Source organism: Myotis daubentonii, chromosome 17 (assembly GCF_963259705.1).
Source record: "Myotis daubentonii chromosome 17, mMyoDau2.1, whole genome shotgun sequence".
Classification (NCBI taxonomy): Eukaryota; Metazoa; Chordata; class Mammalia; order Chiroptera; family Vespertilionidae; genus Myotis; species Myotis daubentonii.
This window is the reverse complement of record NC_081856.1, coordinates 9,306,722-9,450,900: the sequence shown is the minus strand read 5'-3', so window position 1 is coordinate 9,450,900 and position 144,179 is coordinate 9,306,722. Positions and strand designations below refer to the sequence as shown.

At 43.0% G+C, this 144,179-nt stretch overlaps 2 long non-coding RNA genes across 3 annotated transcripts in view; one reads left to right on the top strand and one right to left on the bottom strand.

The window, feature by feature from the left end:
• Positions 1 to 44,886: 44,886 nt before the first annotated feature.
• On the bottom strand, positions 44,887 to 110,525 carry LOC132219894 (uncharacterized). 2 transcript variants are annotated; one of them, XR_009449628.1, is made up of 6 exons: positions 110,341 to 110,525; positions 71,184 to 71,314; positions 68,906 to 68,989; positions 59,424 to 59,479; positions 49,207 to 49,309; positions 44,887 to 45,336 (listed from the first exon to the last, which is right to left on the bottom strand). It is a non-coding gene; the product is annotated as an uncharacterized LOC132219894 (long non-coding RNA). The 2 variants fall into 2 exon arrangements; XR_009449629.1 differs by lacking the exon at positions 71,184 to 71,314.
• Positions 110,526 to 136,461: 25,936 nt separating this feature from the next.
• The window catches only part of LOC132219948 (uncharacterized), a 10,785-nt gene continuing 3,067 nt past the window's right edge, over positions 136,462 to 144,179 (top strand). The window contains exons 1-2 of the long non-coding RNA XR_009449645.1: positions 136,462 to 139,739; positions 141,025 to 141,147. This is a non-coding gene — a long non-coding RNA (uncharacterized LOC132219948). The remainder of the gene's footprint in view (positions 139,740 to 141,024; positions 141,148 to 144,179) is intronic.

Below are 144,179 nucleotides of genomic sequence, written 5' to 3'. Positions count from 1 at the left end.
AGCCTGTGTTGAGCAACGGCACTCTGAGAGGCGGCTTTGTTTCCCACCGAAAAGGGATCAGTGCCTAATCCCTGAGCAGACGGGTGCCTTCCTGCCGCTTCCGGATGCCCCCAAACAGTGGATTCCAAAGGAAATTTTTCCTAGACACGTGTGCAGCTCTCGGGCAAACTGGAGACTCAAAGTTAGGCCTGAAGCAACACCAAAATAGCGCCCAAGCCAGTCTGCCCGGGGATGGCACCATTTCCCAGGGTTCTTTGGCCCTTTCTGGAGCAATGTTCATCTGAGCTTGGAATGTACCAATGATCCACAGGTGACTTTGGGTGGTTTCCGGATGAACTTTTAACAACTCTTCACAGTTACATATGGAATTTGGTGTTTGTTTTCTATTTGTAGCAAGTGATACTGGTTTTCTTCATTCATTATATTAAAAATAACTACATTTTCTGGGTGCTTATGACATGCTGGGCACTGTGGTAAGTGCCTTAGTGTGAAACATTTAATTATTGTGTTACAGTGAGCTTATTACCCCCTTGGGACACATGCATATTGAGACATCAAGACTCTGAGTAGCCCGTCCAAACTGCCCCCGCCAGCAAGCAGCAGAGACGGGACTGCAATCAGGCAATTTTGATGCCAGGGCCCTGCTCCTGTGAGCCACCTGTCATTTCCTTTCAATATATTTGTGTTAAAGGTACTGAGATAAACTATGTTTTAAAAAGAGATTTGTTACGCAAGCATGGGGATGGGAATGAAATGATGAAGAAAAATGTAAGTTACAAATCTTGAGGCGGTCTGAGGACCTGATGGCTATGGCGATGCTGGGATCGCGTGCCCTAAGGGCAGTGCTCCTTAGCCGTGGGCTGGTGACCGCCTGTGTCAGCAAGTCCGTAAACTGCTTAAACACCCAGACTCATTGAGGCAGGATCCCTATGGGTGGAGTCCAAGGAGCTCTATTTATAACACATTCCTCAGGGCATTCCTATTATCATGAAGCTGGGGAACATCCCTTGCCCACATTCCTGATGCCTACCCAGGTCTGGAAAGGCAACAACAACAATAACTCCTGATTGGCTGGGTGCTCCCCCGGGGCTGGACTGCCTGGGTGCTCCCCCGGGGCTGGACTGGCTGGGTGCTCCCCCTGGGGCTGGACTGCCTGGGTGCTCCCCTGGGGCTGGACTGCCTGGGTGCTCCCCTGGGGCTGGACTGCCTGGGTGCTCCCTGTGGCAGGACTGGCTGGGTGCTCCCCTGGGGCTGGACTGGCTGGGTGCTCCCTGTGGCTGGACTGGCTGGGTGTCCCTGGGGCTGGACTGGCTGGGTGTCCCTGGGGCTGGACTGGCTGGGTGTCCCTGGGGCTGGACTGGCTGGGTGCTCCCCCGGGGCTGGACGGCCTGGGTGCTCCCCTGGGGCTGGACTGGCTGGGTGTCCCCGGGGCTGGACTGGCTGGGTGCTCCCTGGGGCTGGACTGCCTGGGTGCTCCCCCTGGGGCTGGACTGGCTGGGTGCTCCCCTGGGGCTGGACTGCCTGGGTGCTCCGCTGGGGCTGGACTGCCTGGGTGCTCCCCTGGGGCTGGACTGGCTGGGTGCTCCCTGGGGCTGGACTGGCTGGGTGCTCCCCCTGGGGCTGGACTGCCTGGGTGCTCCCCCTGGGGCTGGACTGCCTGGGTGCTCCCCCTGGGGCTGGACTGCCTGGGTGCTCCCCCGGGGCTGGACTGGCTGGGTGCTCCCTGGGGCTGGACTGGCTGGGTGCTCCCCCTGGGGCTGGACTGGCTGGGTGCTCCCCTGGGGCTGGACTGCCTGGGTGCTCCCCTGGGGCTGGACTGGCTGGGTGCTCCCCCGGGGCTGGACTGGCTGGGTGTCCCTGGGGCTGGACTGCCTGGGTGCTCCCCCTGGGGCTGGACTGGCTGGGTGCTCCCCTGGGGCTGGACTGGCTGGGTGCTCCCTGGGGCTGGACTGGCTGGGTGCTCCCCTGGGGCTGGACTGGCTGGGTGCTCCCTGGGGCTGGACTGGCTGGGTGTCCCTGGGGCTGGACTGGCTGGGTGTCCCTGGGGCTGGACTGGCTGGGTGCTCCCTGGGGCTGGACTGGCTGGGTGTCCCTGGGGCTGGACTGGCTGGGTGCTCCCTGGGGCTGGACTGGCTGGGTGCTCCCCCGGGGCTGGACTGGCTGGGTGCTCCCCCAGGGCTGGACTGGCTGGGTGCTCCCTGGGGCTGGACTGGCTGGGTGCTCCCTGGGGCTGGACTGGCTGGGTGCTCCCCCGGGGCTGGACTGGCTGGGTGCTCCCCCAGGGCTGGACTGGCTGGGTGTCCCTGGGGCTGGACTGGCTGGGTGCTCCCCCAGGGCTGGACTGGCTGGGTGCTCCCCTGGGGCTGGACTGGCTGGGTGTCCCTGGGGCTGGACTGGCTGGGTGCTCCCCCAGGGCTGGACTGGCTGGGTGCTCCCCCGGGGCTGGACTGGCTGGGTGCTCCCCCAGGGCTGGACTGGCTGGGTGCTCCCCTGGGGCTGGACTGGCTGGGTGCTCCCCTGGGGCTGGACTGGCTGGGTGCTCCCCCAGGGCTGGACTGGCTGGGTGCTCCCTGGGGCTGGACTGGCTGGGTGCTCCCCCAGGGCTGGACTGGCTGGGTGTCCCTGGGGCTGGACTGGCTGGGTGCTCCCCTGGGGCTGGACTGGCTGGGTGCTCCCTGGGGCTGGACTGGCTGGGTGTCCCTGGGGCTGGACTGGCTGGGTGTCCCTGGGGCTGGACTGGCTGGGTGCTCCCTGGGGCTGGACTGGCTGGGTGTCCCTGGGGCTGGACTGGCTGGGTGCTCCCTGGGGCTGGACTGGCTGGGTGCTCCCCCGGGGCTGGACTGGCTGGGTGCTCCCCCAGGGCTGGACTGGCTGGGTGCTCCCTGGGGCTGGACTGGCTGGGTGCTCCCTGGGGCTGTACTGGCTGGGTGCTCCCCCGGGGCTGGACTGGCTGGGTGCTCCCCCAGGGCTGGACTGGCTGGGTGCTCCCCCAGGGCTGGACTGGCTGGGTGCTCCCTGGGGCTGGACTGGCTGGGTGCTCCCACAGGGCTGGACTGGCTGGGTGCTCCCCCAGGGCTGGACTGGCTGGGTGCTCCCCCAGGGCTGGACTGGCTGGGTGTCCCTGGGGCTGGACTGGCTGGGTGCTCCCTGGGGCTGGACTGGCTGGGTGTCCCTGGGGCTGGACTGGCTGGGTGTCCCTGGGGCTGGACTGGCTGGGTGCTCCCCCAGGGCTGGACTGGCTGGGTGCTCCCTGGGGCTGGACTGGCTGGGTGTCCCTGGGGCTGGACTGGCTGGGTGTCCCTGAGGCTGGACTGGCTGGGTGCTCCCCCAGGGCTGGACTGGCTGGGTGCTCCCTGGGGCTGGACTGGCTGGGTGTCCCTGGGGCTGGACTGGCTGGGTGCTCCCCCGGGGCTGGACTGGCTGGGTGCTCCCCCAGGGCTGGACTGGCTGGGTGTCCCTGGGGCTGGACTGGCTGGGTGCTCCCCCAGTGCTGGACTGGCTGGGTGCTCCCCCGGGGCTGGACTGGCTGGGTGCTCCCTGGGGCTGGACTGGCTGGGTGCTCCCCCAGGGCTGGACTGGCTGGGTGCTCCCCCGGGGCTGGACTGGCTGGGTGCTCCCCCAGGGCTGGACTGGCTGGGTGTCCCTGGGGCTGGACTGGCTGGGTGCTCCCCTGGGGCTGGACTGGCTGGGTGCTCCCCCAGGGCTGGACTGGCTGGGTGCTCCCCCGGGGCTGGACTGGCTGGGTGCTCCCCCAGGGCTGGACTGGCTGGGTGCTCCCCTGGGGCTGGACTGGCTGGGTGCTCCCCCAGGGCTGGACTGGCTGGGTGCTCCCTGGGGCTGGACTGGCTGGGTGCTCCCCCGGGGCTGGACTGGCTGGGTGCTCCCCCTGGGGCTGGACTGGCTGAGTGTCCCTGGGGCTGGACTGGCTGGGTGTCCCTGGGGCTGGACTGGCTGGGTGTCCCTGGGGCTGGCAGTCTTTGGAATCATGTCAGGGGGTAAAGTCTTACATGAGGGGATGAAAAGCTACTGTTTGGGGCTTGTACCGAATCCTCACAGCTTACTGTGTGGTATGAATATACCCATTTCACAGATGCCCATTTTACAGGTATGAATATACCCATTTCACAGATGCCCATTTTACAGGTATGAATATACCCATTTCACAGATGCCCATTTTACAGGTATGAATATACCCATTTTACAGAAAACGGATGCAGACAGAGGTGAAGTGGCTTCGCAAGTGGTGAGGCCAGCTGTCAGATCTGGGCACGTGGGTTTTAAACTCCTCTCCATTGCACCAGCCCATCGAGGCCTGACTTTTAGGGCCAGTGCATCCCACAGACCCGCTGGAAGATGCTCAAGTCAGGGAACTGAGCTTGCATTTGGACACCTGCACTAACTGGTATACCCAGCACTTCACATTAGAATTTAAGGCCAAAAGAGCAAGCACTCAAGTCAAAGAAATGTGTCTGCTGCTAAGTGTACCTGGTGTTGGGTCAGAGGCTAATGGATGCAGGATACTCAGAAAGAAGGATGAGATAGAGTCACCGCCTTCAGGAACTTACTCTTCACCTGAAAAGGGTGGGCTGGGGATGGGATGGGAGAGTGGAATCTGCCTGCGTGTAGGAGAGAAGAAATAAGTACAAATCCCTACCTTGGCTTGGCTACAAATACAATCAGAATTCAGAAAGAGAGAGTATAGTGTGGCCAGGCGTTCAGGCACCGTGGCCAAGGTGTGGCTTCGGTTCTATGACCAGACTCCGAGGGCTCCCATCTGAATTCCATCCCCTTTACTGGCTCTGTGTTCTTGGGCAAGGGTGCTGTTTAATTTCATTAAAGCCCCAGTCTCCTCGGCTGTAAAATGGGCATTACAGTCATATCCACTCGTTGGGAAGTTCTGGGAATTAAAGCTAATCCACAGAAATTCCTCAGCACAGTGCCTGGCATTCAATAACAGTGCCATGAATCTTATCTCTGTTGAACTGAGCCTTGAATGGTGACTAAACGAAACCTACCTCACTGTAGTGGTCATAAGGATTAAATGAGACAATGTGAGTCTGAGGTCCAGCAGAATGCCTGGACCTTACCCTTTAGGCTAAGGGCAATGCCTTATGCCTTATATTTCTTTGTACCTTCCGTGGTCCCTTGCACAATGTCTGGCCGTAGGTTAGTTTGAATACGAAGAAGTCCGGTGGGTAGTTGACAAAAGGTTAAGGGGCAAAGGGGGGGGGGCATTCTAAGTAGGGAAATAGCCTGAGTGAAAAGAAAGCGGTGCGAAAGAGCCCAATTCCTCCAGGAGTTGAAGAATACCTTTTAATAGTTGGTGAGAATGCAGACTGGTGCAGCCACTGTGAAAAACAGTATGGAAGTTTCTCAAAAAATAATTAAAAATGGAACTGCCTTATGACCCAGCAATTCTACCTCTGGGTATATATTCAAAGAAAACCAAAACACTAATTCAAAAGAATATATGCACCCCTATGTTCATTGCAGTGTTATTTACAATAGCCAAGATATGAAAGCAACCCAAGTGCCCATCAATAGACAAATGGATAAAAAAGTGGTATACACATATTCAATGGGGTATCACTCAGCCATAAAAAGGAACAAAATCTTACCATTTGTGACAGCATGGACAGACCTAGAGGGTATTATGCTAGGTGAAACAAATCAGAGAAAGACAAATACCATATGAGTTCACCTATATATGAAATCTAAAGCATAATATAAATGAACAAACAAAACAGAAATGGACTCACAGACACAGAGAACAGACCGATAATTGCCAAAGGGGAGGAAGGTTGAGGGCGAGGGAGGGCTGGGTGAAAAAGGTGAAGGGAATGAAAAGTACAGATTGGTAGCTACAAATTAGTCACGGGAATGTAAAATACAGCATAGGGAATATAGTCAATCCTATATAATAAAGAGGTAATATGCAAATTAACCCTCATGCCCTCGTGTCATCACAAGATGGCCACCCCCACGTCATACAAGATGGCCGGCAGGGGAGGGCAGTTGGGAGTGACCAGGCCTTCAGGGGAGGGCAGTTGGGGGGATCAGGCCGGCAGGGAAGGGCAGTGGGGGTGATCGGGCCAGCAGGGGAGCAGTTAGGTGTCAATAAGGTTGGCAGGGGAGTGGTTAGGGGCAATCAGGCAGGCAGGCAGGTGAGTGGTTAGGAGCCAGCAGTCCCGGATTGTGAGAGGGATGTCCGACTGCCGGACAGTTGGACATCCCCCAGGGGTCCCAGATTGGAGAGGGTGCAGGCTGGGCTGAGGGACATCCCCCCCCCCCGCCCCCGACCCCAGTGCACGAATTTCATGCACTGGGCCTCTAGTAATATTATAACTATGTATGGTGCCAGTTGGGTACTGGTCATATCAAGGGGACACTTTGTAAAGTATATGATTATCTAATCATTATGCTATACACACAAAACTAATACAAAGTAATATTAAATGTAAACTGTAATTTGAAAAAAAGAGAGAATACTTTTCACACTTGGTAATTTGGTTCCCGTTGTCTCCCCCTGGTGGCCATCAAGAGCATACACCGCTCACTTGGCTGCTTAAAGAACCATCACATCCCTTACCTGTAGATCCCTAAGAAGCTGGGCTTTAGCTGCGGAAGGATTCATGACCAGTCTTGACCTCAGTGACTTGCTCTTGGTGACATTTCCTGAGGAATAGCAAACAGTGACATAAGAACCAGCCCCAAAACTAAAGAGCTGTTAATATCTTCTGTCTTTATCCGTCTGAGTCCCTGGGAACTCTGCCCTTTTACCTCCTCCTTCGGGGACCACAATTTTAAATATTCTCCTCTTTCCTGTGTCATTTTGGGCAATAATCATGTTACAATGACAACAGCACTTTGGATGCTTCCTCTGTGACAGGCGGCGCTTTAAACTCTCTACACATTTAATTCATTCAACCCCCCAAACAACCCTATAGGGGTGTACTATTTTGACCCCACATTTTCAGATGAGGAAACAGAGGCACAGTGAGGAATGTGACCTGCCCAAGGTGACAGCTAATATTCAGCAAAACCAGGTTTCGAACCCAAGCACTCTGGCCCAGAGACCATGCTCCCTACCACTGTGCCATCGGCCTCTCATGTCACGTGTGCTTCAGGTGACAAACCCTGGCTCACTGTCTAAATGACTGGACCTTTGAGGCATAAAGGCCTTGACTCCCCAACTTGGGCCCCCCCCTCCCCCCGGTTAAAGTGGTTCCTCACACTTTACCAACCATAAATCATGGAGAGAAATGGTTTTAAAAGCACATCGCCGGGCCAGCCCCACCCTCAGAGATTCTGATTCACTTCCTCTGGGGCTGGGCCCAGGAATCTGCATTGTTCACACGGGGATCTCTGGCACAAAGAGCACAGGTTTGGGACCGAATCTCCTAGGTACTTGGTTCTTGGATCTTTGACAAATCACTTGTAGCTCCCCCGAGTCTGTTTCCTCATTGGCAGAACAGGTTTGATAATCCTGACCTCATGGTAGTTGTTGTCAGGATTAAAGAGATGATGCCTGGTAGGCGCCTGGCACAGAGCAGGCATTTCCTTGAAGGCCCTTGCTCTCAAGTGCAAGGCCAAGGTCTCATTTTCTTTGTATCTCCCATGGTCCCTAGCACAGGGTGTTGTCAGCTGAGAGACTGGCAGTGTCTTCAGTCATATGGCATGGCTGAAATGGGACTTTCTGGGTCAGGAGTGGACACCTCCTTCTCAGAGACCAGAGTGACCCTGACTTGGTATGAGCCTTGGCACAATGAGTTCCCACCTCAATTCTTCACCTGAGCAGGTGGATGAACATGCCTTCCACAAGGGCTGCTGGGAGAATCCTCAAATGAGGCTACGTGTGAGGTGGAGATGGTCCATTCTTCTTATTACCTGGACGTTTAACTATATGGGGGCCCTGCGGAGCTCCAGCCAGGCCCGTGTTAAGCATGTGAGCAGGTCTGAGAAGACGTGAGTTGTGTCCTGGATCTCTGGAAGGCAGATCCTGGGGTCTCAGGGCAGGGAATGGCTTTTGGAGACCCCAAAGTTATATCTAGGTACTCTGTAGAAGGGGTGCTTTCGTTCTGATGTAGGACAGAGACTCTAAGAACATTGCACTTGATCTATGGGGTTGCTGTAGCTTTGGGATGGAGATCCTCCCGTCCTTCAGGGGGACAGGCTAGGAGGTAGCAGGCCTGGGACTGTGCTGTCTCCAAAAATGGAGTCAAGAACGCTCGCTTCTCTTTTGCTCGACCCACACCTCCCTCTGTGAGCACTCTGATATCTTCTCATTTCTGTCAGTAAAGCCTGCCTGTCTCCTTACTCACCAGCAGTGACCCCAGATGGAGCAGCTGCTCTTGTGGAGAACCCTGGGAATCCAGCATTCTCTGAGCCACCCTTGGTGCTGCCGTGTTCCCAAGGCTGGTGGGGTTCCTTTGGGGTGGCGGCTCCTTCCAGGTGTCGCTCTGTGGTCTGTGGGAGGTGGGCCCTGCTGCATCCCTGTGCTGGGTTCCACCGCATCTCCTTGCCCCGGATGCATTCTCCACTCTTCTCTTTCTGGAAGTCGTCTATTTCTCCCTGAGGACCAAGCTCAAATGCCTCCTGATTCTCCCTTTGCTTTTTTTTTTTCCTTTTATCACAATGCCCATATCTCTCCTCTCTCATGTCCCCTTGGCCCGCCATACACCTGTTTCAGCCCAGACCCCACGGTGTTGTCATTATGTCTCCATCAGCCGCATCTTAGCTCCCTGGGGGCTCAAGCATCTTGCCCATGGCAGGCGCTTAGGGAATACATTTTGCACAAATTATTCATGATGTGGTTGATTTCTGTCATAAATCCTACTACACACATTGATCTGACCAAGTGTTAGCTATGCTATTCATAATGAATATTTTACAATAATTAGTGATGCCATGAGGATGGATATATTTAGCACAATAATGCAACGTGTGATTAAATGGCATTTAAAAATATTACTTTGAAATATAGTATTATGTTTATTTCTATTAATTTTATTAGTAGGATATTCCAAGCTGAAAGAGTAGGAATCTCATTTTTAACCAACAGATGGCGCTCGAGTTGTGTTTAAGTTCTGAAAAAGCTTAAAAATACATACATATTCATATTTTCTATTTTTACCAGAAAGTAAGAAAAAAATCTTTCAAAAGGCCATTGTTGGTGCCACGGGGAGATAATTAGGGTATGTAAAACAGCTGATTCAGTAATTAATAAGAACAGTGACTTGAACGTCTTGCAAAGCTTTCCTGCAAAACTGCGGGAGCGTAATTGACCTCCGGAACACGAGAAACAGAAGCCGGATGGAGCTCACACACGGTAGGCAAAGGCTGTGAATTACCTCGTGCGCTTAGAACCAGACCCGGCAACCCTGGGGCTGCGCTTCGGGCCACACCCGGGCAGGCTGCGCGGTGGTTCCTGCTGTCACCCACATTACGGCCGCGATCCGCCCACAGACGCGCTCATTAAACATGGACACCGCAGCACAGCAGGGCCTGGGAAAGCAGGCCTGTTTCCTCACGGTCATCCCGGAGAGGCTTGGAAATTCTGGGCTCCTGTCTCCATGGGCTGGCGTGGCCCTCCTTGGTCTGGGTGCCATTTCCCTTCTACGGGAAATGAGGAGTGTGGAGTAGATACTGTGACCCCTATAGAGTCTACAGGGGGTATTTTCCAACTGAGGAGGAGGGGGTGAGCATGGGCGGGAGCAGCGGTTCATGTCGTTTGGTGGGGGGATCTGCCCAGGTCTCCTGGGGAGGAGGCGGTGGTTGTGGACACCTGCATCCCGCTTCTCCCTGAACTCGGGTTCCACCTGGCCCCCTGCATAACCACCTTCCGGCTCCTCCTCTTTGACGGAGCAGCAGGCCCTTAATATGGGGAGCACGGGTAGTGGGACGACGCGGGCTCAGTGCTTTTAGAAATGGAAATACAGTCTAGGTCGGTGGTTTTCAACCTCGGCTGCACATTAGAATCACCTGGGAATCTTTTTAAAATCCTGCTTTCTGGGCCTCACCCTCCGGAAATTCTATCTTTGTTATGGGGTGGGGCCAAAACACGAGTAACAAAGAAATAGAATTTCCGGAGGATGAGGCCCAGAAATCAGGATTTTAAAAAGATTCCCAGGGGATTCTAATGTGCAGCCGAGGTTGAGAACCACTGGTCTAGGCGCTGAGTCCATTACACGTGCTAGACGTGGCCAGTAAAGGGCTATGGGGGACATGCTGCTTGGCTTTTCTCTCTACCAGAGCCCTCACCCGACCCACTTTCCATGTCCATTTGGGCTCACGGAGCGCAGGCCCTCTCTGCTAACCGTGCTGGGTGCGGGGGTCACAGAGACGCCCCGCTCAGACCTCCGCGAGGAGAGCTGCCATGGGGAGCATACCTGACCGTGAACACGAGGCCATGCTTCCTGAAGGGTCCCCCAGGCAGTGATGGGCCTGGCGGGGGCACCTGCTCCCCACGAGGGTCCCCTAAGGAGCAGACGCTTTCCCGGAACCGGAACTGAGCTGCCCTGTGAGGCTCCTCCTCCCCTCCTTCCTGCGCTTGCTCTCTCCTTTCACAGGTGAGATGCTCCTCCCTGAGTGAAGGCCCTCCCATCCTCCTCCCATCCTCCCATCCCTCTCTCCCTGGAGATGAAACTCTCCTACATCTGATCCCATCTTGGCATCTGCTTCCTCCAAGACTAAGCTGGCAGACCAGGCTGCCACAGGATTAAGTCCTGGTCTCATTTTGGACCCATTCTCTGTCCTGCAGAGCGTGGGGAGAATTAGTTGCTCCTCATGGCTGGCAGGTGGAAGGAAGAGGAGACTCAGACCCAGCTGTGGGCTTAGTGGATGAGTTGGGACTTCCCTCTGTCACTGCGATGTGCTGACTGCTGTTCTGGTCTCAGCTCTAACATTCAGTCAAGGAAAGGGACATCCTATTCTGGTGTCCTGCTGGGGAGGTGACCTGTGGACACCCTCATCCAAGACATTCTGGCCAGTGCCTCCTTATGGGTCATTTTTATGGAATCTGCTTACGCAGGACTGTGAATAAAAGTGCTTTCTGCCCACTAACTCCTGGCTCGTCTGGCCCTGTGGTGGAATTCTTCTCCCAACGGTTCACAGTTAGGAGGAGGGGAAGCCAGAGGCGGTTACACCTTGGGCAACAGGGACAGCTGGGGTTGGCTGCTGCCACAGTCTCTGTCGGCATTACCTGCAGGCAGGGGACTGGGGCATGGAAATTGACAAGGATCATCCAAGGAGCAGGCAGTTCAAGTGGGAACAATTCGTCTTTGTTCTTTACCTTTTGCTAAGAGATCTTCCTGGTAGCTCTTTAAGGCTAAGCACTGAAGCTGTTTCCTTGGTTACAAGGATCACTTACTAGGGCAAAGGGTGTGTGTGTGGGGGGGTGCATGTGCCACCTGTAGGTATGCAACTGGCAAATTGCAAGTGTAAGTATATTAATGTCTTAGGGCTTTCGTAACAAAGTACCACAAACTGAGCGGCTTAAAATAGCAGAAATTTATTCTCTCACAGTCCAGGAGGCTGGAAGTCCAAAATCCAAGTGTGGGCGGGGCCGTGCTCCCTGTGAAGGCTCTAGAGCAGGGGTGGGCAACGTCTGGCCCGCGGGCCGTATAAGGCCAGAGAAATCATTTGGTCTGGCCCTGCCAAGGCAACTGCAGGTGGGACTCAAAAGTCAATAAATCTAGGAGTTTTTTTCATATCAACATAAATTTATGTTAAGTGAATGATATTGTAAATATCTAAATGGCCCTTGGCAGAAAAAAGGTTCCCCACCTGTGGTCTGGAGGGGGCTCCTTCCCTGCCTCTTCCAGCTCCGGGTGCTTCCCCAGTAGTCCTGGGCCTTCCTGGGCTTGTCAGTGGATCAGTCAGTCTCTGCACAGTCTTCTCTGTGTTCGGGTTTCCCTCTTCTTATAAATCCACCAATCACTGGGCTAGGGCTCACCTCGTCCACGATGACCTCTGTCTACAAAGACCCTATTTCCAGAGAAGATCCCACTCACAGGTTCCAGGAGGATGTGAATTTCTGGGGAAGGCTATTCAGCATAGTACTCAGCCCGCGTGTGTAGATATGTGTGTGAAATGCACCCAGACCAGGCGGTACACATTCCCGTTACTCTCTGCCTCCCCTCTGCTTCCTTCATTTCACGTGGACCTCGGGAATTCTCCAGTGCTTTAAGGGTTGAGAAGAGACTTTCTTACTACTCTTTATTTTATCAGATTCTAGCAATAACTCAAAAATGAATTTGTTGTTCTCATTGACAGAAAAAAAACAGAGGCTCAGAGAGGTGAAGTCATTTTTCTGAGGATCCCACAGTTGGCAGGTGGCAGGAGAGGTCTGCCTGGTTCTGTGCTCATTCTGTGCAGCTGCCCATAATTTTAATTGTAAAAAGCAGCATGATTCTTCCATTGCCCCAAACCTCTTTCCTAATGAAGGAAAGAGCCTTCTTTTTGGCAGCTTGAATTTGTTTGTTAAGGTCCACCTTCCAGAGAATCAACAATCCAATCGGGCAAATAATACTGAGCACCTGCTGTGTTGGAGGCAGCGTGGTGGGTCCCCAGGACAGCATGGTGAATGAGAGACAGGGTTTCTGACCTCCTGGAGGCTACAGTCTCACCACAGAGAAGACAGAGATGCAAACAGGTTCACGGATCAATAGACACTTGCAAATTGTGGTGGTTATTGGGGGAGAATGTGATGAGATAGGGATCTGGTTCAACTGGGATGGGGGTCAGTGAGAACTCTGGAAAGGTGACTTTGGAATGGAGATCAGAGATGTGGGTGGGACTCAGCCAAATGAAGAGGGGGTGAGGAATGTTCCAGGCAGGACAAACTGCCAAGTTTGAAAGGAGCTTGTTGGGTTTGAGGGGACGAGGGGAAGTTGATATAGTTGTCAGGGTATGAAGAGAATCAGGGAGCCAGGTGAAGAGGTGGTTTTAGAAGTATGGCTGAGAGATGATGGGGGCTTAGGTTTTTGGCAAAGGAGATCGAAAGAAGGGGTAGGGTTTGAGATAAATTTAAGAGAAGATGAAGGTGCCATCCTGGCCCCTTGCACACTTATGCTTTTCCTGATTAAATGGAAATGTACCGCAGACAATTCCTCTCTCCTTTCTTATGGCCTCATATTCAGTAGCTTCATGAAACCTTGAAGTCATAAGTGGGAGAAAAAAAATCAAGAGAACAGCCTTGGTGCAGGCCTTGACCTCAGCAAGTTATTGAGTGAATGCCAGCAACCACTTACCTCCAGATTCCTTGATATGTGAGCAAGATAAAGCCCTGGTTGTTTAATTCAGGTGCACACATGGGCTTTCTCATAAATTGAGAGAATGCATCCCGAAACGGATACAGGAAGGTCGTGACACCATTCAATCAGGACCTACAGAAAGGAGAGGGCTGAAGATTGGGATTTGGAAGTAACCGGTGTTTGGATGAAAGTGGAAGTCATAGGTGGGGATGATTGTAGAGTGACAAGCGAGGAGAACCCAGGAATGGCTGACCTGTCAAGAGTCAGAAGACTGGGACCAATCAGCAAAGGGGGCCAAGTGTACAGTCTGTCTCAGGTAACGTGACAGATGCCATGATGCTCTACTTTGGGAATTCAAACCATTTGTTCATTCAACACTTGTTTATTGAGTGGCCACTCCTTGCTAGACACAGATCCTACTTAAGGTCATGGGCTAGTGGCCATTTAAAAGCAGTCCGCTTGGGAATGGAGTTCTCTGGTTTCTGGGGATCCCCACCTAGCATTCCATGTATAGAAGAGAGGACCTATCCCATTTCTAAATGAACCACTGGGCAGGGGTCTTTGTGAAACCCTGCACTGGGCCTAGAGTGGGAAAAATCAGATGCAGCCTGGCCTTAAACAGTCCAATCATTCAACTATGTGATCTGTAGAAGTCTTTGTGATCACAAAGCATAAACAAGTTACAGAACTGGAACAAGTTCTATACTTGTCTCTGGAAACGCCATGAGCTTTCTCCGTAACTGAGAGATTAGGGGGATGCCAGTGCTCTTTCTTGATGGACCACTCCCACACTCTTCCCTTTCTCCTTGCGGAATGGGTGTTTGATGACGTGACCGGAGTGGAGGCAGCTGCAACAGAAATCTTCTAAACTTTAGTTTTTGGTCCACCAGCAGGAATGGCAACGTTACAGTCAGAGAACCCCAACTGTGGCATCGACACACCCGAATGTGAGTTCTAAGCCCAGAAATGGAGGCTCCCTTGTGAAGGGGACACCAGTGATCTATGTGAGCATGTTACTTGGCACAGTGATCGTGGGGGCATTAAGTCCCAACTCCCATGTATTTACAACTAAAGAAACAAGTTTGCACCCCCGCTGGTATGGCTCAGTGGTTGAGTGTTGACCATGAACCAGAAGGTCACAGTTCGAATCCTGGTCAGGGCACATGCCTGGTTTGCAGGCTCAATCCGCCGTAGGGGGCATGTAGGAGGCAGCGGATCAATGATTCTCTCTCATCATTGATGTTTCTATCTCTCGCCTCTCTTCCTTCCTCCCTCTGAAATAAATAAAAACATATATATATATATATTTTAAAAGAAACAAGTTTGCATTCTGCAGCCTTCTGTGGAACTTCAATGACAAGCTTGGAGTCTCACATTTAACCTTTAGCCGTGTCACCAGAAATCTGTTTGGCCCTGTACAAGTCTCTTATCCTCTCAGGGCCTCAGTATTTCCCTTTGTAAAATGAGACACTTGACCGAGAATATGACTTTTGAAGGTCCTTCTAATTTGAACTGCTTGGTTGTTTCCATTAATTTTGGTTTTCTTCAGCTGCTTAAAGTTTTACCCTTTTTTGCCAGAAGGTGGTGCTATTGAGTTCTTTATGTTATTACAAGGACCTCTGCATTTGCTTTAAGGTTGGGAGATTCAAGTTGGCCTCCCTTACATGCTCTGAATGTGGACTTTTTGTTGCTAGAGGTCTCTTTGTAGGTCCTTTGCCCCTTTCCTAGCCCTGCTGGCCCAGGACACAATCTGGTTCAGCTTTCTGAGTCTCAAAGTGTTGGTCTGTTCTGTCCCAGTTCCATTGGCCTCAATTCAGGGCCACAGAAGGGAGGCTGTGGGGCCTCTGGACCCTTCCAGGGAGTGGGAATGACAGAGGTCTGAAAGTTGGCCCCAAGACTGTGGCTGGTGCAGGTTATACCTGAGATTGGACTGGCCAAAGACCAGTGTTTGGCTTGACCAGGATTTGCAAGACCATTCCTTGCCCCTCATCTCAGATCCCCATGTTCCCAAGTCCCTACCTCTCCCTGCCTTCTGAAGCTACTCTTCATTGTTTGAACTCTCAGGCCTGGCCCTCCAGATCCAACTGGAAGCATCTGTCTCCAGGCTGTGGCCAAGAGTTCTCACATCACCCTGGATTCTGGTGGGATTGCTGGTCTGGGTGTCATTGAGGAAACCACTGGGCTCTCTTAATTGTTCCTACCCAGGATCAAGATCCAAGAGTCAGTCTAGGTGTCCTGTCCCAATAGGCGGGGTGGGCCCTTGATGGTGCAAACCCCTGCCACCCATCAGCAGCAATCAGTGTCACTTTCTCTCAGACACATAACATTGATACAGCTGGGCCTGTCCTGCACGGACACAGGCATACAAACAACCGTGATCAAATCCGGACGTGCGCCTCACTCAGGGCCCAGCCCCAGGTGTGTCTGTTTTTCTCAGCACAGGTCCCAGAAACCTACCAGCCTTCGTGTCCTTCAGGAGCTGCCCCCATCCACCAGGTCCTCTGCTCTGTGGGAGCTTTCTCCCCTAAGTCCCACCTGAGAACCTGCCATGATCAAACCATGTGCTTCCTCCCCGCTACAAGCACAAATCAGGGCTTTTAGATTCAGGGGTTTGCTATGGGTCACTAATGAGAACAAGATACAACACACACACACACACACACACACACACACACACGTTTTAGTGTTTGGCTTCTGGTCATGATGGTTTGCTGAATGTATATCACTTCATGTCCTGTACACTTTAAAAAATACAGGATAATTATTAACTTATTTATTGAAAGAACTCTTTTGTGTTCAGTGATTTCCTAGGTCCTGGCAATATTTCCCTTGGGTTTAGTGTCCATGGACTTAGTTTGATAAATCTCCTTAGGAGACACCCAATATTTCCCCAACTTGGGGACAATAATTTCCTTTTTATTCTGGAATATCTAAGTCAACCACTCAAGAGCGTATTTGGGTCCCATGGTGAAGCAATAGTGAGAAAATATTCTCAGATGTTAGGGTCTCAGGTAAGGCTGCAAATCCTTTCTCCTTTTTTCCTCCATGGACATGCAGGGAGATGCTGTAGCTTGTTGCCGTGAGCATGGCCAGGGCAAAATGTGGCCAAGAGGATGAGAGGAGGGCATCAGAAATGTCTGACTTGCAGTTACGCGGCCCGAGTGGGCTGTGGGATGAGTTGCAGGGTAAGATCTGAGTGTGGCTATGGAGGGACTGAAAGAGATAATCCACGTGCCTCTCCCATGTTAGGTAACAGCAATGGAGACACCCTGTAGGATCTCCTGTATGTGGCTGTGAGGCAGCCAGTATTTGGATGCCAACCACTCAGAGCTCATAGGTGTCCGAAGGAGCACCTGCCATGTAAAAAGACTTCTTCCCTCTCTGCCTTAATTCCCTCTTCTCCCTGGAGGAGAGAGGAGTGGAGACAGATGAGGTAGGGTAAGAAAGGACTGGACATACTGCCCCAAGTCCTTCAGGCCATGACGGTTTGAGCACTGGGGGGATGTGAATGCAAATTAGACATAACCCTATGTGTGCAACTGGACTGGACTGACTCTTTAGTGCTAAAAGGGGCTAAAAAGTTATGGGATGCCACTAAGGGATGAAAAAGGAGATGCGACACAGCACTGAAGGCAGATTAGAGAGAACAAAGGTTTCATGTTTGTTCTTCACCATATTTAGACTGGCCATGGTAGACTATATTCATGGCCTCAATTCTTTACCCCTCTCTGTCAATAGCCCTAAGTGTTGAGGACACTTTCTTGTCTCTGGGCTTACCTTATTTTTATTACTTGTTTTGGCCAATGGTGTATTAGTAGATGAGATGCAAACGGAGTCTTGGGATGCACTTGTGAGCGGGTTTCCCCATCACCCTGAGGAGGGCTTGCTTCAGCTGGCTGCTCCTCTCAGGAGGGGAATGATCCCAGAAGAGAATGCGGTGCACAGCTGAACCACACTGGCCAAAGCACCACCAACCAGCTGGCCCTCAGCTGACCTGCAGATGATACAACTAAATGAGTGTTGTAATTCTTTGGGCTTGGTGATGGCTGGTTGTGAAGTGATTTTGTAGCCTTAGTTAAACCAATCCATCACCCAAGACACGGGTAGCGTGGTGCTATTTCCTGCTGAGCCTCTAGGTGGCCCCAGATTCTTGGCCTACTACGCCAATATTAATCCATGGGAACAGCAGGCCAGGTGAACTCTTTGCCAGACTCCACTGGTGCTGCTGGAGGTCCTGTCTTCCTTTCCTTTGTACTGTTTGCACTTGTCCCCAGAGAGTTGGTGGCCCAGCTCTCCAGCCCTCACAGGGTGTCTGATTTAGTCTACTTGGTCCCTTTTCTTAGCATTTGTACTCTGGGCTTTTTACAACTTCAAAGAGCTTCTCACCCATATTCACTAATTAATTCATTACTCCTGTGAGTAAAACCTGAAGCAGTGAGAGGAGAAAGTCATTAGCAAGGACACCAGAGGCTCATTATTTAGAAGAGGCTGCCCAGAGCCAGGCTCCCTCCACCAGAGCTGTTAACCCTTCCCCTGCCGACAGGGAACTGCAACAGACCCTCGGCAGTCAGGCAACACTTATTGTGAGCTCAGCCGCGCTAGGTGCCACAGGGGATATAAAAAGTTACAAAACATGATTTCCGATCTCAAGTACCTTCCGTCTAGTGAGAACGAAGGCCCTGGAGCCTTGGAATCCTGGCAATTTATAAGCTTTGAGACCTTGGGCTAAGTAGCCCCTCTGAGCCTCAGTTTCCTCATCTCGAAAATGGGATACCAAGTGGTGTAGGGACATGCCATGGCCTTGGGAGGCGGGCGTACCAGGCTTTGAAACACAGCTTTCTCGCTCCCTTGCTGTGTGGTGGCTGAGCCTGAATTTCAGGTCTCCTGGGACTGAAGGTCCTAATTTATGTAGAATCCTCAGCACAGGCCCTGGGGGTTGGTATCTCACCTGGAGAGTCTGAAGGCCAGAACATGTGCTGATTTGTCTTGGCACTCCTTTAAGAGTTCCTGGATATAATACATTCACAATAAAGATAATAAAGGTTTGTTGACTTGTTGTTAGTTGACCCATGGTAGGGATATCTATTATTGGATAATGTTTCTGTGTTAGGCAGACATCTCTGCATTGAAACTACACATTTACTTAATCCTCATGGCAATGCCAAGACATAGACATTATTATTATTATGTTTGCTTTACAGGTGAGAAAAAAGAGGTGCAGCCATGGTGGGCACCAGACCTGACCCCTGGGTCTCCTTTGCCCTCCTGGCCAAGAGGCCCTTTAGTGAAGAATGTGGACTCCATCTATGTTCTTCCCCACAGTCAGCCTGTCTTTCCTGCCGCGTTATGTCTGTGCTTCCTTGCTAAGCCCCCAAGCCAAGCTCTGCCCTGGTTTTATCCCAGCTCTCTCGTCCAGTGTTTGTCTTTCTCTTTCTTTCCCGCAGTGGGTGTAGGGTTAAAGTATATTGCTAAACCTGGGTCTCTTCGTGATCTTTCCGCATAACATTTAATCGCTGGTAATGACCGGGACCCCAGCGGCGCTTATCTAGTGAGCTTCAAGTTGGCATTTCAATTAGCTGTACTGATTGCTGGGCTGGGGCATTTCATATATTTGTGAGAAAGCTTAGCCTGAGAGCAGTCAGCTGAGGGACTTATTACCACAGTGCTTCTTGCGGGGTGGGAGGTGGGGGATAAATAACCTCATTACAGCTTCTTTTGCTCTGGTTGAGAGAAAACAAGGAAAGTTGACGCTCAGGCAGTTACTTGTGCAGGGAGGGGCTCTGTGCCCACCAAGTAGGAGGGTTTCTTTCCCCTCTCCTCCCCTATCCTCCTCTCCTCTTTTACTCTCCCCTCCTCTTCCTTATCCTCTTTCTTTATCCTCTTCATTTCTTTCTTTCCTTGACTAGAGCCTTTAATGGAAATAATAGTAACTTAGGGTCTCCAGGCCCCATGAGCTCAGGGATGTAGATAGGGTACCATTAACAGTTGAAACTGGAGTTCACACACACACACACACACACACACACACACACACCCCACTTGTGTCCCACACACCAAGTCCTTTCTTTCTCCCAGTACCCAGCATTTAAAAAAAATATTTTTTTATTAATTTCAGAGAGAAAGGGAGAGGGAGAGAGAGATAAAAACATCAATGATGAGAGGGAATCATTGATCTTGATCGGCTGACTCCTGCATGCCCCACACTGGGAATCAAGCCCGCAACCCGACCAGGAATCGAACCATGACTTCCTGGTTCATAGATCAATGCTCAACCACTGAGCCACACCTGCCAGGCATAAAATGCTAACTCTCCAAATGCACATTAGCCAAGAAGCATGAGGTTGGAGAGAGAGAAGAGTGTGGGCTTTAATACTAAATATTAAATTTAGTATTCAAACTTAGGGTTCAAATCCTCCGGAGTTTATGTGCTCTGTGACTTTGAGCAAGGCCCTAAGCCTCTCTGGTTCTCAGCTTTCTCATCTATAAAATGAGAATAATAAACCCTCAATCATAGAGTTGTCAGAGAACAAGAGTGTAAATGGGCAAAGAGCTTAGCGCATTGTAAGAGCAAAATCATTGGTAGGTGTTGGCATTATTCTTACTTTAAATACCATAGGGTTATTTATCTTCAGTAATGTCCAGCAGTCTACCTGTCCTTCCTTATTTCTTCTCCTCTCATTTTCTTTCATTTATGTCTTCCAGAACCCTTTACTGGCAACTTTATTAAGTTATTACCTTTAAGCACAAACACAGCCCTGCTACACTTAGGCTTGAGATTCTGGATGAATGATGGGGAAGGGGCCTTGCTTCTTCCCCTACGGCTTTCCATCAGTTCACCGTCTGAGAGCATCACCCCAGAAGCAGCAGTGCTCTCTGTAGCAGCAGCGGAATCAGTTCACCATTGGATTCAGGCTCCTGGTGCCTCACCTTGAAGACATCAGCAGGGCAGTGCCTCCTCAGATCTGAGTCCCGAGTCCCTGGAGTCTTACTCTAAACGTAGAGACACCAGGCCCAGCCCAGCAGTGTCCTTCTCAGAGGTCTGAGATTCAGCTCCAAGGGGCCCCTTCTCCAAGTTTCCAACTTTTAATAATTATTTATTTCACTGATACACCTTTAGCCAGGCTCATTACGAAAAAAAAGAGAGAGGGCCCAAATAAATAAAATCAGACATGAAAGAGAAGTTACAGTTGAGATCGTAGTACTAAGAGGGATCACAAGAGAATACTATAAACAATTGTATACCAACAGCTTGGGCTACCTAGAAGAAATGGAAAAGTCTAAGAAACATAAACCTTCTAAGACTGAATCATAAAGAAAATCTGAACAGACCGATTACCAGTAACAAAATTGAATTAGTAATAAAAAAAACCTCCCAGCAAACAATAGTAAAGGATCAGATGGCTTCACAGGTAAAGTCTATGAAACATATGCAAAAAGTTAATACCTATCCTTCTCAAACTACTCCAAGAAATTGAAAAGGTAGGAATGCTTTCAAACTCATTCTATGAGGCCAACATTACCCCGATACCAAAACCAAAGACACTACGAAAAAAATTACAAGCCAACAACCCTGATGAATATAGATGCAAAACTGCTCAAAGAAATATTAGCAAACCAAATTTAGTACTAAATTAACAGGGTCATACACCATGATCAGTAGGATTTATTTCAGGGATGCAAGGATGATTTTATATGTGCAAATCAATCATGAATGACACTCAACTTGTGAATGGCTAAGTGAGAACCACAGTCCAGCTCTGCTAACCTCCAGATGTTGCAGTTCACTGAGCTGCACTTGAATTTGGATGCTCATTGTTTTTCCTTAAAAACAAAACAAAACACACACAAAACAAAACAAAGGAAGGGAGAGGGTTAGAGAGATAGGAACACCAAGAGAGAGAAACATTGATCGGTGCTTCCTGCATGCCCCCTACTGGAGATCAAGCCCACAAACTGGGCATGTGCCCTGACTGGGAATTGAACCAGTGACCTCTTGCTTCATGGGTCGATGCTCAACCACTGAGACATACCAGCCGGGATGAATGACTCATTGATGAAAATATGGTTGCTTAAGCTTCTCTGAGCCTCTTTTATGATAATGCTTGATAGGCCAAACATTATAACATTTACCAATGCTTAAGAGGAGAATGTAAAAGATCACTCACTTATATTATTCTAGATCTACACACGTTTTGGACTACCCTATATAATAAAAGGCTAATATGCAAATAGACCGAATGGCAGAACAACCAAACAACTGAACAACCGGTTGCTATGATGTGTGATGACCAACAGGGGGCATGCGCGGAACATGGGGGGCATCTGCAACAGGTGGCAGAGTGCAGAACATGGCAGGCATTGGCCACAGCAGGATGGTGGAGCAGGTGAGCGGGGACGTCAGACCAAGGTGGGGTGGGGTGCCTGTCGCTGTCATCAGGGCAAGCCTCTGGTAGTTACTGAAAATTCTTTGCTCCTGCACACCGTGGTCTCGCCGGGTGCTCACACCTGCTGCCGGCGCTGGCCCCACTTGCATCCGCTGCTGGTCCTGGCCCTAGACCCAATTGCTCGGCACTATCAGTGGGTGCAGGCGGCGGCTGCTGGTCCCAATCACTCCTCAGGGTTTCTCAACCTCCCCCTGATCCTGAGGGGCAATTGGGGCCAGCAGCTACTGCTTGCATCCACTGCCGGCAGCAGCCCCACTTGCACCCACTGCCAGCGCCTGGCACCAAAGCTGCCACTCGCACCCACTGCCTGTGCCAGGTGCTGGTCCTGATCACTCAGCACTATCAGCAGGTGTGAGCAGTGGCTGCCGGCCCCTATCGCCCCCAAGGGCTTCTCCACCTCTCCTGCCCCTGAGGGGTGATCTCCTCCTGCTCCTGAGGGGCGATAGGGGCAGCAACTGCTGTTCGCACCCACTGCTGGCACTGGCCCCAATCGGGCCATGGTGGGAGGGGCCAGGCAGGGGTGTGGAGGATGAGCTGAGACCTGCCCCTGTGCCCACTGCAGCTTCACAGCCCACAGTTCCTTTCAAGGTGCACAAATTCATGTACTGGGCCCCTAGTGTGTAGTGTGTGTGTGTGTGTGTGTGTGTGTGTGTGTGTGTGTGTGTGTATACAAGAGGCCCGATGCATGAAATTTGTGCAAGAGTAGGCCTTCCTTCCCCTGGCTGCCAGCACCGGCTTTCCTCTGGCACCCGGGACCCAGGCTTTCCTCCGGCCGCCAGCAGGTACCTGGGAAGGGCTTTTCTCTGCGCCAGGAGACATCTGGGACCCAGGCTGCAGCCCCAGCTTCATCTGGAAGGATGTCCGGTGTAATTAGCATATTATGCTTTTAATATATATATATATATATCTGTATCTATATCTATATATGTAAAAGTTATATATAAATGATGTACACATATACATATATTGTTTAAAATTTTCTAAATCATTCTGTAAGGTAATATCTTCAATTTATAGTGAGCAACAATGGAGACTTATACTGGTCAAGTGACTTACTCATCTTGGACAAGGTAGCAAAGATCTTGGAGAGCTTAAGGTCCGAAACATGTCAGCATCATGAAAAATGTAGGGGTTAAGTTTGAATGAACTCCTGAGCTGCTCTGTCCCTTCCCACTCATACCATGCTCTCTATTTTATTGTGTCCCTCGGACAGGCATGCCTCTGACAACGTCGGCTTCTCTCCCCATCCTAACTAATAGCATTGGGAGCTTGGGAAAAGCTTTCTCGGATATTTATCAGGCCCCTCAGAGCCCAAGGCAATCGCAGGGGGTCTCTTTGCAGAGAGTGACCAGGCTGGCCACTCGGGGAGCCTGATGCATTATTTTTAGGGCACTTGTTTCCCAGTGCTGATCTTCAGGTGGACAAAAGCCTGTGTGTGCGCTTCCTGATGATGCTCAGATGTCAGCCCCTGAGCACTGAGTAATGGGTAGTCACTTCTTTCTGGCATCTGACAAGGCTCAACCATAGACATCATGATGGACTCTCACTGTAGGTTCACTGAAGGGATGTTTTTCTAAGAAAAGGGAACGGTCTCCCGGAGAAGGAGTTTGAGCCTTAAATAATGAAAGTTTAATGTTTTGCCACATCAACTGCTAAACACCTATACTTTCTCCAGATTTCCAAAGCCTTTACAAAAAGGAGACATACATAATACTATATGTAATGCTTTAAACAATAAAGAATTTTTTAAAAAAGAAAACAGTGTCATTTATAGTTCACTGAGACCGACTTTTGGATGCTCTCTCCATGTACCTCCCTCAAGAATTACTTTCTTGCATTTCTTAAGCAGTTTTATGTCTTTCCCCATATCCCTATTTTTTTTTTAAAAAAAATTTATTTTAGAGAGGAAGGAAGGGAGAGAGAGAGAAACATTGATGTGAAAGAGATGCATTAATTATTTGCTTTATGTACCACGCTCCCTGACCAGGGATTGAACCCGCAACCTGAGTATGTGCCCTGACCCTGGGAATCCAACCCTTGACCTTCTGGTGCATGTATCAATGCTCCAACTAACTGAGCCACACTGGCCAGGACCCTAATTTATTTTAAAATGTAAATCACCTTGGTCTCTTTCCCTTTGAGAAGACATTTTGCTTCTCTAGAGGACAAGAGGAGTGGGAAAACTCAAAGGACAAATATAGGGTTTTTCTGTGTGGGACAAAAGAGACTTAAAGGCTATTAAAACTTAACATGAAAATTTTTATTCTCTATTTTATATGCTAATTACTAGGAATTGGTTTAGGAATGGGCATGAAATGCATTCTGGTCAAGGAGACCTGAAGATATCTCTGTTAGATACTTGTCTGGATGTGAAGCTTAGAGCCACAGTGAGCATCTTATGACCACAAGGGACCCAGCTGCCTAGGATGGGGAGAGGATGATGGGAGCACCTGGGTGCTTTTTTGATGGCACCACTGAATTCATCACCTACCTCTGGATTTCTTGTTATTATTATAACTTTCCTCATGGTTTAAGCCACAGTGGCGCTGGAGCTGGGATTTCTGTTTCTTGAGGAATCCTAAGAATTGTTCATGTGGTGGTGAATATTAAATGAATTAGCCCATATACAACACTTCATACCCTGTGTGGCATTTAATAAAGAATCAATAAATGCTAGCTCTAATAAAAATATGACTAAATCCATTATATCTGTCCCCAGGAGTAGCCGAAGGTGTAATTCATGTTTTACTTGGTTCTCCAGAAGTTCTTACAAAACAGAAAAATAAAGGATATGGAGGCCAGCAGTTATGCAGAGAAAAGTTGACAGGTTTTTCTATATTTATGATAATTTCCTTAGGCTAGATTCCCAGAAGTGACATAACTGGGCACAAGCATTTTAAATTCTTGTCACATATATTACAAAATTGCTGTCCCAAAGGCTGAACCGTTTTATGGGACAACCAGCAATCTCGTTAAATGTCTCTTTCACTCATCTTGGTCAGTGTTTGGAATAATTATTTAAAACGGTTTTTTTTCTTCTGGTAGGCAAAATGTGGACTCATCATTTTGATTTCATTTTTTTGGACTAGTGGTAACTTTTTTAAAAATATATATTATTGATTTTTTACAGAGAGGAAGGGAGAGGGATAGTTAGAAACATCGATGAGAGAGAAACATCAATCAGCTGCCTCTTGCACACCCCCTACTGGGGATGTGACCGCAACCAAGGTACATGCCCTTGACTGCTATCGAACCCGGGACCCTTGAGTCCACAGGCTGACGCTCTACCCACTGAGCCAAACCGGTTAGGGCACTAGTGGTAACTTTTAAAATACTTATCTAGGTGTCAAACATCTCCTGGGACTGGTGGAGGTTTAGGAGCGCTCACCAGTAACTTACAGTGGTCTGCTGGTTTGAAGTAATTAAAGGGCTTGGGGTAATTTGCCTTTGTAGCAACCTGGGTCATCTAGAATTTCCTGGCTATGTTTCTCCTGAACTTCTGGAGTCCTCTTTCTGAATGGGAACAGAAGAAGGGTAGCCAATGCAGCGAAGAGCATCTAATGACCAGGGCCACCCCTAAGGTGTGTAGGGACCCTTGGAAGATATTTTTACAACCCCCCTATCTATATCAACAATTTGAATCAGCACAAATCAATGTCAGCACCTTTTTGATGGACAAATCTGGCATGATTCCCACAACAGAAATCGCACGCTGGCCACTGGGAGCAGTTCTCCTGCCAGGCCACTCTCCTAGAACCAGCAATTAGCCACTAGGCTCCTTGATAATTTACTGGGCAAGAGTCTTGGAGATCCATAGGGCATCTGGTCAACCCCACACATAGTAGAAGTGGGAATTGAGAGTTGGAGAACATCTCAAAAGAGAGAAATGAAACCACTGGACTAGTCCCAGACCCGGCCTGATGCACCCTTCCTGATAACATTGCTTGCCCAAGACCCAAAAGTGTCTTTAGAAAATCAGGAGAACACTCGTAATCATGTAGGCCAAGCATGTCAAACTCGTGGCCCACAGGCCGAATGCTCGTGTATTTGGTCCATGTTAGCCTTTGAGTTTGACATGCTTGATGTAGGCCCCCTTGCCTGGGTCTAAGGCAGTGGTTCTCAACCTGTGGGTCACGACCCCTTTGGCGGTCGAACGACCCTTTCACAGGGGTCACCTAAGACCATCCTGCATATCAGATATTTACATGATGATTCATAACAGTAGCAACATTACAGTTATGAAGTAGCAACAAAAATAATTTTATGGTTGGGTCACAACATGAGGAACTGTATTTAAAGGGCCAGAAGGTTGAGAACCACTGAGGGGTACTTACTGTTCTCACTACACTAACAGCTAATTACAATTGCGCTTTTCTCACGTACAAGGCCCTGTGCTACATGTTTTGCATTGAGCTAGATGTAACATGATTTCATTTACAGATGCAAAAGGAGTGCTTGGATGCTAACAGACTGGCTTGCTTAGGCAGTGTGATGTAAGCCAGTGCTCAAACCAGCTCGGTCCAAGGCTGTAGTGCCTCTCCTTCCTCCAGGAGTTCCTCCTTCCACTTGCCTTTTAAACCTCTGACTTTCAGAGGATCTCACATCTGGTCTTTCCCATCAGGCATCTGCCTTGAGTCTGTATCTAATGACCCCCTTGCCAGCCCCTTTCTTTGATGGCATTTCATATTATAGATGTCTTCTTACATTCAGCGAGATCTTTTCAAACAACATGAAATTATGGTTGTAGACTATGTTTCTTGAAGGTGGGCTGACTCTGAAAATAGTTCAGAACTGTAGGGTCACAGTCAGCCACAAAGGACCGCTCTCCCTATACACACTTCGGTTTTTGAATGGTTGCCCCAAGAGTTTTAAGAAATGTTTGTTTCCCACAGCCTAAGTGCCCATCAGCAGATGAGTGGATTAGAAAACTGGTACATCTACACAAAGGAATACTATGCTGCGGTAAAAAAGAAGGAAATCTTGCCTTTTGCAACAGCATGGATGGAACTGGAGAGCATTATGCTAAGTGAAATAAGCCAGTCAGAGAAATATAAATACCACATGATCTCACTCATTTGTGAATTATAGAGAACAACATAGAGTGATGAAAAGGGACAGATCCAAAGACAGAGAAACAGCGATCAGGCTATCAATCCCCAGAGGGAAAGTAGGGGAGGGAGGGGTTAAGGGGAAGAGATCAACCAAAGGACTTGTATGCATGCATATAAGCCAAACCAATGGACATGGACAACAGGGGGATGAGAACATGAGTGGGATGGGGGGATTTAATAGGGGGGAATAAGGACACATTTGTAATACCTTAACTAATAAAGAATTAAAAAAAAAAGATTAACAACAACAACAACAAAAGAAATGTTTGTTTCCCATCCCATTATTTTCCCAGGGAAATGTCAAATGAACATATCATTTCCAAAGAAGCATCTCTAAATTAAGATACTGTGCAATTGGCTATTGTGGGTCTTCTCTATGACTCCCAATCTTATTACAAGATATTCATTCACTCTTTCACCTGCTGGGATATACAACAATGGCAGATGAATGGCAAAATGGGAACTTTTGAACTCTGCAGTTATTTCTAAGTGGCTACATTTCCCTTGACAGTTTTAAAATGATGTCCAGGTGGACTATCTGATTGCCCTCCTTCACACCCCCACAGAACATGCTTGGGAAATGCAGACAGAAAGTGAACTTTGATGACATATACAAATGGCATACTGTTTTAGTGTGGAATGTGAAAATATGTTGAAGTAATTGGACTATCAGTCCACGTTGGTGAGAGGAATTTGCATTATACAGTAAGAACTTTTCATTCTCTTGTGAAAGAGACCTCATCTCATTTGCTTTGTATTGTTAAAGACAGCTAGGAAGAGGGCTGAAAGGTTGGCATTCAGCCATTCAGCCGCAGAGCCTGCAGCCTGAATATTTTACATCTGCGGATGGGATCCCTTTGGCATCATGTCAGTACACAATGAATGTAATTTCGGAGAGGGGGAGATCCTCTGCACCATTTTTCTCATCATAGAAACATCTATTGTGTGAACCAATGAGCTGGTTTGAATCCCTCTATTATAGTTCTACCTTCAATTGTCAAACAGTTATACTTTCTCCAACTTTGACACTTCCCTGGGATGTGATTCTATGAAAAGAAAATTATGGCACCTAAGATTTAATTGAAAGCCTGTTTATTGCAATAGGCAGATACTGGAGAGCCACTCGTCTGAACCTCTGAGGGCTGAGATGGTTGATTTTGAAAAATAAATAAGCCTTCCCCCCCTTTTGCGTTAAGTGTAATAGTAACTGCCAGGGTAGGGTAGCATTATTAGACTTTTCACAAGACTCAAGAAAATCTTTTTTTTTTTTTAATCTTTATTGTTCAGATTATTACATTTGTTCCTCTTTTTTTCCCCCCCCATAACTCCCCTCCTCTCAGTTCCCGCCCCACCCTCCGCCCTCACTCCCCACCCACTGTCCTCATCCATAGGTGCACGATTTTTGTCCAGTCTCTTCCCACATCTCCCACACCCCTTTCCCCCCCAAGAATAGTCAGTCCATTCCCTTTCTATGTTCCTGATTCTATTATAATCACCAGTTCATTCTGTTCATCAGATTATTTATTCACTTGATTCTTAGATTCACTTGTTGATAGATGCATATTTGTTGTTCATAATTTGTATCTTTTTCTTCCTCTTCCTCTTCTTAAAGGATACCTTTCAGCATTTCATATAATCCTGGTTTGGTGGTGATGAACTCCTTTAGCTTTTCCTTATCTGTGAAGCTCTTTATCTGACCTTCAATTCTGAATGATAGCTTTGCTGGATAAAGTAATCGTGGTTGTAGGTTCTTGGTATTCATCACTTTGAATATTTCTTGCCATTCCCTTCTGGCCTGCAAAGTTTCTGTTGAGAAATCAGCTGACAGTCGTATGGGTATTCCCTTGTAGGTAACTGGGTTTCTTTCTCTTGCTGCTTTTAAGATTCTCTCTTTGTCTTTTGCTCTTGGCATTTTAATTATGATGTGTCTTGGTGTGGTCCTCTTTGGATTCCTTTTGTTTGGGGTTCTCCGCGCTTCTTGGACCTGTAAGTCCATTTCTTTCACCAGGTGGGGGAAGTTTTCTGTCATTATTTCTTCAAATAGGTTTTCAATATCTTGGTCTCTCTCATCTTCTGGCACCCCTATAATTCTGATGTTGGTACGCTTGAAGCTGTCCCAGAGGCTCCTTACACTATTCTCGCATTTTTGGATTCTTTTTTCATTTTGCTTTTCCCATTGGGTGTTTTTTGCTTCCTCGCATTTCAAATCATTGACTTGATTCTTGCGCTCCTCTGGTCTGCTGTCGGGAGTCTGTATAATATTCGTTATTTCAGTCCGTGTATGCTTAATTTCTAGTTGGTTCCCCAATATAACATCGAGGGTCTCATTAGATTTCTTGAGGATCTCACAACATTTATCGGCAGTCTCACCAGTCTTTTCGAGGGCCTTACTAAGTTTATCGGCAGCTTCTAGACAGTTCTCAAGAGACCTTAAAAGTGTGGTTCTGAACTCAATATCCTCCATTGACAGTTTTGTCCTGTTTCTTTGTCTCCGCATTTTTTATGCTTTCTTGGTACACCCCCTAGTGGTCTTTGTGTGCAGTCTTGTTGCCTTTAAGCCTTGATTGATGTCGGCAATACCGGGGGTGATTTGACCTCCAGGCTAACTGGCTATGAGAGTCCGCTGGGTCTGCAGTGGGAGGGCTTCTGTGCTGGATCTCTAAGGCGGTGCTAATCTAGCGTTTGCCTGAGGCTATCCGGCAAATGGTTCTGCGCAGGGCTTGGGCGGGGCGGGTCCCCAGGGATCTACAGGGAGGGCCGGAGCGAGCAGTTATGGCTGCTCTCAGTTCCTTCCCCAGGGGCTCTGCCTCTCAGAGTCCCAGCAATGGCTGCAAACCTCGGAGAGAAAGCTGCCTTCGAGTTCCGACCGAAGCCAGACAGTCCCGCTTCTCCCGTTTGAGTCTTGCTCCCCAGAGACTCGCCCGGATCTGGAGCTCAGAGTCTGAAACTCCCTCCCGATTGAAAACAACAACCGCGCCCTCCGCCACCAGCCCGCTCCGCGCGCACTCCGCACCTGAGTATTTCACTTCAGCACTGCGCCTCCTCTGAGTCTGGGTATGATATTCTCTTTCCTCCTAGTTGTAGAATTTCCACTCAGCCAGCCTTCCTGTGGTTTTGGATGATGTCCGTTCTGTCCTTTAGTTATATCTCTGAAGTGGTTGTTCGAGGCAGCGATCTCCTGCGTTAACCTACGCCGCCATCTTGGTTTCTCCCCAAGAAAATCTTGTAAGATTTGTTGTCCGATGAGTTGGAAACACCAGCATAGCCCTGAGACACAGCAGCCACTTCCCCTTCTATAAACGTCTGTAGCCTCTTATGCCACGAAAAGCAAGGTAACTCGTTAGCAGAGGAGGTGAATTCAGAGGAGGCAGAAGGGCGATGTAGTAGGAAGTCATGGAAACCAGGAAGGGAGAGGATGTTAGGAAGATGATATAAAAAATAACACATGCACCAGAGTGTAAAGACAATTTATAAATGGGAGGGTAGCCAGTCGTCCACCAACACTTGGTAGTTCTCCCTCTTGGATATCTGTGTCCTCTCTTTAAATCCCTGTTGGTAGTTACCAAGGTCCAAGTCTCCATTAAATCTTTCTAAATTACTGTAATCGGTTCCTAACTGGTCCCCCCCCCCAATTCCCCCCTCCCCCCGCCGGAACTTAGACTTAGAGCCAGATGATAGGTGTACTGTGTGGTTCACCTCCCTCCTGCATCTCCGCCTTCCATCTCCCCATCGTTCACTGTCCTTTTCACAAAAGACGGGCTTCCCCCATTCTTTTCATTGGACTGGGACCTCCCTTATATGAAGTGTAGTATCAGTGACACCAGGACAACTCCTGATATGTTAAAGGAGTCAGATAAAGGAACTTAGAAAAATCTCTTTCTGGACAAAACCTACATTTCAATACTATTGTCTGTTTTCAAAAGAGCTAGAGTAATTCTTTCCTGTCTTCATTTTCTTACCTCTGCCCCAGGCATGGTAGATGGACCATTTAGACTGATGACACAGATTGTGTACATAGAAATGCAGAAGAGAAGAGCACATTAACTGCTTTAAAATATTATACCGATGATTATCCTTACTTTATGGAAGAGGCATCTGAGGCTCAGAGAAGTTAAGTGACTTCCCCAAGCCATGGAGTCAGCGACAAGCAAAACGGAAATCCCAGGAACATGCCATTTCCAGGGGGACCTACTGAATACACACAGGCTCTGCCTCACAGGGAGAGCGTCTGGAGAAAGGGGCAAGAAGGTGGATGAGACAGAGCGCAGGTGAGGCAAAGGCAGGGAACTCCCATCCTCTCTCACCTGTTCCCCATGGTTGATGAGCTGGGCAACAATTTCTATTTGCTGGCACGATTTCTATGCAAATATCCCCTCGCTCTCTCCTCCCTGCCCCATAAATTCTGCAGTGAAATTTATGATGTATGCACATTTTTGGTGCTGCGTGACCTTTTTTCTTTCTTGGTGGAGAGAGGAAGGCTCATAAAAGGGGCGGAGAGTCCCATCTGAGTGGGTCCCCCTGGACCAAGGGGACCCGCAGAGACAGCTTAGGCAGTACAGGAGGTAGAGAAAGTCATGATTTTGGAGTGAGACTCTGGAGTAATTTTTAGAAATGGTGTGGGGAGGATTTAAATATGGAGAGCCAATGGAAGTGAGAGTTTTGAGCCCATCTTATCCAGCTCTCCTCAGGGCAGGTGAGCCCCTGCTGATCTCTGCGTTTTATCTGTCCTACCCCTGGCACCATACATCCTCAAAGTACCGTCTTCCCTTCCATCCTAGAACCTCACATGGTTCCTGTTTCCTAGCAACAATAAATCAATGGTTTGTTTGACAGAGATTCTTAAGGAAACTGGTCCCGTAGGATCACAGGGGCAGAAGTCTCACTGAAGTTTGAGATGGAAGAGTAGAAATAGGAGACATCAGCCACACATCCCCAAACTGGGGAGGGGTAGCTAAAGTACGCGTGGTCGAATGCATGTATTTTTATTATTTCAAGACAAAAGATATAGGCCTTAAGAATATTAGTAGGCATAGGAGGAGGAGATGAGTCTCCTTTAAGAATAATTTGATTTTTTCCTCGTCAATTACACATTTACTCTATTAAACAATTCATGTCAAACAGTCACCGAAACATCATTAACTCATCATCTTGTCTGCAGCTAGTTGTCATTCGATCAGTTTCCTTCTTCAAGTCTTTCAGGACTTTCCAGAACCTTCTGTTTACAGTTCACAGCTGACCAAGTGTCTGTCTTCTTTGATTTGGCTTATTTACTTCTCATGCCTTAACCTCCATCCACCCTCCAGAATGCCACCATGCAGCTCTATGGCGCCACCTGCAGTTCCTGGAAGGCACCACACTCTTTTACATAAATTATCTGCCTTCCATTATTCTCCCAGCCCTTCTCTGCTTGGGAAAGTTCTCCTTTTAGCTCAGGTGACAGCTCCTCCAAAAACACCTTTATCGGCCCCAGTCATCTTGGTGTTTTCAGAGCAATCCTTGCTTTCCTCTTTGCTAATAGAGCGATTTTGTGTTGAGCAGCTGTCTAGATACTGAGATGGTCATGGCAGGGACCATTGTGTTTTGTCTCTGTGTCACGGCTCCTTAGTCTGCCACCAAATAGGACTGCAATGATTTTCTATCTGCTGAATGAAGTAAGGGCAAAGAACACTTAGCCATTTGTAGCACAAATTATATCAAGATTCAACTGCCTGTTTCCATTTTATGGTTTTAAAAGACAATTTTTTTATTGTTGTTATATTTATGGCTGTTTGGTTCTAACTTCCTTTTCCTCACATCACCCTGTGGTCCATTTCAGGCCTGGATGCGGTGATGGGAACAATGAATCACAATATTTTCTTCTTTCTTCCCTTGTAATCGCTGCATCACAGAGCATCCGCCCCGCCCCCCATGGACACAGTATTGGAGCAGGTTAGTCAGCCTCTGAGAAATAGCTGCTTCTAGTTTCAAGTGATAATATTTGGGGCCGCTAGAAACATCTCTGCAGATCACACTTCCTTTTCCTTTAGAATTAATTTCTGGGGATAAATTCTCCAAATTGATATTCTTGGGTCAAAGAGTGTAAACATTTTTATGACTCCTGTCACCGCTTGCAAAGTAGCTTTCTGCAAAGATGATGTCACTTTATAGGGCCACCACCAAGCTTGTTTCGTCTGTTAGGCGATTTGTTCATTATTACATAGCAAGTCCATGTAGAGCCGGGTTTCAGACCCAATTCCAGCGTCTATACCCTTAACTACTATCCTGCACTTAAAGCTGACTTGTGGGAGAGGAGAGGAGTTTTCTGTAACCCTGATTTGGTAAAGAGAAGGGGGGATGATCTTCTGAGATGGGCCATAGGGAGGACAGTGTCCCATGGACACCAGGTGACCCAACAATGGCGGGCTGCATTCTGGGATAGATACGCCAACTTGGTTGGCACATTTCTGTGACATTTTTCAACAACAGTCTGGGCTTTGGGAACAAGAGAGAAGAAAGGGCAAAGGGGCATGTTCTGGGCTTGTGTGTTATTGGGTTGCAGTCAGAACTGAAGAAGGGGTTTCTGTGGTCTGGATTCGGGAGGGTAGCATTACCGTGGCTGACACAGCGGCCCAGGCCAGACGGAGACCCACACGTGGCCATGGGGCTTAGCTGTCTGCATGGTTCTGTCACCACTGCCACCACGATGACGGCGACTCCTGTGTTAGCCAGGGTTCTGCTGAGACGCAGAACCAGTGGGATATAGAGATACATCATATAGATCCAATAGGAGGAATTGGCTCACACAGTTACAGAGGCTGAGAAGTCCCCCAGTCCATAAGTCGGGGACCCAGGAAAGCCAGTGGCATAACTCAGTTCAGGTCTGAAGGCCTGAGAACCAGGGGAGCTGGTGCTGTAAATCCAGGTCTGAGGGCAGGAGAAGATGAGATGAAAGGTCCCAGCTCAAGCAGTGAGGCAGGAAAAGGGGGTGAAGCTTCCTTCCTCTCCATTTTGCTCTATCCAAGCCCCCCAAGGACTGATGGTGCCCACCCTCACTGGGGAGGGCCACCTGCTAGACTGCGACCACAGATTCTGATGCTAATCTCACCAGGAAACACCCTCACAGACATGCCCAGCAACAATATCTAATCTGGGCACCCCGTGGCCAGTCAAGCTGACACATGAAATGAACCATCACAACTACTAACGGCCGCAGGACACATCCATCACCCGGAAGGTGCCGGTCCCAGTGGGAGGGGCTACGTGTGGCTCATTTAGCCCTGCAGACCCCCCTCTGGGGCAGCATGCTGGCCTGTGCGGTCCGTGCTCAGATGCACTGCCACCTTCCCTGCTCGGCTCTGTACTGCAGCGGTGGGACTCTGCGAGCTGCCTTTCTCAGGCCCTGTGGCTTACTGGCTGCCGTTAGGCCGAAGAGGGATGTCACCAGCGATGTCTGCATCTCTGTCATGGCTCAGCTCCTACCCCCGCCCTCCCGCTCTGACTCCAGGCTCACAGGTAGGCAGGCCTCTGGGGCTCCAGCTCCTGCCTATGCAGTAGGTGCTGTCATTATTCTCATTTGCCACAGAAGACAGAGAGAGGTTACTTTCCCGAGATTGCGGGCTACTGAGTGGTGGCGCTAGAATGCACACCGGGCAGTCCGACCAGGGAACCGAGGCTTGGAGCGTCAAGGAACAAGTCCCGAGTCCTTTTGCTAAAAGGTGTTGGGGCCAGAATTGGGCTGCCTGGAAAGAGCAGCAGGTGCGGGGGATGCGGAGAGCGCCATGTGCAGGAAGTGCCCTTGTCCCAGACTTTGATGCCCTCTGAGCTTGGAAGCCTGGATGCCCACGCTGCCCAGGGAAGGAGGAGGCCAAAGAGGAGGAGGAGGAGGAGGAGGAGGAGGAGGAGGAGGAGGAGGAGGAGGAGGAGGAGGAGGAGGAGGAAGAGGAGGAGGAAGAGGAGAAAAGGGAGGAGAGGAGGATCCTTTGGGATGACCTGTTTCTGAATGGCCAGGTCCACATAGCGGACTTCAGAGGCTGGGTTTCTGCATGCAGTCTCCTTGTTGTCCCTCAGCCAACAGGCTCCAATGACCTCAAGCGTCAGCGCTTCTCCAAAGCCCCCGCCCATCAGGGGCTGCTCTCTGGCCTTGGCTCGGGCTTTTGGGGCTTTTGATCAGAGGGTGCGGGCACTGAAGGCACAGCTAGGATGCTCTGTCTGTGGGCTGCCTGGGAACTTCCTGGGATGGCTTCAAAGGTTGGAAAGCAATTGGCAGCTTTTGTGTGAAGGCCACAGGGTTTGGGGGGGGGGGGGGGGAGTGCTCCAGTTGGTGGGGGAGCTAATTAGGCCCTGAAACTGTTTGGCCACCTCACAACTCACTTGAAAGCCCTCAGGGGAAACTGGGGTGAGGAGGGCGAGGACCACTTTGTGCTCAGCAGGCAGCTGAGCTCTTGGCAGGGTTGGGAATGAGGTCTGGGGCGACCAGTACTTAATAACCCTCAGGGGATGCTGGGTGATCGCCAGGAGTGGCTGCCCTACATTCACATCCTGCAGTAGGCTGTGCTGAGGCCACAGGCCTAGGCTGCCACACATTGTTTCTGGGGCATCTCTCTTGGCAGAGCTACTGATGACGGGTCACATATGCTGCTGTATCCTTACTAATAAAAGATCTCCATCTTATCAATGAATTAACCGTTTCCATAGTGATTAATGCACTTTGCCAGAGTGAAATTAGAATATTCTAAAAGCAGAAACCCTATGGAAATGCCAGGAAAGTAAGAGAGACGTTTCGATTATTTATAAACCACAACCACTGCCATTTTTTGGGGGGGAGGAGAGGAGCAAAAATATGCATGATTAGACCACATTTGGGGCGATAGGGATGTACCTCGAGCCATAGGGAATGGCTTCATTTTGAAGGTTGAGTAGACCTAATTTTAAACTTGCTACCTGCTGGCACTGTTTCAGTCCCTCATCTAAGTGAGGATAATTGTGGGTTCGCATAAGATTGCGAATAATAAATAGATAACCCAGGCCAGGCCCACGGCACGTGTTCAGTGAACCTGAGTTCTTATCATTATCACACAAACACTCCAAAGGACTAGCTATCGAAGTTCAAAGCCAGCCTCCAGCCATCTAAGTCTTCAATCCTTCCCTTCAGCCCAGGAGACGGCATGCAGAGCTGGCACCACGCACCTGTCTTGCCACCTGCAGGTCACACAGTCATTTCTACTGCCTTCTTCATCCGTGTCCCTTGGCCTTTGACGGGAATGACTGGATAAAGCATACAGATTTGCTAAAGAAGGTAGGCTTAATATCGCAGCGGCATTGTAGCAGGGCTGTTCACTGTTCTCCGGGCTGGTGGTCGAGTCCTTCCCTGTGTGTCTGTGTTTTGATCTGCCTTCCACACCCGTCCCCTTTTTCTGTTCATTGTGTGGACTCCTCGGGGCCGCTCTGCAAGGCGTCCTCCCGAAGGGCTCTGTGGTCCTGGCTGCAAATCCTCACCAGGAGGCGGGACTCCTTTCCTCCAGGGAGCCTCTCGGTCCGTGCTGCTCGGGGAGCAACCTTTACAGCCTGAACTTGCTCTAGTGAGCAGCGAGGCACAGCTGCTGGGTGGCCTCGCTCCTGAGACGTCACGGGTGGGAGTCTCGGGCAAACGGAGTGTCAGTGAATACGGATGGAGAGGGTTTATGAGGGGGCAGGCACTCTGCTCCGTGCTTTCGGGGTGTCAGCATGTATACTGGACACACTGGGAAAGGCAGGCGGAGGTGGAGTCAGGCACCCGTAGGTTTGCATTGTGCTTCTAGTTTCCGGCTGCGTGACCTTGCACAGGTGACTGACAGGCCTCAGCTCATCTGCAAAGTGGCAATCATGCTCACTGCCTGAGAGGGCTATTGGGAAGAGAAGTGAGATGCCGTATGTAAAGCGTAAGGCAGAGAAAATAAATGTGAATTCTTTTTTTCTGTCTTTAAAGTTCTGTTGAACAATTTCTGCAGGTGTTTGACCCTCCAAAAACTTCTCATCTGTGGATTTCTTGTCTTACCTTTTCTCACTTTGCACCCTAAAAGCACCCCCACATTTCCTCTTTTCCACTCTGCCGTGGGCTCATCTCTTTCAAGCTGCTGAAATATTCTCTAAGTCCACGTGCCTTCTGTGGTTTTGCTCCTCAAAACTTTGCTTCTGTACTGTCTGTTTAGGTGAAAACACATTGAATTCCTGGCAAAGTGTTCCCAGAAAGACCCAGGCCCAGCCCCTCACTACCATCAATTTTATAATTCTAGTATTTAGGTCTATCATCCATTTTTTAAAGTCAATTTTTGCTTATGCATGTGCTAAAGGTCGTAGGTTTTCAAAATTCTGTTATTTCTTATGGATATCCAATCATTCCAAGCACCATTTGTTAAAAAAGGGACTATTCTTTACCATTGAATTGCCTTGGGAAAGTTGTTAAAAATTATTTGACCTCAAATAAAGGGTTAATTTCTGAATTCCCTTTCTTAGTCTCTAAGCCTATCCTTATGTCATTGTCACACTGTCTTGATTATTGTAGCTTTATAGTAAGTTTTGAAATGAGGTAGTGTGGTAGAATGATAATGTTAACAGGAGTAATGTCTCATTTTACCCGAGGAATGTGATAAAGAAGAATAGATAAACCAGAAATTAATGTAATTGGCAAGCCTTCCATGTGCTCTGGCTGATAAACCACAAATCTCTCCAGGGACTGGCTTACAAAGGGTATTCAGTGCAGACGGCTCTCCATGGTCGCAGGATGGCCTGGGCAGATGTCTGACCTCATCATGTTTTCAAAACTGCTTAGCGGGTTCCAAATAGCTGTGCGCTGTGTGTTGGAACAACCATTTCAAAGAGAAGCAATAAACCTCAAGCTGCTTTTCAATATCTCAAAAGAAGCACGTGGGGCCTTAGGTCCACATAAAATTAACACCTCCATTGTCTTTCACAGCCAGACGGGGGGAGGCTGCTCTCCAGTTTGGCTCTGTAGATGTGTTCACAAGCAGGGAGAAGTGGAAAATGCCAGTCTGTAATGGGATTCAGATTTTCAGAAGCTGTGCATCAGATAAAATGTGTGTTCCCCATATTACTGCTCCTCACACTTATAACTTCATAAAATAATCGAGGAGACATTCTCAAACATCAATGACGTAGGAATTCCTAGGCGTTGACAGCAAGCTCTCAAGGGGCAAAGGTCACTGAGATGTGATGGAACATTCCCGAGTGGACTCAGTGCCTGGACTCAATTCTGGGTTCTTCCTGTCCATGGGTGCCTGTGCCTTCATTTCCTCCCCTTTCTAAAGGGTACAGGCCTACAAGCCATTGTTATGACATAACTAATACACGGCATATCTGTTTTTAAATAATTACCTTTACATATTTTTCAGAGCTCAATAAAGTGGAATAAAATAAGTCATAAAGAAATCAAACGAGCCTGGCCAGTGTTGCTCAGTGGTTGAACCTAGGAACCAGGAGGTCACTGTTTGATTCCCGGTCAGAGCACAAGCCCTGGTTGCAGGATCGATTCTCAGTGTGGGGCGTGCAGGAGGCAGCCAATCAGTGATTCTCTCTCATCATTGATATTTCTCTTTCTCTCTCACTTCATTTCTAAAATGAATTAAAAAAAAAAGAAATCCAGTGAAGTAACTTCCTTTGGTCAAATGCCCTTCTCCCCCACAAAACACTGAATTAAAAGGAAGCAAACAAGGCTCCAGAACTGCAAAACGCCAGGCATGCCAGCCCGCCCAGCCCCCTGTAGGAATATTCTAAAGTGTGGGCAACCTCGTCCACCCGAGCTGCAGTTTAGAAACGGAAAAGGGAAAACTGGCCTGATCACTCCAGTCTTCGGCCGCCAGGGCCAGCAGCTGCCTCTGCTAGGCATCTCCTCGCCGTGGTGAGGGCTCCAGCTGGAGCTGAGGGGCTGCCATCTGTACCACCGCAGGTGGTTGTATAATTAGCCACACACATTTGTAGCGCTGTAAAGAGAAGGCTAGTCACAGATCCATCTTCGCCATGCATCTGTTAGATGCTACAATGGACTGAAAGTAGATGGGTCCAAACGCCTTTGCCTTTTAAATCTTCCGGAGTTGCTTATTTAGGCAAAGTCGCTGCTGAAGCCCGCATGATTGGAATGGCAGGAATAAGCGAGCTTGAAGGGTATCTGCATCCTCTGCTAGCCACTGAGCTTGAGCCTCTTTCGCACCCTTCAGGAGCCTGCACCAGCCACCTGTGCCCTCTGGAGGGGCCACTGTTTACTTAACAGGGGTGGGGAACCTTTGTTATTTCTCTGCCAAGGGCCATTTGGGTATTTATAACATCATTCTCGGGCCAGACAACATTATCAACTTAAAAATTAGCCTGCTGTGTTTGGTCAAACATTTAACTAACTCACCCCTAATGGCTTGGCAGGGCCAGACCCAATGACTTCTTGGGTCCTACAGGGCCTGTGGGCTGGACGTTCCCCACCCCTGCTGTACTAGAACCTCTTGCACTTCTGCCTCGATCTGAGGAATTTGGTCTGGCTTACTGCTCATCCTTCAAGATCACATGGATATATATTTGTATCTTTCACACTGACCAACAATGGAAATAATTTCAGTTACATGCCACTCAAATAAGACATTTATATTACTTTTAAATTAAAAATGCATTTGTTTTGAAAGGCGTCCCAAACACGTCTGTGAAGATAGGGTCCCAGGTTAGCAGACAATGAGGTCCCATGAAGCCCCTCTCTTGTTGTTCTGAACAATGTGTTGATTTCTCTGGTGTGGACCAGAAGGGGAACTTGGAAGCCAGTGCCTTGATGATTAGGTGACTTACATGTTAGGATGGAAAAGCGGGTAGAATAGATTGATCCTCCACCTGCTGCTCATAATCTTACTTTGTATTTTGTTCAGAGCCAATTGAAGAAGGAAGGCATTGGGTGCTCATTGAAAATGTCCAATAATATTGATTTGATTTCCCTGATACCAGTGACTTCTCCTGTCTCAGTTCAGGTCATTTTTAAAGTTTTGGCTAATCTGGAAAATTGCCATTCAAAATGATTCTTAGTCTTCATTTGGTAGTCACGTTCTTCTTGCAAAAAATGGCTTTTTCCAATGAATAGCTGGCAAAACACTGGCTGGACTTCCATCCATCAGGACAGGGTGATGTTGGCCACCAGCTGCCCCAGTGATTGGCACCTGAATGGATGTACTACTATATGGGATTTCAAATTAGAGTTTCATTAAAAGTTTGAAAAGGCCCAGAGTAACACACTCCTGTTCTTCTCAGGTTGTTGAGATGTCTTCCAATGGCTCCTAGGACTAAGAACCATATCCCTTCTTTAGATAAAAGGCAGGTCTGACATGTCATTCAGAGAATAGGTAGATTCAGAAAGCAGGCCTTTGGGTGGTGTGTGTGTGTGTGTGTGTGTGTGTGTGTGTTAGCACCTGAAGCAGGCTTTGTGAGGCACTATCCCAGGGAAAGTTTTGTGACTCACCTGGCAAGATGAGCTAATGGGTTTCTACATTTAGCATCTGGGCTTTTGAGGCACCAGAACTTTTTTTTTTTTTTTTTTTTTTTTTAGCTCTGATTTAAAAACTTACTACTATAAAGATGGGGTGAAGGGAGAGCCACTTTCTGATAATAAGGAGAAAGACTTCTTTAAAATCTCTTATGAGCTAGAGTGATGAGTGAAAAGGAAGAGAAATGAGCCTTGGCTAGATTTTATACTTCACCAAGCCAGGAGAAGAAATGTTCTGAGTGTCTTTTGCCCAAAGTAAGTACTTGAAACCCAGCTCAAGATGTGAGTAAAGCAAGCTTGGCTTATCCCTAATTTAAAATAGAAAAGGGAAAAGTGAATCAGTAAAAATGTAAACCCTGGGGAACCCAGGGAAATTTCAAGAAGCTTCTCATATTTTGTTCCTGTGTTCTGGTTCCAATCCTCTGTTCTCCCGTTGCTTCATGGCTGCCAGATTAACCCCCCTGACATGCCATTTAGTGTAGGATCCTTTCCCTGCTCAGAAATCCTCAAGAGTGGCTTACTGTCCCCAGAAGGAGACCGAAGTCAATAGCCTGGCTTTCAAAGGCCATCTGCCCACCTGTGAGACTCTCCCTCCACAGTGACAACCCAAGGATTCTGTTTCTCCTGAGCATCTGTGCACATTCTCACTTCTTGGTTTTGCTTGTGTATGTGGTGCTCCAAGTCTGGTGTGTGTGTGTGTGTGCGTGTGTGTGTGTGTGTGTATTACAGAAGAGACTCCTTCAAAGTACCAGCACCACCTCCAAGCTATTTTTTTAATTTTGTTTTATTGCTTAAAGTATTACAAAGAGCATTACATAGGTCTCCTTTCCCCCCCCCCTTGACCTTCCCCCGGCCTCCCCTACCCCCCAGTGTCTTGTGTCCATTGGTCATGCTTATCTGCATGCATACAAGTCCTTCGGTTGATCTCTTCCCCCCTCTCCCCTCAACCCTCCCCGGCCTTCCCGCTGTAGTTTGACAGTCTGTTCAATGCTGCTCTGCCTCTGTGTCTATTTTTGTTCATCAGTTTATAATGGTCTTTATTATCCATAAATGAGTGAGATCATGTGGTATTTTTCTTTTATTGACTGGCTTATTTCACTTAGCATAATGCTCTCCAGCTCCATCCATGCTGTTGCAAATGGTAAGAATTCCTTCTTTTTTACAGCAGCATAGTATTCCATCGTGTAGATGTACCACAGTTTTCTAATCCATTTATCTGCTGATGGGCACTTAGTTTGTTTCCAAATCTTAGCTATGGTAAATTGTGCTGCTATGAACATAGGGATGCTATTCTTACATGCGGGATGTGTCTATGCCTGGGTCTGCTTGCCAGAATCCTAGTCTTTCTTGAAGGCTGGCTCCCGAGTCCCCAGCAGCTCAACTTAGATAAGTAGATATAAAAGGAGAAAGACATTCTAGGCAGGGGGAAAATGAGGCAAAAACTGGGAATGCTTGAAAACCAACAGTCAAACATTAGGCTGGCACATGGTCTAAATGAGTTTGCATTGCCCGAGGCGGCCACACAGGGCAATTCTAAGGCCTTTTATTGGAAAGGTGCCAGCTTTGGGGTTGGACAGGATTGAGTGTCAGTCCTCTGTTACTCACTGGGGCTGGATTGGCTTGGGTAAGTCACTTACTCCTTCGACATCTAGTTTACTCACTTGGCAACAGTGGGCTATGTATGCCTTTATCGTAGGGATCTGATGTTTGACAGCTGCAATGTGTGTGGCAGGCAGTGGGTACTTAGTCAATGTTGGTTCCCTTCCCTTCTGGCTGTCTGGGTAGCAGAGACAGAATGAGGAGCCAGCCATTGTGACTGAGTGGCAGGCACCACCAGGTTGCTAAGGTGATGGCATTTGGAGATGGAGACTTAGATGAGGTCATGAGGGTGGTGTCCCCATGATGGACTCAGTGTCCCTATATAGTGTCTTCCTCCACCATGTGAGGACACAGTGAGGCAGTGGCCATCTGCAAACCAGGACATGGGCTCTCACCAGGAACCAAGGCAGACAGCACCTTGACCTTGGACTTGCAGCCCCCAGAACTGTGAGAAGTAAATGCTTGTTGTCTAAGCCACTCAGCCTATGGCATTTTGTTAAAGCAGCCTACACTGACTAAGACACGTGCCTTGCCACATCCCCCATTTCCACCTGCCACCTCTACGTTCCTGTGCGTGAGAACTTTCTCTCTGAGGCATGCTTTTCCTGCCCATGTGATGAGTTGAAAATGCTGGGGAATTACACTCTTAGGGAACAACAACTAATGGGGGCTGTGTATAAACACCCTCATTCAGAAGGAAGTATTTTACACTGACTGTCAAAGTGAGCCCATGGGATTAAACTCCAGATGCCCATCGTGGTAGCTGGTTAATAACATACCTTTAATTGGCTGCCTTCCCTTCCTTATCATTTCCACTCCTCTGCTATTATTTCCCCCTCCCTCCCACCTTTCAAATAAACTACTTGCACTACATCCCAGATCTCAGAAGAACCCAAACGAAAACAGATGCCTAGTCTACATTCCTCGTTACAACTCCTCCCTGTAGGGCTGGTCTAGCTCTTCCCCAATTATTTTCTAGATCGGGATGGCAGAGGAGGTATATCATCTCAGTCCTCATGAGCCGTGCTGTCATCGTGCACGTAAGAAATGTGACAGGGGCAATAACGCACTGCATCTCTGTCACTCTAGTGTGTAAACTAATACAACAGTCGGGCACCTTCCATGTCTCTGATATTAAATGATGAATGAATTATTGATGACAAGTCCCATGTTCCCTTGAGTCAAATATTAATATAGCAATATCTCTCCTGTGGTGGCCAGATTCCTTTTGAATGATTTCATCACTCAGAAATCCCACCACGTCTTTCACCTCACCCAAGATGAATTGGGTGCATTCCGGAAAGACAACTCGAGGAGATGGAATGTTTAAACCTGGTCTGTTGCGTTTCATCAGAATTGACACAAACAGGCTTTCCCTGGGACAAGTGTGAGACATCAAAGAAAGATTTCAATTGTCTGAGGCTTTCATAAGGTGGGTTATAGAACTTGTTTTTGCTGGCCTATTTCATGGTAGCCTTGGAATGGGAAGCACAGAACACAGGCTTGGCAGAAGTTGGAATGGTTTTCCATCTGCACCAATCACATTTCGTATTTAGTTTCCAGTATTTTGGCTTTGGGATCTCACCCTCCTCTGGGTCTCAGCAGCACTTCCACTCTGTAGGGCTCTATGAAACGTATATACATCTTGTACTAATATACTTATTGGGGAATGTCTTTTCTTTTCTACTGGGTCATAGTCTCCTTGAAGTCATGGTACTCAGTTTGTTGACTTGAGATATTCTTTACCTGAGGGCCTTTTATCTGTACTCATCCTTGCATCCCAGGTCTCGGTGAAGAACCAGGAACATTGTAGGCGCTCCATCAATGCTTGTTAAATGACAACCTTTGCCACTAAATGCATTAAAGGACCTCCCATCTCAGTAAGGTGTGGGGGCTGAGGGGTGATTAGTTCATATCCTTATCATCTCTCTTTTGCATCAAAAAATACTCTCTTAAAAGACTTCAAAAGGAAAGAAAAAGTGCTAAAAGTTCTGAGAAAACCCTTTGGGAGATGATAAAAGGATGTTTTAGCTTTTTAATTTTATTAATACTGCTGCTACTCAGTGCCATACACTGTCATTCAGCAAACATTTATAGTACAGTGGATGTGCAATATGAGCAAAAATATTGTTTTAAACCATGGATATTTTGTGGTTATTTGTAACTGGAGCCTAGCCTAGCCCATACTGATTGACCCATTTGCTGATAGAAAAATCCCGCTATAGACCCCTTACTCATTGTTTGTCTTTGTGCGTCAAGCCTTCCTTAATGGAAAACATATGGGCTATCTTTCTGGGGCCTGTTTCCTAAATTCATTGTGAAATACAAAACAAAGGCCAAAACTCTGAAGCTAACATTGGAGGTTTCCTCCAGGCCCCTCCACCCTCTGCCCCCCAATCCTTTCTTCTTGTGTCTCTTCTTGTTTATGTTGAAAGACTAAAACTCCAGTCAGGTTGGGCTATTCCCTGTTTGCTGTCCACATCCTGCATTTTCTTTCTTCTGTGCATAACACAACGATTCAGGGCAGGCACTTAAGACTCACACAAATTTGGCTCAAATTCTAGCTTCAGCTCCCGTGTGACCTCGGGCAAGTCCTGTACTCTTTCAGAGTCAGTTTCTTCTGTGAACAAGAGATATAGCATCTTCCTTGCAGTATTAGGGGGAAGATTAATGGGAAAATGTTCGAAAAGTGCTTAGTACAACATGACTTATTGTAGGTCCTCAAAACGTGGAAGCTGGGCTATGGTTTTATGCACTCCTTCTAGCTGGAAGCTTTATCCGTGCCCCTAAGTCAGTCCTTTCAGGACAGTTTACAGGTCCTGTCACATTCCCTGTGTGTCTCTATTTCCAGCCCATTGTTCCTTCCTCATTTGTAGTGACTGCATACCATTTCTTATTTTCTGAAACCCCTAAGCAATTATTGGTAGATCACAAATTATGACCCGACATTCACTTTACTGCTTTAAATATACATCTTTCATCTTTTAAAAAATATATTTTATTGATTTTTTACAGAGAGGAAGGGAGAGGGATAGAGAGTTAGAAACATCGATGAGAGAGAAACATCGATCAGCTGCCTCCTGCACACCCCCTACTGGGGATGTGCCCACAACCAAGGTACATGCCTTTTGACTGGAATCGAATCTGCGACCCTTCAGTCCACAAGCCGACGCGCTAACCACTGAGCAAAACCAGTTAGGGCCATCTTTCATCTTTTAGCATGTATGAGACTTGAAGCTTCTTGAGGGTAGAATCCATGTCTGTTTTTTAAAGTTTTGTATACCTCAGAACATCCGATACTACCCCTGTAAAACCACTGAGTAGGAACCTCCCATTGAGGTAACCGCAATAAAGATTTTTTTGAACGAGGAATGCATGGAAAATTACCACATTTGCCCTACTTCACACCACAGCCACATCTCCATTCTGTAGGTCCCGGGTTTCTGCTGACTATTTCATTTATGAAAAGAGAGACAAGGAGAAAGAGGCAAACCTTTGGTTCATGGACTGAGCTAGGTACATTACAAAGGTTGTCTGATTGATTTTCATTTTAGCCCTTTGAGGCAGGGATTTGCTAAACCACGCATCCAGGTGATGGACAGCACTGGGCGTGTTGACTTCTGGAAGCCATGCTGTTTTCATTACATGAAATTTGTTTTTGAGTCAGGCTTTGTAACAATGTTCACAACTTTTTCTCAAAACCAACTCATTTTCTGCTCTGCCTCTATTAAATGTGCAGCTCTTAGACTGCGGTTTCTTCTTTCAGATGCTGGCGGAGCTTTGAAGCTTGAGACGAGACACTCAGAGCAAATGCTCATGGCAGATCAATACCCAATGAGAATGCAGCAGTCCGGCAATGACTTTGAGAATCAACTGGAAAGTCAGTCTTTATTTATACAAACTTCACTCTGGAACCCCATGAAGAAGCCCAACAGGGAGAGCTTGGTCGAAGGAAGATAATTTCTTCTGGCCTCCATGGCCTCCATGCGGAAAGTAAAGAACTCAGCTACATTTGAGGAGACCTGAGACAATGTCACTGTATGCCTATGGGGAGATGAGAAAGGGCTTCTCCACAGGTATCACCTCCTGGATCAATACATCTCTTGACAGCTAATGGCTGCAACTGGAATTTGCTGAACAAATGGGGCGAGGAAAGGCTGTGGGAGGTTGTGAGAGGTGGGGCTTTGGGAAAGGGCAATGCTAGCTATTATCCTTGGCCAGGAAGTGTTGTTCATTCATTTTAATACCTGGCTTGTCTCGGCCAAAAGTAGCTCTACCCAGAATGCTAACTGGAGAGGAATGTATTATTTTCTTTGGATCAAATTCAACCTGAACCTCATAGACAAGGCCCTCTGACTCTTAGGTCAGGATTTACAAACTGCCTTTGCCACTTCCATTTGGCCTCTCACCGCTGCTTCATGTTGTGAATGGGCTCATGTCAATGCACGTTTGACTTCAGTTCTTGTACAACCTGGCAAACTTTCCTAGTATTTGACATTTCTGAGCCATACCGGGGTAAATTCCCAGGCAGGATTAGCTTCTTATCAACTTATGGGTACTTTTATGTAGCATTTTTTTAAAAAATTCAAACCTCTTGGGCTAGTTGCTTATATAATTATCTCCCTCACCTAGTTCCTTGACTAATCCTTATTATATCCTATAAGGTCACAGATACACACCTGTATATAAATGTGTGTGTATATATATATATATATTTGTGATGTACATATATCAATAAATATTTGTTGAATTATATTAAGTTTAGGGAAAAATCTGCTTGTCTAGTCTAATTATAATAACTAATTCTTATACAGCACTTTCTATGCCAGAAAGTCTTCTAAGAAATTTTCACATGTTAATTCTTTTAATCCTCACACCACTCCTCTAAGGTTAATACTGTTATTTTCTTTTCTTTTCAAAATTTATCTTTATCATTCAAAGTATTACATATGTTCCCCTCCCCTTGACACAGTCTCCCCACCCCAACCCCTTCTGCCAGGCCTACCACACTATTGTCTGTGTCCATGGGTTATGCATATCCTATATAATAAAGGCATAATATGCTTATTGTCCAACTGTTCTTTCAACCGTTCGATCAGTCACTATGATGCGCACTGATCACCAGGGGGCAGACACTCCAACCAGTAGGTTAGCTTGCTGCAGGGATCTGGCTGATCGGGACTGGGCAGGACAGGCCAAATGCACCCTGGACAAATTCTTGCACTGGGCTGGTTTCAGCCCGATCCCCACAGGCCAGGCTGAGGGACTCCACTGGTGCATGAATCTGTGCACTGGGCCTCTAGTATGCATATAAATTCTTTGATTAATCTCTTCCTGTCCCTCTGAGATTCATCAGTTTGGACCATGCTTCCATATCTCTTATTTTTTTTGTTGCAATGATAAATGGGGTTTGTTTTTTTTTAGTTTCTCTTTCTGAGAATTCATTATTGGGTGTTGATTTTGTACCCTGCTAGATTGCCAAATTCATTTATTAAATCTAGTTGCTTTTTGGTGGAATCTTTAGGGTTTTCTATGTACAATATGTCATCTGGGAATAATGAAAGTTTTATTTCCTTCTTTCCAATTTGGATGCATTTGATTTCTTCTTGTCTAATCACTGTGGCTAGGACTTCCAGTACTATCCTATATAATAAAAGGCTAATATGCAAATTGTCCCCTCAACCGGGAGTTCGACTGGGAGTTTGATCAGGGGGCGGGGCCATCCCGACAACTGGCCGAGGCCCCTCCCCCCAGCTGGCCGGGCTCGATTGGATTGGGGCCGGCCGGCCAGACCCCACCCATGCATGAATTCATGCACTGGGTCTCTAGTGTTAAATAAAAATGGTGAGAGTGGAAATCCGTATCTTGTTCCTATTCTTAGGGGAAATGGTTTTATTTTATGCCCATTGAGTATGATGTTGGCTGTAGGTTTGTATAGCTTTTATTATGTTGAGATATGATTCTTCTATTTCCACTTTGCTGAGAGTTTCTATAAAAAATGAGTGTTGGATTTTGTTGAATGCTTTTTCTGAGTCTATTGATGTGATCATGTGATTTTTGTCTTTCAATTTTTTAAATGTGATGTATCATATTCATTGATTTGCAAATATTGTACCAGTCTTGCATTCCTGGAATAAATCCCACTTGATCATGGTGTATGATCTTTTTAATATATTGCTAGATCTGATTTGCTAATATTTTGTTGAGGATTTTAGCATCTATGTTTATCACGGATGTTGGTCTATAATTCTCTTTCTTTGTAGTGTCTTTATTTGGTTTTAGAATTAAGATAATGCTGACCTCAGAAAAAGAGTTTGGAAGTGTTCCTTCCTTTTGGATTTTTTGGAATAGTTTGAGGAGGATAGGTGCTAGTTCTTTGAATGTTTGGTAAAACTCCCTTGTGAAGCTGTCCAGCCCAGGGTTTTTGTTTGCTGGGAGTTTTTTTTATTTTTTATTACTGCTTCAATTTCATCCATTGTTATTGGCTAATCCTAGTATTTTCATCTCCATTCTCTAAATGAAGATCCAGAGGCACAAGGAAGTGAAGTAAATTGTCCAAGGTCACACTAATCCAACTCAGAGAGTCTGTCTCTAGAATCCACGTTCTTTATTCTATGATGCTTTTCACTTACACTAATGGAAGGATGACAAGTTAATTACACATGGGCAAAATGTTTCTTTAGGATTTTGTGATACTACTGCCTATAGGAACTCACATCTACACAAACATACACATTTTATTCATTCATTCATTCATTCATTCATTCATTCACTTTTCATTCAGTGAATATTTGTTGAGTGTTTACAAATGTGTTTGTATATGCTAAGTCCTTGGGATGGGTGAGGGGTGTGTGTGTGTGTGTGTGTGTGTGTGTGTGTGTGTGCGTGCGCGCGCTCATGCACCTGTGCGCATGCTCATGTGTTAGGGGAAACAGATTTCTATTCTTTTTCTGAGTCATAAATGTATTGTTTATTTAGAGAAATTCCAAATCTTATTTTGGGCTATTCCTGATTCTGTCATCCTGTGGTATTTTAGGAAAAGGAGAAGTTGAGGCAAGAGGGGAGGAGGAAACCATAATGACGGGTCTCAGAAAATGCACTTACACTGTTGCATCAAGGGTAACAATCAGTTTCCATGCCAACTTCCCTTCTAGTTTAATCAGTTCCTACCCAAGCCCTGGACTTGTCTGCCATATGTACTTCAACACCCATCTCCAGCCATTTGCTGATTGCACCAGAGAAAGACACATAACCCAAGGTAAATCATTGTACCACAAATGAAGAGACACAGCGGTGCTAGGATATTAAATACTTACCTGGGAGTCATGTGGAGCTGAGCCTTGGGTGTGGAGCTGGGTCGTGACCAGAGAAGATAGCTGGTGCCTGCGAGAAGCAGAGTTCAGAGAGACCACCTGTGGACTGAGAGACAGAAAGAGTAGCTGAAATTCTCAGCTTCTCAGCTCCAGCCCTGGGAGAGCTATCTGAGTTTAAGTGTTCGGCTTTCTGTGAGTTTCCATCATGTTAGATCTTCCCAAGGAACCCCCGGGTGCTTTTGAAATAGCTTCAGCATATTTCTCTTCTCTAACACATAATGACCCTTGTCTTAAACAAGCAGTGAGTGACTCCTCTCTCCTTTAACGAGGAAACTTTTGGAAAATAGGCTCCCAAGCCCAAGAGTGATGACAGGGGTTCCGTACTGCCATTTAAATTAATGAGGAAATGATGTGCTTAGCTGAGGCCTCAACTTCTCTACTGTAAAGACACAGAGAAGCCCGCAATCTTTGCTTCCTCTTTACTCCTGAGCTCTGCATAGTAGTATTCGATGAATGTGCCTGAAGAATGGAAATAGTGTTGTGAAGGGCCAAGCCCTGAGGCTGAGCTCGAAGGACTGTGGTTTCAGCTAAGGGACAGGCCGGGCCAGCTTTGCTCTCTGGCTGTTGGAATGCTGCTGTGCTTTAGATGCATCTCAGTTCTGCTCAGAACAAGGTGTGCAGTGGTCCCCAGAATCAATGAAACAACCAGGTAAGTCAGTATAAACAACTAAAATAGATTTTAATAGGAGGTTAAATAGAAGACCTAAAAATATTAGATGATGGATTATGGGAATTTTTCTACCCCTTTAAGTACCTGCAGATGCAGAGGAAAGTAGAAAAGTTGTGGGGTTGCCTATTTGCCAGGTTGCCCTCAATTTTCTCATGCCTGAAGTGGGGAGATGGATAATAGATTAGATAACCTATAAGGGCCCTTCCAGCTCTATGGGTGACTTTGAGTGGAGTCAGAGTCATCCTAGCAAAGTCGGCAATTTAACTATTCAAAAAGATGTGATGCAACTGATCTTCCGGCATATATTTACATAGTATCTGCTCAAGGGGGCCAGTAAGTGTTAGTGCATACGTTTCTGCTAGGGCTTGAGTGATGGAAACTTCAGTTTGTGTTCTTAAAAAAACACCCTTTGCTCTGTGATTCCTTGGATGAATTGTCCAGCAAAATGGAATTTCCACTGTACGTGCAGCCAAAGGTGGGGACCTGCTACAAGAGATTAAGATGGAAGCCTGCAGGGTCTGGGGGTGTAAAGCAGAGTTTAAATTAATGAGGAAATAAATCTAATGTGCTTAGACTAGTGCTTGTCATGTTGAAGGTGCTTGGTATAGACAAGACTTTTTCCTTTTGCTCCCCCTGCTCTTTCATCTTTAGGTTCACAAGATTCTGCTCCATATAACCACATGTGGGTGGTTTAACCTGCCTTCCTAGGAAACTAGTCAAACTCATTCGTAGTGGAATTAAACCCATTCATAGTGCCAAGAAAAGACAGAGGAAGAGGACAAATAGAATTTTTGGGTGAAATAACTCAACTATTCTCAGAAGCAAGATTCGTTATGGATAAATGCTTGCTGATTGGCCACAAAAATGCATTTGACATACAGATACTTTCAGGACAAGAAGAAACACTGGCTAGATGAAACGGAAGTGAAAGCCAGTCCAAGCCAGGATGAAGTGATGAAATTATTCAGTTAATTAAGGGTTTTTTGTGTTTTTTTTTTTTTTACAGTAGAGCCAACCTCATGTGTGTTTAGAAGTCCAGTAAATATTACAACAATGATATGGTCTAGGGCAAGATAATTAAAAAAAAAGACTTTATAAGAACTATGTGTTAGCATATCATTAAAAAATACATAAAGATAACTTTTGCTTTTCAGAGAATAATTTGTTTTTTTGGGGGGAAGGGGTTGGACAGGATAGAGAGATGCTTAGCTTTGGAGCCAACAGGAAAAAATTGGGATACTGAGGAATGAAGAGAGAAAGTCTACATGGCCTAACCCAGAGGTTTTCAACCAGTGGATCGCGACCCCTTTGGCGGTCGAACGACACTTTCATAGGGGTCTCCTAAGACCACCCTGCATATCAGATATTTACATTACGATTCATAACAGTAGCAACATTACAGTTATGAAGTAGCAACGAAAATAATTTTATGGTTGGGTCACAACATGAGGAACTGTATTTAAAGGGCCAGAAGGTTGAGAACCACTGGCCTAACCTGTGTTCCTTCCCGGCAGCAATTGGCTTGATATCCTGCAGCCATTGTTTTTGGTGGGGAGAAGGGGGGGCAACAAAATTAAATAGGTAACCAGCCTCTGAGGGCATTGAGAACTCAAACTTGTGAAGACCTCATGGTCCTGGACTTGATTTTGATGTTTACAAATAGCTGGCATCCTGTGCTAGAGGTGAAGCACGGATGAGAACTCACAAAAACACACATCAAACCAAAGGCACATATCTTTTCTATGCATAGAGTTGTACCTTCTTCAAAGTTCCACCCTGAATTCTATTTAATGCTTAAGACAACCTTGCAAGGGAGGAATTAGTTTCATCATTTTTAGAGGAAGAAACTGAGGCTCAGAATTTCAATGATTTTCCCAAGTGATCTCCACAGTAGAAACTTAATGTTCCCATAGCCAAATTCAGTCCTCACCCAACACTTGTCTCTATTGATTAGATCTTCTCCAAGGGTTCAAAGTCATACATTTACTGTGAAAATCATTATATTAAGAAAAGTTAGTTTGTCCAGCACTCAGCTGCTTTTTTCATTTTCTGTTACCAGGTGAATAAACAGTTTTGCAATGTTCTAGTTCAGTAGTTTTCTAACTTTATAGACAAAAGGATCACTGGATATCTTTTACAAATGCAAATTACTGGGTCCCACCTCCAGAAAATTTTGAGACAATGGGTCTGGGGAGGGCCAAGGAAATCTGCATTTTTAAAAATAAAACATGAAAATTTCTCTAGAGTGTGACTACCTTTGAGGAGCGACTGTAACTATAGCATTCACTTTTATGTCACCAGTGCCTAGCACAGATGACATAATACCTAGCAGACACCCAGTGTATATGCACTCGATGCTGGAATAAATATGGAATCCTGAGATAGTGTCATTCCAAGTGTGTCATAGAACTCTCATTTCCAGAAGGATTCTGCACAGTGACTTGTCAAACCTCCACATTAATTGCCAGACATACCCATGTGCCAGGCACCCAGGATTGTTAACTAAACAGCCTCATTTCTTTCTTTCCTCTAAAAGTAATTACTGGTTGCTAAATATTCAAACATGCATTCAAAAAGCAGCTCATTACAATATGTTAAGAAAGAAATTACTATTTCTAATTGCTTCTAGTAGTTAATTACTTCTAATTATTAGTCTGAATAATAAATTACTGCTTCTGATTATGTTGTGAGCACAGTTGGAGCATTCAAAAATGCAATTTCCACAGTTGTTTACATCAGAAAGTGTTTACTGAATTAGAGCACTATAATTACCCCCACATAGCTGGTAGCAAAAAAATAATAACATTTGATAAATTCAATCAAAATATGTCATTTGTTTGTCAGCTTATTGCAGAGATCAAGCATTAAAATGAATGCTTGACTTTTTCAGTTTCTTCAGGGGGCAAAGATATGTTAAAATTGGGATTTTTGTTTCATTTGGTTGAGTAGGAATTAAATTAGCATTTCTTTTATTATTTAAAACAACAAGGAAAATAATCAGGCCTCTAATAGTGTTAAAAATTGGTTACACAACCAGCATACTAGTCATGGGGAAAAAAAGAAATGATGCCCACTTAAAGGGAAAAACCCCAGAACAATTTTATTGCATTAGAACGTATCTAAAGTACACAAATAGTAAGTGTACAACTTTAAGACTTCCAAGCCTCTGGCTTGAATCTGTCACGTCACTCACCAATTTATCCAGTCAATGACAGAAGTAGATAACTTACGGCAAACTACAGGCTGACATTTTAAAATCTCCTACTGTTTGCCACAACCACATATCATCACTACCTTTTCCCCATGGTGATCTGCCACTGTCCCCTGGGTGCTGGCCAGACTCCTCAGAGGTTTCCAAGAGCTGTATCTCTGGGGTTACCTTTGTGTATTCTCCTCCCCTTGAGTGTGGATAGGACTTGTGACTTGCTTCTAACCAACCACATGGGGCTGGGATGGGATAGTCATGACGACATGGATGTGATTAATTACATAAGACTGGACGGTCCACCTCGCTGGAGCCTCTGGTCCTTTGCTGGCGTTGAAGAAGCAAGCACCATGATGGGAAACCCAGGTGGAGAGAAGCTATGAGTAGCCTCTAGGAGCTGAGGGTGGTCCCCAGACAACAATCAGCAAGTAACTGATGTTCTCAGTCCTACAACTGCAAGGAACTAAATTAGGCCAACAGCCTACATGCCCTTGGAAATAGATCCTTCCCAGTCAAGCTTCAGATGAGATGGCTGATTTCACGCTATCACAGCACAGTTGAGTGCTTGCAACATAACGGCCCACAAAACCTAAAATATTTACTATCTAGCCCTTTACAGAAAAAGTTTGCCAACCTCTAACCTAAACAGAACTAGTACATCTGAATTTAAGCTGTTTACCCTAAAATGTTTCCATGAGATGCAGACATATACATACAGAAGCAAAATGGTCATTTGATTTCATAGTCCAACTAACCAAACCCAAGGGCAACAGAAGAGATAAGTCACAGGGATAAAAATTCACTGAGTTCAAAGTACGTTTGAGTGGAGAAAAGTTGCAGCATTACTTTTTGGGAGTGAGATTTATTTGTGCTGGTGCTTCTTTTGAAAACCCGAGCCCTGCCTTAACGTCTGAGCCTGTGTTCCTATGAAAATCCCTGTTTTTTACAGAGTTGTTGACATTATCAAGTGTACCTCTTGGGAATATCCGTGTTAGAGAAATGATGTGTTTGTGCTAGGTTGCTAGGTACCAGAAATGCTATGAAATCTTAAAAAGTAAAGAGCTGAAATAATATATTGGTCTCAGTATGCATGTGCACATGTCTGTGTGTGTGTGTCTGTGAGGCAGGGTACAGAAAAAAACTGGGGAACAGTTGTGTTAAGGCAAAACCCAGCTGGCTCAACTATTTTGGGATTTGGAGACATCTAATATATCCAAACTTTGGAAAACGCTATATGACAATTAGTTGGAACATGAACAAAAAGGAAAAGTCACAGTGGGGTGTCATGTTCATAATATAGAATAACTGTCATCATCATAGATGACTTCAGCATTGGTGATCCCTTCCACAAATCTGTCCTGTGGGTCATCCTGGGTCCTCTGTAGTTAGGCATGAGCACAGACACACCCTGGCACATGTCATTCCTTGGACCTGCTGGATATGTGCATCATGAATAGCAATCAGTCTATCTGATGTGCAAATGTGAGAGTTCCTTCCTTGGGGCCAGTGAGCTCCCTGACTTGGGACGTGTTCAAGCAGAGAATGGGCACTTCCTTGTCCAAGATGCTACAGAGGTCACTTGACCATTGCCTGGCATGTAGTGGGTGCTAGAAAATACTAACTCAATGATAAAATAAGGAAAGTTAGATTAGATAGCTTTTAAAGTCTGTTCAAGCCGATCTCTAATCCTCTTACAGCATTTAAAGACCATGGCACTGTTCAGCAACTTCAGGTCCTTTTCTGGGCACACAGGAGGCATTTCTCAGCCACCCTTGCACCCCGAGAGACCTTTCTGGTTCTATCTTTTCCCCCATGGCTACCAGAAGTCCAGTATTAAAGATCTTGGTGTCACATATGGAAGGAGCCTGGATCCCTGAGTTACTTCTTGGAGGAGAGCAGTCAGTAGGGTTGCCCACTTGCTTTCGACTTTGATGTGAATAGAACATAAAACTTTTATTTTATTAATGACACTAGATGAGGGGTTGTTGGTTGCAGTAATTACTGTGTGTGTGTTTTTCATGTTGATGCATTTCATGAGTAAATTAGATAAAAATAACTACACTCAGGAAAAGGAACACCATAAGTTGAAAAATTACTTCCTATAGAGCAATAAAATGAATGAACTACAGCCACGTGCACAGACACAGAAGCATAATGTTAGGGGAAAACATATTTATATAATGTAAATCACATGAACACATACCATATGATACCATTTACATAAAGCTCAAATACAAGCAAAACTAAGCAATGTATTGTTTGGTAATGCAAGCATGTGGTGAAGCTGGAAAACAAAGCAAAATGCAGGACAGTGTTAAGCTAGGGTAGGGTAGATGGAGGAATGCTAGTAGGGAGGGCAATATAGAAATAAAAAATTCTTGGCAACGTTCTATTGCTTCAACCTGGCTGAAAGTACATTGGTGTTTGTTTAATTATTCTTTATAATCTAAATATTTATGTGCATTGTGTATATATGAAAAATATTATGATGGAGTCATGTCCCATGCACTTCTAACTTTCAATTCAATCATACATGCATCCTGAATATTCAATTATACATAATTATATAACACAATAGTCAATTGCGGTAAGCACAAATATACTTGGTCATGTGCTGCATATTAATACACCCTGCAAACTTATAGACACTTATTTTTACAGAAGACTGCATATACAAAACCTTGAATCTGGGTTATTTAATGCATTTTCAAAGATAATTTTGACCAAATGCATGTGTTTTCTTAATTGCTTACATTGGAACCCAAATCTTCGGTAAGATGCCACTCTGTTGTATAATATGGCTCACACTAGGGGAGTGTTTCCCCAAATGGGCTCCCCAGATACCTACAGATTCATGTTAGTTTTGAATTTGAAGTCTTAGGAGTAATTCATTGTTCATTTGCTTGCAGTAAGGACACCTAAGCCAACAGGTTATTGTATCTGTGTTAGCCTGGAATTAAACACCTCAAGCTAAGTTACAGTGCTTACATATTTCATGCTGATTAGAAGTACTGGTAGCAATTTATCTGTCTTTGATTAATTAAACATGGGGAAAACCAATTTGTTACTAGTCTCAGCTTGGAAGACGAAATTTATCAAAGCGCAAGGCCCATGGGAAGAAATTAATAAAATGAATTCCTGCTGGTGAAAAGGTTTAGAATCAGTGTCTTATATTAATTCAAGTTTATTTTGTGTTCATTCATTTATTAACTCATTCACTTATTTCGTCAATATTTTCTGAGTGTCAATCAACTCTGTGTCAGACAGTACTAAGCATAGGGGATAGAATGGTGAACTAATCCAATATTCTTGCCTTCATGGACTGAATGCGTGTGCCTCTCCTGCAAATTCATAAGTGGAAGCCCTAACCCCCAGTGTGGCTGGGGACTCAAAGGAAGTAATTAAGGTTAAATGATCTGATAGGATTAGTGTCTTTATAGGAAAAAGCACCACTGCTCGCTCTCTCTTCCCACGAAGACACAGCAAAAGGTGTCTGTCTGTAAGTCAGGAAGACAGCTCTCCCCAGAAACAAAACTGGCTGGCACCTTCATCTCAGACTTCTAGCCTCCAGAACATGAGAAAAGAAACTTCTGTTGTTGAAGGCACCCCGTCCATGGTATTTTGTTATGGCTGCCTGTGACACTAATGTAACTGCTCTTATAGAAATAATGGCATCATGGTGGGTGTCAGCATAAGCAGTTTTGCCGACAGAGGGAAGGATGCTAACATGCATGTAACACATGGTCCAAAACACTGTTCATGGGTGTGACAGATCTGGGTCTAATTCCCTTCTTGGTCATTTAATGACTTGAGAACTCTGGGCAAGAGACTTAATTTCTTGAGCCTCAGTTTTCCCTTCTGTAAACTGGGGTAGCGTACCTCTCATGTGGGGTCACTGTGAGCAGTAGGTGAGCTTGTAAAATACTTGACACAGCCCCTTCAGGTAGAAAAAGCCTCTACGTATTATTGACCTCGTGTATCAGTTCACTCGTCTCATTCAATCCTCACAACAAACCCATTCGGTGGGGGTTTGCTATTTCTTCAGATTGCAACTTGGACCCAGGTGTGCCCACCACCTGAGCCTGAGTTGTCTCCACTGCCTCATGGTTCCTTTGTGCATCTAAATTGAGAAAGCTCAAGGGGGGCGCGGGCACATCTCTTTTATGCTGAAAGATATAGTCCTTTCCTTCCAGATCAGTGGTTTCCAACCATGCGTGGGTGGGGTGATGAAGTTCCCCTGGGGAAATGTAGCATACCCCCTGCGAGACGGGGATCACCAGCTGTGAAAAAGCACGTCATTGCTTTGATTTGTTTTATGAAAAACTCCACAATAGCCACGTAATATATTTGCATTGGCTTTATCCACTTCAAATTTAATTTGCAGTGTTGGATTAGAAAGGAAAAGAGAGGTTTCTGAAGGAGAATATGGCTTAAAAAATAAATTGAGGCTCTGTTCTCCTGGGTCTTTCTCAAGGGCAGTTCCCTGCCTTGGGCCTCTTTCTAGCTAGTGGGTCAGGCCAGAGGCTCATAGGAGGTTTCTAAGACACTGAAGTGGGGCTTTATGGCTTTAGAACAGCTGGCTATTCCGCATGCTAATAACAATGTCTGCTGGGCTTGCGTCCTTCGGCAGGAGCAGCTGCCTATGATATTCCAGTCAGTCTGCTCCCACGTGAACAACAGCAAGGTACATTCCTGCTAATTACCATAACCAAGTTAGTAGAATTCTGAGTGAAAATCTTCAGGGCAAAATCACTGGTCCCCACTGTTCACAATGAGCTAGTGAGTTATATTACATGAGTTATATTGCAGGGCACAGGGCCTGGGCTTTGGGTAGGAAGGAAATGGCAGGAGAAAGACCACTTGAACCATGGAGACCAGGAGTGGAGGGCCCCCCCAATCTGTTATGCTGAAGGTCTCAGAGGTTAATGAGGGCAGTGCAGGCACTGCTTGCAAGGGTTCAGTGATGCCTTTGAAAACTACAGACCCAGGACAGGAAATTTAATCTCATAGGACTTGAAAGTGTCCATGTGTCCATTTTCTGGATGAGGAAACTGAGACCCAGAGGGGACAAATGATGTGCTCAAAGTCCCAGCAGGAACTTGAAACCAGTCTCTAGATTTCTACCAAGCCCAGTGCTCTTCCTTCTTTGTCATCAATTCTTTAATTTCTGGGAAAATCTGTGTCAGAGCCCCCAGAAAACTACCTACGTCATAACTATCATTCCATCATTCTGTATCTGTTGTCAGTCAGGCAGGAAAATAGGACCATACCAGGTAGTCAATTGCAGGGTCTGGTCAAAGAGGTTGGTGGGGAATGGGAAGCAGGAAGGTGAGACAAGTTGGAGATTCCTAATTGTAGGAAATCACCATCAGTCCAAGGGCTCAGACTAAGGGAGGACAGAGTATAGCCAGGACCCAAGAGCCAGTGCTCCATTGGCAGAAGCTGGAATTCTGGAGGAGGGACCAGGTAGCAGGCACTGGTGTCAAGGGCAGGGGTTTGCCTGGAGAATGATGGACTACAGAGGCACTGGAGTTACCTCTCAAAGTGGGGAGGAACAGAAATATTCTGATCTCTCCCTTTTTCTAACTTCCAGATTTCTTGCCAATGTTTTCCACCAGACAGAACTACTCAGAATCCAGTGGGCAGAGGAGCCCAAAAAGTGGTTCCAAGGGAAAGAGTGGAGCTGAGAAAATAGGCAGATGATCTTCAATAACCTACTTGCCCTTGTCTGAGGGTCTTTTAAAGGGTTGACTTCTAGATGATTGGGTGATAGGAACATCTGTGGATAGTAGAGGGATAGTCCCAGAATCATTGGCTCATGGAGCCATGGGGTTGGGATGCTGATAACAGTAATTGGCACATTAGAATGAGCACAGCTTTGGTATCACGCAGACCTGGATTCAAGTTCATGCTCTTTCACTTACCAGGGGACAACTATGGGAAAATAAGTCAACCACTGTGTTTTCTGGTTTACTTATCTTTAAAACGCAGATATTAAACCTTCCTTGCCGAGCTTTTGTGATATATCAATGGTAAAATGTACACTGAGCATCCTTACCTTTTTGGCACATATTCAATAAATGGTAGCCCCCAAGCTTCAGCAGGACCCAAGTCCTATTCCCCTTAGAGAAGGTGAGTGTCCTTCATGTAAATTCCGGTTTATATTTATGACTATTTTATGGGATAAGTTCAGAGAAGAGCACTTCCTCCATCAGTTTATATGCCTATCAGCGATGTTTGAAAACTAGCTGTTTTCATACACTTAAATTATCACTTAAAAAGTACCTTTATGTTGACTGCTTTTTTGTGGGGTCATGTTCATGGCCACTGCCGTGGATGAGCTGAAATGAGCAGAGAGAGAAAAACAGATGGTTAGCTTGCCCACTGGTAATAACTGAGTGTAAGGACGGAATAGTGTCTGGAGTGGAATACAGGCCACTTATTTATCCATCCCTCATGTTTAGCACATGTCTCAATATCACCTTCTCAAGGGGATAATACTAAGAGCTATCATTTGTGTAATGTGTATTATGTGCCAGGCCCAGTGGTTTAAACTCATAAACTCTCACAATAATAGTTTCTATTATTACCTTAATTTGACAGCAAAAGAGGTGAGAGTTATTTCAGAGAGTTATTTCAGAGAGTTATTTCAGAGAGGTGAAATAACTTGCCCAAGTCCACACAGCTAGCAAATGGCTAAACCAGGATTCAGACTCTGGCAATTATGGCTGGAGAACTGATGCCTTTGTCCTATACTACATTCCTCTCCAGGTACTTCAGGAATACACCATACCCTATTTTTCACTCATTCTATACCAGATAGTGGTAGCCAAAAACTTTTTGTTGCACAAACAAAGACAACTGAAATAAATTTCTGGTTCCCAGGGTAGTCACGTGGAAAAACAGTGCTCACCTGGATATAACAGTTCCAACGACAGTTAATTAAAATTAGTTTTCTCAGTTCATGCTCAAAGCCATGGAAGAACAATGGCAGGAAATGAAGATCAATTATAGCATGCTATCCTATCATACAAATATGATGCATCTTTATACAAACTGTCAATATGATTTATATAACACTTACTCCTACTTTACAGTCCAGGAATCTAAGGTCTTACAACTAGTAAGTAAGGGGCAGGGGGCGGGCGGGACTTGACGATTGCTGTCTTTTATTTACAGGTGATATAGTCAAATTATACATATATCTAATATAGAATATGTAATGTGTAAAATCATATTTGTATACAAACACATATATATGTATCTATTCAATTTTAATTACATATACACACATACATCTATTGCTTCAGGAACTTATGAAATTGCTTTGCTAAAAACTATAAAATTCCATTTGCTGGAAGAAGAATTGTGACCCAAGGAGAGTTGAAGGACAGAACAGAGGAAATGAATCACTTGAATATATAAACTACCTAGAAATGGCTGGGCATCCTGCATGCTAGCACATTAAGTGGGCCTATAAAATCTGTCAACTTATTTTATAAATGAAATAAAGAATGTAAATACATGCAAATAAAGTCACGAACTGAGACTAAATGGGGAAATCTGAGAGCGGAGTATGAGATCATGTTTTTTTCCCTCACACCCAGGCACCAAAACAGCATGGCAACCCAGAGACAGGTTTGAAGGGGCTCATGGTTCCCAGAGCAAAGGATACAACCCCTCCGCCCCTCAGTATAGGGTGTGAGAGTGCGGAGAGGTAAGCAAGATTAGCGCCTTGACAAGCTCCTTCATCTCTGAGACCATGTGGTAGACGTCTTCCTTCTCTTAAAAATCAGAAGTGGGTGTTACTTCACTATAGACTAGAGAGAATGTCAGGTAGAATATAATTTCAAAGGAATAAAAATCAATCGATTTTTCTTTTTACTTAACAGTGATTAAATTGTGTCTCCACAGAGTGCAATAAATGGCTGTATGATTATTCTGTGAATTTGCACTTTATAGATCAGTCGTTTAAACACTTTATTTTTTAAAAAGTAGAATAACTGCCCTGTCACGTGGAAAATGACTTTCTGAGTAAAATCTTAAACAGAAAACGCTAATTCAGAAAACAGGTAAAAGAGGAGCAGTTCTGGTTACATCAGGGTTGGAGACCCTGGGACATTGTTTTCCTCCTTGCTCTCACTCCGGGTGGCTTCTGTGGCGGTCCCTCTGGGACGTACCCTAGGGCGCTATGAAACTCAATCCAGAGGGACATACCCTAGGGCGCTATGAAACTCAATCCGAAGTCCATCTCGGAAGATCAGTAAACTGGGATACTTAATCCTCAGCTACTTTTGTTTATCTCGTGGCATGCAGCATCTGGATAATTCTCCATCCCTTTTCACTTCGTGTGGAGAGAATTGATCAGCTGATTCTGGAGACCAGTAAGGTATTTACTTCGTGGTCTGTGGGTCACCCACATTTTTCCCACTTTCAATTGATTGGGTTGCGAAAGAGAAGAGTGAACAAATTCTGCACTCACTTACATGCCCCCAATTTTCCCCATGTGCTCTCTTCACCTGGAATGTCCTTTATTGTCTCTCAGTAAACTGGAGGACATTCTGCAGGGCTCAGCCTGATAGTCCTTCCTATGAAATAACTGACTATAATAGTCCTCCTTCTCCGTGGTTTTGCTTTCCATCATTAAGCAAGATCCAAAAATATTAAATGAAAATTCCAGAAATAAACCATCTATAAGTTTGAAATTGAACACTGCTCTGAGTAACATGATGAAATCTTGTGAGTCCCACTCCGTCCTGCCTGGAATGGGAATCATCCCTTTGCCACACTGAGACGCTCACTGCCGCTTAGTCGCTCAGTAGCTGTCGTTGTTATCAGATCAGCTGTCACTGTGTCACGGTGCTTGTGTTCAAGTCACCCCTATTTTACTTAATGATGGACCCAAAGTGCAAGAATAGTGAGGCTGGCGACTCAGGTATGCCCCAGAGAAGCCACAAAGTGCTTCCTTTAACATGAAAAGATGAAAGATCTTGACTTATAAAGAAAGAACAATAGGCTGAGGTGGCTAAGATCTGGAGTGAGAACACATTTTCCACGCATGATATTGTGAAGAAGGAAAAAGAAATTCCTGCCAGTTTTGATCCTCCTTCTGAAACATCATCAGAAGGTCAATGCAGGTGTCCCCCACTTTCTGAAACTTATGCCACTGGCTTTTACAAAAGACCTACATTTGTACTGGTTTTCGCTAATCAAAAGAAATCCGAAGAGGATTTTTGCTTTTATGACAAAAGCCATTACCATACTAAGGTAGGTCTCAGGTCAGGTCAGCCTGGCTCACTCCGGTTGTTCTGGGATAATTCTGAGTAGGGCCCCCTTTCACCCTCAAAAGTAGTCCCAGTTTGGACAATACAGTCTATGGTCACTCTATGTAGAATATATTCTTCTGGGAAGTAGCTATGCAAATCTTTTGACTATCATGTTGTCTGATTTTTTTCTCCTATACAGGGCAGGGCAAAAGTAGGTTACAGTTGTGAACACAGGGTTTATTCTTGTATTATTATGTATGAATTATTGTATTATTTTCCATACAAACAACTATAAACTACTTTTGTCCCAGCCTGTGTGTGTGTGTGTGTGTGTGTGTGTGTGTATTCCATATGTAAGTCCTTTTGGATGACATGTATTGTGAATACATTGTACTCTGTGGCTTGACAGGGAATTTCTTCATTTTTTAATTTTATTTTTTATATCTCACACTTAACTAACTCTCTCAGTTATTTTCGAGGGCAAATAATGAAAATAATCTGAATGGCTTAATCTTTTCACACAGGACATAGCCCTGCCTCAGATGCTGAAACCCCTCTCAGTCCCTGGGCCGCAGGGATGGGGGAGAGTCAGAGTCTGATGTGATAAACGTGGCGGCCCATTGCTGTCCCCTGAGAAGGGGCCTTCACGGGGCAGCTTCCTTCCGAAGAAGCCCACAAGATGCTCGGACACCCCCCCCGCCCGATCTTTCCTCCCGAGATAACATTTAGGCCTCAGTTGTAGCTCAGCTCCAGGTCCAGATAAGCAACCAACCAGCGAGGGCTGACGCTAGGACCAGCTTCGTGGACCCCTTGCCTGCCGATCAATCAGTGGAGACCCAGACCCTGAAGGGACGCACCTGAAAAACTGCTGATCTTTCCCGGGAACCTCCCCTGAAATCTCTGCCCTTAAAATCCTTAGGATGGAGGACCCAGTGTGCTCTCCCCTCTCCCTCCAGGGAGCACCCGCATTCCTTCCCCTTTCCTTACCCCCTCTCCCACCCTCAGGCACATTACCATTAGCTTCCCCACCCCCAAGCTCCAAGGGCCCTGCCTTTACCTCCTTGTTTCCTAAGCCCATTTCTCCTAGGAATTACTGCTTCTACCTCTGTAATCTACCCAATAAATGTTCTCTCACAGTTTGCATCTTGCTCTGAATTCTTCCCTAGCCAGAACCCAAGTACTGAGGTTGCTGAACCCAGGTTTGGTCTGCCCCCTGCCCCCCCACCCCTTCCACCAGTCAGACACATGGAGCCCTTCCTGCCACCTACAACAGTGCATGCCTCATTCCTCTTTCCTTCTTACTCTTTCTCCTTGTTTTCCTCCCTTCCTTTCTCCCCTCCTTTATTCCCTTTGTCCTCTTTCCTTCCTTTCATGTGTGACATAAAGGAAACAGGAGGCCTGATATCTTTGCCTTGGACCTACAGTCTCGCTGTAGACACACAAGTTAGCACACAAACTTAATACACCACACAAAAGAGTCTGTCATTTAGTGCAAAAGATGGGGGCAGGGCTATCAAAGGCTTATCAACGTTCCAAGATAAGGAAGAGTGAAGACATTCTTCATGGAAACCACCAGGAAAGAATTCTCTCAAGCACAACTATAGAAGAGATCATGCTAATCAGGTCTCCAACGCCGCAGATTGATGGAAGGCACTTAGTGATGCTTGAAATAAGTGCTTTGAAATTTCAGTTGTTCATCCATTAGAAACAGACATCTGCGATTTCTGGAGTAAAAACAAGTAGCACGTTATTACTCTTCAAGTCTTTTCTTCTGTCTCGTCGTTATGCACTGGGAAAACCCAGCCAGTGAAGGACATGTCACCTTAATTGATTTTAATTAGTACTCCACAAAGAAGCCGGATAAAAGATCACTCTGAGAGCACGTACCCAGGTGAAATCTTGGAGCACTGTTGATCTGGGGGCGTTTCTAGGGTATCTACCACAAATAAAGATGGATTACAACAGCTTTGATGAAAACATAGTTATACCTTTCACTTTATTACCAGTATATATGCCTTCAGCACTCCTAAATCATTTGGGACATGGATGATCGGTATCTTATCTATGAACAAAGGAAGGACAAATGGCTGATTTTGTTTTTCATCGTAATATTGGAGGAAAGTTATCAATAAGAGTTCTTTTTATGCATGCCTCTTCATCTGGAAAACTTTTATTGATTTTGCAAGATTCAGGGAAAGCTGATTTTTTTTCCTTAAGGATTTTGCCCATTTATTTCAGAAAAATAAGTATTCTGATCTCTGCCTCAACCATTTTATAGATATCACTGAGTTCTTAGTCGATGCCAGGTATGATGTTGGGTGCTGTGTAAACAACAGTGAAAAATATAGTCATGATCCCTATCCAAAGGCATGGAGCTTATTCAGTTACAACAACTACTATATTGTTTAAACATTTTCTGTTTATAGAAATCTTTCCTACTCTGGTGTGGCAACATTTGAAGATGGGTACTGTGTTGAATCATGTCAATATACCCCTTATTCCATGTAGTGCTGTCACCCAGTAAACATTTAGTGAATCATATTGAATTGGTTCTGGGTAGTCTTACCTCCAGTCATTTTTGTGTTACCCAGTAGAACACCTCTTGCTTTTCCTTTCTATTCTATCCTTTAAGCCATTCTATTTTAGGTTTTGATGTAGGAAGGCAAATGAGCAAAATCCTTGCACTCACATGTCATCTTAGATGGATTGACAGTCATTGTCTAGAGTTGCGTGGGGGAATGATTCTAAGGTCTCAGTACAATGTAGTGGAGAGAGAATGGGATAAAGGAATATGGGTAGACTATAGGTTTGGAGCTGGCACAGAAGAGAATAAGCACAGTTAACCACATTCACTATTGATAATTGGCAATATTCAAGTAAAAAGTCTGGGACTTTACCTGTATTATTTATCATTCATCATTGACACTCAACTGTTGTAGAAATCAGGCATGTGAAGTCATAATCTCTCTCCTGTGTGTCAGTATATCCCATCCCAGTAACTTTAAAGTTCTCAGATTGCCTCACCTCCCTCAAGAGATAAAGTGAATCTAATGCCTAGCCCCACTCATATTCTATTCAGGCAGGTTAGTTAAGGCATTGGGATTGAAATTGCACTTACCCAGCCTACAAGAGTCAGAGTGTTAAGTCAGGGCTTCTGAATTCAGCTTGACTTTTGCCCTCTGCCTCCCGTGTAAATTTGAACAAATCATGTATTTATTGTTCTGCATCTTTGTTGTGTCATCTATAGATTGAGGTGTTTGGACAAAATGATACTGAAGGTTCTTTTCAAATGTAATATTCTCTGTTTAATGAAATTAGCCAGGATTGTTCTACTGAAGACCTGCCTTTTGGGTTGTTATCACTTTGTGGTGACTCTTCTGACATAATACTGGGCAGGATGAAGAAATCATAGATCTATTCATCAATAGGGAAGGGTGACATCCTTGAGGGCAGGACCCGTGTCTAATGCATCTTCCTATCTCTGTGCTCAACAGGTATGTGTTAAATCAACGAAGCAAAACTTCTAGTGGGAGGAGGATTCTGGAGGAATCCATGAGCACCAGTTTCTGGCAAGCATCATTTGTGTCCTTAACATCAGCCTGGGACCTGATGACAGCGACTGAATATGTTTTCCCAAAGGTCACATAAAATTTGCTGCCCAGGACATGGACTGGTTATGGGTTACGGTTATTGCTGTTTTAACAAAAGACAGGAAAAGAGTCCTTGCTTCTAAGGAAAACCTTAGTACATGTGCTTGATTGTCCTGGCATCTTTCATGTTCTTCCTGACCAGGTATTCACAGCACGAACATAATGAGGATGCTTAGAGGGAGGAGCAGGGGGAAAAGGTAGCAGATTAAACAGCAGCTCTTCCTCTTCTCTTACTTTCTCCGCAATTCCATTCCTGTCCCATCTTCGGCACAGCCCAGGCGAGAACGAGTTCAGAATTTTAAGAACCTGGACAGAGCTCTTCATTTTCAGCCCAACAGGTACAAGAAGTGAGACTGTACATATGATTAATTCTTAATCACCTCCTAGTGGGACGTTTGGCTCCATTTCTTTCTCCTTGCACACAGAATGGTGCGCGTAAGTGGAATTCTAATGATTCCCCTATGTCTATGGCTGAGGCAGGAGGATTTTAGTTTTAAATTACAGATTCCCAGCTCTATCCATCAGGAAGTCAGATCTAATTGGTATGCCGGAAGGGCATGGAATTGGTATTTTTACAAAGATTCCCCAGGTAATTCTGATAACTACTCAGGTTTGGGATCCACTGATGTATCAAACAAGGTCAATGTTCCTTAGTACGGCATTCAAGGCCCTTGGTGATACTCCTTCCAACTCCCTTTCCCCCTCTCCAGCTGATGTGTAGCCATTCCTTTCATGCCATTCCTACCCTCACACCCACCAGATCGCTTGTGGTCCCCCAAATGACATGTCCTGTGCATCTCCATGCTTTTGCCCATGCCTACAAAGCTTCTGTGCAGGCATCTGTCTGGTGAATTTAACATTCTTTATGGGCCCGTTTAACCTGAGCCTTCCATCCCTGCGTCTCCTGGTAACCATCCACCCGACCGCAGAATTAATTGATCTCTCTTTTTGTTCCCATAATATCCTGAATATTTTGTCACTATTATAGCTCCAGTGACATATTTTCTACTCTTAAAAATTGGCACAAACAACTGCATAGTGGGATAGAGTGTTTTAAATAGAACAGAGTATTTAAAATTATTTTTATGGTTAATTTTTAAACCAAGATAAAAATAAAACACATTAAGTCAAATGATATAGAAGTAAGCTTACAAAAACAAAAAAAAATGAAACCTCCAATTCCCCTGTCCCTAGTCTAGTCCCAATTTACTGAGGCAATAGTTTAAGACATCAATTTTTTGGACCAAATAATGCAAAATTTAGCAGAATTGGGGCAGGGGGTGGGATGGGACAGAAAGCTCCTTTTTCCAATTTCTGTTCCCCAGACACCCATTTCCCGTCCCCTTTCCAGAGATAAATTCTGTTGCTAGTTTCTTGTGTATGCCTCCTGGGATAGTCTCTGAGTTTTCAAATGCATATTCACACACACAAACACACATAGATGGATTCATACTGTCTTACTGTATATACATTATATATTGCTTTTATTACATAACAATATATCTTGAAGATTTATTCCATATTTGTACATAGAGTACCTTCTCATTTGTTTGTTGGCTGTATATTATTTCATTGCTATTAGCTACACCATAATTTATTTAACAAATTCTCTATGGGTGGAAATTTAGGTTGCTGCCTAACTTTTGCTACTACAAATAATTCTGCAGTATATGGATATCATATTTTCAAGTGCAAGAATACCTGCAGGATACATTTCAGAGTGGAATTGCTGAGTGTACATTTTTATATTAAATAAATATTTCCAAGCAGCTCTTCAGAAAGCATGTATGAACTTAACACTCCCACCATGCATGTGCTTGTCAGACAATTGTGTTATTAAGTTGTTGTTTTTTAAAACTTGGACTAGTCTCACATGTAGACTAGTCTCCTCTACATGTGAGGAGGGGCCATAGCATTTTTCCAGGAAAGCAGGGCTTGCCCTGGTTCTATGACACTAGGTTGTATGTACAGTGGATGCTTTTAGCTTACACCGAAGCCAGGCAAACAGAAAACTACCTACAGACTGGCTCCCAACCCAAGAGCCCCCTCCTAACTGCTTCCTGTCACCTGCTCCTTTGTAATGACAAAGGTATTCAGGATGCTCCCTTCATCAGTTCCTGCATCCCAATTCCCATTGTTAGAAAAAAAGCAGTTATTTTCATCGCAGGGTATGCCAACTACTTTTGTTATGTGCTCAACCGCCTCTGCCTGAAATTCAAGACCACAGGCATTCATTCCAGACATTTTCTGAATCCTGAACTTCAGTATAATAGGCAATGGGTTTGGGAAAACCGCTGTGATAACTATAAGTCTCGCCACGTCCCTTCTTGATTTTATTTTAGGAACATCCCAATTCTGTTTGAAAACAGCCTGTGTCGTGTGCTCTTACCTCCGGTTGTAGGCTTCTGTCTGTTTTCTATCCTTTTTATAGTAGGGGTGCTGGTTGTTCCCAGGAAATCTCACGCTTAGATTTTCATGGGGCAAGACATTCAACGGACCTCACTGACTTCTCTTTGAGATTCTACTTATGCCATGTTAGAGCTATTCATGCACCGGTAAAGAATGTGAGGGGTTATCTAGTGAGCTGCTTTTTTTTTGTTGTTTTTTTGCTCCACTAAGAAGCAGGAATTACAAAAGGGAAGAGAAACAAGTGCTGGAAGAGTATATTCTTTGCTCCAATACATTAAAATGACACGTGGGCCTCAAGATTTGTCTCCAGATTTATATTTGTACCTTCTCATCCTTGGCCTTGGGCTCTGCAGAAAGACTTATGATGCCCAAGAAGAGCAATTTCCTCTGATTCATTTAGGGTTATGGTGGAATTTATTGGGGAAGTTTATGTTTTACTTACCAGAGAGCAATTTGACTTCCTTGGTCTGGCACCACTCTCGAGGGAACATGAAATCTCTCAGAAGCCAAAATTGAAACCAGGAGCCTGTAAAATTCATGGAAAATTAAAAAAACAACAACACCCTCAACCCTTTTCATACAGTAATTACTTCCCCATGTTCCTTTCCAAACCTTGCTCACACTCTGACCTACTTTAAGAAAGCAGGTACAAGCTGACCTACCTTTTACCGTGATCTTTATTTGCTTTATATTCTACACAAACATTTTCTATGATGAACTGTTTCTTCATACTTTAATTTTTTAGTGGCTGCATACAAATCCACTGAGTTACAGACCATATTTTAAAAAATCATCTCTCTATGACCAGATTTAAGGCTTTATTTACGCTCAAAATTAATGTCACAACAAATAGCTCCGCACATTTACTTTTTTCTTTTTTTGGTTAAAATGTTTCCTTAAGACAGTGGTTCTCAACCTGTGGGTCGCGACCCCTTTGGCGGTCGAACGACCCTTTCACAGGGGTTGCCTAAGACCATCCTGCATATCAGATATTTACATTACGATTCATAACAGTAGCAACATTACAGCTATGAAGTAGCAATGAAAATAATTTTATGGTTGGGTCACAACATGAGGAATTGTACTTAAAGGACCAGAAGGTTGAGATAAATTGTTTAGAGTAGGATTTCTTAACCAAGGAACGTGGATGTTTTCTACAATCTTGATAGGCCTTGTCAAAGTACTAAAAGAAGAATTTTCCAACTATTTAGGCTTTCCAAGAATGGAATGGGCCTTTGTTTCCATATTCTTAGTAGTCAGCATTACTACGAGTGTCCAAGCATAGGCTCATTAATGAGCTTTATTGCTACCACCTTAGCCCAGGTTAATCTCTTGCCTGGATTACACCAATACAGGAGCTTCCTGGCTGGTACCTCATTGCTTTCACTCTTGCATTTCCTAAAACCCTTTCTTCATACGTCTGTCAAAGCACTGTAGAATAATCTCTGGAAGGTCAGAAAATAATGATTGGAGCCATATAGACAGAAAGTATCCTAATGGCCCTCCCGGGCTGTCCCCCTTGAGACCTTGGTAGCCATGGAAACCACAGTTTTTTGGTTTTGATGCTGGACATGAGGCAACATCTCCAGGATGTCCTCCACCGACCCCTTGGAACACTGCATGTCACTTGTGGTGAATTTGGTCTGATGCTTTCTTCCCTCCCTCTCCTACAAACCACATTGTCATCCAGATGCACCTGTCTTGTGGAGCCTAGGTTAGTTTGAGCGTTGCTTTTGGGAAGGCAGGAAATGTAAGCGTATGGCCTCTTCTTCTACATAGAGGAATCAAAATGTGGAAATTCCATCATAGCTGGTTTGGCTCAGTGGATAGAGCGTTGGCCTGCAGATTGAAGGATTGCAGGTTTGATTCCGGTCAAGGACATGTGCCTCAGTTGCAGGCTCAATCGATGTGTTTCTCCCACATCGATGTTTCTCTCTCTGTCTCTCCCCATTCCTTCCACTCTCTCTAAAAACCAATGGAAAAATGTCCTCAGGTGAGGATTAGCAAACAAACAAAAAAAAGGTAAGAATTCCTTCACTCACTGAGCCAAAGAGCATGTAAAATTTTAATTATTGGGTCAAGCTTTTCATCATGGAATACAGATTGTTGCAATGGTAGAAGGTTTGGTTAAAGTGGGAGGAAATGGAAGAAGATGTTAATGTGGGAAAAATACCATGTAAGCTGCACTGAGTTAGACTTTAGGAGCCACAATGTCTACTCTTATCTGCTTTCAAGTGGTCCATAAAGTTCCCTGAGACCACTCTGGCTTCTCTGTTTTAATATTTGAGACCCTGGCTACTAATGCAGAAGTGATTAAGATTCTCATAGCAACATGTTGGCCCTCTCAAATGATTAGGAATGGAGAAGATATTGTAGAAGTTATAGAGATGTGGTAGTGAACATGTTGAGAGATACTTCACAAGAGAAGTAAAAAGCAAAGGATCTGATGGGTGCAAAATCAGTTCATGTATGTTCTTGCAAGAATGGCATAAATTTCAGTGTTTGAAATTGTCCTACTGAAATGAAATTAGTCGAAATTAGAATATTTTGATGACATGTCTTAGTGTTGAATTGACTCACGTGGTTTTGAATGGATGGAGTTTGGAATGAAATAAAATCTCAAAGGGATGTGTTAATAGGTGCGGAACCACATGAAGCTGACGGAAATAGATTGTCAAAAATCACTTCAGAAACACATTGGCAGCTCTCCTGCCCCTTACTTTGATAGCCTCGTAAATGACACACATTGTCCAAAACTTAATGAAATGGGAAAATGCCCAAGTTCCATGTTAATGACTGTCAACTTGCTGATTCACAACACAGTGCTCCTCAGTGTCAGGACTCTTGTTTTCTAGAGAACAGGAGGAGAGTGACAAAGGTACATTTGCAAGCTAGAGATATGGGTCCCAGGAAGAGGCCAAATTAGTCCTTGTATATTGCTCATGATTCAGAAGAAGGAAAACTTAATCACAATAGCAGTCATAGGGGCATCGATCTAATCTTGTGTTGAGCCTGGCTTTAAATCCAGTGATTTCAGCCACCAATATTTATTGAGTCTTTTCTAGAGGCAGGTACTGTGCTAATGACTGGGCACATAATGGGGAACAAAACCTGGCAAGTCCTTTAGCCCCATCCCAGTGACAAAAGTAGTTAATCTTGTACTTACCCTGCTGCAGCCCCTTGAATCAACCATTTCTCTAAGCCTTGGAGAATGACATTTGGAAATCAAGAGCTTCTCATTGGTTATTAGGATGCCATTGCTTAGAATCTTCTCAGTGGGCAGAGTTATACCTACTTCTATACCAATTTGTATATATGTATTTAAAAACCATGAGTTTATACTGATACATCCAATTCCAGTGGAACTCCGCAGGATTCATGAGAGTTCTCCCTCTTTCCTTGTTTATAACTCCTTTCTCCAGCAGTAACCAACCTGGCTCTCTTTGTCTATGGTATATTAACTTATTTGCTCAATCCCAAAGCACACATAAGTAGTTTCAAAATTGCCAAATATGCCCCTGTGAAAAATGAACCTAGTAACTAGAGCACAATATTTGTGTATAGTTCCTTTTCTGTTTAGTATTAGAATACAAAGTCAATACTTATTTTTTCAATAATATTTAAGTCAATTCATATTCCTGTTAAAAATCTACTAACTAGAGTATAATATTTCTGTACAGTTCCTTTTTTGTTTTTTAGCCTTAAAATACATAGCTGGTGGTTGCTAGAGGAGAGGGGGATTGGAGAACTAGATGAAAGGGGTGAAGGGACTAAGAAGTACAAATTGGTAGTTACAATAGTCACAGGGATACAAAGTACAGCCTAGGGATTATAGTGAAAAATATGTACTAACTATGTATGGTGCCTGGTGGGTATTAGAGATATCAGGGGGAGCACTTGGTAAAGTATATGATTTCTCTAGCTACTACGCTATATATCTGAAACCAATACAAAATTATATTGAAAGTAAACTGTAATTGAAAAGGAAAAATAAGCACATACAGGGTGGGCCAAGACACACACACACACACACACACACACACACACACATAGACCACACAAGGTAGGGCAAGATATATATGTATATCTTGTATTTATGTGTGTGTGTGTGTATATATATACATATATATACACACATATATAGTGGACTTATACATAATTTAAAATATTTTGAAATAATATGCACACAAAAGCAGTCCATTAGGAAAGGCTACCTCTCTCTATCTGTCTTCCCTAGGTTGGAGAACAATAAAGTGGATGTTTGCCACTGACTTGCTTGCTAATCCTAAAACCAGCCAGGCTATTCCATGAAGAAGTAAATGTTGAAGGTGAGTATGAATATTCAGAAAGTTGGATGCAGAAAATTAGCAAATGTCATGGTGTAAAAATATTTGATAATCTGTGGTGAAAAAGCTGTTGATCACGAAGCAGCTGAGAATTACATGTATAAATTTGCTAAGATTACATCTGATGAAATCCTTAATCCTTAACAAATTTGCAAATGCCAATGAAACAGCTCTATACTGGCACTGTATCTAGAAAAACCTTAGTTATGGCTGGTAAGAGAACCCTAGTGCAGTGGTTCTCAACCTCCTGGCCCTTTAAATACAGTTCCTCATGTTGTGACCCAACCATAAAATTATTTTTGTTGCTACTTCATAACTGTAATGTTGCTACTGTTATGATTCATAATGTAAATATCAGATATGCAGGATGGTCTTAGGCGACCCTTGTGAAAGGGTCGTTCGACTGCCAAAGGGGTCGCGACCCACAGGTTGAGAACCATTGCCCTAGAGGGTTTTGACACTGAGTCCAGGGTGACTGTTTTTATTTTCATTTTATTTTTAAAATCATTTTTAATTTTTCAATTAGTTGACATGCAATATTATATTAGTTTCAGGTGTACACTCCAGTGATTAGATAACATATAACTTACTAAGTGATGAGGTGGCTGTTTTTAGATGTGTCAGTTCTACGGGAAAGATTAAATAGGTAGTGATTGGGAAGAGCCAACTTCCAGGAAGTTTAACTGATGAATGTAATGTACCTGTCATTACTGTGCAACAGGAAACTTATTCAATACATACTTTGCACCTATGTCTGGAGTTCATGCAGGCAACCAGGACTAGACAAAATTGTAGAGTTATACTGTTCATGTACAGTGCTCCATACATCCCTGTCCTGAACTTCCGGGGGAAAAAATGTTTTTGGCATTTAGGTTTCCCTTCAATATCGCATCTGTAATCCAGCCTTGTTGGTCAAGAAATTTTACGCTCCATGGAGGGCAAGCATAAATCCCAACCCCCTTTTGTTTTGTCCTTTGATTGCATGCTTGTTGAGGTTCACAGATGCCTAGGAATCCCCAATATACTAAAACAGTTGAGCCTTAGGGATGTTATTTCTGCAGTAGTTAATACTTAGAACAATGTTGATACAAAATGCAAATGCTATCAGTCTTGACAATGTAAACACAAACTACAGAGTTTATGAGTGGACTTTGGAGTGGGAAAGAAAAAGTGAAAGGAAGGCCAAGGTTCCTAATCCATTTATCTTAAAAGTTGCTTAAGAGCTAGTATCAATATTTGATGAATAAAAAAAATAAAGGATGAAATGCAGTGTTTAAATGGAAGGTCAGTCAACAATTAAAGGAAAACATAATGACATAAGTGTATTTGGGGGAAGGGGAACTGGGGTGGTGTGAATTGATACTTAACTGTCTGTAGGTGGTTAACTTAGAATTAAATGTGCAATATTAAAAGAATCAAAGACACTGAAGCACAATAATAAAATGCAGTAGTCCCCACCCATGCTCGCCTCTCTCCCAGGTTCCCTCTCAACCTTAAGGAACTATATGTATATTGGGATTTTTTAATGGTAATCTAGAATTATAATTAAAATGAGTTTAAAAAATTAAAAATTGAAAAATTAGAACAAAGGTTCAATATTAAGGGAAAAGAGAGTTCCTAAATCATTTTACATATGAAGCATATTATTTTATAATGTACTTTTACACCCCTTATGTCATTGGTCCTCATGGAGATTATGTGAGTTTGGCAGCTTTCACATTATCAGGTTATTTCAAAGGTAGGAAAACCAAATACAAAGAAGGTGGCTAATCTGACCAATGTCATATGGAGAGGGAAGTGTAGATGCCATGGTCAGAACCTAAATCACATGTCTTTTAGTCTTGTTCTTATTCTGTGTATCAATGGTTCCCAAACAGTGGCCCAGAAAGACATTTTTATTGGCCAAGAGTTTCTCTTTAGATACATTCCTGACAATCTTCCTTTGACCTAGAGATCCCTGAGTTGAGCTTTCAGGACAAGTAGATAAGGAAAGAACTCTAGTCCCCTTCTTGAAGCTCTTGTGGCCTACCTCTACTTTTAACTTCCAGGGTCTTGAAAATATATAAGATGATGAGATAAAGTTTGACCTTCACTTTTCCAAGTATCACTCTGTCATTTGGGAGTCAGATTTTAGAGATGACTTTTGTAAAATATGAATGTCCCTGTGACATTCAGATGTACATTCTAGGCTCTTATATCCTCTGGTATTTGTACTGTGATGATTGTTCTCAAAAGGACATGTCAGTTTCTGTAGATTTGTTGAGATGGTATTTCGGCTTTCTTTTATGTTTTTGGAATTGAACTCTGATTGACAATTTTTTCTTTGAAGTTAAGCATACATTCAGAATGCACTGTTTCCTGTCCACTTAAATCCCACACCAAATGCTTTTTACATTCCTTATTGTCTATTTCAATGAAATCACATTGGTTTTCTCCAACAAAGTCCTAGGTCAGAATTTTGATGGAGAAGTTTTGCCTGCACTTTTTCTCAAGAACTCTCTATCTTCATCGATAGTGGGCTGTTTACATATTAAAACAATATATTATCTCCAAACAGCTGATGCATAGACTTTATTTCTTTTTTGATAAGTGTTATAGGTATAGATATTTAATGAAATTTTCATGTATGTATAGCATTTTCAGAATGATAATGAATAGAAAGTAGCAAAGTAAGGAGGGAAAAAGGCTATGTGGTTAAATGGCTGTGGCTTACATATCACTCTGTGGGTTATTATCTTGGTAATGCCAAGCAAATTATTTACACAATCCAGATCTCAGGTCCTGGAAATGTAAAATAGGAATAATATTTTCTATTTTAGAGTTTTGTTGTGAGGCTTGAAAAAGAGAAAAGAACTACTTAGTATAGAGTCTTCCATACAAGTTGTACTCAATAAATGGTAGCTACTATTTTTGTAAGACTTTTTCACTTCAAGACCTCCAGTGGATGTCTGAAACCATGGTTAATAATGAACCCTATATATAACATGTTTTTTTCTCTATACATACATACATACATACATATAATAAAGTTTAATTTATAAATTAGGCACACTAAAATAATAATAAAACAGAATCTATAATAATAAAAGCATAATATGCTAATTAGACCAGCCAGCTGAATGACCTTCTGGATGTCATTCCAGACGTCCTTTTGGATGAAGCCGTGGTGGCGTGGGCCGAGGCAGAGGCAGTTAGGAGCAATCAGGCAGGCAGGCGAGCAGTTAGGGGCAATCAGACAGCCAGGCAGGGGGTTAGGGGTGATCAGGCAGGCAGGCGAGTGGTTACGGGCGATTGGGCAGGCAGGCAGAGTGGTTAGGGGCAATCAGGCAGGCAGGCAGACGAGCAGTTAGGAGCCAGGGGTCTCAGATTGAGAGAGGGTGCAGGCCGGGCTGAGGGACGATCCCCCCTCCTCCATGCATGAAATTCATGCACTGGGCCTCTAGTAATTATATAATATACTGTAATAAAAGTTATGTAAATGTGGAGTGTCTCTCTCAAGATATGTTACTATACTGTACTCAGTTTTTCACTGAAAGGAAGCACTTTATGGCTTCTCTTTGCCATATCCAAATTGCCAGTATCAGGACTCTTGTGCTTGGGACCATTACTAAGTAAAATAAGGGTGACTTGAACACAAGCACTGTGATACTGTGACAGTTAATTTGATGACTGAGATAACTACTGGGTGACTAAAGGGTAGGAAATGTATATAGCATGGATGAATCACGTTCCAGGCAGGACGGAGTGGGATGTTGCAAGATTTCATCACACTACTCAGAACAGCGTGCAATTTTAAACTTATGAATTGTTCATTTCTGGGATTTTTCATTTTCTATTTCAGATCACAATTGACCACAGGTAACTGAAATCATGGAAAGTGAAACTAGGAATAATGAGTGGGACTATTACATACAAGTTTTATAGAGGTAGGGACCCTATGGGGTTGAGAGTTAATGCCAAGTTGCCCTAGCTGAGATTTCACTACTTAAAGTGGAATGGAGAGTGGGCAATTGTAGGAGTTTACAACCTTTATTCTTCCCCGGGTCCAAGTAACTGAATCTATTGAGGCTGGTAGGTTATTAGGAGGATCAGTAACAATTATGTTGCGGCTGTGATCTAACTTAGGAGTCATCCTTTACCTAAGTCATGCTCTATTTGTACTACTTGCTAAATTTAGGGTCTTGGCTTTCACTTCAATTATACTGTTGAGATTGAATTCCTTTCCTCACACCTTCTATACATGGCAGGAGTTTTGATGTCTTGCCTACATAAGTTTTGTCAGGCCCTCTCCTCAGAAACCTTATTTCTCTACTGCTGGCTTCAGTCATGTTCTGAAATAGATGTACTATCTAGAGGTAATAATCATCTACCTGACCTGGAATATTCCCTGTGGAATATTATCCTTATCACACTCATTGGACAGGTCTTTGAAGCTTATGATTCTAAGTCAACCTTGGCTGTTACCAAGACTGAGAATTCAAGATTTGTAAGGATTGGCATTTTGCAATAGACATCACATATCCCCAATCAATGATGGGAACTTAAGGGGCTCTTGGAGTCAGTGTCCAAATGGAGCCCTAACTCTGGAGAGTTTCCATCCCTGAAGAGTATAATCTAAGTTCTGAATGACCTATCTCTTTTTTGCTTCATTGAGGATGCACTTTAGGCGGAGACTCCAACAGTGCACTTAGGAGAGCCAGCAAAAGAGCATTAAGTTATCTAATAATGCAGCTCCCACATTCATCTGCAAAATCTCTTCCCTGCAGTGCCCAGAGATTCCTCAGGATCACGGGAGGGAGACAGTTCCCCACCTGGGAATTCTGCCCCAACTTTCTTTTTTAGGGACATCTTGTCAGTTTCCTTCTCTTCCTTCCCATTGTATATTACCAGGTTCTGACACTCCTGACTCCCCTGTCTTGCATTCAACTCTTCCCTGATCACTTTCATGACATGGCCAATTCAGGTTCCTCTAGAACGGCTGTTTGTGAAAGCCTCTGAAATACTTCCTGGCTTGCAATGTCCTCCCCTCTCATCCACCCTGAATAACCACCAGTCTCACAATGGCACCGCTGATCAGAAATGTTGTGTGATGCAGTAGAAAGGGGTATGATTTGGAATTTGACAGGCCTCCGTTAAACACTCAGCTCTGCCAACTCCTACCTAGTGCTCTGCTATTTCATCCCTCTCAACCTTAGTCCCCCCACTTATAATATAAGGATAATATAATGCCTACCTTGACAGTTTGTGGCAAGGATTAAGTGGGGCTCATACCTATGAAGTCTTTAGCTACAGTAAGCACTCAAGAACTGCGGTGTTCTTTCTATTATCATTCATGCCAGACTGATGTCTTAGCTGTGTTTCTAAAAAAAAAAAAAAAAAAAAAAAAAAAGAGCCCCTGAGTTAAGGATTAGAGTGAAAGTAGTTCATTTGAGAATTAATCCCAGAAAGCACTGTTAGAGATGCAGAATGAGATAAGGAAGAGAGTTAAAAGCAATAAAGGGTATGGGAATGTGCAGGTTGTGATCAATTCTGTAGACCCCATTTCAGACCTGTCCCATTGAGGGTCAAGGAAGCTGGAGTATTTGTCCATCAACGTGAAACTTTCATTTGTTAAGCATGGCTCCTAGGAGTTGACTCCCCTGCACTAGCCTGTGCCCTGAGCTGGCCACACATGCCCCCTGATCGAGAATACCCTCAGGCAGATATGGTGTATGGGACCTGTCTGTGGTTACCCTCTGGGGAAGATCTAGGGGTTTGTTCAGGGCATTGACAATCTTCTTTATGGTGCCTGACATTCAGTAGGTCCTTGTCAAACTGAATAGAAACAGGACATCAATAGTAGGTTAGAGTGAGGTCCCTAAATAAAGAAGAAAAATGCTGGTTCCTTAGCCCCTTAACTTGCAGAGTGGTTGGTAGGCTGGCAGGGTCAGACACACACACACACACACACACACACACACAGGAGCTCCATGAGAATAACATGATGTTTGCAGGCACAGGGAGACCCTCTCTCAGCCTGCGCTTGGGGTGGGAGCCTCTGAAATGCTCTCTGGCCTGTGATAGCCTTCCCTCTAATCCACACTTGACCTCGTTAGAATGTGTACCTACTAGAAACCCCCTTTCCTCTTTCCAACTCTGGTTAATCAATTCTTATCTCATTCATAGCATTACAGTGCCCAAGAGCTCCAAAGCTAGCCATGGGCCTAAGACAGTTCACGTTTATTATGCTTCTCGGCATCCTCCCTCCTGATCCGTCAAAACAGAGACCATCGCTGTCCCCCACTGAGTGCACAACTGTCACTGCCAGGACCTGGCTTATTGTTATGTCATTTCATTCCTCTCATCTCCCCTTTCATCCTGCAATATCCACTATAATCTCTGTTTCATCTCTTTGCTGCAGATGTCCTATTCGTTTCCTTTTCTGTTCCAGGAAGACTCCTTCTCATACCTGCCTAATTTCCCTGGGTCCTTTTACTTTCCAACTTGTTTACCTTCTATACCAAAGCAAAGGATCTGGTTTGCTCCTCCTTAACACATTCAGTTGATTAATTGCAATAATTCCACTCCCCCCACCATGCTGACTTTCGCTTTCGCATAAACAGCCAGACATTCCCTGTATTGCAGCAAGCATACATTGAGGGTGTACTGTATGCCCAGTTCTGGTGGTGAGGGACCTACAGGACGTATAAAATATATGCAAGATCCTGCAGAATTAAGAGTCTAGTTGATAAAGTACCCAGTTATAAGCAGGTAAAAAACCGAACAATGATATAAATCATATGTGTGTCACAGACTATGCTGTATGTTCTAGGGTAGCTTAGAAGCAGAGAACCATTTGGACTAAAGGAGGAAGGGAGGCTTTGTGAAAAAAACCAAAAACTCTTCACTTGTATTGGGGCTCTCCAAGAGCACACTCAGGTTTGATGATTCCCTAAAAGGACTCATAAAACCAAACAAACTGTTATACCGCTACAGTGAAAGGATACAGATTTAAATGAGCAAAGGAGATAGACACATAGCATGAAGTGCAGGAGAGATCAGGTGTAAGATTCTAGTTGTCCTCTCTCAGTGGAGTCATATAGAAATCACTTAAGTCTTCTAGCAATGTGTGTAACAGGGATGGAATACTGTCACTGAAAGTGTCCAGGACCCCAAATAGGTTATGATACCCTGACTCGCTGGGTCAGAGTCTCATGTTGTGATGCCTATGCATATCTCTCCCAAAGAGCTTTCCCTGCCTCTGTAATACTCCATTAAAAGTTCTTTATCACCAACTAGACTGAACACTCCATGGAAGAGTCTGGGTCCTATTTGTTTGAATGTCTACTGTGGTCAGAACTTGGTAGGTCGTCCATAATGCTTGCTGAACACGCTGCTAAATTAGTGAATGAATGAATGAACAAGAAGGCTTTCAACAAGCATGCCTGGAGTCAAACTTATGATTACATTTTTTCTTTGTCCAAAGTCCATCTCTTGAGGAGTCCACACAGTTATTCCTGTTGGCTTTCTCTCAATGAGGCTATTTCTGTGACCCCTCCCTGGGCAGTCACCTTTCTGACCAGGTTCTAATAGCATTGCTCAGTAATTCAGCCCACAAAGTCAAAGTCAGACTAGAGTTGTGACCCTTCCTTAGTCATCCAGCCTTTTGTTCAAGCTCAGCTAATGGACACATATGTAATACCCTTTGTAATACTTTAAGCAATAAAAATAAATAAATAAATCTCCTTTTTGAGCATGAGATCTTGTTACTGCCACAGAAGCTACTTGAAAAGATGCATTTCATGCTCTAGAGAGAATTCCAAAAGAGGAAAGCCCAAATTTCCTTATTATGGCAACTCTGTGGGAGTAAGTTTGGAGTTTCCCAAAGGGACCACTTTAAGTTGACCAAGAACTTGGACAAGTTCTAATGTGTTGATTTAAGAATGGCTTGATTTTCTGACAGTATTTCTATTTATAGAAATCCCCTCCATTTTAATAGATAAACCCTAAGTTGTATTTAGTACTGGAGGCCAAATTTTCCCCAACTACACTGTAGTTATTTATTGTAATTTTTCTTTCTTGAGATTGAAGTGCTGAAGCCCTAATACTTGGTATGAAAGAGTCTATTTCAGTGGTTCTCAACCTTCCTAATGCTGCAACCCTTTAATGCAGCTTCTCATGTTGTGGTGACCCCCAACCATAAAATTATTTTCGTTGCTACTTCATACCTGTAATTTTGCTACTGTTATGAATCGTAATGTAAATATCTGATATGCAGGATGTATTTTCATTGTTACAAATTGAACATAATTAAAGCATAGTGATTAATCACAAAAACAATATGTGATTATATATGTGTTTTTTGATGGTCTTAGGCGACCCCTGTGAAAGGGTCGTTCGACCCCCAAAGGGGTCACGACCCACAGGTTGAGAACCGCTGGTCTATTTGGTATTTTGCTGTTGTTCAGCACATATTGAAGCTCCTCAATATAGAATCAGAGATCTTCATAATCATAAACTTCCCCCAAAGTGAGCACTGCACTGGCTCACATTAAAGATTCTTCTCACTAATCGCTATTTTTAAAAAATTGCATGCCAGTCTGGATTCAATGCATCTATAGAGAATTCTGAGAATGATGCTTTTCCATTAATAACACCTTTTTTTACATTCCCCCAGTGCTCCAGGAATGCAAGCCACAGACGAATCTTTCTTGTAATGCTGCTTGTCATTTCCGCCACAAAGGAAACAAACAACACAAAGAGCAACATGCAATAAAGGCCCCACGGAGGTGAACAGTAAGAAGAGTTTCCCCCATTCTTCACTGACCCTCAACAGATCAGTTGTAAAGACCCGTCCATTGGCGATGATGAAAGATAAATAAACATTGTAAAAACGGTTCCTTGCAAGAAATCTAGCTTTAAAGAAAACAACATTGATTTATTTGATTTCCAATCCAATAAGCTGCATTTTAATCATCTTTCACAGCAGATACTTCAAAGGAGAAGAAAGACATGTAAAGAAGAAAGTATTAAAGATAATTTGGGATGTCTCAAAATCTCATTGTGCTTATGAACTCCTGGGCTGTGTATGTATTAATTTGGATTTTCTTATTTATATAATGAGTTGACAAGCTGATAGGTCCTGGGGGCCACCCGAATCTAGGTCTGCTAATTATCTAACATAATTATGGCAAGAACCATCTGTGCTTCCCCTTTGACCCGCACCAATAGAAAGATGCATTTACACAGTAGGTAGGAGATATTATTGCTACTTTAAAAATGCATTAACACTTAGACACTTCCTATTTAAGCTAATTAAGAATGATATTTAAAGGGTTTAGGCTTTTAAAGTTTTTTAAATGTTCAATTCAAACGACTCAACAGTTACATGTGAACTGTGTGCTCTATATGGTTCTAAACACACAGGATAAAATTTGAACATTGCATGGGTCCCTGATTTTGTACAGATCCTAGTATAGTGGGTGAAAGTAAGTATATTATAATGTACTAAATGAGATACATAAGGTATAGAAAATTCTGTATGGATATGGAGGAAAGATAAATGTCTGCTTTATTCTGCAAATTATATCCTCCTTCTCTCCTGTATTGTCTACCTCTCCACCTATAGTGGTTTCTCCATCTTATAATAAAAACACAAAACAAAGAAGCACTATCTAGAAGTCAGCAGGCATCATGCAACCATGGGCTACAAGCATGAGGATGAAATCAAAGTACACTTAGCAGGGAGGAGCAGTCATTCAGTAGGAGTCTAGGGTCTTGATGCCATCTGTGAACAGCTGCACCAGCCCTAGATTACCTTTTCTGGACTCATAGTTATATGAGAAAAATTAATCCCTATTTGAATAAGCCAGGGGTAGTACAGGTTAGTTTGTTTAAACAATTCTTAACTAATACTGCTACTAAGTGGTGGAGTTGGGATTCAAATCTATGTCTCCTTGACTCCAAATGCCACATTATTTTCATTTTTTTCATACTCTCTTTTAATATCTTCTAGCTTGTGATTCAAGTTTATTCAACATGGACAGAAAAAATGACTAAATCGCACAGAAAAGAGGCAGTACATATTCTAGAAGACCTAGTCAGCTGTGGGCAAACTACGGCCCGCGGGCCGGATCCGGCCCGTTTGAAAAGAATAAAACTATTGAAAAAAAGACCGTACCCTTTTATGTAATGATGTTTACTTTGAATTTATATTAGTTCACCCAAACACTCCACCCATGCTTTTGTTCCGGCCCTCCGGTCCAGTTTAAGAACCCATTGTGGCCCTCGAGCCAAAAAGTTTGCCCACCCCTGACTAGATGATGAGCTGTGCCTTGTCTGCTCAAGTTTTTCCATGGACAGATGGAGTGAATGATCAGAGAAGGCTTCATGGATGAGGTAGGCTACAAGCTAATTCTCACCTAATTGGCAGAATTTGGATGCTCAGAAAGAGGAAGGCACAGGATGGGGCCACTTAGGAGACTTTAGGATTATTGGTGAAGGGAAATCATGCGAACATTTGTTTTCTCATCCTCCCCCCTTTATCTTAACAGTGTGTTCATTTGTAAACGTGAATTTGAAAATCATTCCTGGTTCTTTGGCAAAGATTTTATAAGCCATTCTTTATAACTGGTAACAGTCATCAAGTAGGGACAGGTGGAAGAGGGAAGTCATGTGTCATTTGGCAACAGAAGTACTGCTAACGTAAGACAGATAGTAGTGTCAACTTGAGCTGGGTAAGTCATCAGCGGGTTGCTTTTGATTTTGCAAATGCACTTGGTAACTCCCCCTTATCCTCATAACAAGATGCCATACTGTCGTCAGGAAGACCCATAGCAGAGCTGATTATCTGATGAGGGTTTTGATGTTAGTGTGTTTTAGAGGGCATCATTTCCTAGTAGAAAGATGACTCATGAGCATGCTAAAGACTCCAGAGTACAAAACAGCATGACTTTAAGAGGATCATATGGTTTATATTAATATGATTCCCTTAATGGATAGGGTAACAGTTGTTGGAACCCTAGATATTATTTGATCTCATTTGTACACATAAGCAGTGGTAGTTTTGAGAGGTATAAACTGCTCAAGCAAAACAATGCCCAAAATTCAATGAAGTGCATCATTATTATGTACAAAGTCTTGGACATTCTCTTCCTCCTACTCTTTCCAGCACTCCACGGCGATAGAGCCTTACTACTCAGTCTTCGTTATTATATAAATGTCTTCTATTACTGAAATTTGTTACTACTAATTAAATGGACTCCACTGTCACTCAACCCTAAGTAGCTCAATCCACTCCCACGGCTGCCAGTAACTTGTAAGATAAGATGTAGAAAGTCTTGGCAAACCCACCAAATTCTTTCACATTCCTTGATTGGTTCTTGAGTCAGCACAACATCTCAGAATGAGGAATAGATAAGTCAGATTCAATCATAACAAGTATTGAAATGGTATCAATTATCATACTCAGTGTCATAAGACAAGGGACCCTTGGCCCTTGACTCTTGGCATAATCACTCTGGAAAATGCAGAAATCAATCTATCTAAACTCAGAAAGGCACAGAAGTGCAAAAGGTTATAGAGAAACTATGTGAGGATTCTATCTTTCACCTTCTCCTCGCCCAACCCCCTGCACACCCCACACTTATACCATCAGCCTTGTGAGATTGCCTTGCAATGTCTCCACACCACCAAGTAATTCTCCAATTACTGGACGTTCCACAATGTAATTCAATGTGACACTATTTACCTGGAGATAGCATCAGATTCCATAAGGTAAGGGTTCAACCTGTTAAGACTGCCTTCCCTTCCCCAAATTCAGACACCATTCCCAAGCCCAGATTGTTACCTGTGCTTCTGACTCACAAATTGGAGGTTCTCAAGACCCACTCCTTGAGTTTGATTAATTTGCTAGAGCAGCTCACAGAACTCAGAGAAACATGTTACTAGACAACAGGTTTATGGTCAAAGGATATAATTTAGGAGCAGCCAGATGAAAGAGAGACAGAGGGTAAGGTATGCGGGAAAGTGTTTGGAGCCTCCATGCCCTCTCTAGGTGCCACTCTCCCAGAACTTCCACATATGCACCACCTGGGAAACTCTCAGAACCCCAGCATTTTGGTTTTTAATGGAGGCTTCATCACAGAGGCATGTCTGATTAAATCATTGACCATTGGTAATAGATTCAACCACCAGCTCTTCTCTGCTCCTGGGAGGTCAGGGGTGGGACTGAAAGTCCCAACCTTCTAGTCACATGGTGGGCTCCACTGAAAACCAGCCTCCATCCCTAGGTGATTTCCCAAAGTCACCTCATTAATGGACATAAAAGACACCTTGGAGGTTCTTAGCACAGGACATTCTACCTGGAGTTCTCTGCCACAAAAGGGGAGCTTACTGAGGATCTTGAACCAGGATATATAATTTACAAAAATATCCCAGAGAAACCACATGGCAGATAAGAATAAATGATAGGTTTGGAGGGAGAGGAAGGGGTGCCAATTAATTGTCTGCATGCCTCATGAAAAACTGTAGATATGATGATGTAAAGATAGATCACAAAAGACCATGCATTCTATGAAATGTGACCTTCGTGAAGAGTTTCAATCAGGGATGAACATGAGTTACGTTTGCATTTTTGAAAGTGATTTCTGATGTAGAAAGAAAAGGTAAAACTAGGTCTCTCCAATAGTTCACGGTAGACTTTTTGGGGATATAATCCTTCAAGCAGCTCAGCTTCCTTCCCTTCCAGCCTCTCCCTCTTTTCCAAAGCCTACATTTTATTGAGCGTACGCTAGTTAAAAAGTCACTGTCATTCCACCAATTGGGCAAGGAAAGTGAAAGTCATTCTAGTCTTAAATCTTAGTCACTGTTTTGACGGCTATTGTACAGATAGCTGACATCTCTATTGAGTTATCTGCTTTGACAACTCACTCACTGGTTTTTGAGACGTTTTTAATTATCTCAAGGATGCCATTTGAATGCATGAACAGTCATAAGCTATTCAAAATCCAGAATGCCCATGTTGTTTATGTTAAGCTCAACAATGGTAGAGACCTGTGTACTCACTTCCACTTTGCTGTTTAATGTCTTAATTTTCTTAGTTCCCCTTGTGGCCATCTTTCTCCGGATTAACCTGAGTAATTTGATAACCTGCAAATCAGTCCTCTTGGCTACCAGCATCTTCTCCCTGATTATCAACCAATGTGTCAAATAGCCGTGCCTCCCTTTGCAATGTCAGTGAGAATACATTTATTTCTAGCTCTTAATCCTACGAAAAGCCTGGGCAGGACTTTTTCTCTTGCTCAAATTCCCAAGTACAGAGTTTCCTGAGAAGCTCTTGGGGAAGGACTTGATCAGAATCGTCTGGATTAGGAAACTATATGCTGTATCAGAAGGACAGATTTTCAATATGGTGTCTGAGGCACAAACAAACTGGAGGTTCACTATGAGTTCAGGCTGGAGGTGTTTGAGAGCATTCATAAGGAATGGGACTCAGAAATGACAATAAACAATAATGTGAATAAATAAATTAGTACCTGCCACATATTGAGTAACAAATGTATGTAGAGATACTGATGGACATTTAGACTCTTTTAGCTCATTCAATTCCCTATAAAGATATTTAACTCTTAACTTAATACTTAATACTTAATAATCTTTACATCTATACTAATAAAAGGGTAATATGCTAATTAGGGCAGACATCTTCCGGATGTCCATTCAGACGTCCATCTGGACAAAGCCACAGCAGCTGCAAGGCCCGGGGCTCAGGCAGCCATGGGCTCAGGCAGCTGTGGGCTCAGGCAGCTGCAAGGCCCAGGGCTCAGGCCTAACAGCCGCTGCAGCCAGCAGTGGCAGCAGCAGTGGGATGATGGGGGCAGCACCTTCCCCTGATCAGCCCAGTCACCTCCTGCAGAGCCGTCAGTAGGACATCCCCTGAGGGCTCCTGGACTGTGAGAGGTGGCAGGCTGGGCTGAGAGACACCCCCCCAGGCACGAATTTTCATGCACTGAGCCTCTAGTTTTAAATGAGAAAACAGAGGCCCAGAGAGCTTGTATAGTAACTAAAACATCAGGAATTTGAACCTAGAACTTTAGTAGCAAACTCTGCTTGCTGTTTTGATGTTGTGAGCATGAAAGGAATGTTGACTGAAGGTTGTAAAGAGAGAAGAATTTTCTGAATACATAGGTTAATTATTGAAAGTCTACCTGATGGAAGTCTCAGGCATTTGCAATAGGAGACAGCCCATGTCTCATCCATGGAAAAAAGAGCGTGATTTTTCGACTCAGGTGTTGATATTTTACATGACTGAACAATGCCACTAAGGAAACTCTCAAGACATACTTGTTATTTTTGTGGGCTGACAATGATTAGAATATCTTAGCCTCCATTTACTCTGCTCATTGCTTTAAGGAATCTGAAATAGAACGTGCTAGCTGGGATTACCAATGTTTCCTTCAGTGCAGTAATGCACATTTCTGTATGATTCTTGAGGTCATCTGATTCCATTGTGTTCTGAGAATGACCAGTCAACTACTACTCTTTGCTGTGCTGGTTCAATGTAAGGTTTTCCATTTGCATTTTTATTATGTTCTCAGACCTTCCCTCCCTGGACTTATCTACTACTATTTGAGACATCTAGGAAGTGGCTGGCAAAGAATTAACTTTTGCTGAGTACCTATTATGTGCTAGGCACATACTAGGCTCCTTACATATATTATTTCATTTAATCACACAAAATCTTATAAAGTAGTTGTTCTGACTATTTAGGCAAAGAAACAGATACTTAAAGGGGTTAAGGAACTTATCAATGGTCTTAAGGGATGGAAGAGAGATTTGATCCCAGGTTTAGATGACACTAGGTCTATTATATTACACTTGATATTTTGCTTATTTAGTCTATCATTAACTTCTAGAAAGATTTTACTAGGTCAAATATGATTACATTCTGTTCTTTCTCTCCTTCTACCTTTCTCTGTCTCTCTTTCCTTTTCTCCTCTTCCCTTCTCCTTCCTTTTTCTCATTTTTTTTTTAAGCGAAAAGATGAAAGATTGAGTCCTTTTGACAGAAGCTTTTTGGATGCTTTTACTTCTTTATTATATTTTCAGGCACCCTTTCAAATGAATATGTACTAAAGTAGCAAATTTCACAAATGTCAGCTGATGTCATCTGTCTGCTATAGCTTTTCCAAGGCAGATTAAACTTGATGAATTTTTGTTCCAGAGTTTTGGCCTGAGGATTAAGGTGCCACAGCAAAAGATTTTGCCCAGTCCTCAAAGTAGTCTTTGTCTCAGGCTCAAGGCTGGGAACTTGACTTTGAGACATACTGCCTGTTGTTGACTTGGTGACTGCAATGGCTGTAGGGAACTCTTTGAAATCATTTATAGAAAAAGAGGAAGAGATTCAGAAGGTAAGCTGGTTTCTTTGTTTCTAAAATGGGGACATTAATAACAACTTCCTAGTAAGTGGTGTGAGTATTAAAAATGTAATATTTGTAAAGCATTTTCAATCATGCTCAGCACATGATAAGCGTCATAGTGTATTTGACAAATAATGCAATGATTCATCTAAGGTCAGAGAGGTAGAAAGGCATTATGGTTTTCTGACTGAGGAAACCTGGGTTCCAATTCACTTGGATGACTTTGGAAAAATCATGTAACCTCTTGGAAATGCAGTTTGCTCAACCTTGGAAACAGGTGTGATGTTTTTGACTTCATGGCGTTATTTGGGGGGCTGAATGAAAAAGCCCTGGCAAAGTGTATGGCTCGTGGCAGGAGCCCCAGCATGTGGAACTAGCATCAGACCGAATGTCAGAGACAGTGACCCCACTCTCCTGACAAACCCCATGCCTTTTATAAATCTTGAAACATTTACGTGATTGTAAAAACAGAGATTTCATATCTATAACATAACTGTTTCTTGTAGGGTTTGAGGGTGGAATGTTTAGTGTAGCTTAAGCCAACTCAAGCAAGCCTGTGTAACTTGAAAAAGAAACACATTTTAATTTTCTTCCTGTTGACATTATCATCAGTTAGCACACTGTCATTGTCTGAGCTTCATTTGTATTCTCTGAATATCCTACGGGTGGGTAGGTTGAAGTCTCTGTTTTTATTTGAGAGAAGGTATTCTAGCCATAGTCTCCTCCTGTTCTGATTCTTTGCTTCACTCTGCAAGGACTGGAGTCAGAGGATCTCAGCTCTGATTCTAACTTAGCCATAACTAGTTGAGTGACCTTGGGCTAGGCCCTTTGACATTCAGTAGCCTCTATTTCCTAGAGTTACCATTTTAAAAAAGCCTCTGTTTATTAACTTCCAATCTTAGAGCAGTTCTAGATTTACAAAAATATTATGAAAATAGCAAGAGAGTACAGTACACACATACCCCTCACCCAGATTCCTAAATTACTAACATTATTATAGCATATTTGTTATAATTAATGCATGAGTATAGATACAGTGTCATTAACTAAAGTTCCTACTTGATTCAGATTTCCTTTGTTTTTTTATTCAATGTCTTTTTCTCTGCTCCAGGATCCCATCAAGGATGCCAAGTTATACTCAGTCTGTATTCTTAGGCTCCTCTCGGCTATGACAGTTTCTCAGACGTTCCTGGATTTTGATGACCTTGACAGTTTTGAGGACTACAGGTCAGGAATTTTGTAGCTCCCCTCAACTGGGATTTGTCTGATGCTTTTCTCTTGATTAGATTGGGCTATGGGCTTCTTGGAGGAAGACCACAGAGGAAGCAAAGTGTCATCTATGTCACATCATATGAAGAATGTGTTCTATAAACATGACTTGTCACTATTGAGGCTAACCTCATTTATTTGGCTTAGGTATTGCTTGTCGAGTTTCTCCACTCTAAAATTATTCTTTTTATCTGCTTTCCAACCTGTACCTTTTGGAAGGAAATCGCTATATGCAACCCACACTTAAAGAGGGAAGAATTATGCCTCACCTCCTTGAAAGTAGAGTTTTGTCTTTTACTGTTCACCAATATGCCAGGCAACCCCACTGTCTATTATATATGCCATTTTGTTCCAAACCTACCCCTTTCTCTAGATCTTCTTTAATTTACCTTGTTTCTTTCACGTAGCCTTTCCTAATCTCCTCCTTTTCAACCTTCCCATCTTTGACTCCTTGAAAGGTTTATACCTCTACTCAGCACTTGAAATGGCATCGCTTTATAGATTATCTATAAATAAGGCCCCTATGTTTGCTGGTTTAATATCTCATGTTATTACAGATAGGATGTGAAGCATTTTCCTTGAATACACTGAACTTAATAAGATAAAACACAATTAAAGATAAACCAAAGTGGATGAGGACAGTGCAACAAGGAAGAAATTAGGGTAGAAAAGATAAAAAGAAGCCAGAGGTGAGGTTATTGCAGAAGGCAATGACACAATTCTCTACTTCTTTCTTATTTTTTAGAACTTCTGGTACATTGGTAAAATATTTTACAGTTTTCAAAGTACCTTGTCACACCTTATTTTGTTGTTTAAAGAGAATAATTGTACCACAACATCAATGTTTTAATTCCCTCCCCCCCAGGGTAGAAATCCTAGATTCAAAGAGTGCTCATAGTAGTAAATAACAGAAAAGAGAAAGAATGCTCAATGTATGAAAGTTCAGGGTCATTCTACATATACTGCATTTCATAACAGGGCTATAAGGCCATGTGAGGAAGGGGCCATGTTTTTTAGTTGTTTTGTTTTACCATATTCTGCTAATTTGTTATTAGGTACCTGTTATGACCAAACATATGCACATTGATTTGAATACCATCTCATTTTGCATTAGAGTCTATAAACAGCATGGCAAGGTGAGTTAATGAGAATTTAATGTAGCAGAATAGGAAGACTCAAATTTGTGTTTTGTTTTTGTTGCTTTGAGAAAGTACTTGTTCATCCTTGGGGATAGAAGACTAACTCATGCATCTTTAAACTGATTTTATTTCCATAAAAGGCAAAAATGCTATTTGATAATTCTTGGACCTAAACTGTTTTATGCATCCTAGTTAACCATTACATTTCCTTGTTAAAGAGAAAATGTGGAGAAAGACAAGTGGACAGCAGTCCAAGGGTTGAATATAAGGGCTACTTTACTTGGTAGATTTGGAGGATATTAAGGGAGTTCCCATGAGATTAAGAAGAAATATTAGACCTCTAGGTCCCTTGAGTTCGGTAGAACTACTCCCAGGAGCACACAGGAAGTGTCATGATCTTAAAAGGATAGGAGTTTGGGACAATAGCTTGGGAGCCATAGTGTCTGTGTGAAAAGCTGGTGACTCTGTGGTTTGTGCAAATGGGAAGAACCAATGCTATGTGACAGATTGAGTAATGGTGATGACTGTGAGTGGCCGGAAGTAAAGGTCCCTTCCTAATTTTTTAGTAATCCTGAGAGCTTCTAGCATGAGCTGAGGTTATACAAATGACTGATTAGCACAGATAAGGGAGAGTTTAAAAGGACATAATTTGATTTTCAAATACAGAGAAATGGGATCTTTCTTGCACCTTAGGTGTCAAGGAGCAATCCATACTCATTACGCCAGCTAAGTGACAAACACACCAAGTTCCACCACTGTTAAGAAATATGTTTTTGCCCACTGAGTAGGCAACATGGAATCATTTTTCATACCTAGATGTCCCTTATAATAACCTCAAAAACTTGTTAAAACAACAGAAGTATGAGCTCTATTTCAGCTGTACTGAATCAGAATATTGGTGCTAGAACAGGTTATGGATATTTGTGCTTTTTCTTTCCTGAGAGCTCTGCTCTGCTCAGTGGATTTCTAGTTGAGAATTCCTGATCAGATGATAAATCAATGGACTCTGGGTTCAGACAAGTCAGGGTATTAACTGAAGCTCAGCCACTAATCTTGGACAGGTTACCTAAATTCTATGAGCTACAGAATCTTACTTGTACAATGGGGATAAAAATATCTACCTTTCACGTATGTGGGGAGATTGCGTGGGATACTTGATTTAAAGTTTTCATTTTAGTGCTTAGCATGTCGTAGGCATTCAGTAAATATTAATACATCTCTTCCCCCTTTAATTTTACTACTTAATTTCAGGATATCATTCCATGTAAGTAGCCAAGTGTTCTTGGAGTTTCTGAGTCCATCCTTTGGTGTCTAATATAAATGTCCTTCGTCATCAGCCTGACACAGACAGCTTCATGTGAAATTGTTCTAGATACTGATTGGCAGGTAAGAACATTGAGAATGACATGATGAAATGACTATGTCCTAATCTTTGTTCCACTAGGAGCCATCTTGGAAAGAACACAACAGAAGGTGATTAAAAGATGGCTTATTCTGAGCTTGAATTTTTTTCTGACAACTTCATATGAAAAGGCCTTTTTTGTGTTTTCCAGAAATGATACTATCGATAGATTAAGCAATTAATCAAGTTTAGTCAGGAAGGAAATATCTATTTTGATTGTGTTAACACTTGGTTCATTGAATCCAGATGGGTTGGTTCAGTGTTCAAAGCTATGTGGGCTGGTGGTTTTCTAAAATGGAAAGAATTTGGTGTTAAAGTTAGAAGACCTGGGCTTGAGTCCCCCTTTCCTTCTTTTAACTATACGAATCTGGATAATTAAAATTACTGCCCTTAGCCTCACTTTCTCTTCTTATAAAATACAAATGTCAAACGCTGCCTAAACTGTCTTTCAAGGATTTTATGAAGATTAAAGGAAGTAATGTCTCACTTTATGAATGATAAATTCCTATGTAAGTATAAACACGGTGTTTATTTTTCATGTTTATGTCTTAGATGATCCCGGAATGAGGATGTGTAAGAAAAGAAACATTTTCCCATTTATTGACTGTCCATTCAAGCAATCATTTGTCATTAAGCAAATAGTAATTGAAAAACTATAGGAGAGCATAGGCTCCTCTAAACCCTTGCATTTGTATTATTTCACTTAATTTTTATGTAATCCCTGCAAGATAGCTATTATTATCTTCAATGAGAAATATGAGATCCTCAAAAATGAATAATTAGACCACGGTCACACAGCTGGTGGCAAAGTTGAGATGCTAGCCTAAGCCTGTCTGACCATAAATAAGGCCAGGAAGTACACAAACCTGAAGATAAGTGATTTTTTTAAAAAAATCACTTAAGGTGCTTTGGTTGTCTCAGCAAGATCTAGTGTTGAATAATTAAAAATTATTCATCACTCTGCAAATTTCCATCTGGTAAAATTAGATATTTCTTAACCCTTGCCCTAAAGTGGTGAAGTCATGCAGGCCCAGTTTAAACCTGTGTTTGACAAGATGGTAATTTAGATTCTTCTGTCAGTTACAACCCACCCATCAGCCACCAAGTAGAACAAGAGGTGGAGTGCTTTGGTGAAGAAGGTGACAAAGACAGCTGTGAGACTGGGGCAACTGCTAATGATTCCACCAGTTTCTTTCATTCTCAGAATGGCAGGGGAAGAAGCAGGATACACCACAGGATAATTGTGGCTTCATAACTACTTGTCATCCTAAGATTCTTAGGATGGTGAAATCACACCGTCAATTTGAAATTACAACTTGGGTCCCAACCATGACCTGCATAATTGCAGAGCCCAGGCCACTCTTTCTATACTTTTCTTTCTTTAGCCCTCTTCTTGTCCTATGATGGCATGAGATGGAATCAGGTTCTCACATGAACTCATATCAATCTAGGTCTTGAGTCACAGGATCTTCATAAAATCTGCCCTGAATTTCCACTCTCACTATTTCTGTTGGGCTATTATATCTATCACAGACTCTTCTCTTCTTCTAAGCCAGCCGTGGGCAAACTACGGCCCGTTTGAAATGAATAAAACTAAAAAAAAAAAAAAAAAAAAAAAGACCGTACCCTTTTATGTAATGATGTTTACTTTGAATTTATATTAGTTCACACAAACACTCCATCCATGCTTTTGTTCCGGCCCTCTGGTCCAGTTTAAGAACCCATTGTGGCCCTCGAGTCAAAAAGTTTGCCCACCCCTGTTCTAAGCTCTTGATTTCAGCATCCTCTGGGCTCTTGACCATAAAAACTGTTAAAGCTTCAGTATGTGAGAGCCACATGGTTCCTGCCTCCAAGGTTCTGCCTCTTTCATCATCAGTTAATGGATTTCTGGATAAATCTGTGCATCCAAGACCTCATTTGTCTTGGTATTTAAGAGAGGCAAACCGAGATTCTTGGAATTATCAAGTCACGGAGGAAAAGAAAGTGAAGCAGTGAAGTCCATTGTTTATTTTTATTCAATAGTTTGCGTTTGCACCTGGGGAGAAGGGTTCCATGGTGTTACCACAAGAGCCCCAAGGTTTTGTCATCCTTTGGTTTACATGCAGCCTTTGGTTTATAACCAGCCTCGGAGGCTTGTTTGTGATTGGGTTCAAGAAACATTCTCCACACTGCAGCTGGAAACATCATTTCCCATTCTAACTCTTAGGTTCCAATATGGAATTTTGTTTCTGATGTGTCAAACCTGCTTTTCTTCTTCCTCTTGAAATTTTATATATAAATGACACTAAGGAGTCCAGACTTTGAAAATATACCAAGATTTGCTGTTTTATTTAGATTATCTTCAGGGCCAAGGGGAAGATAGGGTGAGTAGCTTTTAGACTGCCAGTAATTGGGGTAGAAAGTAAGGTGGATCTTGGGATTAAATGAAACTATTGAACAAGAAAAAAATTCTATTCTTTTGCTTATGCATTAAGTTTGACAGGCTAGGAATAATTTAGAAGATGATCTGAAGAACAAAGGAATAAAATGTCAGTGAATTAACATTTGCATGGAGGGATAAGGCCCTGCCAAAGGTGATTTTTCTTAACTCCCTAAAAACCAGTGGTGTGTTGGAGGGCACAGGGACAACCCTAAGAAACTGGAACTGTAGTATCAGGATGTGTTCATTACTGAAGAATCCAAAATAGAAATGACTCCCCACACATGCAGCCTTGTAAGCCAGTTTGAGATCAGAAGTTTGGCAGCACAAGAGACAGGGGACTTGCCAACTTAATGCTGTTTAATATTAATTAAACTTAATATAACTCAGTTATCTGCTTTTCATATATTCCCAGACAGAATACCGGAGAAGAAATAAATCTATATTCATATTATATGCATATTTAAATTACATAATCATAAATATATTCAAAATTATATATTCATATTATGTAATATATATGTGTTATATATATGTGTGTGTGTGTGTGTATATATATATATATATATATATATATATATTACCATATATTCTAGATTTCTGAATATTTCTAGAGTAACTGAATAGGAGTAATGGATATATCAGATCAACACTCGCCAAGAAATTGGATACCTGAGGAAATTCACATGAGAATGTATTGATATAAGCATTATTAATATAAATACACATTCTCAGTACACCATGAAGAAGGATGAAATACTGTTCTGTGCCGTGCACAGTAAACTTTTGGGAGTGGGAGCAATGAAAGCCACCTAGAATTTTGTGAGAAGACATCATGGAGCAGGTGACTACCCAGCTGTGCTTCAAAGTGTGTCTAAGAGTAACCAACATCTTTGGGAAATACAGGTGTGAGGTGGCGCTATCTTGGCTAGGCATTCAGTAACACATAAAGGACAAAAGGGATTGAAGTCTTGCTGAATATGCACCGCATTAGAGCTTTGACTATTTTCCCTTAAAAAAAAATTGTGTGTATATATATATATATATACATATATATATATCTATATATATATATATATCACCTAATAATAGACAAACATGCAAATTGACCGTACTTTCACTACACCTTAAGCCACCCCACCAGCCAATCAGAGCAACTATATGCAAATTAACCCAACTAAGATGGCGGCCGGCAGCCACGGAGCTGGAGCGAGCAGGAGGCTTGCTTGCTCTAGTGATGGAGGAAGCCAGCCTGCCGTGGCCTGCTCTGAGCTACACTCAAAGCAACAAAGTTTCAATTATAGAAGGTAAATAAACCCCAGATACCTGCTTTCAGCAGGCCATGGCCACGGAGCTGGAGCGAGCAGGAAGCTTGCTTGCCCTTGCGATGGAAGAAGCCAAGCTTCCAGTGGCTGCTGCCTCCTCTCAAGGCAACAAAGTTTCAATTATAGAAGGTAAATAAACCCCAGATACCTGCTTCCAGTCGCCATGGCCACAGAGCTGGAGTGAATAAAAAAACAACAAGAAAAGGAAATGCTGGGAGCTTCAGTTGCCAGGGGGCTTGGTCAGTCTGAAAACAGCCATTAGCCCCTCACCCAGGCTGGACAGGCACCGCAGTGGGGACCCCCACCCTGAAGGGGGTTTGGGCAGCCTGAAAAAAGCCATCAGCCCCTCACTCAGGCTGGCCAGGCACCCCACTGGGGACCCCCACCCTGAAGGGGGTTTGGGAAACCTGCAAACAGCCATTAGCCCCTCACCCAGGCTGGCCAGGCACCCCAGCGGGACCCCCACCCTGATCCAGGACACCCTTCAGGGCAAACCAGTTGGCCCCCACCCGTGTACCCAGGCCTCTATTCTATATAATAAAAGGGTAATATGCAAATTGACCCTAATAGCAGAACCACTGGGAATGACTGGTCACTATGACACACACTGACCACCAGGGGGCAGACGCTCAATGCAGGAGCTGCCCCCTGGTGGTCAGTGCGCTCCCACATGGGGGAGCTCTGCTCAGCCACAAGCCAGGCTAATGGCTGCCAGTACAGCGGTGATGGTGGGAGCCTCTCCCGCCTCCTCAGCAGTGCTAAGGATGTCCGACTGCAGCTTAGGCCTGCTCCTCGCTGGCAAGTGGACATCCCCCGAGGGCTGCCAGGCTGCCAGAGGGATGTATGACTGCCAGCTTGGGCCCGATCCCCCAGGGAGAGGGCCTAAGCCAGCAGGTGGACATCCTCTGTGGGGTCCCAGACTGCAAGAGGGCACAGGCCGGGCTGAGGGACCTCCCCCCCGCCCCCCACCCTGAGTGCACAAATTTTTGTGCACCAGGCCTCTAGTATATATATATATATAATTTGTTATATACATATAACAGAATTATCATTGTCCTCTCCTCATATGTTAAAAGCATATAATATTTATAACAGGGCATGAAAGTCCAATATCTACAGAGCAACCTCATTTCTATTACAGTCTTTTCCATACGTAGATGTTAAGCATAACTGAAGTGCATACAGTTAGCATTCCCAGCATTAGGGCTAATGTAGCAAACATGGACACTGTACATATGGGCAAACCTACGGTCCAAGTCAAGGCTAAGGGCGCAGAGAACGTGGTCCAGGGTCCTAGGCATGCTCTGAAACTTGCCCCACAGAGCTCAGGCCTCCCTAGATATAAAGTAAGGGGTAAATCTGGGCCTCACAAGCCAGGAGTCAATACATTTAGAGGGAACTTTTGAAAACATGGATTCTGAAGAGCTAGCCCATGATTTCTGCACAGAGGAAGACCTGAGGATGTACATGTATTAAAGCTCCTCAGAGAGATTTCTGCTTCCAATCAAGATAGAATAACAGGGACTACATTAACTCTCCCACAGAAACAAGTTAAAAACCAGACAAAACACATGAAACAATGGTTTTTAACACGCTGGACATCAGACAACAAAGAACAAGGATCCCTGCGTGACAGGAAACAGACAGGAGAGCCCTATCCTGGATTACTGTCTTGAGAGAGTTTCCAGGTTGTGTTGCTGGTGGTCTCCCTGCGTTGGGGAAATGGGCTTGGGAGTCTGAGAAGGCCAAAGTGGTGAGAGTTTGCAGAGGAAAGCACCGGACACAGAGCGAGCAGCATAGAGATAACCCTGAACACTGCAGAGGGTCCCTGCAGCTGAGTCCTGATGAATGCAGATATGTGAGAAAACTGTACAAGGGCAGAGACAAATGCAACATTCCCTCCGGGTAAACACTCTCAGCAAACCAGGAAAAAAAGATCTAAACCTGATAAAGAGCATATGTGAAAAAACACACCTTATAACTAACATTATACTGAATGGTGAAAGCCAGAATTATTTTCCCTTAAGACCAGAACCAAGACATGGGTATCTGCTCTCATCACTTGCATGCAACATCGAACTGTGGTTCTAGCTAGTGCGATTAGGCAAGAAAAAGAGAAGTGTTTGCTTCCAGATTGGAAAGGATGAAGTCAAGCTGGCCTTATTATCTCTGCAGGAAAGTGACCTGCATAGCTTGTGAATTAGGGTGGAATTTATAAAAAAGCTACTAGACTAATAGATAAGTTGCAGGATACAAGAGTAATAATTAAATGGGGGGAAAAGCATCTGAAGAACATTAAATTCCAAGTTTGGTACTTACATTAGGGCTTTTGTAATGTTAGAAATATACATGGTTTCAAAACCCCCTTCAAATAATGTGGGGTTTTATTTATTTTTAGAATTTAGAAGAGTAAAAGCATTCCCCTGGAGGAGGGATAATGTAAGCCATGCAATTTATTCTATATCCATTATTGCCATGGTTACCTGGAAGCTCAGAATCAATTGAAAAGTATAGTCCTAACCATTCTAAAATGCCTTCAATTTTATATCTGAGTCATCTTCCATTTGATGCTAATTTACTGTTCCAATTAACTTTCTTATAAACTGCCTATTTCTTTTTGGGAAGAGGAAAGAAGGAAAAGAAGCAAATAAATATATAATTTGTATACCTATATGTATCTGTTGTTTATATCTAGAACATTCTAGCTACATATTCATTCACATTAATTCAATAAACATGTATGAACTATTGAGGCAGATCCTATGTAACACCCAAACTGGCTTCATTATTGTGTAATTACCAGCATCTGTGGGTGTGTGTGTCTGTCTTGTGTGTCTGTGTCTACCCCAATTCCATTGAGCCTCATTCTTTAGGGACTTTGAGTTAAAGGAAAATCCATCCATTGGGACCAAAGAGGAAGAGGCATTTGTTAATTAAATTCCTTATCGGCACTTGCCTGGTGTGGTAACACTAAATCCAGAGGAAAGTAGTCTTGGCGACTGCTTCAGCGACTTTACCAGCTTGCATTTTAGGCTTGTGAATAATGATGTTTGAGAATGTAAATCATCAGCTGAGGTCTGACATTTTATTCTCAATCTTCCAATGAAACTGGGCACTAATTGATAATATAGTACAATTCCATTTATGTTTGAATAATAAAGCAACATCCACAGCTCAGCCCTTGGACCATTACATATATTATTCATGCTTTCAAAATGTAATAAAGATACATGATATCACTCTCCCAATGAAAGTTAATGACCAACCTTGGTGATGGTTATAGCTTTGGGCAAAGATTTTTAATGTTCTTCAAATGCTTTCTTGGGATTCATGAAATAGTGTCAAGCATAAGCATGTTTAGCTTGGGGAATGGGCAGGGCAGAGACTGACATGCACATGAAGATGACATGTACATGCAAAAACTATTCAGGTGATGCATCTGAGAAACACTGATGATAGTCCTATTTTAAAAATTATTTTTAATTGAAAATCCTTTTAGTGTTCCATGCTCTGGGGAAATTGGCTTGAGAGCATATTTAAGTGAGTTTGCATCAATTTTGTGGCTAGCTAATGTGTACTGGTGTCCTTTCTTGGCATTAAAATAACAGGGATCAATAAAACCATTTTTACTAGATAATAAAGCAATCCTCACTTAGAAAGGCTTCACACTGGATGCTTTATAGAAACCCAGAGCATTAAACAATTGTGTAGAATTGAAAGAGGCCCAAGATCATTTGGTCCAATCTCTTTACTTCCAGGAGGGGATCCTGAGATCCAGCGAAACTATAGATGTCCTGCGCCTATTGTAACGATGAACAAGCCATGAGTCCCCAACATTGCCAAAGCCATACATAGGGTCCTGCCATAGTGGCTTTCCCTGAACTTATTTCGGGCTAAAACAACTTTTCCTGATATTTTCTCTTCATCATAGAGACAGCATGGTGTGATTTGAAAGTTTGTGCTTCTGAGTCACACAGACTTGGGCTCAAATTCTGTCACTTAGATTTCATTTCTGATTGACTTTGAGAGAGAGAAAGGGGGAGACAGAGAGGGGAGGGAGAATGAGAGAGCGAGAGAAAGAGAGAGAGAGAGAGAGAGAGAGAGAGAGAGAGAGAGAGAGAAGAGAGAGAGAGAGATCAATTTGTTGTTCCATTTATTTATGCATTCATTGGTTGCTTCTTGTATGTGCCCTGACCGGGGATCGAACCCACAACCTTGGCATAGTGGGATGACACTCTAACCAACTGAACTCCTGACTAGGGCAGATTGCTTAATTGTTGTTGTTGTTTTTAAATTTAACCTCCAAAATCTTGATTCTCATATAATTCTATGGTCAGGTAGCAGTCACCCTATCTATAAAATATATGGAGAGGTTCTATCACCTGGAAATTATAAAGATGTCCAAGGAAATCTGTGAGAGGCTGAGGCCACTCGCCATGAGAACTTAATACAGTGCACAACTCATGGTTAGAGCGATTAGCTCTACAGAACAAAGTATGTTTCAATGTCAACGTCACTCTCCACTGGTGAGCTCTTTTCATGTGGGCTTGCTAAGAAAGAGACTCTCATGTCAGGCTTCTCGTGTCTCACTCTTGTTCTCTGTGACCCATCCTGTTCTCTCCCCATATAGGTTAGTCTGCAACAAATATCTGCTTCTTGGTTCTTTATCTCTCCATGCCAAAGCTAGGAAAGGCTACACAATACTACAACTCTCTAGTACACTATGCTCAGCTCTGCCACCCCCTCTGAAGCCCATGATACGGTCCTGTAAGAGTCACTCACTAGGGCTGCCTAATGGAAATTTCTACAGTGATGAAGATGTCAGCACTGGCCACTAGCCTCATGAGGCTATTGAGCACTGGAAATAGGACTAACATGGAGAATGAGCTGAGTTTTTTATTTTGCTTAATTTGAGTGAATTTACGTGTGAACAGAAGCTATCATACTGGACAGTACAGGTCTAGAGGCTGGATGGATAGATATTGGGAGCCTGCCTCTCTCTCTTTTCTTCTCACTTTCCTCCTTTTTCTACTTCAAGTTTTTCTCTCTATACTAGTATATGATAAAGTAAGCCAGGTCAGATAAAGCTTCTCCCAAGGAAACATATTTGTTTTTTTTAATGGAATCCTTTTGGGGATGATTCTTAAACTGGCAAAAAGAATGTCAGGTCCATAGAATTCTGGTAGGGAAATCCTTTGAGGTTAAGGGGGTCTGTGGTTATGCTGTGCCCCTCAAACCATACCTTATGGGCAAGTATCCACTCTGTCTGTTTAGAACACAAAGCATAACTGAGCATCTCCTGTGTTACTGACATTGACATTTCCTGATAAGTGGAGCCTTATCTTATCCTCTTTAATAACCTGATACAGATGTTAAGGCCAACAGCTTTTAAAGTGCTTCAAGTCATTAAGTGCTTTAAGCCCTTATATCTACATTCTGTTCTTAAAATGGGTAATGCTTTCATTTTTAAAGGCTTTCATCATCTATCTCTAGTCTCCTCATCCCCATGTGTTGTGAGTATAGAGTATAGACACTACCCATGCCATCATTGTGTGCTCACTCACTGAACAAACACCATGCTCCCTTCCATCTGCTGGTGCTGGAGAAAAAAAGAAAGAAGAAACAGGGCGAGTGCAGACATTTGTAGAAGACCAAGTATTTTATAGGCGGCCCTTGGAAAGGTGTCCTCGTATCTGTAGAAATTTCCCGTGCCTAGTGTCTGGCCTGGGACGTCATTGTGTCCCGGCCTCTGCAGCTGCATCGCTCAGCAGAGATTTCTGAGCAGCAGTGATGCTCAAAGCCCAGCCTTGCTTCTTCAAGATTTGACTTTCCAGACACCAGCTCGCTCATGACCCAGCCAGGTGGGAGTCAAGAGGCTGAGGCTCCTTGCTAGCTGAGTACAGGGTTGCTTACTAAAGCTGCTGCTCAATAAATTACTTCCCCAAACTGCACCCAAACGTGTACTTAACCACTCTGATGACTGTGGTAACCCATTCGGCACTTCCCAACTCCTCTCAGCTGTCGGAAATACCCTTTTCATATTGTTTCCTGATGATGTAAATGGTTTGTTTCTTGCACCCTTATAGAATCATGGGAACCTAGAATGGTTTAGTACCAACATAGCTTTTACCTGCTGATTAGCAATTTGATCAATGAGTCCAAACTCTATAAGAAAATCATAGTGTAGATAAGGAACATGATGCTCTATCCATTCGTTTAATATTTTGGTGTTTCCTGTCACAGGACTTCTGTCTGGGTACATTTCCCCCCATTTATCAGCAATAAGAATTATTAGCACGTTGTCAATACCATTCTTACTTGTAGGTAAGGAAACTGAACCTAGGGAGTTCAAGAAAATTCTGCAAGAACTTGGAGCTCAGAAGAGTAGAGCTGACACACAAATCCAGTCCTGTCTGGCCCCTGGGATAGCTCTCTCCACTTCTCACACATTCAATCCTCCTTAAAGTCAAGCTGGTGTGAACTATTTAATGTCTGAATTCCAGGTGTCTTTACCAGGGAGCCTTATCTGTTCATTAGAGCGGGTTTGACAAGACTTGAAAATATAAATATTTGTTTGAATTACCTTGTGTCTTTGAAGAAAATGTATTTATTTAGCAGTGTTATAAAGCACAATGTTTCATGAAGTAAAAGTTTCTGTCATCCAATTAGTCCTCATTATGAAGTTTTAAAAATGTGTGGGGCCCTAGCCAGTTTGGCTCAGATAGAGCATCAGCATGTGGACTGAAAGGTTCCAGGTTCAATTCAAGGGCACATGCCTTGGTTGCGGGCTTAGTCCCCCGGTACGGTGTGTGCAGGAGGCAGCCAATCAATGATTCTCTCTCATCATTGATGTTTCTATCTCTCTCTCCCTCTCCCTTCCTCTCTGAAGTCAATAAAAATATATTTTAAAAAAATAAAAATAAAAATATATGGGTATGTGTATAAATGCATGTGTGCATTTTCCCCTCCCATGTACACACATATAAGTCCAGTCTTGAAATGTTACTTTTGTTCCTGTATTTTCGTTTTTTAGGGTAAAAAGTAATCTCATTTTTGAAGACTTTGATTTAAATAGTCAGTTCCCAGTTTGAGTTCATCTAGCAGTTTGCCATGCAACTTTGACAAAGATCATTTATTCCTGGGGCCTCCGTCTCTCAACCTGTGAAAGGGGAATCTTGGCCACATTACTGTTCACCTCCTTTCTTCTTGTGGAAATATTGATTTATAAATGGGTTGACCTGACCAGTACTTAGACCTTGGAAATGAAGCCTGGTTTCTTACTGAGAATACCACCTTTTCTTGACCTCTGCCACATGTTATTGAATAGTGATAAATAAGTCACCTGCTCTTATAACCTCTATATCATACCTGGTGTTGATATTTGAAGAATTCTTTTCATCATTGAGAACACAGAACCCTCTATTCCTTATTTGATTCCCAGAAATATCAGCATACATACCGCTAGGCTTGGCATATAATTTGTGAAAGAATAAAACCTACAGCAGTCTGAGACAAGCCTGCTTTAAGGAAGCTGCTCTAACCATTGCTGCAGAGTGACCACAAGGTGGCAGTCTCTTAGAACATCAGGGCTAAGCAGAATCCTGAGCCACTGCCTTGGTGGTTGATCTTGTCCCCATTGCCCAGCCATATCAAGGTCAAGTGTTTGCCAAGGTGATAGCTATCAAGAGGTCCATCAGCCATCCAACTAGGAGTGTTGTCTAAAAAGTGGGAACAACATCACTCTTTTATTTTAGAGTGTCACAGTTTTCAGAACACTATTCCGCTCAAGAATCTAAAACTTGCAGTAAATCATACAGCAGTTAGTGTTTAAAAGGGGTGGTGGTGGTGGTGGGGAACTCTTCCTTATATTTCCCTACTGTTTAAAGTCATTGGTTCTCAACCTTGACTGTACATTAGAATATACTGGGGAACTTTCAAACCAATCTCTGGAGTAGGATCCCAAAGATTGATTTTTAAAGCACCCCCGCTGCTTCTAAAGTGCATTCAAAGAAGAGAACCATCTTTTCAGGTCCTCTCAATTCATTCATCCATTCACTCCCCATTTATTGCATGCTTCCTCATGTCAGCATCGAGCAAGGTGATGGTGATGCTGTAAAATAAGATTCTACAATTGCCCCAAAGGCTATGTGAGTGAGTAATTCAATTCAGCAATCATTTATTAAGTTCCTACTACATGACAGGCACTATGCTAGATATGGATGGGGCTGAGATGACAGCAATTCCTGCTGTCTAGCACTTACATTCTAGCAGGCAGTGTGTACAAACAGTTCTATGAGGCAGAATTGGGTATCATCAATGTCTTGCCTTTCTATAACATTTCACAGCAGCACAAAGCATTTTTCAACAACTGATATAACTTGAAGCTCACCCAGTAGTTATCATGATCTGAAGTTTAGAGAGGAGGCTGACATGCTTGGCCAATAACAAGCAGAATTAAGTTCCCACACCCAAGTCTATGTACTCTGTGTCTAGTGCTCATTACTTCATTCCATCTTGTGTTGTGGGATCAAGGAAGAGTGGTTGATTTTCACTGCAGAAGTAAAGTTATTTGTCCAAGGGTATATTTGTGCATTTGCCTTGGGAATATTAGTTCCCGGAGAGTGCGTGAGTAGAGGATCACTTCTTTCCACACATTTCTTGGCATCCTTCCTCCATCCAGTAAGGGGCCTGCCTCTTCTGGTGCTGTCTCCATGCTTATATCCATTTTATTTTATTTTATTATTTAATTTAATTTATTTTATTTTATCTATTTAAACATTTTTTATTTATTGAGATATAATTGACTATAACAATGTATAAGTTTGAGGTGTAAAAATAATGATTCAATATTTGTATATGTTGTGAGGATTACCGCATTAAGTTTAGTTGAACATCTCTGAAAAAAGGGGGGGTTGTGAAGCAACAGTTAACATCTATTACATCACAGTTACCATTTTTTCCTTGTGGTGACATCTTTTAAGGTCTACTCTCTGGGCAACTTTGAAATATACAAAATCATACTGTTAGCTATAGTCATCATGTTGTACATTACATGCCCAGAACTTATTTATCCTACTACATCTTTACCCAGTTCCTCCCACTCCTGCCCGTGGCAACCACAAATCTGATCTGTTTCTATGAGTTTGGCTTTTTTTAGATTCCACTATATGAGATCATATATCATTTGTCTTTATCCGACTCATTTCATTTAGTGAAATTCCCTCAAGGGCCATCCATGTTGCTTATATCCTTTTTTTATATGATATCCTTCTACATTCGCCAAATTTCTGATCTGTAAAATTATTCTGGATGTCTACTGTCATGAAGAGAAAATTGAAAATATTGAGTTGCATCAGCAGATCTGCTTGCTGTAAGCTTTTGTCAATCACAGAAAGGTTTAATTAGGGGACTGGAAATTAGTGCAAATGTATATAAAGAAGAAGACAGACAAGTTTCATTTTCAGAGATCTCCATTCTGTCAGCCAATAAAGTGTTCAGCCCAATGCCATCTGGATTGGGACTGGCACATAAGATAGCTGATGATGAACGTGTTTTAGGAATTAACCTTATGGCTGATTTGGAGAGTTGACTCTTAAGGGAGTGAGGTGTGGATGAATATCCTCCCTGCGTGCAGACTCAAAATTATATTAGAATCCTTCAGGGTCAATAAACATCGGTAGATGTTCCTGGGCCACTGTTTTATTTTCTCATCATAGCAGAATATTTATTAAGTGATTGATTTCCAGAGGACCCATGGCCTTTCTATTGCACAGAAGACGTGACTGCAGAAAGTCCCACTGTGGGGCTGTGGAATTATCTATCATTTCCTTAAAGGCCATTAGAGGATTGTCCAGAGTTAGGTGCCCAAAGCCTAAGAGAAACACTAAAAAATTGAAGTACACTGGGAGAAGACATTCATATGATGAGAGATATGAAGCTAATTTTGAAGAGGAACAGTTGAGGACCTGTCAAGTTTTGGGCTAAAGAAGCAAAGATTTAGAAATGAGTTATCTTCAAAAATGAAAACATCTATTTGTAGAAGTAAACTTCATTCTATGTAGCTCCAGAGAGAAGGACAATGATTAGGACTGGAAGTGACAACGGGGCAAATGTTAATTTACCCTGATGTGGAGGAATGTTAGAATTATTCAGTAATGAAAGCAGTTGCTTCACAAACCCCCCCTTTTTTAAGAGATGTTCAAGAATACTATGTTAAAAATGTGGAAGCAGGGATTCCTCAGTTGGGTAAGAAGTGGAAAAAACTAAGAATTTAAGATCAAATAGAGATGGTTTCAGGGGCTGTTTCACCATTTTACTACCTGTGGGACCTGGGAGTCCATTTAACCTCTCCCCACCTTAGTTTCTCCATCTTAAAATGGAAATGATAATTACACCCACTTCATAGTGTTGCTATAAAGATTAAAGGCCAATATGCATAAAGCACTGAATTTCATGCCTCACACGTGCTACTCTTGTTCCTCCTTCCCCTTTCTCGTTATCTTATTCTTCTCCCTCCTCTTCTTCCTCTTCCTGCTCCTCTGCATTCTCCCCTTTCTTATTGTTATCATAACATTTATAATGTGGATTAAATTAGTGCCTATAAAATATAATTCACTCCTTTTTAATATTTACACCTAACCCAAATCAATCATACCCTGGAAATAATTCTAGACCCTATAGTTGGGTTGAAGCCAAAAGTGGTAGACCAGTTCTAATATAGTAAGTGTAGCTTTATGGAAAGAGGGATAGCTCCCTCCCCCTCTTTAGTTTCATCTGTTCAAAATCAAAAGTTCTCTTGTTGAGAAGAAGGCAAAGAGCTGATAGGTACAGCCAGTACATGAGGCACGGCCGGAGCTCGGGAGGAAGCCAGGAATTCACCTCACCTATCTTACCCATCACCAGGGGAAGCCACTCACCAAGAAAAATCCTTCTCCCCTTGCCAGGGGGTCCCCCTGGGTGCCTTTAGGTTGGGAGCATCACCTTGCACTTGAGAGGTGCAGCAGGAAGAGAGTCTGCCATTTTACCTCTTGGTCTCTGTTTCTCACTCTCTCCATGAGGACTTGCGCTGCCTCTGCCCCCACCCTGGGTGCTGTGGGGAAGATTAATTAGCTAATACTGGTAAAGAGCCTCTGATGATGACAGCTAAGTGTTTGCACCATGTAATTGCCATTTTCCCCCCCAAGAAAATATCCATAGAGTTACTAATTAGGCATTGTTGAAGCACCTCACGCCCCATTATTTTACAGTTGTCTTGCCATTAACTGGCATCAGTACCATTTCAAATGGCATTTATTGCCCATTTCCCTGGTTTAATTTTTGGAAATTTTATGGGAAGCCTGGGCATTGTTTCTTATTCCTGTGACTTGAATAATTAACAATGTAAATGTGGCTTCCGGGTGGTGATATTGTCAAGAGTTCTTTAGAGATTTTAATTAAGAACACTACAGCACTGTACTCCATGGGAAAGTTTATTACGGTGCCTAAACACTGTAAGCTTGTCTCCCTGTGGGTCTGTGGCTCCTCCTTGAGTGTCTCCCTCTCTGTGTGTGTGCATGTTTACATATGTGCACGTGCCAGTGTATGGTTTCGTGATCAGTTGGGTAACATGAGCTATGAGGACAAGAGCAAAGTCCTCCTTTGACTTAATTTGCTCTTAGACACAATCTGGAGAAGCTGATTAATAAACTTCTCTCCATTTTCTTACTACAACCTAGAGATTTGAGTTGGCTCAAATCAAGCATCATTTGGTAAATGTCCACAATGTTATCAGGTACGGAATAGACGTGTTTCATACTTTCTTTAGGCTCTGCAGCAAATCAGTGAGGTCTCTCATGATGTCAAAATAAATAAAGGCTCAGAAAAGCAAGGGGGCCAGGGTCACAAGCTAGTGATAAGGACAAGACTCAAACCCAACTTCCCATCACTGTCACCGCCTGACGTTTGTTTTAACGACGGACCGGTGGGAAGGGCATTATGATACAATGGTCCTGGGAGCCACCGGGACTATTTCTCCCTCTGCCTCCTCCCACCTGGGCCATCTTGGACAGTTTCAGCACCTCCTAAGCTTCATACTGTGATGTAAAGATGAGAGCAGAGAACATGTATGAAAAAGTAATTAGAACTTCATGGTGATAGATCCTCCCTTCCCCCAACTGGTGGGCCGAGTATGACAGTATGACATAACCTGCAGCCCGGAAATACCTGAGTGACTAACCATGTACCTTATATGGACTATACATTGAACCACCAATCAATACCTGCCAAATACCCTCAGCCCTTGTTCCTATATGGACCATATATTAAGCCACCAATCAGCACGCGCCCAGTACACTAAGCCCCCATTTCTTCCCATTCCGCCCCTCAAAAGGTGTGCCCACCTCTGCACGGGTTGCTGTTCTCCCACTGCAAGACAGCCCGGCAGGTCTCTTTCCCCTAATCAAGCCTGTAATCCTGGTTTTTGGCTCCTGACTGGTCTCTCACATGGCACATAGAAAATACACCTCACATCGTGGTTGGATGGCTGGGTGCATTAAAGAAGTATGAATAATGAATGAATGGTAGAGACTTTTGCTCATTTGTAATATTACCTCCCCACATTCTTTTTGTCCAGTTTGATTGAGAATTAGTTGATATATATCACTGTATAAGTTTATGGCAAATGGCATGATGGTTTGATTTATACATATTACAAGTTATTGCCTCAATAAGTTCAGCTAAACATCTATCACCTCATATTGATACAATAAAAAGAAAAAAGAAGGAAAAAAAAGTCTCCTTGTGATGAAAACTCCTAAGATTTCCTCTCCTGCCGAAACCGGTTTGGCTCAGTGGATAGAGCGTCGGCCTGTGGACTGAAAGGTCCCAGGTTCGATTCTGGTCAAGGGCATGTACCTGGGTTGCGGGCATATCCCCAGTAGGAGATGTGCAGGAGGCAGCTGATCGATGTTTCTAACTCTCTATCTCTCTCCCTTCCTCTCTGTAAAAAATCAATAAAATATATTAAAAAAAAAAAAGATTTCCTCTCTTAACAACTTTCCTATCTCTCATACAGCAGTGATAACTACAGTCACTATGTTGCACAGTACATCCCTAGAACTTATTTACTCTCCAACTTCTTAAAAAAGAAAAGAAAGCCGAAACCGGTTTGGCTCAGTGGATAGAGCGTCGGCCTGCGGACTGAAAGGTCCCAGGTTCGATTCCGGTCAAGGGCATGTACCTGGGTTGCGGGCACATCCCCAGTGGGGAGTGTGCAGGAAGCAGCTGATTGATGTTTCTCTCTCATCGATGTTTCTAACTCTCTATCTCTCTCCCTTCCTCTCTGTAAAAAAAATCAATAAAATATATTTTAAAAAAAAGAAAAGAAAAGTAAAATGAATCTCAAGTTTTGCGAAAGCTTAGTGTAACTGACTGGGCCAGGCTGTCTCCATCTGTGGTGGGAAAACTGGGTAGATCATTGATTATGAAAGCGCAGCCAGCATCTTGACAAAAATTACCACTAAGATCGGAATATGGTGATTCTGGATGAGCTGAAATACATGGATCTTTGTGTTGTGACTTCTTCCTCCCCATTTCATGGGTACAGGACAGAATGGCAGAGCCAAAAGGAGGCTTAGACTTGCAATCACAAGATTCTATTCGGAATCCCAATTCCGCCACATGTAATTATCTGTGTAGCACTTTGACCTTTGAATAACTCTTCACTCTAAATAGTGAATTTCACAGGAACTGTCCAGACTCCAGGAAATGGACTCTGAAATGGAGATTTTCTTGTAGAAGCCAGAAAGCCTGGGGCAGGGCTCTGTGTACACCCATCTGCCAGGGAGTGAGAGAAGCAGGATTGGGTGAAAGTGGCTGCAACAAAGCAGAAGCTGATCCGCCAGGCATTTCTGGAGCTGGGAGGGCCCTCCAGCGCTGTCCTGAATTAAGAAGGAGAGCCAAGCCTTTGAACCCTTGCAGACTGTCCCCTGGAGAGGGGTGCGGAGCAGAGCCAAAGGAGGACAGTGACCTTCACTCACTAAGCCCATATTATTTCAGCAATTATTTATTGCACAGCTATCACATGCTCACTAGGAACCTGGAGGTGGATGGAGCTTATAGATTGTGGCAGAGTTGTGTTACATCTGGACGCCAACATCGTAAACAGCTTACTAGACATGGTGGCCCAGGGAACAAAAACAGACAGACAATCGTCTCTAAAACGTTAGCCTATTCACCATGCCCGGATTGAGATGAATGCAGCAAAGGGAAGAGGAGTAAGAAAGGCTTTAGGGAAAGTAATGACACTTTTGCCCCAGTGTCTGAAATGTCCTACAATCCAAGAGGCTGTACTACTGTGTGCCAGTGGCCATCTCAGCCAGAGTAACCCCTGCAGGGGTAACTGGCTTACGCATCATTCATATACACTTATAGGATGCCCGTTGCACAGCCACATGCGCTCATGGAGCCACAGTAGCCACCATGAGGCTTCTCTCCCTAGCAGGGCTGGTCCAGGCACCCGCCCTTTCCCCTTTACCTACCCAGGCTGCTGGGAAAGGCAGAGCTTCACTCTAACCACATCCTCTTTCTTAATATTTCTCTTACCTGCCTGCAGCTCCCCAGGATCTGAGTGTCTCCAACAGGCACAAATGAGGCCTCTCACGAACTGTGAGAACAGACGCTGGAGGGATGCTTGGTCTATGAGCAGAATGAAATGGGCTTGAGTCAAGGGTCCATTGCTTGCTGGCAATGGCTAGGCTACGTAACCAGCCTGGGCGCTGGTTATTCATCATCTGCAAAATGGATTGGGGGGAATAAGAACCATGTCACACTGTGAGGATCAAATGGGAGAAAGATATGACTCAGAATGAATGGCTGAATTCAGATTAAACGGCCACTTATTGAGCATCTATCAAAGGCTAGGTATGGTGTGGGAAACATGATCTATTATCTTAATAATCAATTGACTCGACAACTGTCTTTTGTGCAGTTAGAAATGGAGGCTTACAGAGAGGATTTCACTTGCTGGGGTTACCCAGCTATCATGCCTATGCAGAGTCCCAACATCCAGCTGCACAGAGATTAGAGACCGCCGGGGCCTCAGTGGCCTCCCAGTGCCCTTTGCACAATGATCATGATGCGATCAGGTGGTGCATGGACTGCCACTGCCTCCTGCTCCAGCCTCATGCACCCCACCCTGCTCTCCTGCCTCAGAGCCCAGCACACCCGGCAGCCTCGGTGTCTGCTCTGCTCCCTCTTGCTTTTGCAAGTACTGCTTCTCTGACTACAACTCTCCCCTCGTCACTCTTGTGTCACCTCACTAAAGCCTTTTCATCCTTGTACTCTCAGAAAAGCCTCTGGACTCTGAGAAAGAAGATACTTACTAAGAAGGGCTCCTGGTGGTTAACTGGGCTCCAATTTTTAAAAACAGAGCCCAGCGGCCATTTCTATAGGGGGGCCTCTGATGCAAACTGTGCTTCAGGGAGACGCCTGCCCTGAACTAACTGCCTCTGCACTGAACTGCCTGCCTGCACTGTGTTCCTGCCATCGGAGCCAGCCCTGATAAAGGATTCCTGGAATCCTATTTCAACCAATAGGAATGAAGCTCTCCCCATCTAATGGGAGCTGCACAGCTACATCCCATCAACATCTTCACTGACCTATCAGAGCAACTCCATTCTGACCAATCAGGACAGTGCCTTTTGGACCAATCAAATGGCAAGGATTTGGAGTCCTTATGTGCATGAGGCCAGACCACTTAGGTATCAGAGACTTCTATCTATATAAGTCAGTTCCCCACTGGCTCTCTGAGCAGTTTCCCTTTCCACCAAAGATTGAAGACTATTTCCCTGGTTGAGCTGAGACGCGGAAGATGCCTCAGCAGAGCAGGAAGACCAGTGCAGGCCAGAACAGACTGGCACAGAATGGACAGGCCAGAGAAGAGAAGAGCTGTGTAGGTGCGAGGGGCCAGGCCCCAGGGCTGCCATACAGCCATATTGTATCACAATTGAGCTGTTTTGCATTCATCAAGCTTTGCATTTCAATCACTGGCACCCATTAGCACACTGAATTGGTGCCAACACCCATACAACCATCCACCATCGGTTGACACCTCTCTTTCTCAAGGCATGCAACCCTGATGCTCACCTCAGCCTCCTGTGTATCACTGACAGAGGCCTGTCCTTTCCTTCAGAGCCCCTCACTCATTTGCAGCTCTGCTTTTTCTAATGGATCAGTTGATTCATATTTTCCTTTCCTTTTTTGATTGTAAGCTCTATAAACACAGGCATAGTATATCATAGCTAGCAGGGACCTTAGCTGGCTGGATCTAAAGTCTGACTCCCCACTTATTAGCCCTGTGAGTTTAAGTGAGTTACTTAACCTGCCTTTGACTTAGTTTTGTCATCTGTAATATGGGGGTAATAACAGAGTTGCAGAGTTGTTGTGAGGACTAAGTAATTTAATATCAACACTAATAAAAGAGAAAAATGGTAATTGGCGTACGAGCGACCCTTTTCATTGGCTAATCAGGGCTATATGCAAATTAACTGCCAACTAAGGCACAATGCAGGGAGGCGAAAGAGAAAGCAGGAAGAAGCCCCCTGCCAATGACAGTGATTGGAAACCCAGGGGGGAGCTAAGAGCTGGGGGGCAGGGCAAAGGCGGCCCTGGGGCCGCCTTTGCCCTGCCCCCCAGCCATGATCGGAGAATCAGGTGCCTTTGCCGCCCTGGCCAGTGATAGCAGGAAGTAGGGGTGGAGCCAGCAATGGGAGCTGGGCACGGTCGAAGCTGGCAGTCCCAGGAGCTAGGGGTCCCTTGCCTGGGCCTAAAGCGAAGCCCACGATCGCAGGGCCGCTGCAACTGCGGGTCCCCGCTGCCCGAGCTGGACGCCTAGGCCAGAGGCGTCAGGCCTGGGCAAGGGGCCAATCCTGCGATTGGAGGGTGATGGGGGTCAACGCCTGAGGGCTCCCAGTATGTGAGAGGGGGCAGGCTGGGCTGAGGGACACTCCCCCGACACACACACCCAGTGCACGAATTTCGTGCACCGGGCCCCTAGTTTATTTTATAAAGTTTTAGAACAGATCCTGACACATAAGTACTTGCTATTATTCCATTTGTTTAGGAGGTAGATCATGTTATGCCTTTTCAGGTGCCAGCCCCTATAATCACTTCCTTCCTAAATCTCCTACTATTTATTTCATAGTTCTAGCTTCTTCAACCTCCTTTTTATCCAAGTTGCTAAAATCTGACTCTTTCCTGAGCCAACTTGGATTATGGCAATATTGTTTTCTTTCTCTGTGATTTCAATTGAAAAGGAAATTTCCTTTCAATTTCTATTTCAAAATTCAAATTTTAATTTCATTCTGATTTCCCTTGAAATGTCTCTCTCCCCTGGTGGGAAGTGGTTATGTAGTTTCAATTACATTTGAGTTCTGCCCCAGGAAAATCTGGTTCAACAGATTCAGTCAGCTCCAAGAAACGTGCGTGGGAGGCAAGAAAGCTTAGAAAGGTGGCTTTTGCCAGTGTGAATAAACCCAGCTCAGCTCCATTCTGCTAAGTGGAGCTCTAAGTCTCAATATTAGTGTTCGTGCCCATTAACTCTCCCCTTTTTCATCTCTCAATGAACCGCTTGGCTTGTAGGTTGACATTACAAGCTCAGTTTCCGAACCCCAGCACTACTGGCATGGTGGGCTGGGTAATTCTTTGCTGCAGGGAGAAGTCTTATGCACTGTAGGATGTTTAGCAGCATCTTTGGCCTCCAACCACTAGATGTCAGAGCACACCCCCACCCTCACCCCAGCTCAACTGTAACAAGCAAAAATATCTCAAATATATTATCAAATAACATGGGGGACAAAGTTGCCCTCAGTTGAGAACTACCACTTCAACCCAATATTACATTTTATATACTAGACAGAACAAACACACTCTTATTCTTCCTTTGCCCCCTCTCAAACATGTCTGTTATTCTCATACATTTACTATTCTAGTTAAATGCTAGATTCATTTTCAAGTATTTTTAAAATATATTTAATTGCTATGTTAATTTGGGGGAAATGGCATTTAAAATATTAATTATCCAATACAGTTATATTTCCACTTATACAGTGTTGCTGCTGTTTTCATTCTAAGTTACCATATAGTCCTGCAATTGGTTATAAGTTTATTATTAAAAATATTTTCAGCCCAGCCCATAAGGCTCAGTGGTTGAGTGTCAACCTATGAACAAAGACGTCATGGTTTGATTCCCGGTTGGGCATATGCCCAGATTATGGACTCAGTCTCCAGTAGGGAGCATGCAGGAGGCAGCTGATCAATGATTCTCTCTCATCATTGATGTTTCCATCTCTCTCTCCCTCTCCCTTCCTCTCTGAAATCAATAAAAATATATATTTAAAAATATTTCCAACTTGTCCTCTTGTTGAATCCATATTATTACTGATGGGATAAATACATAAATTATTATTTATATGACATAGAGGAGACTCAGAAGTTGGGTGGAAGAAGGTAGAACCCAGGATGATTACTTGGACTCCAGAGGCCTTTTCTTTCACCCTCTGCCTCACCTGAAGGCCTAAAATTGGAAAAGAAGACAAAGAAGATATAAAAACATGAGTCACTTCCTATGTTTAAGAGCAGCACTGAAAGCAAACTTTCATCTTTAATGAGAGGGAAGACTTTCCCCACGGTTTAGAGCAGCGGTTCTCAAACTGTGGGTAGCGACCCCTTTGGCGGTCGAACGACCCTTTCACAGGGGTCGCCTAAGACCATCCTGCCTATCAGATATTTACATGACGATTCATAACAGTAGCAACATTACAGTTATGAAGTAGCAACGAAAATAATTTTATGGTTGGGTCACAACATGAGGAACTGTATTTAAAGGGCCAGAAGGTTGGGAACCACTGATTTAGAGTGTCCTAACATCCATCAATCCAGAAATCCCATACATTTTCTTCAACTGATTTCCAGCTCTATCTTGCAACTCAAGAGATTTGTGCAGGTGGAATCAATTTGAAGATTGCCCCTTTACTAGTGCTGCTTGGGTGAAACTCTCAGGCACTAGTATTTCATTCATTCTAACAGGGATCTGCAACTGCATTTAAAGGAGCAGCAGTGTGTAATAACAGGTGCATTATGTAGCCATGAACCGAAATTCATTATGACCATAAGACTTTCGACTTTTTGCCACCTTTCTCTCTCTCTGCCTACAGCTTAGGAATGGAGGAATAACTTGGAACATAAAAATCACTGTGCTCTCCTATCTTTTTGCATGATCACCTATGCATGATCACGAAGAAAAAAATGTCTCTTTTTCTCCTGGCCCAGGATGTGTCTAGAAGGAACCTGATTTACTGAAGTAGGATGTAGAAGACTAGGAAGTGTCAGAAACAGCAGTGGCAGTTGCCCAGTGAGTCAGGGCCAGCTTGGTGGACAGGTCAGCAGGAGGAAAGGGGTCCAGACCAGGTAGATCACCATATTGTGCTTGAGAGCACATAGCCAACTATAGGGAAGGTCTAGACTAGTGGCTTGGATTACATAGGATATTAACAACACAAGTTAACAAGGGTTTTCTGAGAGAGAATGATTGAAAATCCAGTGAGCTAGCAGCATTACAGAAAACCGTTCCTAAATAACCAGGCTCCAGTTCTGAGCAGGTTCAAGAGCAGGGAGGGAAAGGAGTTAGGAAGGACTAAGAAAAACAAGGCAGAGCACTACTAAGAATTTTGTAGAGACCACGTGACTGAAATGAAAAGCTGGCTTCAGGAACATGTCAGAGACTCAATTACTTGGGGTGGAGAATAGACCCCGTAAGATCAGTAGCAATTTTTAAAAAAATATATTTTTATTGATTTCAGAGAGGAAGGGAGAGGGAGAGAGAGAAATAGAATCATCAATGATGAGAGAGAATTATTGATCGGCTGCCTCCTGCACGCCCCACACTGGGGATGGAGCCTGAATCCCAGGCATGTGCCCTTGACCAGAATCAAACCTGGGACCTTTCAGTCTACAGGCCGATGCTCTATCCACTGAGCCAGACCGGCTAGCGCAGTAGCAAATATTTTTTGATTCTATATCTTTATGTGTTAGGTGGACCTGCTTTTGTCACACCACAGGTGAGAGTTTATCCATTAAATGAGCAAATGCTTTTCAAGGACTTAAAATAAGCAATACTTTATTTAAAAAGATTATTGCAATAGGGAGAATGCTCTGATCTCAGAAAAGTGCACCATTATGCAGAAGAAAGTAAGTTTTTTTATATAGCAGGAAGTTTGTGGAGAGCGGGGCAAGCAGTGGGGCAAACAGGTGGCATCACGAGGAAAATATTTTTCTTTGTGGTTAGTCAGTACAATTCTCAGAATTAGCTGTTAAGAGGGTGTGACATTTCGTACCTTAGTGGTTTAGTGCTTGTTGAAACTCAAGGCCAAGCTAAACTTTAGGGGCTTCTGGGAGGAGGGGAGCCTGACTAAAGTGGGTCAAGCTTTAACCCAATGGCTGTGTCATGGGCAGTTGTGAGCACTCAGCCATAAGGGGAGGTGTTTTTGTATAAAGTTAAGTGAGTGGTCAAAGGTGGGCTCATTGAGAAGGCGACAGATTAGCAGAGTTGAAGTAGGTTAGAAAGCAGACTTGAGAACCACGAAGGCACAAAACATGCTGATCCTGGGAGAAAACCATTCCTGGCAGAGGGAAAAGCTAGCGCAAGGCATTAGCTGTTGTGTTTGCACAGTAGAATGATAGGTTTTATTTTTCAAGGATTGCCCCAGTTATACCTCCCAGCCCACATGCTCTTTGCAGTGCAGCCTTGCCACACTCCCATGAACAGGTGTTTATTTATCCATGGCCTTAAATCCTGCCAGGCTCTGTGACTGCTTAAACAAATTGAATGGGACCCGAGTGTCACTGTGCCAGTTCCAGGTGTGGCCCTTACCTGGCCCAGAAACATCTCCTTCCTGCCTCCTGGAACACATGCTCTTGTGATGCTGTCTCCTGCCTGCCATGTTGTGAGAAGCCCAAGGCCCCTGGAGAGGCCACGTGGTGGTGCTGTGGTCCACAGCCCTAGCTAAGGCCCAGCATCAGCTGCCAGTCACAAGAGTGAGCCAGCCTGGACACCTAGTCCATTGAGCCTTCAGATAACTTCAGATCCAGCTGACATGGACCTCAGCCATACAAGAAACCTTCAGCAAGAATGCCCAGCTGATGTCAATCCACCCACAGAGCCACAGAGATAACACATTGTCGTCTTAAGGCATTTAGTTTTGGGGTGGATTATTAAGCAGCAGTAAATGGCTGAAATAAATTGCAAGGAGGGTATTGTAAGTAGAGGGGGTGAGCAAGAGGGAAACTAGTGGGTGATAAACTCAGAGAGAAACATGAAAGTCCATTTGGATATTTTCTCATAACAATTCTGGGCTTTACTCGGAGTGAAATGGAGGGCTGTTGCAGGGTTTTGGGAGAGAAGTGACCGGCTCTGACGTACTTTCTCAAAAGCTCTCTCCGGCTGCTGCATGGGGAATAAATTATAGGTGCTGTTGTAACAATCAAGGTGAGCAATGATGGTGGCTCAAATCAAGTTGGTAGCGGGGTGGAAGGTGAGAAGTTGTTGGCATCTGTGTAGGTACAACAAAGAGTGTTACCTGATGAATTGAGAACAACATAGTTAAGAATGCCTGATACTGGGAAAATGCTGTTTTGATTCTTAACTGAGACGAAGAACCCTGCTGCAGGAGCCAGTTCAAGGAGGAAGACTGAGTGAACACCCCAGTGAGGATATTAAATAGGCAATAGTGAAGGTGTCAGAGTTGGAGGGTACCTATAGGAATTATCAGCACAAGGTTTTTTTGTGTGTGTGTTTTTAAGCCATGAATTAATGAAATCACTCAAGGGAATAAGTGTTAGAGAAGAACACATAGAAGAAGGGCACCAGAGACCGACCCCTGAGGCATTGCAAGGGGAAGAGGCTGGGAGAAGACAAAGGCAGTAAAATAGACTGAGAAGGAACAGTCAGTGACACGGGAGGAAGACCTAGAGAGTGAGAGTCCTAGAAGTCTAGTGAAAGAAGTGTTTCTGGTGGGAAGGAGTTACCAGCTGAGTCAGATGCTGCGGACAGGTCAACCAAGAAAAACTAATACTGTATGTCAACTGTAATTGAAAAAATAAAAAGAATTACTAAAAAAGGAAGAGAACTAAGAATTGACCTCTGTATTCAGCAATACGTTCTCAGACAAATCATCTCATTCTTTCTTTCTCTCTGTTTCTCCCCAGATACCACCTGATATTTATTAAGCATTTACTACATGTAAAGTATTTCCTATGCCTTGGGGATACTGAGGTAAATGAAATTTTCCCTTAAGGAGTTTGTTACCATTCGATTGATTAAACAATATTTACTGTATAATTACTGTGTGAGACATTGAGCTAAATATTATGAGGAATATGTTATCCGATCTAATTAGAAATGTTACACACAAACACACGGACTGTTAAGTTGCAGTGAAAGTAAAACCTGAAGAAATGTCACAATGAACTGTGAGGCTTCAGCAAATGGCTGGCCAATGTTATAAGAATAAATGTTCTATGATGAAGGGATAGGTTGCCTACGTTGGAAAAACCTGGAAAAGCTTCATGAAAGGCACACAATTAGAAAAATGCATGGTCGGGAGCATGTGGCACAGGCACAGTAGGTCAGTACATAGGCAACTTCGGAGGAATCAGAAAATGGATTTAAAAGTAAGTGCAAAAACATGGATGTAGGACGTTATTCTAAGTGAAATAAATCAGACGCAGAAAAACAGTGTATGATTTCACTTATATGGGCAATCCAAAAATAACTGGAACTCATCGAAGCAGAAAACAGAAACCCCTGGTGGTTACCAGGGGCTGGGAAGACAGGGAGTGGGGAATTTCTAGTCACGGGACATAAAGTTTCAGTTCTGCAGATGAAGAAATTTAGCGATCTACTGGACTACATCATGCGTACAGTTAACAGTACTGCATTGTACACTTAAGCATTTGTTAAAAGTGTCTCATGGTAAATGTTCTCACTAAAGTAAAAAATAAACTGCCAATAATTATGAATTTTAATAAGGAAGTGGAGATTGGTCATAATGGATGAAACGATTATGCATGACTTCGGATTTTGACCTTTTTCTGTGCTCTGACAGGGGTGGGGTCTGGTGGATGAAGTTGGACCATTGGATGGCTTATACGTTTCTATTTTAAGATAATCAATCTGGTCATAGAAGTTAGGATGGAGTGTGATTAGGGAATGGCGAAAATCAGAAATGATATTACTGGAATGAATTGCTACTGAGAATAGTGCAGGTATTTCTAAAGCCTTTTAACCTCATGGAGACTTTTCCTCTTCATTGATGTGTGTTCTTGTACATTTAGGGTAAGTGTGTGTGTGTGTGTGTGTGTGTGTGTGTGTGTGTAATGAACATCTAATTCTTAATGTATTAATTCATAAATACTGTTTTTGCTCTCAGGAACAGAATCCATTCACTTCACATTCTAGATATCAGTGGTACTTAAGCATTTAAATGCAATTCTTATTTTTTATATCATATAACAAAAAGCTTAATTTGTTTTAGGATTTACTTTTCCTCTTATTTTCTAGTTATATCATCACATCATCCACAAACATTGGTATTTCAGTGTTTTTTTATTCTGACTCTTACACTTCTTTTTTTAAGTCTGAAAAAATCTGAGCATGGTGCCTTACACATATTATCTCTCAAAAAAATTATAGTTCATTCTTATCTCCACCCCCCTTTTTTAGATGCCTGAAAAAATTACCCAGTAAATATGTCACATTTAGGTGCTCTTATTTTTAAGTCACTATTAACTTTTATATTTTAAATCTTTTAGTCTTATTTTATAACTTTAAAATCTCTTTTTTTCACATTCTTTTCTATTTACAAACATTTATTGAGCACTTATTAGTGGGTGACCAAAACCTGAACATAAACCACCCACCATCCCTATGAAGGTCTCTATTTGTGGAGACAGACAATGATTTAAATCAATGTAGACACAATAAAATAATAGATATACAGATCAAGTAAATTGCTAGATTTCCCATTTCTTATTTCAAGTTTTGTTAATTGTTATATTTTTAAGTTTTTAATAAATTGATTAAATTCAAATAAATAAATTTATAATTTTTTCTAAAGTACTATTAGTATTGCTATTGTATTATCAGATATTAATTTTATTTTATCTTTCTATTGTTTTATTCGTGACTTTATGTTGTCATCTTCCTTTTCGCTTTTAAATATTTATTTCATACATATCAGAGAGTAAGCTTATTGTGTTGGTATTTCCTTAGTAATAGTAATAGCATAAATTACTACATTTTTGCTGGTTAATTACTCTTTCTATACTATTTCCAGGGCTTTGAAAACATGTTTTCACTTTGTTATATTAAACACAGCTTTGGAGACTATAATTTGTTACATTTTATTTTGAAATTTAGACAAAGAAACCACCAGGATGCTCCCATTTGGGATTTTCTCTTTTATCCTATGAATTTACTTTTGCTATTCCTAGAGTTCTCTCTTCACACATCTTTATGTGCAATAGATGCTTTAAAACATTCTCTTCCCTTTTAAAACTCATTTAAACTCATCCAACTTTCATTATATTTTAAAATATTAACATAGGTTTTCAGAACTCTTTCTACTTTCCCTTTTATTTTATTTTTTCGGTTTTTGAATGCGCAGATCACTTCTACTCTCTGAGAAACAAGAATCTGGGCAGCCTTCTGGCCTCAGCCTCTGCTAGTAGATGATGTCAATTTACACAGAACTGTCTAGAGTGTCCGTAGGCCCTTCCCAGGGTCCTGCAGACATGCTGAGCTACAGATCTTTGGAAAGTGGGGCTCAGTCAATGGCCAAACTCTCTTCAAGTTGTTCTGTCCAACAGCTGGAGGACACATCATTGAACTCAACATTAGCCTGCACATTCCAGCTCCCGGGCGACGTGTACATAGAGGAGTTCCAGAGAAAGAATTGCCTGGCAGCAAGGTGGACTGAATTCTGACAGAAATCTCTTGTAGAAAGATGTGGAGGTAATAAAAGACAAGGCTTTATTTGCTACTAGTAAGAGGATTTGTCTGAAGGTGACAGGGCCCTGACATCTGGCAATGAGCAGAGATTTTGTACATTATGGTCCCAGGGGCCCCGAGGCTGCTCATGAGACCAGTGGACCATGAAACAGGAATCCGGTGTGAGGCGCCAGGCGGATGTTCTCTAAGATCAAAGAGCTTTTGTCAATTTTCCGAGAAGTGGATTCGAAAGTTAGCTCTTGTCTCTTCTCAGAAAACATGTGATAAAAGTAAAAAAATCTGAGAAAGTGTCTTTTGTGTACATTTTGTGGTTTGTAGCTAAGGGTGGGGTAAGCTTGAGGCTCAAAGCACTCTTGAGCACCTCCGGGATCCACATATCCCATCAAAAGTCTGCTCTGCCCTACACAGACAACAATCCAGGTCCATAGAAGTGCCACCAGACAGGGGGACTGATGCAAACCAGGGCGCCACCTGAACTCCCCAGAGCTGAAATGGGTCCCCACATTTTCCCTGCTCCTTAGCCTGGAAGTTAGAGGGAGAGGTTACCGTGTGGTGTCTGTGAGTGATTGAATGAAATCCAGCACCATGTTTTGAAGAACAGCGTGGAGAGCCCAATAACAATAGCAATAATAGTAACCTTGGGACAGTGGGTAAAAACGGGCAAATGACTGGCCTCACACTGACTATGGAAATCCTAAGGTGTTTACTGGACTTACAGTTCCAGCTTGTACCTGCTAAACAGAAAGGTCCTCTTTCCCTTTCTCTCGTTTCCAGTTTCTCGTATAGTGCGAGTAGACAATTCCCCTTCCTGGAAAGATAAAAATGAGAGCTGAATTAAAGAATCCAGAGCACCTGCCTTGGCCAAATATAATTCTATTACTCCTCAAACTACTTCTGGGAAAGGGACAGTTTTATTCTTTAAATTTCTAATCCATCATAGTCTGCTGATTCTTTTATAAAACATAATAAAATGAATTACTAGAAAAATTACAAAAAGGCAGAAAGTGAAACTCTAAACTTTTTCTTATTATTAGATAGAACAGACATGCAATTTCTTTGTCAGACTCCTACAAAAGTTTCTCAAGACTTGTTCTCAATTTCCATACTCATCTTGTCATAGGTGGGTAATAAGAAGTTCATAGGCTTGCTTTGGTTTGTGGATGGATTTGAAGTAGTACTTTTCCAAATTTAAACATTCTGAGAGAATATTGTGACTAATCTTTTTAAACATACACTTATTAAAATTTTTCTATATATCGGTCTATCTATCTATCTATCTATCTATCTATCTATCTATCTATCATATCTATTATCTACCTTTACCTTGTATATTATTCCCCCTAATTCAAACTGTATGCTTGTATTGTATTGTATTGTATTGTATTGTATTGTACTGTACTGTATTGTATTCTACTCCATTCTATTCTATTCTACTCCATTCCATGGATTCCAAAACAATTGCTGAAAAACAATGGCTCTGGCAGTTCACTTTATATTTCCTGATTGCAGATTTTTAAGTAAATGATAAAAGTCACATTAAAAAGTGAATGTGTTTATATTTTAGGCTTGCTCTCCTTTATTTCTTGATATAAATCTCTGAGGGTATGTTTTGATTGTCAGAAATTCTTTTACTCTTTCGTTATACCTCAAGATTTTCCTAATGAAATGCCTAATTGACTACTTTCTTCTGATATTTCACTGCTTCCTTTTTAAAAATCATAGTGTTTATTTAAAATATATTTCACTTAGTTTTATTCTTGAATCTTCAATTATTTCTATTTTTTTTTAAAACGTGGAGGACTCAGTTATAGTCTTTTAAAATCCTACATATTATATCTATTTCCTGTGTCCTGCGAGGCAAAAATGAGCACAGCTGGGGCCCTATGCTCAGCATAGCGGTTTTGTTTATCTTAGATGTGTGCTGCTTTTCATCTAAACCTTCGACTTCTCCAGGTCTCAGAGGCAACATGTGAATTCTTTCACATTCTGGTATCTTTAATATTACTTACTTCCCCCTGGACCTGTGTAGGATTATGTCCTTGAATATGCAGGGGAGGAAAAAAAATCTTTTCCTTCAACTGTTTTAGGTTTTGACTAGGGCTCTGTAACAATGACAGATCAACAAGAGAAAACAAACAGAAGTCCGTTGACATGTATATCTCATAAATGTATAGGAGGAACTCAGGGATGAGTAGCTTGAAGGCTTGGTTAGAACTTGCTTAGCAAGGAAACAATAAATGTTTAGAAAAGTGACAAGACCAGGGAGACAACTTTAGGTCGTCAGGGGAGGGTGAACTATGTGAAGGCAAATAGAAAAGAAACTGTGTTGGGGAATTAAATTTTAGCTGGTGTATTAAATTAAGAATATACAGATTGGTCCTGGCCGGGTAGCTCAGTTGGTTAGAGCATCATCCTGATTTGCCAAGGTTGCAGGTTTGATCCCCAGGCAGGGCACAGACAAGAAGCAACCAATGAATGCATAAATAAGTGGAACAACAAATGGATGTTCACTCTCTCTCTCTTTTTCCCTGCCCTTCCTCTCTCTCCCTTCCTTTCTCTCTCTAAAATCAATGTATAAAAATTAAAAAATAAAATGTATATGTATACAATATATATTTTCTCTATGTGTGTATATACAATAAAAGAATATGAAGATAATGGTCTGCTGAATGAGGGGGCACAAGCCACTGATACCAGTCAGCATGTAATTCCCTCTGCATCCAAGCTCTCACTTTGGGGAACTGAAACCTGGACCCTGAGGGTTATTTTTTTAAAATATATATTTTATTGATTTTTTTACAGAGAGGAAGGGAGAAGGATAGAGAGTTAGAAACATCGATGAGAGAGAAACATCGATCAGCTGCCTCCTGCACACTCCCCACTGGGGATGTGCCCGCAACCAAGGTACATGCCCTTGACCAGAATCGAACCCGGGACCCTTGAGTCCTCAGGCCGATGCTCTATCCACTGAGCCAAACCAGTCAGGGCGGGGGTTATTTTGATTGAAGGTGCAGTTCCAATATACCCAAAATCAGGAAGTAGAGTTGCAAGATTTATTACTTAGAGACCCCAGAAACAGGGTTGGGGGGTTGGATTGCTCAATGAGCAGTCCTCTGTCCCAGGTCACAAGCTAGCAGGAGATAGAGAGCAGGGTAGCAAGCATCCATTATGTACTGACAAGGTGGTTGGGGTGGAGGTCGCTAACTCTGGCAGGGTCAACTCTATGGTTATTTTAAAAGATGCTCTGGAAGAAGCAAAGTAAGAACTTGGAATCCTAAGCTCAGGTCCCCATCTGAATGTCCAGACTCAATGTGAGCAGCTGTCCTACTATACAATGCCTAGGCAGCAACTCAGAAAAGCTGTTTTCTCATCACCGCAGCTAATGGTAGGTGAAGGCTGGTTAGTAAAGTTTGTCATGTAGATTTTTCTGGTGCCACCTGAAGGCTGATAAAGGCCTAAAGCTGTCTGTGGTGATGAACTTTTATCCTTCTTAGAGAGGGAGAGGGGACACACTCATCAATTTATGTCCTGCTTTTAGGCAAATAGGGGGAAGTCAGAGGCATTTTTTTTTTTTTTTTGCCAAAGTAGCATTTTTGGAGAGGCTAATCTTCACATTTAAGATTGTAAAACTTGAAAATTAAAGGAAAACTCTTCTCTTCCAATGTTGCTCATATTGTCAAGGGCAGGGAAAAAAAGGAGACATATGTGATACTCTTTGTAATACTTTAAGCAATAAAAAAAAGAAATATATCAAAAAATAAAAATTAAAAAAAATTAATGCATGTGAGATTTTTAATATCTAAAATTTTTAGAGTGCAATAAAATTATTTTATTTTACAAAAATAAATATAGATCACAGAATACAAGCAATAATGAAAGAATCAAGAGAAAGAGGAGATGCCCAGCCAGTGTGGCTCAGTGGTTGAGCATCAACCTATGAATCAGGAGGTCATGGTTCGATTCCCTGTCAGGGCACATGCTCAGGGTGTGGGCTTGATCCCCAGTGTGGGACATGCAGGAGGCAGCTGATCTGTGATTCTCTCTCATCACTGTTTCTATTTCTCTCTCCCTCTCCCATCTTCTCTGAAATAAATAAAAATATATTTTTTAAAAAGAGAAAAAGGAGATAAAAATATATAAATCTATTCTGAAACTAGACTCCAGAATTAAGAAGAAAATTAAATTACTTTCTTGTACAGTATAGAAATTAAGAGCATGGATTCTGGAGCCAGACTACCTAGTTTCACATCTACCTGACATCATGAATATAATCATGATTGGGGCCAGTAACCTCCTTAAGTGTGAAGTAAGTGAGGATAAAAGTAAAACCCTCCTTATGGTATTGTGAAGATTAAATGAGTGAACACATTTAAAGCACATAGAACAGTGGCCTGGGAACTATGGAAATGAAGATGAAGGTGACATACTTTCTACTCTTTGAGAGCTATAATAGTGACTACTCTTAGGAACAAAATATAAAACAGTGAAAGTTAAATGCTCTCTCAGAGCCATCAAGGACACTGCTCAGTACGATTGCTCTGAGTTGTTCTGAGTCCATATATTGTTCTAAATCCTTCCCGACTACACCAGAGTAGGTTCCTTCCTCGAACCCTACTTGCTACAGTAACTGTGGAGCCATGGGCTGGACCTTCTTGGTTGCCAGGTCTTAGACAGAGATGCCATGAGAGGTTGTGGGTGTAAAAGAATGAGTCTTTAGTGCAGAAGCCAGTGGCCATATAGCCATCAGACAAAACAGTTCTTTACAGCAGTGTTCCATAAAGGTAGCCACACACTGGCTGGTGAACAATATACACCTTTATCACAAATTAGCAATAGTCTCTGTACCCACAGTTAGTATCTGGGAAGCTGCAGGCTGCTCCTAGACTCACCGCCTCACATCGTAGCGGTACCTGAGCTCTCTGGCCCAGCAGCTTCTCCTGTCTGCCCTGTCCAGCTCACTGGCTGGTTTCTGTAGCCTCACATAGTTACTACCTCCGAGCTGCTCTCTCAGGACATTGAAAAAAGAAATAGTGTAAGATACAAACAAGTGGAAGAGTATACCACATTCATGGATTGAAAAAATTAACATCATGAAAATGTCGGTACTAGCCATAACAATCTATAGATTCAATGCAATGCCTATTAAAATACCAATGGCATATTTCACAGATCTAGAACAAATACTCCAAAATTTTATATAGAACCAAAAAAGACTCTGAATAGCCACAGCAATCTTGAGAAAGAAGAACAAAGTAGGAGGGATCATAGTACCAGATATCAAATTATACTATAAAGCTATTGTAATCAAACAGCCTAATACTGGCATGGTCACACTAGTTTTGAAAGGCAACATGGAAAGGTTGAAAATTTTGAACAGATTAGTAACAAAATCAGATTTTCATTTTGGTTCACTCTGCTTCCTGGAGAACATTGTAAGTAAAGACTGCAAGGAAGAAGACCATTTAGTAACGTAGTGCAGTAGCCTCAAAGGGATAAGGTGATATAATAATTGGATCAGCATTTTGACCAATGGAGAGATATGAATAGAGGTGTTAAGTGGGACAAAGAGAGGCTACATTTAAAGAGGTTGGGGGGGGGGGCAGGAAAAGTAAGTAGGCTACGTGCAGAATCAGCAGGGTAGGGGAAGGAGACATGATTTAGCCTAGATTCAGGTCTAGAGGACTATAGATTAGATCAAAATGTGGTCTAGACTCATTACTAGAGTCTAGAGCAAGCATGCCAAACTCAAAGGCTAACAAGGGGCCAAATAAACAAGGTTTAAGTTTACGTGGGCCACAAAAAGGCAAAAGCTTCGATTTTCATAGGAATGTAGGTTTATTTCAATAGAGACATGCTGAATACAAAGGGCTGAAACAAATGATTAATCATTAACATAAAATAATAGAACATAATAATAAAAATTAATATTTTTTTCTTGAACATTAACTTATCAGACACTGAATAACTGCAAAAATTAATAAGCATAATCCAAATAAACCTATTTTTCTTGTTCTCCAAAAGCGAAATATTTCCTGTTATACACACCAAACAAGTCAGTACAAGACTAATGACATGGCAATTGGCTGCTAAAATATTTGCTGCTAGTATTAGTGGAGAGGAATGAGGTGCCTGTGCATAAGGTGCATAAGAGAAATAAATGCAACATGATTATAGTAATCAGTCATTAGTGAACTTGTAGTTCATTATTAATAATCCTATATAATAAAAGCTCAGTGACTGAATGGCGGAATGATCCATTGACCAGTTGCTATGATATGCACTGACCACCAGGAGGCAGACACTCACCGGAGCTGCCCCTGGTGGTCAATGCACTTCCTCAGAGGGTGGGTCCACAGCCGCTTGGCTGACCAAGATGAGCGGCACTCCCATAGTGAGAGCAGTCACTCAGAGGTGGGTCCACAGCCATGCGACTGACCGGGATGAGCAGTGCTCCCACAGCAGGAGCAGCTGCTTGGCTAACCAGGATGAGTGGTGCTCCCACAGTGGGCCGATCCGCGCAGGCCATGCCTCCCACCAGTGCACGAATCTCGTGCACCGGGCCTGTAGTCTATATATATAAAAGGCTAAGTGACCGACCATACATCTGTCCGACCGTCTGACTGACTGGCCAGTACATATGATGAACACTGGCAATTTAAAGTAAACATTGACTTGCACATGTGTGATACATATAAAGCTCTCGCTGGCGCCAATTGCACACGTGTTTTAACTTTATAATACTATATTATATATACTATTTTGATATGTAATTTTTTGCAGTAACGTAATTACGGCATGAATCTTTCTTCTAATTAATTTCCTTTCAATGTGCACAAATCTGTGCACCAGGCGACTAGTTACGTATAACAGGATATTGTAAAAATTAAGTTATGAAATTTTTATTAAAACGTTTCTTACATACCGTTATATTGGCTGGGCCACAAAAATGTTCGTTGTGGGCCACATGAGGCCTGAGGGCCGCAAGTTTGACATGCTTGGTCTAGAGAGACTAGACAAGATGAGGTCATCATTTTTAAATGCTTTAAACTCTTTCCTGTACGATCTTTGTTCTCATGGGACAAAACTAAACGAACTTCCTCCCCTTTGCCGGAATCTGCTGACAAGGCAAACCACAGAGACTTCAGCTTCCTGTTCTTTGTTGCATGGTTGACTATCTGCAATTGAAATTTCAGTGTGCTTAAGCTAGCTCAAAAAAACCACTTCCTTCTTAGATGACTAATCCTTTTCCAAGCTTGTGGTTTACTTAACCACACAGGAAATCATAATTTGAGTATTTTTTCGTCATTTCTCCCTATAAAAGCTGAGACCAATCTGAAGAACTTCAGATTGGGTGAGCTCCCTACAGCAATAGTCTCAATAATATTAGTCTCCTAACTTAACTTGTCTGTTTTTTGTCTTTGACAGTTTGGTGCCTTGACTTGCCTTCAGATTCTAGTCTGCTCCTGCCAGCTCAAAAGGCCACTTGGAGCCTTCTGTGCTCCAGTCCTGACAGGCAACCCAGGGATCTAAAGGCAAATTCTGACCCTGGTCCTATGTTCCAGCCTCTTGTCTGTTGGTAGAATGGTAAGAATTTGATTTTGAATTTTTGGGAATACTTAGTTAATTTTTGGTACTGGATTTGTTTTGTTTTTTAATTTTATAGTCTGATCATTTGGCAATCTCTATAAAGAATTAAGTGGTTCACAGGTATCTTATCTCTATTGGGCAAAACATGTCAAAAAATCAAGTTTGTTACTTTTTTCTCTTATTTATTTTTCCCTATTTTGGACTCAAATCAATTAAGAATGTGTATCCACTGGGAAGGCAAGAACTCTTTTTATATGAAAAGTGAATTTTGTATTTCTGGATTTATGCCTGAAACTTTAGCATTGAAGCTATAAGTTCTCTATGTCTGGATGTATATGTATGAGTCTTGGGTATGTACTATTTTCATAATTTTAGGAATTAGATTAGGTTATAATTTTTAATTAAATTTATTGGGGTTACGTTACTTAATAGAATTATATAGCCTTAAGTGGTACAATTCTATAAATCATCATCTGTTACTGTATTGTGTGTTCACAACCACAGGTCATGTCTCTTTCCATCACCATTTATTACCCACTTTACTCTCTCCTATATCCCCTCACCCCCATTTCCCTCTGGTAATGATCATTATCTATCTATGAATTTTGTTTTTGTGTTTTATCTTAATCCCTTCACCTTTATCACCCAGTCCCCCCGCCTCCCTTCTGACAGCTGTCAGTCTGTTCTCTGTATTTATGAGTCTGTTTCTTTTTTGTTTGTCAGTTTATTTTATTCATTAGATTCCACATATGAATGAAATCATATGGCGTTTGTCTTTGACTAGCTATTTCACTTAGCATCATACTCTCAAGTCCATCCACGCTGTTGCCAAGGGTAAGATTTCCTTCTTTTTATGGCTGTATAGTATTCCATTGTGTAAGTGTATGAAAAAATTTATAGAGCACTGTTTTGGTTAACTAAATAAGGCCTTATACAAATGGCATATTCCCCAAATTCCCAGATATTAACAAAATTAAATTTCTAATACTTTTAATGTATTAAAAATATACTTATAGGCACAACTTAAAGGTTCTAAAAATTAAAGTTTTTATAATAGAAGTCAACGTTGGCAAATGAGATTAATTTAATATTATCCTATATAATAAAAGGCTAATAATCGACCGAATGGCAAAATGACCAGTTGCTGTGGAGCGCACTGACCATCAGGGAGCAGAGACTCAACACAGGAGCTGCCCCCTGGTGGTTGGTGTACTCCCACAGGGGGAGCGCCACTCAGCCAAAAGCTGGGCTCACAGCTGGTGAGCGCAGGGGCGGTGGCAGGAGCCTCTCCGCCTCTGCGGCAGCACTAAGGATGTCTGACTAAAGTGGGTCTAAGCCATCAGTTGGACAGCCCCCGAGGGCTCCCAGACTGCGAGAGGGTGCAGGCCAGGCTGAGGGACCCCTCGAGTGCATGAATTTCGTGCACCTGGCCTCTAATTGGTTTAACTGATAAAACAGCTATATCTTCTGAGTTATCATCATTAGGTATAATACAAACATATGTAGAGTGTCCCCCAAAATGTATACGCACTTTGAATAATTACTAATTCCAATGTTTCTTTATTTTCAGTTCTAACCCATTGGAATGAATAATTATTATTTATTAATTGATAATTATCAATAAACACCAGTCAGCAGTATTAACAATTAATAATAAATAATTATTAATAAATATCAACCAATAATAAATCAATTAATAATTATTAAAAGTGTGTAAACATTTTTTGGAACACCCTGTATTTTTATTCTTCCCCAACTTATAAAGGTTTGCTGATTTAATAAGCTCTCCTTTTAGGTATTATATTTCAACATTATAAAAAAATGTAAATTTGTATTTTGTCAAATTAATTCATTATTTTGACAAATTTTACTGAAAATATAATTATGTTTTATAGTATATCAGCTTGAAGATAGTTTCAAAAATACTTTAATAACTTAAAACTTTGGACTGATGCTAAATTGAGTCAATTAATTCATCAGATAGCCAGAACGTATCTAAATAAGATAAAATACTGAAGCATTAATTACAAAATATCATTTTATTTTTTTCATACTTTTTGCTCTGACTTTTATGTAATCTAGAGAGGCTATATATTTGGGTCTGTTAAGGCACATGTTTATTTTTGCCACATTAAGAAGTTATTTATAGCTATAGAAAGTTATGAGATGTACATTTATAAGCTCTGCTAGTCTACTAGAAAATACTGATGTATGAAGATAGTTTACAATTATCTACCGAGATTCCCTCCTTGACCAAACTTTAGTCAGGCTCTTATGAGTCCTCTTGTAGATTAGGCTACTAAACCCAGTTTTAGCAAAGAATCTTAAGAAGTACCCCCCCGACCCCCCAATATCTAATGAAACCCCTTATCACATCCCCTGCCCTGAATGTCTAAGACCTTGGCCTGTAAAAATTCTGTTACGCCAGTTTAGTAAGAATCCCCCTGCCCTTGATATCTAATCAAGTTCCTCTTAGTAATTTTCTATCTACTGACTCCTCACTCTGTCCCTTGGCTCTGCATGCCCAGCTATCTTTGCCGAATTGGAAATTGAGCTCAGTTCTTCACTGAAGTCTCCTTTCCTTAGTGCAGTCGCTCTAATAAGATCTGTTTTGTTATTTCAACAGTATCCAGTGCATAACTTTTTCTTGCACTGCCTCCTGGCTTTCTCTGTGCAATTGAAGTGACTGTAGTTATAAAATTATTATGAACATATGTGAATTAGACTCTAATAGGAGCAGTAGTAGCAGAGAGAGAAAACTTCGCATGCCAAGTGGGCAGACTATCTTTTGTTAAAGACTATGAGAATAATTTTATTCTGAAGTAAAATGACTAGGTGTTCTAGATGAGAGAGAGAACATTGTATAAAAACAACAACACATGCCTAGATGAAGAAAGTTGTAGGTGATTCATGGGAAGGAAATTTGATTTCTTATAGTCAAACTTGTGTTAGGTTTGGTGAGTTTATTTATAAGATTTTCAATAAGAACTTTAGTTTAAAAACTAAAATTAGATTTTCTCTCTTAAAATGACAAATTTTTTCTTGGATTATTTTTCTTTACATTTTGAGTAATCTACCTAGAAGACAACTATTAAGGGTCTTATCAGAGTACTTTCCTACATTTTGTGTTGACTTTATCACATCCTTGATAATTTATGAGAACAAGGCTTTTCACTTAAAAGTTCTTCATAATCATGGTATGGCTTATGCCTACTTTAAAAAATTTGTGTTATTATTAGTTGAATAGATAACTAAATAGAGTTTCTCAGTACTCCATGATCCTACTGAGTCAAGTGTTCAAACTTCTCCACAACTTTTTATGCTTTACCTTCCAAAAATCAAATCCTAAATGATATCTTTTGTGTTGTCAAGGAAAACAATGTAAATCTACACTTGAGTAAAGAAAGACATTATTAAGGAAGAGTTTTGCAACAAGGAGATGCTCAAAGCCTAAGCCAGAGAAGTTTCAGGCAAGATGTGTGCAAGCCACGCTTTCATAGGCAGAGGCCTGCGGTAGATTGCTAGGTGCCCATGGAAAGTGGAAGAGAGATGCAATGCTGAAGCTGGTGTGTGGGAGGAGCCCTTAGACTTGAACTGCATCACATAATGCACTAAGAGAAAAGCTGAGGCAGCAAAGTTGGTGTGTGATTAAGCTCATGGGGTTGGGATTCTGCATCTGACATGGAGGAAACAAGCTCAAGTGCAGGAAGTTCACACGGGGTTGAGGGCCTAGTGGTCCTCAGCAAAGCCACCTATAGATGTGTAATCAGCTTTGTCAGTCCCTCTTCTTGTTCAAGGCAGGCTCAGGCAGGCTCAGAGAGACTGTCCTTGAACAAAACAGGGATAAGAAATATTTCAAACATGGGATGGCTGAGTGGAATGGTCCTCAGAGTCAGCATTTTCTCAGTGATGTCCCTAGAGGACTGGTGCAAACATTTGGTTTGTGTGTTGGCAAAGGGCAGTCGTTTCAGTGTCCATTAGGTCAGGCATCTTAAGAGTGGGATCCCTAAAATAAAAAAGAGAAATGTTAACACAAAGGGAAGGAATAAAGAGCCAGAAGTTGAACTAATGAATTTCAAGAGCTCAGTGAATGAAACCATTTAATTATGAAGCACAGCTTTGTGAATCATATTATGATGTTGTCCAGCATCTAAATTACTATTCTGATGAGGGTAAACATGACCTGAACACTTCTCCGGAATTCCATAGTGTCCCAGACAGCAGCTTTTCAAGGGAGAAATCAGCCCATGCATGGTCTACTACAGTGATGAGTCCCAGGTTTATAACAAGTGGCCAGGCTTTAGCCTGTAGTGTTTTCTTAAATCCTGGAGGAAAAGGCCTGCTACAAAGCAATAAGGATCTGGGAAGTCAGGGTTTAGATCTCAGTGACTTAAAGTCAAGAGGAAGGGAGAAAAGCTAGATTAATTTGGAAGGTTGTAGCTAGATATTGAAGGAAATAGAATGATTTGCTAAGTTGACTATGTGTACGATGTAAATAGATCCAAATCAAACTCATAAACAGGTATCAAAACTAGTTTATCCACAGTGGAGAGGAAGCCAATCAAGTATCTACCAGACAAGACAGAGTTTGTATATTAATCCGTTACCTGAAATTTACAGAAAGGTGCAACATAGCTCAAAGACAATGACTAGGATCAGAATCTGAACATCCAGAAGAGTCAGCTATAGTTTTTTATTGAAACAAAATTTCTCTCTACAGTCTCTCTTACCATTCTGGTCAAACACAATCTCAAAGAAAAGTTATTCTTGGTCACAAAATAAGGCTGGTCTCATTACAGTGGCCTGGTTATTTGCATAGATGCACCAAGAATGACAATTTACCACATAGGTTTTAGATTTGCTTTGCTGAGAGTTTTCATAAAGAATCTCAGACTGGACTTTTCAAAGCCTCTTGAGGGTAGGAAGCCAAGCCAAGAATTCACCCCCACTTTTCACCTGCAGCACCCAGTGATTTGATGGGCATTCCTCTCTTCCTGAGGTCCCCCAAAGCAGCCTAAGATTCCTGAGCCCGCCAGGAAGTGACCTTCCTCACTCACCTGTAAGGCTGGGAACCCTATGAAGCCAGTTACCAGGCCAGTCTTCCCGAGAGAGACTCGGTAAGCATGAGCCCCCACCAAGTCAACCTTAGTGCCTAGAAGCATCTGGTCATAGCTGATTAAATGAGCATCATTCTCAAATATGACATTATAGGCAAAGCCTCGGTTGCATAACCAATGTTCCCAATTATGGTCCACTTGTTAAAAAGGTGGAAGGACTCTTATTGAATCTATGCAGATAACTGTATTGCCATGAAAATAAGAGTACTCAATAAGAGTTTCAGAATTGTGGAAAGGTGAGTCAGGGTGGAGCAGATAAATGTTTCATTGCTGTTTACAAGAGCACAGTCTACTAAATTGTTATGAGTGATAGATAGCTTAATAGAAAGTGGTCCTTATACCCAGAGAATAGAACATTAGAGCATCAGCACTATTCCAAACAAAGCCCATATCCATCCATCAGCAGTTCATTCAGTCCCATGCCATCAAACCTGCCTCACTTGAACTTGGATTAGCAGTCTCATAAATCCATCTTCTTCTCAACTAAGGTTCTGGAAATCCTGACTGAGTCCACCAATAACCAAAGTTATTTAGCAATGCCATCAGGAGCCTGTGTGCAAGAGTAGCTGGCATAGTTCTTCCCCATGGGTCTCTGAGACTGTCCTTTTTGACTGAAGACAAAGAACTCGGCAGGTAGCTAACCTGTATGCTTTGGAAAGCATCAGAGTAAAACACAAAACTATCTGTATTTGATAAAAGACTTAAAATTTTCATTCTTAATATTTTCAATAGTTTTCAAAAGGGAATAGGTGATGAGAGTTCACTATAAAAATAATACAATAGACAAGAAAATTTTCCTATGTGACACTTAATTTAGTCCAAAAGTTTTTAAAAAATATGCATAAACATGATGATTTATTTCATTTTCAAAGAATAGTGGATATTACATCCAATTTATGAATATGGAGGAACATTCTTTAAAAGTCAAATGTAATAATCCTAAGACATAATATATCATAAATTTAACAAGCATATAGTTAGAATAAAGAAGTACTATATCTAGGTTATAAAACAAAGAGGTTCAGTAAAGCTGTATACGTTTAAGAAAAACATATCTGATTAGAATAAAAATGCATTTTTGCAAGACTGATAACTCAGAAGACCTAGATGTATTTATTAAACCAATAACATCAAACTCGTCTCATTTGCCAAAGATGTACTCATATCATGTGAGCTTGAATTTTTAAAACATTTTGGGAAGTTTAGGTAAGAATACCCCCCCCACACATTGTATATATTAGAAATTTAATTTTCTTAGCTTCTGAGAATTTCAGGAATATTAAAAATTGTAACCTCTTATTTATCTCTTAGCAAATAAAACAGGAGCTTCTAAAAATAATTTTATAATTTAATGTGGTAATGCAATTTGTAATTTGGAAAATATTACACATGCATTCTACACACATACATATATATACACACATGCACACACATATAGAAGAACACAGACAGGTAACTTACAGCTTTAGTTTTTAATTTTAAAAATTTAGCCATGGTTTAGGCATAAACCCCAAAATACAAAACTCACTGGCTCATGTAAAAGAGCTGACTTGCATTATTGCCTCACTTTTACATTTGAGTTTTTTTTGTTGTATTTTTTTTACATTTTTACAATAATTATATTCCTGGCAGATGGGGAAAATGGAAGTAACTAGCTCAATATGAGGGCTAAAGCATCTTTACTAGAGTTTGTGGAGCAGACCTTGAAGATGTCCTTTGCCATGATGTGCAATCCTATGGAGACTGTGGACTAATTTTCGGGAGAGGGATGGAGGAGAGACCACACAGCCATCTGGGGTCTCTAAAGTCCATTTGAGTGGAAAAATTACCCAGCCTGTTTCCTATTAGTGTTTTCAGGCTGTTGCTCTTCATGTCTCTGAGCTCCACCGGAGCCCAGCAGTGTTAGAGGGACTTAAGTCTCCAATGACTATAGGGAGGTTGAAGGGCCGGAGTGAGAAAGGAAAGGTCTGACAAGGGTGAGCAGAGTAGGGGGGATGTAGAGGTGGTGAAAGGGGAGACCAAAGGGTTCAAGGGAGATTAAGGTGGGAAGAAGGAGAAAGGAGAAGTTGGGAGGATGAGTGATGAGAAGAGACAGGTCTTAAAAGTTATTGAGGAAGGAGGATGTTCTTTGAGAGAAACAATCATCTCTGAAACATTTTTGTGGGAGAGACATTTTTCTGCTTCTTTCTACCAAACAATAAAAGCAGCTCATTGTTGGGTGAGATATTGGAATCAGGGGATTCAAGAGCTCTGCTCAGAATGAGCCCAAATGGTCTAAAATTTAGGAAAGGGACAGAGGAGAGAAAACGTTCCTCAAAAGGCCATTGAAATTCTAAGTGGTTGTTACTAAAATTTTGCCATTTTTTAAGAAATTGGGTGGAATTTATACCACAATGTTGTAGGACATGCCCCACAATGAAGAGATCTGAGGGACAATCATTAGACTGACAATCTCCCATGATAATGAAAGGAACACCTGTTGGTACCAGGTACAATTTCCAGGGAGAGAACCAGGGGCTTTAACCACACTAAAAAATGGCAGAATAAAAGACAGAGAAATAGAAGAAAAAAGACAAAAATAAAGGGAAAATAAAGTCAAGTCCTTACCATACGACAATAGACAAACATTTGGAACACTGGGTTAGGAGGTATCACTTACCACTGTGGATCCCGATGTCCTCAGCCAGGAAAGGACACAGAGTGTAATAGAACAGCCTTAATGTTTGAGTGAAAAAAGCAGGGTCCGAGGGGTAGTCAATACTCCATCAGAGTCATGCATCATTACTGTCAAAGAAAAAAATACAGTCTGGACGTGAGCATGAAAGATTTCATTAAGAGTATACTGCAGTGGGAGCAGGAGAGTATTAGAATAGAAAGATGCTCAAAGACTAAGCCAGAAATGTCTCAGGGGAGATGAGTGGACAAAGCCTTTAAATGCAGAGATAGCTGTAGAACGTAGGAGGGAGGGCGGCGGCGAAGCTGGTGGTGGGAGGGGGTTTTTGAAACTTAAGAAGCTCCCTCAAATATTCTGCTAACCAAAAAATCAAGACAGGAAATGGAAATGTTGGTTGTGGTTAAGCACACGGGCCAAGTCTGCCCCTAAGATGGAACAAACAAGTTAAAGTACAGGAAGTTATCATAGAATTGAGGGCCCCTTGGTCTTAACGTTGTGTCAAGCCCAAAATTTGATTAGCCTTGTCAACACCTAAAATTGCCTTTGTGATGTCCAAGAGAGTCCCTGGAACATCACCAAGATTTGTTCTTTCCCACTGTGAAAAGAGAAATATTAGAAATACTTAGGGCTATTTGATATGTTACCGATGATGAGTTACATTAAAAATACTGTCAAATCTGAAGAAACGCTTAAACTTTCCTAGGTTAAATTTGTGTGGGTAGAATGTTATTAACATTAATATTTAAACACTTGTATTCTGTATGAGAAAGTTCCAGAGGACTGTCAATGTTTTTGCTGTCAATGATTTGTTTCTGTTTACCCAAGTCCTTGTGTTGCTTTGCCTATAAGACAAAAGCAGCATAGTGTTATTGGTCATAGCTTCAATTACTTTTGAAAACATTAACTTGGTTGTAACTTCTTTAATTTGAATCTAATATATTGTAGGCCAGTAGTTTTCTATTTGGAATTCACAACACTTATCTGTGGAGTTTTATTAATCTACTGATGTTTAAAGCCAATTCCAGATGTGCTGAATCTATTTACTTGATAAGCTTGATAGTCTTTTCATATTCTAAGGATGTGCTAGTTATAGGTGGCATCCAATTTTTATATGTTATATCTGAAAATGTTTTCTCTGTGAAGATGATATCCTTCCATTTTCATAAGCTAGATATAATATCCACCTTTTTTTGAAAATAGACTTAACTCTTTGTGTTTATAGATATTTTGTATAGCATTGTTTTGGATTGACTTTGTTTTGCATGCCACAGAAAAACCAGATATGCTTGTTAATTGCATTATTGTTGTAACAAACCTTCTTTAGATTATTCCCTTGTGAAAAATATCAATAATAAGGAAATATTAGCCATTTTTAGTCTTTTTACATCTATAGATAGTTTTGTTTGTGTGTTTTGTTTTACTCCTGATGTTTCCATGAAATCGAATGCAATGAGCTATAGGACAGAAATTCCATTTTCAATAAAGAAAGACCGTCTTAGAGCCTGGTGGAAAAGGACCATACTAGGGACTCTTGGGTACAGGCTACTGATGGCATTGCTTAAGCAACTACAAAATCACACCAGTGGATCAAGTCAGGAGCTACAGACCTCTATTGGAAAGCAGGTGCATTCATTGGACTACTGACTCAAGTTCAAGTGGAAGAAAAAATAATTGCCTAGGAATGAATGGACTGAATAAATTGGGTGAATAGGAACTTTGTTTGGAATAGCTGATGCATTAATGTTCTATTTTCTGGATATAAGGAACCGCTTTCTGTGAAGCTATCTATCACTCATAACAATTTAGTAGACGGTGCTCTTGTAAACAGAAATGATCAGCTACCTGCCTGAATGCTTTGTCTTCAGCCAAAAAGGACAGTCTCAGAGACCCATGGGGAAGAACTATGCCAGCTACTCTTGCACACAGGCTCCTGATGGCATTGCTTAAATAACTTTGGTTATTGGTGGACTCAGTCAGGATTTCCAGAACCTTAGTTGAGAAGAAGATGGATTTATGAGACTGCTAATCCAAGTTAGAGTGAGGCAGGTTTGATGGCATGGGACTGAATGAACTGCTGATGGATGGATATGGGCTTTGTTTGGAATAGTGCTGATGCTCTAATGTTCTATTCTCTGGGTATAAGGACCACTTTCTATTAAGCTATCTATCACTCATAACAATTTAGTAGACTGTGCTCTTGTAAACAGCAATGAAACATTTATCTGCTCCACCCTGACTCACCTTTCCACAATTCTGAAACTCTTATTGAGTACTCTTATTTTCATGGCAATACAGTTATCTGCATAGATTCAATAAGAGTCCTTCCACCTTTTTAACAAGTGGACCATAATTGGGAACATTGGTTATGCAACCGAGGCTTTGCCTATAATGTCATATTTGAGAATGATGCTCATTTAATCAGCTATGACCAGATGCTTCTAGGCACTAAGGTTGACTTGGTGGGGGCTCATGCTTACCGAGTCTCTCTCGGGAAGACTAGCCTGGTAACTGGCTTCATAGGGTTCCCAGCCTTACAGGTGAGTGAGGAAGGTCACTTCCTGGCGGGCTCAGGAATCTTAGGCTGCTTTGGGGGACCTCGGGAAGAGAGGAATGCCCATCAAATCACTGGGTGCTGCAGGTGAAAAGTGGGGGTGAATTCTTGGTTTGGCTTCCGACCCTCAAGAGGCTTTGAAAAGTCCAATCTGAGATTCTTTATGAAAACTCTCAGCAAAGCAAATCTAAAACCTATGTGGTAAATTGTCATTCTTGGTGCATCTATGCAAGTAACCAGGCCACTGTAATGAGACCAGCCTTATTTTGTGATCAAGAATAACTTTTCTTTGAGATTGTGTTTGATCTTTTAAAAAATGTTTTTTTTTCTTTATCTTTGAGATTGTGTTTGATCAGAATGGTAAGAGAGACTGTAGTGAGAAATTTTGTTTCAATAGGAAATAGTAGCTGACTCTCTGGATATTCAGATTCTGATCCTCTTCATTGTCTTTGAGCTATGTTGCACCTTTCTGTAATTGCTTTCAACTGACTTTGTCTGATCTAGTAACCAAGCTTTCTCTTTCACTGTGGAAAAATCAGTTTGGTATTGAACTGGATTCTTCCACCTTGCATAGACTGTCGATCCTTACCAGGTTTTCAGCTCTTCCAGACCCCTTGAATATCTGACTACAAACTCACCTTCGCCTTCAAACTAAGATTTCCATTCTTTCTCCTTTCTTCTTGACTTGGAGTCACTGAGAACTAAAACCTGATTGCCAGATTCTTATTGGGACTCCGAGGTGGCCTTGTAACTGGTGCTTTCCCCCTTGGACTAAAGACTCATTGCAAGTTCAAGCCTGAGGACATGTTATAAGCCTATGACTAGGACTCATCATTTCAGCTGACCATTCATCGCACAGCTCTTTCCTTGGATAAACTGCTGTTTGGACTACTGTGGAAGTCTGGTGAAATTCTCAGGTCACCCGTGCCCTGGCTGGAGAGGTAACCAACACTTTGGACAACATCACCAAAGCAGTCAACATCATAAGTTCAAAAACCTCAGTGAAAGGTGAGAGATTAAATATACAAACAGGCAATGACAAGATTATATCTATATCTATATCTATATCTATATCCATATCTATCTATATATCTATATCTATATGGTGTCCCAAAATTTATGCAAGAAGTAATTTTGATAGACAACATAGGTTTATAATTAAAAATTGTAAATTTTTTATTGATTCATAAAGTATACAGTATAGGGTTATGGCCTCCACAGCTTTGCTGGCACATACGCAAAGCCCTGGTCTTCATTGGTCTTCATTGTCCTTGCTCCTGGGCCATAATTGGTACTTGGTAATGCTTATCAAATTGAAGGGATTGAAATCAAAGGGCAACAGATATTAGAATCTGATTCAATAAACCAAGTAAAATTAGGCTTTTATTTGTTGTTGTTGTTGTTGTTAATGCTCATGCAAAATTCAAATCTTGCTTGAATTTTGGGACACCCTATACAAGTGAAACTCTGACAAACTTCCTCCATAGCTACCAGTCTGAGTCCATCTACAAGATCAGCCTCAAATCAGGTCCTAGTAACTGCCAGCTTCCCTAACTTTTCCCCCTACTTTTAACTTAGGACTGACCATAGAAAGCCAAATATGTATTCCTAACAAATTATATTGGATGACCCACTTCTAGTTAGCCTGCTTCCAGCTTCTCATACCAACAGCCTCTAGGTAGGGCACACCTGAAACCTTCCCCGTTTCCCACTAGAGCAGGGGTAGGGAACCTTTTTTCTGCCAAGAGCCATTTAGATATTTACAACATCACTCGTGGGCTATACAAAATTATCAACTTAAAAATCAGCCTTTGCCCTGACCGGTTTGGCTCAGCGGATAGAGCGTCGGCCTGTGGACTCAAGGGTCCCAGGTTCGATTCTGGTCAAGGGCATGTACCTGGGTTGTGGGCACATTCCCCAGTGGGGGGTGTGCAGGAGGCAGCTGATTGATGTTTCTCTCTCATCGATGTTTCTAACTCTCTATCCCTCTCCCTTCCTCTCTGTAAAAAATCAATGAAATATATTTTAAAAAAAGTCAGCCTGCTATATTTGGTCAAACATTTCATTAACTCACCCCTAGTGCCTTGGCTGGGCCAAATCAAATGATTTTGTGGGCCTTATACAGTCCACAGGCCGATGTTCCCCACCCCTGCACTGGCCCTTCCCCACTACACTACATACGTTTGAGTTTCTGCCAAACTCAAGTGATGGTGGTGACTCTCTTCCTATAGCGAGCTCTGAGTAAATAGCATTTGCTTGTTTTCATTGAGGTGATCTTCATTTATTTCCATAGTTTCCTTGGAGGTTCCACTAAGATACAGTTTCCACTGGTAGTGAGCATGGACTCCAGTCTTCGTCCAAGTGTGGAAGCCCTTGTGCTTTGCTGCTCACCCCTTGTCGAGTCCACAACAATGTGGTAAGTCAGCACCAGATCCACGCTCCACTCTCTTTGTGTGGAATTGGTTATTTAGTCTCAGATCTGCACCCAGGTGTTGTTATCGGTTCCCTTTTGTTTGACCTCCTTAGTGGAATCAAACAATTCTTTTCATTCCCTTTTGCTGCATTTGTGTTACCATTTCGTGGTGTGCTGTCTCAAGGTGTTATCTGTCATAAGAAGGACAATCACTGGGTAGAACACAGGCATATGCCTTACCAGCCTGTTGTCCTGGCTGTCTGCAGACCAGTGACTCTGTAGTTACCAGAACTGTCCATTTGGACAAGCTGTGCTGTAGGTCACCAATAAAACTGGATGAGGTTCTCCCTCCGCCTCCAGTTTTAGTCCTCAGAGCTTTATTTTTTCATTCAGAGAGAATATTCTTTCTGCCTGGGGGTGCAGATTGTTGGGTCTGTGTTTGGAGGCAACCAGTCATCAGTTTGGGGACCTGACATATGAGATGCACAGCATTTTCTTTGTACCAACTATTGCCAGCTCTCAGAGGCTCATCTAAACCCAAATCTCCTTTTCCAGGGAAACTGTTGCTCTTTATATTTACTCTCATTACAGTCCTAATTCCTTTATCTATCTTTCCCAATGACATGATTATGACTAGGCCTTCAGTGGGTACCCTAGGGAGCATTGGACTTAACAAATTGTTCATTTGAAAGGTTCCTTATAAAAGAAAGGGAATGAGGCTTCTCAGTCCAAATGGGCAGCATTTTTTGATGGGTATTCAGAGGCTCCAAACAAAAATCTGAATAAAAAAATTGCTCCACTAAAAGAATATTGGGCCAAAGCTACACGCCATTTGACAAACTTATGTCACAGCAACAAAGTAGACTAATTTACCTAGTAAGTCCTCCTCTATGTCCTCCAGTTGCTTCCCTACATCCCACCCTTTTTCCCCTTACCCTTCAATTCTGATCTCTTTTCTTTCACATCTCTGTCAAGCACCCTCTCTTTCCCTTGTCCAGACTTTTTCCCTTTTCCCAACTATCCTAAAACCATCAATGCCAGTTGCCTCTAAAAATTCATCCTTACCATGTGCTAGGTGTGCAGGAAATGATAGAATGTTAACCTTGGACTCAAGCTGAATTAAAAGCTGTAAAGATTTCTTGAAACACAGATAAGACCAACAAAATGTCATAAAATAATTAATAATTCTTTTGGGTGCATATGACCCATTGTTACTTGGTCTGTACCAAATTGTACACATGTTGGTTGGTTGGAACCTCAGATGCTAAGTTCTGTGGGTAAAAGCTGATTGGATTTACCCAGAAAGGGACCTACTGGATCCTTCCTTTCACAATAAACTTAAGAGTCATTAAGTGGCTTTAAAAATAAGGCAAAGTATCCTAGAAGCCACATCTGAAACATTTTAATAAAAATCGATTGGACCATAATTAAATCATGTAAAAAAGATTGAAGATGAAACCATAGGAGGTTTTAAGTATAGACTAGAAAGTATCTTCTGAAAACACCCGAGAGTTGAAGAAAATGCTGATATAACAGCAGCCCCTTCATCTCATTTTGTCAGTGGAGCTAAACCTGATATTGGTCATCTAATTCACAGAAAGAAATTATAATGGGAAATAACCCCTTTATCTGAACCAAAAAACCCCCCCAAAAAAACCTGGCATACATTTTGAAATAGCTTTAGAATAGAAATGAGATAAGATCCAAAATAAAGTCATGGCCCTAAAGATCAAACAGCTGTGTAGACCACTTCCCAAACACCACTTATTGATAAGGACTCTTGCAGATATTGTAAAAAGGAAAATGGGGGGTGGAGGAGGGTCTAATTTTATCAAAGAAAAAACAAGACAAAAAAATGTCCTCAATTCTTGTCAGTGAGGGTGCTCTGAGGGAGAAAAATGCATCCAATATTCTGCCTTACTTTTAAAAACATAACATTCTTTGGCGAATCTCTTCTTTCATCCAGTCTCCCCTCTTCCTCCCCTCTGACAGCTGTCAGTCTGTTCCATGTCTCCAGGCCTCTGCTTCTGTTTTGTTCGTCAGTTTGCTTTGTTCTTTGGGTTGTTAATTTAAATCAACATTGGCAAGGAAACCTTAAAAACACAGCTGAGGCTACTTTCGGGTCATGTATCACCTGTCAGCAACTTAGCCCTTTTAAAACTGCAAAGGTGGGACAAAAAAAGGACCCAAGGCCTCAATGACACATTCAACAAGCTCAGATGGAATTCATCCAACCTCTATGGAATCTGAATATGTTTTAGTTATTGTATATTGTTTTTCAGGGCAGGCTTAAGTATTTCCTTGCTGAAAAGCTACAAACCTTATGACCACTGAAAAGCTGCTTGATTTTGTGGTTTCCACTTGGGGCATCCCAACTTTTATATCAAGTGATTAGGAGTACACACTCAACAGAGACCATTACACAAGAATCTGTAAGACACTACTCTCTGCTCAGAAACTGTACTGTCCTTATTACAGTGCACGAATTCGTGCACCTTGAAAGGAACCATGAGCTGTGAGGCTGCTGTGGGCACAGGGGCTGGTCTTGGCCCTCCTCTGCACCCCTAACTGGCACCTCCCACTGTAGCCCAGCAGCCCTGCTCCCACCACCGCCGCTCCCACACGCTGACGGCACCGAGTGATTGGGGCTGGTGCCAGCAATGGGTGCGAGTGGGGCTGGTCTCGTTAGCAGGTGTGAGCAGGGACTGCTGCTCCGATCGCCCCTCAGGAGCAGGGGGAGGTGGAGCAGCCCTCAGGGGTGATCAGGACTGGCACTGGGAGCCAGCAGCAGGTGCAAGTGGGGCCGGCGCCAGAAGCAGGTGTAACACAGTGTGGGACCACGGTGCACGGGAGCAAAGAATTTTCAGTAACCACCAGCGGCTCGCCCCAATGACAATGACTGGCACCCTGCCTTGGTCTGGTGCCCCCGCTCACCTGCTCCACCATCCTGCCCCAGCCTACACCCACCATGTTCGGCACTCTGACGCCTGCTGCCAATGCCCTCTATGTTCCACGTGTGCCCCCTGGTGGTCAAT